The 144,179-nt window shown below is 40.0% G+C and overlaps 3 protein-coding genes across 9 annotated transcripts; 2 read left to right on the top strand and 1 right to left on the bottom strand.

Annotated features, from left to right (window-relative positions):
- The first annotated feature begins 35,808 nt into the window (after positions 1-35,808).
- Positions 35,809-73,226, top strand: CCDC80 (coiled-coil domain containing 80). The gene is made up of 8 exons (XM_055422352.2): positions 35,809-36,607; positions 37,027-38,921; positions 47,381-47,537; positions 60,907-61,043; positions 62,768-62,916; positions 68,801-68,904; positions 71,332-71,412; positions 72,144-73,226. The coding sequence occupies exons 2-8, from the start codon at positions 37,038-37,040 to the stop codon at positions 72,488-72,490; spliced, it is 2,859 nt and encodes a 952-aa protein (XP_055278327.1). The 5' UTR covers positions 35,809-36,607; positions 37,027-37,037; the 3' UTR covers positions 72,491-73,226.
- Positions 73,227-82,513: 9,287 nt separating this feature from the next.
- SLC35A5 (solute carrier family 35 member A5) lies at positions 82,514-103,922 on the bottom strand. 6 transcript variants are annotated; one of them, XM_055422429.2, is made up of 7 exons: positions 103,724-103,922; positions 102,747-102,892; positions 97,717-97,815; positions 96,250-96,380; positions 93,032-93,099; positions 85,648-86,428; positions 82,514-84,180 (listed from the first exon to the last, which is right to left on the bottom strand). In XM_055422429.2, the coding sequence occupies exons 2-7, from the start codon at positions 102,871-102,873 to the stop codon at positions 84,112-84,114; spliced, it is 1,275 nt and encodes a 424-aa protein (XP_055278404.2). In that variant the 5' UTR covers positions 102,874-102,892; positions 103,724-103,922; the 3' UTR covers positions 82,514-84,111. The 6 variants fall into 6 exon arrangements, with proteins under 6 accessions (XP_055278404.2, XP_055278370.2, XP_088693041.1 ...); XM_055422395.2 differs by having other exon boundaries at positions 96,250-96,383; positions 103,724-103,921; XM_088836915.1 differs by lacking the exons at positions 96,250-96,380; positions 103,724-103,922 and having other exon boundaries at positions 102,747-102,784.
- Positions 102,507-141,248, top strand: ATG3 (autophagy related 3). Of its 2 annotated transcripts, none has more exons than XM_088836931.1 (12): positions 102,507-102,653; positions 107,698-107,739; positions 112,366-112,415; positions 115,328-115,398; positions 125,371-125,478; positions 129,653-129,702; positions 131,914-131,995; positions 136,163-136,197; positions 136,688-136,843; positions 137,579-137,706; positions 139,407-139,475; positions 140,980-141,248. In XM_088836931.1, the coding sequence occupies exons 1-12, from the start codon at positions 102,507-102,509 to the stop codon at positions 141,059-141,061; spliced, it is 1,020 nt and encodes a 339-aa protein (XP_088693057.1). In that variant the 3' UTR covers positions 141,062-141,248. The 2 variants fall into 2 exon arrangements, with proteins under 2 accessions (XP_088693057.1, XP_055278460.1); XM_055422485.1 differs by lacking the exon at positions 102,507-102,653 and adding an exon at positions 103,952-104,541.
- The last annotated feature ends 2,931 nt before the right edge of the window (positions 141,249-144,179 follow it).

Here is a 144,179-nt window from a genome sequence, read left to right as displayed (position 1 = left end):
TGAAATGGCATCTAAAATTTCTTACATTCTATAATTATCTTGTCCTGTGCAGGACATAGTCACAAAGTATATGTGTATATTTATTTATTCATATTTATATGTCTGTTTCCCAGTGTGGGATATGAGTTTCTGAATCTAGAAAAGAAGTGGGGTGACTTTTATTTTTATGTCTCAGAGTTTGAACTAGAGTTAAATGATTGAATTAAACGCTAACTGCAAAGGTTGACTTTAAAATATACAACAGTCTATATGTCATATAAAGATCTGTTTCTTTGAAATCCTATTCTTTTAACAACTCTTTCTTATGCATAGCTTGTAACTAGACATTAATTCCCCTAACTTGATATTTAATATGAAGTTAAACTTTTAATCAAACATTTAATTTATATTGTTGGTTCATTGAGTCAGAGAAATACTATGGGTCAAACATATTCACAACTAAAGCAAATCCCTCGCTTGGTGGCAGCGGCTAAAGGAACACAACAGAAGAAAAACGCCAATCTTTTTACCTGGGGCAAATATCACAAGTTCCTTTCTAGCTGGGCTTAATTTTCCTGTTTCTAAGTGGTGAAAACGAAACCTCTAAGGGTTTCTTTGATTTGACCATAATCATGCAGCAGGATACCAAAGGAAGAACTTACAGGCTATTCTAGGTACCAATGTGTTCTATTTACCTAGTTTACTTCCCTTCCATCTGCAGAGCTCAATTTGACCTCAACTGTAGTGGCTTAGACCTTTCCTCAGACAAATAAGCCCATCATGGACTCTGATATATATTTGTCTCAGAGTATTTCAGTACACTATTCTATGAACTCCATATCTAAGAGCTTCAGAGAAGAAGGATAAAACATTCTGAAACATCCTAATGGGTTGTCAGAAGCCAGGAAACACCATAGCCCTGTTATTGGGGAGTTGGGGGAGTTCACTAAGACTTTTGAAGGAAGGGAAAGTTTTGTTTTTCTAATTTCAACACAGTAAGTGGGGGGAGGGATGTGTGTAGCTGGATGTTAGATAAGGAAATGAAACTTGTAACCAAAAAACCCACTATTAGAAATCCAGCCACATCTATTCTAATGTTCATTTGAATTTTGTAAAACAGCTCTTATAAAGTAACCTAATAAATGCGATCTTACGTTCATTTGCACTTATCTCATCAGTGTTCCTAGGATTGGAATACTCTTCAGCTCGACCAACCAGAGATATAAGGGCATTCCTAACTTTATGGCAAACACTTCAGTATTCTTGCCTTGAGAACCCCATAAACAGCATGAAAAGGCAAAAAGATAGGACACTGGAAAGATGAACTTTTGGTAGGTGTCCAATATGCTACTGGAGATCAGTGGCGAAATAACTCCAGAAAGAATGAAGAGACAGAGCCAAAGCAAAAACAATACCCAGTTGTGGATGTGACTGGTGATAGAAGCAAGGTCCAATGCTGTAAAGAGCAATATTGCATAGGAACCTGGAATGTTAGGTCCATGAATCAAGGCAAATTGGAAGTGGTCAAACAGGAGATGGCAAGAGTGAACATCAACATTTTAGGAATCAGCGAACTAAAATGGACTAGAGTGGGTGAATTTAACCCAGAAGACCATTATATATATATATATCTACTACTGTAGGCAAGAATCCCTTAGAAGAAATGGAGTAGCCATGATAGTCAACAGAAGAGTCCGAAATGCAGTACTTGGATGTAATCTCAAAAATGACAGAATGATCTCTGTTAATTTCAAAGGCAAACCATACAATATCACAGTAATCCAAGTCTATGCCCTAACCAGTAATGCTGAAGAAGCTGAAGTTAAATGGTTCTGTGAAGACCTACAAGACCTTCTAGAACTAACACCCCAAAAATATGTCCTTTTCATTGTAGGGGACTTGAATGGAAAAGTAGGAAGTCAAGAAACACCTGGAGTAACAGAAAGAAGCAGGGAAAAGGCTAATAGAGTATTGCCAAGAGAATGCACTGGTCATAGCAAACACTCTCTTCCAACAACACAAGAGAAGACCCTACACATGGACATCACCAGATGCTCAACACCGAAATCAGATTGATTATATTATTTGCAGCCAAAAATGGAGAAGCTCTATAGATTCAGCAAAAACAAGATCAGGAGCCAACTGTGGCTCAGATCGTGAATTCCTTATTGCCAAATTCAGACTTAAATTGAAGAAGTAGGAAAAACCACTAGACCATTCAGGTATGACCTAAATCAAATCCCTTATGATTATACAGTAGAAATGAGAAATAGATTCAAGGGATTAGATCTGACAGAGTGCCTGATGAACTATGGACAGAAGTTCATGACATTGTACAGGAGGCAGGGATCAAGACCATCCCTAAGAAAAAGAAATGCAAAAAAGCAAAATGGCTGTCTGAGGAGGCCTTGCAAATAGCTGTGAAAAGAAGAGAAGCAAAAAGCAAAGGAGAAAACGAAAGATATACCCATTTGAATGCAGAGTTCCAAAGAATAGCAGGGAGAGATACGAAAGCCTTCCTCAGTGATCAGTGCAAAGAAATAGACAAAAACAATAGAATAGGAAAGACTGGAGATCCCTTCAAGAAAATTAGAAATACCAAGGGAACATTTCATGCAAAGATGGGCTCAATAAAGGACAGAAATGGTATGGACCTAACAGAGGCAGAAGATATTAAGAAGAGGTGGCAGGAATAGACAGAAGAACTGTACAAAAAAGATCTTCATGACCCAGATAATCATGGTGGTATGATCACTCACCTAGAGCCAGACATCCTGGAATGCAAAGTCAGTTTGAGTTAGGAAACATCACTGTGAACAAAGCTAGTGGAGGTGATGGAATTCCAGTTGAGCTATTTCAAATCCTGAAATATGACGCTGTGAAAGTGCAGCACTCAATATGCCAGCAAATTTGGAAAACTCATCAGTGGCCACAGGACTGGAAAAGGTCAGTTTTCATTCCAATCCCTAAGAAAGGCAATGCCAAAGAATGCTCAAACTACTACACAACTGCACTCATCTCACACACTAGTAAAGTAATGCTCAAAATTCTCCAAGCCAGGCTTCAGCAATATGTGAACCGTGAACTTCTAGATGTTCAAGCTGGATTTAGAAAAGGCAGAGGAACCCAGAGATCAAATTGCCAACATCTGCTGGATCATCGAAAAAGCAAGAGAGTTTTAGAAAAACATCTATTTCTGCTTTATTGACTATGCCAAAGCCTTTGACCGTGTGGATCACCACAAACTGAAAGATTCTTCAAGAAATGGGAATACCAGACTGTCTGACCTGCCTTTTGAGAAGTCTGTATGCAGGTTAGGAAGCAACAGTTAGAATTGGACATGGAACAACAGACTGGTTCCAAATCGGGAAAGGAGTTCGTCAAGGCTGTATAATGTCACCCTGATTATTTAACTTATATGCAGAGTACATCACGAGAAATGCTGGACTGGATGAAGCACAAGCTGAAATCAAGACTGCAGGGAGAAATACCAATAACCTCAGATATGCAGATGACACCACCCTTATGGCAGAAAGTGAAGAAGAACTAAAAAGCCTCTTGATGAAAGTGAAAGAGGAGAGTGAAAAAGCTGGCTTAAAGCTCAACATTCAGAAAACTAAGATCATGCCATCTGATCCCATCACTTCATGGCAAATAGATGGGAAAACAGTGGCTGACTCTATTTTTGGGGGCTCCAAAATCACTGCAGATGGTGAGTGCAGCCATGAAATTAAAAGACATTTATCCTTGGAAGGAAAGTTAGGACCAACCTAGACAGCATATTAAGAAGCAGAGTCATTACTTTGCCAACCAAGGTCTGTCTAGTCAAGGCTATGGTTTTTCCAGTGGTCATGTATGGATGTGAGAGTTGGACTTTAAAGAAAGCTGAGCACTAAAGAATTGATGCTTTTGAACTCTGGTGTTGGAGAAGACTCTTGAGAGTCCCTTGGACTGCAAGGAGATCCAACCAGTCCATCCTAAAGGAAATCAGTCCTGAATATTCATTGGTAGGACTGATGTTGAAGCTGAAACTCCAATACTTTTGACACCTGATGTGAAGCGCTGACTCATTTGAAAAGGCTCTGATGCTGGGAAAGATTGAAGATAGGAGGAAAAGGGGACAACAGAGGATGAGATGGTTGGATGTCATCACCAACGCAATGGACATGAGTTTGAGTAAACACCGGGAGTTGGTGATGGACAGGGAGCCCCAGTGTGCTGCAGTCCATGAAGTTGCAAAGAGCCGGACATGACTGAGCAACTGAACTGAACTGAACTAACTTTATCCCAATCAAATGATTGCTAAACTGAGTCAGGAAGAAGCCCAGTTTGGAAAGGTAAGCCAAGGCCTCATTGGCTGCATGGTGCCTGCAGAATCCAACTTAACATCTAAAGAAACTCCAAACAGACCAAGAGAAAAGTTTGACAAAGGCAAGGGGGTTATCTCAGCAGCCTTCACTTAAACCTGCCTGGGAGGCTGTATTTTAAATGACTGCAATCATGTGAAATATACCCTCTGACCACAATGGAATAAAATTAGAAACCAATATCAGGAAATTTGGTGAATTCATAAATATGTGAAAATTAAACAACATACTCCTAAATAACTAATGGGTCAAAAACTATCAAAACTAACTCAAGAAGAAACAGAAAATATGAAAAGATCTATAACAGGAGATTGAATTAATAATTTTAAAACTCTTAACAAAGAAAAACTCTGGACCAGATGAGTTCAGTGGTGAATTCTACTAAATATTAAAAGAAAAATTAAAACCAATTTTTCTCAAACTCTTGCAAAAAAAAAAAAACAGAAGAGGAGGAAATTGTTTTCAACTCATTCTATGAGACCAGCATTACTCTGACACCAAAACCAGACAAAGAATATAAAAAAAGAAAACTATAGAATAATATCCCTCATGAATATAAACACAAAAAATCTGAACAAAATTTTAGCTGTATGATCCAAAAATATGTAAAAGGGATAATATAATATGAGAAAGCTGTGTTTATCCCATGAGTGTAGCGTTGACTTAATATTAAAAAATCAATCAATATAATTAACTGTGTTAACAAGCTACAAAATAAAAACAAACCATGCTGCAATAATTGGATATCTTTATGCAAAACAAAAGAAGTTTGATCTGTCTCATAACATATGAAAAATAACTCAATATGGATCATAGGCCTAACTGTAAAATCAAAACTATAAAACTGTATAAAACATAAAACTCTGGTTAGGCAAAATTTTCTTCTGTCCAACACCAAAACCACATCTATAAAGAAAAGAAATTAATTGGGGTTAATGAAAAATTTTAAATTTCTACTCTTTAAAAAGCACTGTTAAGAAACTTTCCTGGTGGTACAGTGGTTAAGAACCTGAGTTTCCACTGCAGAAATGGGCACAAGTTTAATCTGTAGTCAGGGAACTAGATCCCACATGCCATGGGGCATGGCCAAAGGAAGAAAAAAAATTATTTTTCATTAAAGATAAAAGAAAATAAAAAACACTGTTAATAGAATGAAAAGTCAAGCTGCAGACTTAAGGTATTTGCAAAGCATATATCTGAGAAAAGCACTGTATCCAGAATATATAAATAATTCTTAAAAATCAATAATATGAAAGCCAATTATCCAATTTTTAAAAATGGGCAAAGTACTTGAGCAGACAATTCCCTTCATCAAAAAAGATAGATAACAAGTATGTAAATGGTAAGGCACTCAGCACTGTTAGTCATTCAGTTCAGTTCAGTTCAGTTCAGTCACTCAGTTGTGTCTGACTCTCTGCGACCCCATGAATCACAGCACGCCAGGCCTCCCTGTCCATCACCAACTCCCAGAGTTCACTCAAACTCATCTCCATCGAGTCGGTGATGCCATCCAGCCATCTCATTCTCTGTCGTCCCCTTCTCCTCCCACCCCCAACCTTTCCCAGCATCAGAGTCTTTTCCAGTGAGTCAACTTGTCGCATGAGGTGGCCAAAGTATTGCAGTTTCAGCTTTAGCATCAGTCCTTCCAATGAACACCCAGGATTGATCTCCTTTAGAATGGACTGGTTGGATCTCCTTGCAACCCAAGAGGAAATGCAAATAAAGTCACAATGAGCTAACACTACACATCTATTAAGAGAACTAAAACGAAAAAGAGTGATAATATGTAACATGGATGAGAAACTGCTGATGGGAATATAAAAATGACAAAACTACTTTGGAAAGCAGTTTAGCAGCTTCTTAAAAAGTAAAAATATATTTATGATCTAGCTGTTTCTTCTCTTAGGTATTTGCATAAAAGAAACAAAAACCATAAGGTTCACACCAAAAGGTTCATGCACATACTCATAGCAACTATTTTGTAGTAGAAACTTAGAAACAACCCAATTTTCTAGCCACAGATGAATAGGTAAATTGTGGTGTATCTATACAACAGAATACCACTTAGCAATAAAAAGGAATGAACTACTGATACATACTGCAACATGGAAGGATATTAAAATAATTCTTCTGAGTGAGAAAGCACCCAAAAAAGAGCACACATGATTCTATTTATATAAAATTCTAGGAAGTGCAAAAAAAGAAAAATCTGTGGTGACAGCAGCAAAAGCAATTGTTCACTGGTAACAGGGAGTAGAGGAGAGCACGGAGGACTGGAAGGACAGACTATTAAGGATCACAAGGAAACATTCTGGGGTGATGTATATGTCCACTTTCTTGATTTTGATGATGGTTTCATGGGTGTATATAACCTCATACATTATACATATATATATTCAAAATTTATCAGATTGCCTACTTTATATATGTGCAGTTGATCATATGTCAATTATACCTCAAAATCGAAAAATTTTAAATCACAGAATTATGACTAGTTTGAAACTTAAAAGAAGTTTCAGTGATCAAAAAAAAAAAAAGTTTGGTGTTGTGGCTAAACTCCCTTATTCTTTCCAGTATTAAGAAACAGGTCTACTTTAGTGAAAACTTACCATGAAAAAGGCCTAATTTTAAGCACTTTACATGTATGTAAATATGTAGTAGCTTGTTTAATACTCAAAATATCCCTATGAGATTGGTAACCTGATTATAATGTTTTATAGTTGGAGAAACTGAGGCATGGATAGACTCCAACAAGGACTTGCTGCTAAAACTAGCCAAGCCAAGATCTCAATTCAGACTGAACTTCTCCACTACGTTCATGCTTGACCACCTCTCAGAAAAAAGTCTCACATATTTGGGAACTGAGCTTACTGGCTTGAAATAGAAATATTAGAATTAGGAGAGAGACCTCCAGGGAGCCAGGGAGAAGGATGGAATGAGGTGCAGGAAGCATCCAGATCTGTCTGCACAGCTGTCCTGCAAGGGTCCACCTGGCTCATATCACTGCCTGTGTCAAATACCTTAGCCTAGAATTTGACTCTTCCCCTGGGTTGTGCAGGTTGACTGTTTCTGCCCCAGGCCAGCCTTGATGCTCAAGGCACTTCATCAGTTCTCACAAGAAATTCTATCACACTAAGAATAGCCAGAATTTTGTTTTTAGTTTTCATGAAGATCTGGGAATTCATGGGAAAGGGGCTCACCCCACAGTGCACAGCATTTACTCAGTTCCTCCACCTCAGGCAACACGAACTTCTCTAAATCTCTCTCCTCTTCCCCAGCCAGTCTCCTGTCACACTTCCTATTCTTCCTATAGGACTTGGTCCCAGTCTTTTTAAAAATTTCCTTCTCTACTTAAAACCTGTGCATGCTGTGTGCTAAGTTGCTTCAGTCGTGTCATATTATGGACCATAACCCGCCAGACTCCTCTGTCCATGGGATTCTCCAGGCAAGAATACTGGAGTGAATTGCCATGCCCTCCTCCAGGAGATTTTCCTGATCCAGGGACCTAACTAGTGTCTCTTATGTCTCCTGCATTGGCAGGTGGGTTCTCTACCACTGTTGCCACCTAGGAAGCCCACTTAGAATCTAGACCATGACTTTCAGCCTCCTCACAAGCCTATCAAAGCCCATCATTTCTACCTTAGGAACTCTCACATCAGCTGCTGAGAAGATAAAATCTCCAAGCTCGCGGCAGACTTCCTAAGGTAAATCTATGTGTGGCTTTTGTGACCATATCAAAAAGAAATGCATGGAGAATGGACGAAGACTTTCCTTCTAAATAGAACCTCAGCTCTTAGACCCCTCAGGAATCCCACTGAGATCTTCTCAGACCAATACTGGTTATACCCTAGTGGCTAATGGGCTCATGTGCATTAGTTTGTATGGTTCTGTTTGGAGGAGATAAAAAGGCTCCTACTGTGGAGAATAATATGGAGGTTCCTTAAAAAGCTAAAAATAGACCTACCATATGACCCAGCAATTCAACTCCCGGGCATATATACAGAGAAAACCATAATTACAAAAGATACATGCACCCCAATGTCCATTGCAGCACTGTTTACAATAACCAGGATATGGAAGCAACCTAAATATCTATCAGCAGAGGAATGGATAAAGAAGATGTGGAACATATATACAATAGAATATTACTCAGACCAAAGCACACACACACACACACACACACAAAATCGTGTCATTTGCAGAGATATGGATGGATGGACCTAGAAACTGTCATACAGAATGAAGTCAGAAAGAGAAAAAGCAAATATCGTATATAAATATATATATGTGGAATCTAGGAAAATGGTACAGATGAACCTATCTGCAAAGTAGAAATAAAGACACAGACATGGAGAACAAACGAAAGCGGGGGAGGGCTGAATTGGGAGATTCGGTTCACATATGCACACTACTATGGATAAACTAGGTAACTAATGAGAGCCTACTATATAGCACAGGGAACTCCATGCTCTGTGGTGACCAAGAGGGGATATACGAACACGTAAGTTGATTCACCATGCTGTACAGCAGAAACTAACACAACATTGTAAAGCAACTAAACTCCAATTTAAAAAGTAGAAATACAAACCCTCGCATGTTTCTCTCCCCACAAGCTTTGTACAGCTACCTCATTTAGGCTGGCAAAGCATAGTTATCAATGTGAAAGCAGCACTGGCAGAGGGGGGAGTTTGTAACTCAAGATCTTGAGTTTCCAAGGGTGGGAAAAAAAGAACTGAGATGATCTCAAACACCAGTCTGGGTTGCCTCAGCCACTCCCTCTCTGAGATCGCATGTGGAAGGGCAAGGGCAGACCAGGAGGAAGAGAAATCACCGAGGGCCGCTCTCAGGCAGTCCATGCAGGGTGAGGTGGGGGAGCACAGTGAACACTGGAAGGGAAGTGAAATCCCCCAGGGGACACTTTTGCTGTGCCTCTTCTTTGCTAGGTCGCCCCTTCACTTCAGAGATGACTAAGCTGATTCATTTGTGGCACATCCATTTTCAAGTAGACAGGAGCAGGTAAAGGCCACAGAGCCCCTCCTACTAGAGCAGAGATGTGTGTACAGGGCAGAGAGGTCAGCAGTCATGTCCTTAGATCAGCAGTCACAAGGTACAGAAAGGTCTAAATTAGTTGTCAACTTTTTAAAAAAAAAAATAAATTTTACATAAAAAAATCAGATTTCATGATTATCAGGTGATCTGGTAACTTCATCCATATTTATTTTAACAGCTTCTTAGCAGGCACTATTGTTTGCAGTCTGTTTTATACCCATCAGCCAGGCAGATCCTTTCGCAGTGTAAATAAAAATATGTTACTCCATTGACTGAAAGCTTCCCATGGTGTCCCGCCTCGCTCACAGTAAAAACCAGAGTCCCAGCAGTCCTCTGCAAGGCCTTCCATGGTGGGGCACCCCCTTACCTTTGCTGTCCTCCTGTTCCTCCTCCTCTTTCCACAGATTACACAGGTTCAAACCCTGGCTCTATTTTCTGTGTGTCTTTGGGCGAATAACTTAACGGTTCTTTGTCTCACTTCCTCATCTGTAACCTGAAGCTAATAATCCTATCTTGCTCACAGTGTTGCTATGAAGACAAAACATTTAATATTTAAAAAGCATAATCTTGCTGTTCCCTTGCTTCACCCATGCTGGCTTCAGGGTGTGCGTGCTCAGTTACACAGTCGTGCCCAGCTCTTTGCGACCCCATGGACTGTAGCCTGCCAGGCTCCTCTGCCCATGGGGTTTTCTAGGCGAGAATACTGGAGTGGTTTGCCATTTCCTACTCCAAACTCCTCCTGATCCAGGGACCAAACTTGTGTCTCTTGCATTGGCAGGTGGGTTCTTTACTACTGCACCACCTGGGAAGACCCATAGTAGCTTCGGTGCTTTTCCTCAAGTAGGCCAGGTTTGTACCTGACTGAATGCCTTTGCAAATATTCTCTGTGTGGCCCTGGCTTCCACAGCTACCTGGCAAAATCCCCCATCCCCACCCACTGATGTCTCCTGCAAGCCTTGCTTACCAGTATTTGGGATGAATCAAAAATTAAAAATTCAAAGCAAAAGTCGACCAAAAAAAAAAAAAAAACAGTCAGAAAGAAATGAAATGAGTATTGATTGAATTCAGGAAAGAAATGGAAGAAAAAGACAAAATTATCTCAAAATGAAGACAGTTATGAGGTGGCTAAAAGTTAAGATACTTTTCAAAAAATTAAGAAAGAACATTGAAGAAAGACTAGAAAACAAGACAATTAAACTGTGTGATCATTTCTTTTCTTAGAAAATCATGAGGAAAAATCATGAGTACACCTAAAGTTATAAATTGGATATGAATCAGCACAGTCTATCTTCAGATTTATCAAATTATTGTTCTAGATATTTCTGTCTGAGCATCCCAGACCAGCTTGTCACCATCTCTGACTATCAGAAAATTTGTGATCAGTACCCCCACTCTGCTTCTTCCCCTGGTCCAGGCTGAGCTGTCTTGTCTGGCCCTGTAGCCCCCCAGGAAGCAGAGAGCCCTCAATATGCCTCAATGGCATATTGATTAATTTGAATTTTATTTGAAAAGAAGTCAGTTGGGGGGAAATGGTATTGAAAAACCCCATTCTGACCCCACCTGGTAAAGAACCCACCTCCCAATGCAGGAGATACAAGAGACATGGGTTTGATCCCTCAGTTGGGAAGAGCCGCTGGAGAAGGAAAGAGCAACCCACTCCAGTATTCTTGCCTGGAGAATCTCATGGACAGAGCCTTGAGGCCCATGGTCCTTGGGGTCGGACACAAGTGAGCACGCACGCATGGTCATACTATTTGTTTCCAAACAGGAATTTTTGGTTCCAACTGTGTGAGCACTTTTATTTGAACTTTGCAAATATATATATATATATATATATATTTAATCTTATTGGAGGATAGTTGATTTACAGTGGGTATTAGTCTCAAGTGTACAGACTTTTCTTCCTAGGACTCGAAGTGACTGGAGAATTTGCCTTTAGAAATAAAGAACTGGTGAACCTACAGTTAAAACTGAACACAGACCAAGGGACTCAGATCTTAGGATTTCCTGTGGTTAATCACTAAAGTAAAAAATAGTAATAAAATTGAAATTTCATTTAATTTTTATGAAAAAAATCAGAATTGTTAACATATTCAGAATTATACATGCACACAGACATATACACACAAGCATTTGTTTAGAATTAAGGAAGAAAAATAACATTTATGTATTTTACTGTGTCTTTGGTAAAGTGGTAGACAATTCAGCATGTAATCTAGAACTGTTTCAACTTCTAGAAGAATTGCTTCTCATCCACCTGGTTCTCTAGAGAATCATCCCTACAGGTTGCAGCTACAATGAATGTCAAATCCTCTGTCCATATTTACCTTCTACTTTCCCCCATGTCCAACACACATCCAAGTAGAGTCCTAGGGAAAATAAAATAAAATAAAATAAAATATATGTATAAGTAGTATAGGCTGGCCCAGTTCTCCTGCATTGCAGGCAGATTCTTTACCATCTTAAGCCACTAGGGAAGCCCTAATTAGATGACTACTAACTTCAAAAATCATTATCTGCATTTATTATAATACGCACTCACTGGGTTGTTGTTTAGTCACTAAGTCTTGTCCAACTCTTTTTCAGTGCCATGAACTGTAGCCCACCAGGCTCTTTGATCCATGGGATTTCCCAGACAAGAATACTGGAGTGGGTTACCATTTCCTTCTCCAGAGAATCTTCCCTACCCAGGTACCGAACCCACATCTCCATTCTTTACCACTGAGTCATCAGGGAAGACCCGCACTCACTGGATATATCTTGTCAAAACCTGAAGGATGAACTTCCCCTGGGTCAGTCACCTTGGGTTATACTTGCTTTGAGTGGGAGGAGGCATTAAATAGCTATTACAGTGGGAAATTCCAGTGGAAATGGGGGACTAGAGAAGTTGACAAGTAGGCAGTAAGGACAAAGTAGGTCAGAGCTCTACAAAGACCAGAACCAGGCAACTGAAGTGGAATGATGTTAAACTTGATGGCCAAGAAAGGACAGTTAACGTCAAAGTGTATGACAGTTATAAATCTTGATAGGTTCTAAAGACTACAGTAAGAAAGAGAAGTGGTGTTCATCACATACAGGCAGAGACAGCAAGATGATGGACAGGGCTCTAGAGGCACTTGCAAGGACCTTCCCTTCCCTTATGGTTCTTGAAGGATGTTTATCTCTCTGGACCTGGGAACTCTGCAGAACTGACCTGGAGCTCTGCAGTTATGTATGTGGATATAGGGGCCCATCAAAGAAAAGACTACTTTCCTCCATCAGAAAATGAACTTTTGTTTCTATTTAATTGATGCAATTATTTAGAAAACTCTATTTAGAAGGTACATTTTTATTTTATTTTACAGTTGGCATTTCAATGTCCCAAATTCCCTTTGCAGATATTTCTTTCAAGGATCCCTGAATACAAAAGGTCCATAAATTTGAGGTGAGACCATGAAGACTTCAGTAAGAAGACATGAGATGATACCCTTTCAATAGTCACTTTGAAGAATTTCAGTTCATATAAATATTTTGCATTGCAAGAGTAACCACAAAAATTGAAATTTCTACAAAAGATTCTCTGTAATGTCAGTTTTGGATTGGATTTGAGAATAGGCTCCACCCAGGAATGATTAGATGTTGCTAATCTGCCATGTTTCTGAAAGTTTTCCTTAAATCCATATCACAATGATAAGAACATGCTGTGGAAACCAACCAGGCTCATGCGACTTGTGTCAGAGAATAAAACTTTGCCTTTACAGTCTTTTGATCGAATATACTTTGTGAAAACTAACTGCTTACCAGTAGTTTAATAATTGAGGGCTGCACAAAAGCAAAGCAGAACACATTTAGTTTCTGTGACTAAAGACACATACTAAATATTTTTTAATTAATTAATTTATTTTAATTGGAGGCTAATTACTTTACAATATTGTAGTGGTTTTTGCCATACATTGACATCAATCAGCCACAGGTGTACATGTGTTCCTCGTCCTGAACCCCCCTCCCACCTCCTCCCCATCCCATCCCTCAGGGTCATCCCAGTGCACCAGCCCTGAGCACCCTGTCTCATGCATTGAACCTGGACTGGCAATCTATTTCATATATGATAATATACATGTTTCAATGCTATTCTCTCAAATCATCCCACCCTCGCTTTCTCCCACAAAGTCCCAAAGACTGTTCTATACATCTGTGTCTCTTTTGCTGGCTCACATATAGGGTCATCATTACCATCTTTCTAAATTCCATATATATGTGTTAGTATACTGTACTGGTGTTTTTTTTTTCTGATTTATTTCACTCTGTATAATAGGCTCCAGTTTCAGCCACCTCATTAGAACTGATTCAAATGCATTCTTTTTAATAGCTGAGTAATATTCCATTGTGCATATGTACCACAGCTTTCTTATCCATTTGTCTGCTGATGGACATCTAGGTTGCTTCCATGTCCTGACTATTGTAAACAGTGCTGCAATAAGGGATACATGTGTCTCTTTCAATTCTGGTTTCCTCAGGACACATACTAAATATTAAAGATGGAAATTAGATAGTAAAGGTAGATTAACACAGATTTGTAAAATATAGATAAACTCAATTCTCTCTTAGAATTAATGTTGAAATAGTTTACCTTTCAAAGCAAGTAGTTTTAGACTTGGCTTCCCAAATGTATGTTGAGAAGTTAAAGAGAAATATGTAGATCTTATGACAAAAAGAAAACAAACACGTTAAGTCATTGTCATCATCATCATTATTGTCAGACATTACTTAATTCCATTTCTGCATGCTTATGTTAATCAAACACAAAATTTTGAGCCCAATGACTTAACCACAGTATTAAAATGCTACGAAAGAAGACTGAAAAAAATACAAATTTCAAGCTTCCCCTTTTGACTTTAAGTATGAAAAATGTTGTTTAATCAAAAGAAAATCTTTCACCAAATTTCACACAAAGAGAAAGCAGGATAGTTGGACAATTCAATGATAAATTCAATCTTTTATTTGAATAGATATGAAAATAAACTGTGCTTAGAAATAAAACTGTCTTCCTTCATAAAATAAAGGAGATAATAATACTTACTTCATCAAGAATTGACCTAAACAAAGTCCTGGCATAAAGAGATTGCTCAATATATGTTCATTTCCTTTCTTCAGTGACAACTATCAAAATGTAACTCTGCCTATTCCTCTAGATCACTTAGGAGAAAATAAATTGTGATGGAATTTAATTATATTTCATTTTTAGTTCAAAAGCAGGAAACTACAGAGGCAGAGAAATCTGTAAAAAATTATTTCCTCCCTTTCAAGGATGCACTGTCATCTACCCTCAATGATACTGTTGAATTTGGCAATAGTGACTAATATACTATCCAGTATTTTGTTACTGTTTGTAATTAACAGAGCTAAATGTTTAAGAGTTAAAGTAATTCTTGAAATTCATTTTAAAAAATAGAATTATAAAGCAATTAAAGGTGAAAAAATGACAACAACAAAAGAAAGATAACTTAAAGTCACTGATGGTGTGATGATAAACACATAATATCTATAATCATGAGATCTGGGTTTCAATTCTAGCTAACACATAAACTCTGTGTGCCTTGGAGACTTAACTTCCTTGCCTGTGAGATAGAGATGATGCCTGCTCTGAGAGTAAAATAGTTCATATAGCACATTTAGCCCACTGCTTGACTCATAATATTCACTCATTCATTCATTCAGCTAAGTTCAATGAGCTTTTACACTACATCCAGCAATGTGTCAGGCACTGGAAATACAACAGTGAAAAAACAGTCATGATTCTGCTCTCATGGAGCTTAAAAATATGGCAGAAGAGGCAGACATTAAGAAGGTCATAGACAGTTTGATAAATAGGTTAAAGTTAATTCTGACTAAAAATTAATTCCCTTTCCCTTCTCCTCGTTTATAGTAAAGGGAACATCTGTGCTTTCTACTTTCACTTATGATAATTAAGTGAATTAATGAATTAAGTGAATCAACTTTGTAAAGTGAATCAATTAAGTAAATTTTAAAGCTCTCTACAAATGTCTATTGCTGTATTTGTAACAAAAATTGATCAAGTATGTAGTAATTGCAAGGCCCTAGGGAAAGTTGCTGAAGAATTGATGCTTTTGAACTGTGGTGCTGGAGAAGACTCTTGAGAGTCCCTTGGACTGCAAGGAGATCCAACCAGTCCATTCTAAAGGAGATCAATCCTGGGTGTTCATTGGGAAGGACTGATGCTAAAGCTGAAACTCCAATACTTTGGCCACCTCATGCGACGAGTTGAGTCACTGGAAAAGACTCTGATGCTGGAAGGGATTGGGGGCAGGAGAAGACGGGGATGACAGAGAATGAGATGGCTGGATGGCATCACTGACTCGATGGACATGAGTTTGAGTGAACTCCGGGAGTTGGTGATGGACAGGGAGGCCTGCCGTGCCGTGATTCATGGAGTTGCAAAGAGTCGGACATGACAGAGTGACTGAACTGAACTGAACTGAGGGAAAGTAGAAAGAATAGCTGGATGCAGGTTCTTCCTGCTCCTATGGAGGGAGGTAGGACAACTGGGCACTGTGAGCCAGTTATCCAGACATAAAGTACTAAAGGTGCTTTGATAGAAGGTGAGTCATTGGATATTTGGAAGAGGCAAAAGTGGGCTCAGCTGGGAAGATTCTGTGCAGTAGGTGCATTTGGACTTGACAGGGGCCACATAGACTTGAGGAGATCAGTCAAAAGAATAAGCAAAGGATAGAAGGAGATCGTCAAGGGGCAACAAAGAAGCAGTATGTTGTGCATTTTGACTAGATTGAAGAAGGCACTACAGGGAACAGTATCAGTCAGTCAGTTCAGTTCAGTCGCTCGGTCGTGTCCGACTCTTTGCGACCCCATGAATCACAGCACGCCAGGCCTCCCTGTCCATCACCAACTCCCGGAGTTCACTCAAACTCACATCCATCGAGTCGGTGATGCCATCTAGCCATCTCATTCTCTGTGGTCCCCTTCTCCTCCCGCCCCCAATCCTTCCCAGCATCAGAGTCTTTTGGAGGTGCCTTAAAAAACTAAAAATGGACCTACCATATGATGCAACAATCCCACTCCTGGGCATATACCTAGAGAAAACCATAATTCAAAAAGGAACATGCACCCAGTATTCATTGCAGCACTATTTACAATAGCCAGGACAGGGAAGCAACCTAAATGTCCATCAACAGAGGAATGAATAAAGAAGATGTGGAACATACGTGCAGTAGAACATTACTCAGCCAAAAAAAAAAAAAGAATGAAATTGTGCCATTTGCAGAGATATGGATGGACCTAGAGACTGTCAACGGAGAAGGCAATGGCAAGCCACTCCAGTACTATTGCCTAGAAAATCCCATGGATGGAGGAGCCTGGTAGGCTGCAGTCCATGGGGTCGCTAAGGGTCGGACACGACTGAGTGACTTCACTTTCACTTTTCACTTTCACACATTGGAGAAGGAAATGGCAACCCACTCCAGTGTTCTTGCCTGGAGAATCCCAGGGACGGGGGAGCCTGGTGGGCTTCCATCTATGGGGTCGCACAGAGTCAGACACAACTGAAGTGACTTAGCAGCAGCAGCAGCAGAGACTGTCAAACAGAATGAAGTAAGTCAGAAGAGAAAAACAAATATTGTATATTCATGCATATATGTGGAATCTAGAAAAATGGTATAGGTGATCTTATCTGCCAAACAGAAATAGAGACAGACATGGAGAACAAACATATGGGTATGGATACTAAGGGGAGAAGAGGGGATGGGATGAACTGGGAGATTTGGATTGACATATATACACTGCTGCTGCTGCTGCTGCTTAGTCACTTCAGTCGTGTCCGACTCTGTGCGACCCCATAGACGGAAGCCCACCAGGCTCCCCCATCCCTGGGATTCTCCAGGCAAGAACACAGGAGTGGGCTGCCATTTCCTTCTCCAATGTGTGAAAGTGAAAAGTGAAAGTGAAGTCGCTCAGTCATGTCCGACCCCCAGCGACCCCACGGACTGCAGCCCACCAGGCTTCTCCATCCATGGGGTTTTCTAGGCAAGAGTACTGGAGTGGCTTGCCATTGCCTTCTCCGCATATATACACTACTATGTATAAAATAGATAACTAGCAAGAACCTACTGTATCGCACAGTGAAATCTACTCAATGCTCTGTGGTGACCTAAATGGGAAAGAAATCCCAAAAGAAAGGAGATAAATGTAAACATATAGGTGATTCACTTTGCTGTACAAGAAAAATTAACACAACATTGTAAAGTAACTATACTCCAATAAAAAATAATTTTAAAAAATTATATATAAAAAACAAAGGTGCTAATGGCAGTAGTTGGCAAGAAGAAATTGGACAAGAAGTTTGGGATAAGATCCTGCTGCTGCTGCTGCTACTAAGTCACTTCAGTCGTGTCCGACTCTGTGTGACCCCATAAACAATTGCCCACCAGGCTCCCCTGTCCCTGGGATTCTCCAGGGAAGAACACTGGGTGGGTTGCCATTTCCTTCTCCAATGTGTGAAAGTTAAAAGTGAAAGTGAAGTCGCTCAGTCGTGTCCAACCCTTAGCGACCCCATGGACTGCAGCCTACCAGGCTCCTCCATCCATGGGATTTTCTAGGCAAAAGTATTGGAGTGGGTTGCCATATCCTTCTCCGAGATCAGATCCTCAGTTCAGTTCAGTTCAGTCGCTCAGTCGTGTCCAACTCTCTGCGACCCCATGAATCACAGCACGCCAGGTCTCCCTGTCCATCACCAATTCCCGGAGTTCACTCAAACTCATGTCCATCGAGTTGGTGATGCCATCCAGCCATCTCATTCTCTGTCGTCCCCTTCTCCTCCTGCCCCCCACCTTTCCCAGCATCAGAGTCTTTTCCAGTGAGTCAACTCGTCGCATGAGGTGGCCGAAGTATTGCAGTTTCAGCTCCTAGCAGACTCTAAATGCAGTGTGAAAGAGTGTGACTTTTATTGTTGACAGCTGCAAGCCATTAACGGAGTTTGAGTAAAACAGTAAAATGACTGGAGCTGTGAGTTGGAAGAGTAATCGTCACACAACAGTATATCAAATATATACAAATAAAGCACTCTTTGTAATAACATCTCTCATTTGACTTAGCACAGGCCACATTACCTAAAATCTGTACCATAGACACAGGGAAGAGAAACACCAACAGTGTATCAAATGAATGTTTACCACGGCTGCTATGATTTTACTTAAGGCTTTGAGGAAACAGCTTTTGAGGTCTTCTATGTTGGTCCTCTTGAAAGCCAGAGTCCTGAAGCTAACAAGAGTTGGAGTGGTGTGGTGAACTTGAAGTATTTTTGAATTGGGTTGGCCAATGGCCAATAAATTCGTTCAGGTTTTCCATAAGATGTAATGGAAAAACCCAAACGAATTTTTTGGCCAACCCAATATTTGCTGGTGCTGAAGCATAAAGAAAATAAGCTTCATTTTCTGAATACTATGGAACTCATAAGGTAGATCCAAAACACATATTTCTTTGGTGAAAATAAAGCACTCTTTGTAATTACATCTCTCATTTGCCTTGCACAGGTCACATTATCTAAAATCCGTACCATAGACAAAGGGAAGAGAGACACCAAGAGGTAAAAACAATTGCTGTGGAAACAAAACTGCTGTGACCCACCATTCCAAAAAGTACAAATCCTCTGCCTGCTTCACCCACACATCATCCAATAATGGCTGATCAGAGCAGTTTTATGAAATATTCCTACTCCTGGAACTCCCATGGGCTATATGCACAGAACAAACTGACCCTGACTGCCTCCCTCCCCACACTCCAACCTGTCAGAGGCAAAACAGCTGTGGGAGACAGTGATGACTGGTCAACCAATCAACAAGCAGCTGACAGACGACAGGCTCCATTTGTCACTCTGCAGAGGTGGTGGAGGAAGCCAAGTTGCCCTGCCCAGTGTTCAGAAACTTTCGACTGAAAGAGAATAACAGATGTTCATTTAAAAGAACCAACTACAAACCCCAAACATAGTTTTATTACACAAATTCATTGCCAGTGAATATTTGGAGAATAAGAACACTTTTGCCAGCCCTCACAGGGTGTCTGGAAGACAGACACAGAGAAGGGTCTACATATTTCTAATCTACGCCTCGTTTCCATGATGAACTCCAGAGAGTGTGAGACACTGTCTTGGTATGTCCCACAGAGAAGCTTTCAGGGATTGCTCTGGGTTTATTTAGAGCCAGGGGAAACAGGGGACTGAGTTTCCCATTCCTAAAACAAGGAGAACTAAGTAGGAGCAAGATAGGTGACTGAAGACTTTATCCTATTACTTCATGTAAAAGTCATCATGTTAAATAAACATATTTGGAATGAATTTACCAACATAGAGGGAAATGACACTAAACCACACAGATAAGCCTTTTAAAAATTTTAAGTCCAAGATTTAAAATTCTCTTCATCCAATTAAGCAACCAGCAACTAGGGTTGGGCCCTCAGTGAAGAATGGATTATGTAACACTGTAAAGGGAGGCAGCCAGAGGTTAAGTCCTTTCTTGCAGTGATGAGCAAATAAGTGAAAAACTGCCATCGAGGAGAATGCTACCTTAGGGTCCTTCTTCCAAAGTTGCACTGTGCTGCCTTGGCCCTAAAGCCAATGTATTTACGGTCATCATGTGAGATCCCGAGTTCTGTAAAGAGAAAGGAAGGTACCAGAAAGGTCAAGAAATGCTGTTTGGATTGATCTTTGGGCTCTTGTCTACATTTGAGGCTCTGTCTTACCTGAATCTTCCTCCAAAGTCTTCCTAGCTCAATTATGAGAAGACCTAAACATCCACCTCTGTGCCAGGATTTCTGACCTTCCTAACTCTCTCCAGGGCATTACTCTGTGACTAGGGAAGAACAAAATTGGCTTCCAGTAAACTAGAAATTTTGGCTTCCAGTAAACTAGAAATTTTGACTGGCCAAAACAGTCTATCTTGATAATTTACTGATGCTAAAGCTGAAACCAATACTTTGGCCACCTCATGCGACAAGTTGACTCACTGGAAAAGAGTCTGATGCTAGGAGGGATTGGGGATGGGAGGAGATGGGGATGACAGAGAATGAGATGGCTGGATGGCATCACCGACTTGATGGACATGAGTTTGAGTGAACTCTGGGAGTTGGTGATGGACAGGGAGGCCTGGCGTGCTGTGATTCATGGGGTCACAAAGAGTCGGACACGACTGAGCGACTGAACTGAACTGAACTGAACTGGAACTCTGGGGTAGAGATAAATTTACTTTACGAACCCTAGGTAATGTGGCTCAGACGGTAAAGCATCTGCCTGCCATGCAGGAGACCCGGGTTCGATCCCTCGGTTGGGAAGATCCCCTGGAGAAGGAAATGGCAACCCACTCCAGTACTCTTGCCTGGAAAATTCCATGGACTGAGAAGCCTGGTAGACTACAGTCCATGGGATCGCAAAGAGTCGGACACGACTGAACAACTTCACTTTTCACTTAGGTACTACCTGTAGAAGAATTTAATCTAAACTAGAACTGGAAAATATAAAGAGAATATCACATGCATGCCCTCAAGGAAGACAAAACATAAGGACTAAGAGTCTAATTATAACAAACCTCTGATTTACAGAAAACTGATGGTGTCAGAATTTTCTGAAATGATGGGGGTCGGTCAGAGGTTGTCTCGTAACAACCTTGAGAGGTTTTGTCAAAAGCACAAATGAGAGATGAGTCAGGTCATGTCGGATCTCACAAAGTGGGTTGAATTGAGCTTTGTGTGGCTAGACTGATTTTGTCTGCTCAGAAAGTTTTTGAGGCTGATCTTCATTTGTTTTAGAATTTATTTTTATTTATTTATTTATTTTTGGTGGTGCTATGCTAGAGCTTTCTCTCGTTGTGGTGAGCTACTCTTCACTGCAGTACATGGGCTTCTAATTGCCAAGGCTTCTCCGTGGAGCACAGGCTCTAGACTTGAGAGCTTCAGCAATTGCAGCACAGGGGTTCAGTAATTGTGGCTCATAGGCCCTAGAGCTTGCAGGCTTCAGTAGTTATAGCGCATGGGTTCATTTGCACTGTGGCATGTGGAGTCTTCCTGCACCAGACATCAAACCAGTGCCTCTGCATTGGCACGTGGATTCTTATCCACTGTAATACCAGGGTAGTCCTTTCACGTGTGTTTTATTTTAACTGATTCTAACTGAACTCTCCCCTCTACATCCGCTGCCTCTAATATAACCTCACTTGACTTACCTGTAGCTTGTTGCAAAGTGCATAACCCAATTGCAATTACTTTGCTATTTCCAAGTAAACTCATTTTTTGAGTTTGACTCAGTTTCCCTCTTTATTTAGGTCAACGTACCTGCGAGATTTGTGGGAGCAGAAATTAACTCTAGTAGGCACTCAGATTGATGCACTGGACTCCAAAACACTAGAGGTAGGTCAAGAGGCCAAGACAGGGTCAATGGAGCAGAGGTCAGAGGCAGAGGTGGGACAGACCTTCAGTTCAGTTTAGTCGCTCAGTCGTGTCTGAGTCTTTGTGACCCCATGGATTGCAGCACACCAGGCTTCCCTGTCCTTCACCAACTCCTGAAGCTTGCTCAGACTCATGTCCATTGAGTTGGTGATGCCATCCAACCTTCTCATCCTCTGTCTTCCCCTTCTCCTCCCACCTTCAATCTTTCCCAGCATCAGGGTCTTTTCAAATGAGTTAGTTCTTTGCATCAGGTGGCCAAAGTACTGGAGTTTCAGCTTCAGCATCAGTCCTTCCAAAGAATATTCAGGACTGATTTCCTTTAGGATGGACTAGTTGGATCTCCTTGAAGTTCAAGGGACTCTCAAGGGTCTTCTCCAACACCACAGTTCAAAATCTTCAATTCTTCGGCGCTCAGCTTTCTTTATAGTCCAACTCTCACATCCTTACATGACTACTGGAAAAACTGTAGCTTTGACTAGACTGACCTTTGTTGGCAAAGTAATGTCTCTGCTTTTTAATATGCTGTCCAGGTTGGTCATAACTTTCATTTCAAGGAGCAAGTGTCTTTTAATTTCATGGTTGCAGTCACCATCTGCATTGATATTGGAGCCCCAAAAAATAAATTCTCTCACTGTTTCCGTTGTTTCCCCATGTGTTTGCCATGAAGTGATGGGACCAGATGCCATGATCTTAGTTTTCTGAATGTTGGGTTTAAGCCAACTTTTTCACTCTCCTCTTTCACTTTCATCAAGAAGCTTTTTAGTTCTTCTTCACTTTCTGCCATAAGGGTGGTGTCATCTGCGTATCTGAGGTGATTGATATTTCTCCCAGCAATCTTGATTCCAGCTTGTGATTCATCCTGCCTCACATTTCACTTGTTGTGATTCATGAGGTCGCGGAGAGTCGGACACGACTGAGCAACTGAACTGAACTGAACTGAACTCTACATATAAGTTAAATAAGCAGGGTGACAATATACAGCTTTGATGAACTCCTTTCCTGATTTGGAACCAGTCTGTTGTTCCATGTCCAGTTCTAACTGTTGCTTCCTGACCTGCATTCAGATTTCCAGGAGGCAAGTCAGGTGGTCTGGTATTCCCATCTCTTTAAGAATTTTCCATAGTTTGTTGTGATCTCACAGTCAAAGTCTTTGGCACAGTCAATAAGGCAGAAATATATGTTTTTCTGGAACTCTCTTGCTTTTTCCATGATCCAACGGATGTTGGCAATTTGATCTCTGGTTCCTCTGCCTTTTCTAAATCTAACTTGAACATCTGGAAGTTCACAGTTCATGTACTGTTGAAGCCTGGCTTGGAGAATTTTGAGCATTACTTTGCTAGTGTGTGAGATGAGTGCAATCGTGCAGCAGTTTGAGCATTCTTTGGTATTGCCTTTCTTTGAGACTGGAATGAAAGCTGACCTTTTCCAGTCCTGTGGCCACTACTGAATTTTCCAAATTTGCTGGCATATTGAGTGCAGTACTTTCACATATCTGAGTATAGATATGCTGCTGCTGCTGCTGCTGCTGTGTCACTTCAGTCGTGTCCGACTCTGTGTGACCCCATAGACAGAAGCCCACCAGGGTCCCCCGTCCCTGGGATTCTCCAGGCAAGAACACTGGAGTGGGTTGCCATTTCCTTCGCCAATGTGTGAAAGTGAAAAGTGAAAGTGAAGTCGCTCAGTCGTGTCCGACCCTTAGCGACCCCATGGACTGCAGCCTACCAGGCTCCTCCATCCTTGGGATTTTCTAGGCAAGAGTACTGGAGTATGCTGAATCACCTAAAAATATGACCCATAATCATGCATAATTGCATTTAATGACTGACATCTGAGGGGATGCTTCAGGCCTTGAATAAACTGTTTTCAGTGTAAATAATTAATGGAATTATCTTCAATTTCCCAGGTGGCACTATTGGTAAAGAATCCATTGGCCAATGCAGGAAACATAAGAGACCTGAGTTCGATCCCTGGGTCTGGAAGATTCCCCTGGAGGAGGGCATAGCAACCCACTCCTGTATTCTTGCCTAGAGAATCCCATGGACAGAGGATCCTGTCCTATGGGTACAGTCCATAGGGTCGCAAAGAGTTGGACATGACTGAAGCAACTTAGGATGCATGCATGCATCTTCAATTTCCAAAGAATTTTCAGACAGAACAGGCTTAGACTTTTTTTCTTTGAGGTTGACATACATTGGCTATTTTTTTCTGTGAATTTGTTTAAATAATTTCTTAAAAATTATTGGTACAATGCATCTTATTTTCCATGTTTGTTTTCAGATCATTTGGAGGGGCTGTTTGTGAGAGTACAGGTGGCTTGTGTTACTCAACAAAAATTTAATCCTGAGAAAAAGCCATTAAAGTCAATCTATCTCAACATGTATTGTCATAGCAAATAATTTAAAGTTTGTTTGCAACCTTATTTTGAAATCTGATAGGAAAATAAGTTTATTTTAGACTTAACAAATTGAGTTACAATTGCAAATGCACACTAAATTCTTTTGTTTTTCTTTTCTTTTCTTTTTGGCTACACCACACAGTTTGTGGGATCTCAGTTCCCCCAACAGAAGCCCAGAATCCTAACCACTATGCCACCAGGGAACTCCCTACACTTACCTGTTGATTTGGGGGAGAGTAAGATTTTCCCACAAGACTATGTAACATGACCTAGTATTCATCACTTCACAGTTGGACTTTTACAGCATGGCTCCTATGTATCATATTTTAAAGCTTATTCAATGGCTTAAGTGATATTCTGAAAGACTTACTGTAATCTGTAAATTTTCACTTGAGATTCCAATCATATTTTCATTCCTGTTGACTTTCTCCTCTGTCACTTCTGTTTGTTAATATCTCTGCATGTAATTTCAGCAATTGTTCACCATTTCTAGCTAGATAAAGTTGTTAATTGATGGCAAAGTTGTTACATGGATAAAAAATGTTTGTAAATTAACTTTGTAAGTGGACAATCCACTAGTAAATATTTCTCCGTTATGATGACGCTTGCTTCTCTATTGTGCCTTTAGATGAAAACTCTGATAATTTAGTTCATGTAAATTTTTTTCATAAAGAACACAGAGAAATTCATCAATTCATATATAGTAACCATAGACTCCTACAATCTTTAAGGCTAAACTTTCCCCTGAGTTAGCCACTCACCTAATGCTTAAATTTTCTGCTAAGGAACCCCTATTTTAACATCTTCTCCAACAGGGAGTTTCCTGATTCCCCACGCATCTTTCTTCATCCTTGAACAGCTCTGATATTTATAACATATTTCTTCTAGCAAGCTGAAATGTTATCTAGTATTTGAACACATGTTAAGTACAGCTGTCAGGATGCTGGAAAAACACAGTGTGGAAAAGGGAGGAACAAAAGATCAATTGGGTTATTTTTCCGTTGAGGTAAATCGAGTTTGAATAGTTGGGTGAACATTTAACTGGCTCCACTGCAGTTGAAAACATAAGAAAGAAATTCGTTCTTTTAAGCATCAGTCAGATTGTCACTCTGAATATCTGTGAAACAGGGAGTTTCAAATATCTCGCTAAGGACTGGAGTCCTTTCAATAAACTGGGGAATATTGTTCATCCATACATAATAAAATGTTTGTTTTACAAATAAAATACTTCTTAAGGGACTTCTCTGGTGGTCTAGCGGCTTTGATTCCTTGCTCCCGACGCGAGGGGCCTAGGTTCATTCCCTGGTCGGGTGGGGAACTAGATCCCACATGCTGCCACTGAGAGTTTGCATGCCACAACTAGAGATCCCACGGGCCACAGCTAAGACCCGGAGCAGCCAAACAAATAGATAAATGCTGTTTTGAATGCCAAGTCAAAGATTTCTTCCGGCAAATGTCACATTGCACTTGAAAATATGGGTGTTGTTTTCAAATATCTTTCGATATTGATTTCTAACATAATTTCACAAGGATAAGAGAAGAGACTGTACGATTTCAATACCTTTAGACCATTGTTTTATGTCCTTGGATGTGTTCCAGTGTCTCCTAGTTTATAGTCTGTGGGAACTAGAATAGAATTTTTATCCTACTGTTGTGTGAAAATTGTATTAATCTTTATTATGTTAAATTGGTTCACAGTTCAGGTTTTTTCAGTTCAGCTTTTCAGGTCTACCATATCTCTATATATTCATTCTGTCAATTTTTGAGAGTTTGATATCAAAGTTCCTACTAAAAATTTTAATTTATCTACTTAAAAATAACTGTAATATATAGCGTGGAGCTATATGTAACCTTGTTTATTTTTCAAGTCTCCTGTAAATGTGTTATCAAACTTTCATAGTTTAAAAAAATAAAAATGTTTAAAAATAAGTAAACATTAAAAAAAACTTCTTAAAGACAATTCTGGATTTAAAATATTGCTTGATGCTATATTTCTATTTATAATCACATACAGAAATCTTGAAAATTTGGACATACTAGCTCACCATGATTAGTGTATACACATTACAATGTTCATCTATCTTGATAGATCTTAAATTAAAAATAAAGTCACAATCTTTCTTTTAAAAATAACATAAATTATTTTATTTATAAAAGTAAAATTAAAACCATAATCTTCTTTTTCTACCTTTTTCCTTTTTCTAAGTTTCTAATATAACTGGGTTAATTTAGGTCCACCATGGTGAAAATAAATTCTTTTCATCTTATTCCAAGTTTACACTCAGGCAAATTTTCTAATAGCCAAGTTGTTAAGACCCATAATTAGTGAAATCAGTGCTCCTCAATTTTCAAATCACACAATTGAGCTGCTCTTTAATTGGAAACAGAGGCTCTGGGCTCTGCTTTTCCTTCAAATATGGTGGTGTTCTTTTTTCAATGTACCCCGTGAGATGTATCTCTAAGGGGTTTGATAGTTCCAGTGAATTCTGTGCTGCTCATACTCAAACTATCAACTAGTTTTTTCCTGAAGAACATGGCTTTGAGTCCACACATTTGTATCGTTCCTCAAGGCATCTTCTACACCATATTCATCTGTTGATTAAAGTTCAAAATCTTCTTTGCAGGAGGCAAGCTCAGGGTGCTGAGCTCCACTTGGGTATAATATTGCAGGCATACCATCTCATTCCTTTCAACTTAATCCAACTTCACAGCATCACCAGGTTTCCATCGTTACTGCTAGCATCAATGTCAACTTTCCCATCTCACTTCTAGGCCAGGGGAAACTTGAGCTTTCTCTCTGAAGTTCTCTGCTCACTATTGAGGAATTTACAGCAGGAATGAAGCATCAATGTTTGAAGACAATGAGAGTGACAATCATTTGGAGGATGGATTGGAAAGGATGAGTCTGGTGGCCAGAAAACCAATGGGAAGACTATTACAGCCTTAGAAATGAGAGCCAACAGAAGACACAAAGTGTAAACGCTACTCTGGTTTCTGATTTCATGACAGATTGGCACAAAATAGGTAATAAGTGAATCTCCATCCAATGCATAGTCATTCTTCTTTATGTTTGATGCTTAGCACCTCTGTCTGGCCTTTTAGCTCCTTCCCATGTTGTTTCATCTGCCTTTGCCTTAGTCTGGAAGTCTGAGTTTATGACTGCTCTGGTGTGTACACCATTTCTCCCACCACTGAGCTGTTATTTGCCATATTTCATACATTAAAAATAGCCATTCTCAATAGAGACAGATTCATAGAGACAGAAAGTAGAATTGTGGTTACCTGGGACTGAGAAAAAGGGGGAACAAGCAGTTATTGTTTAATAAGTACAGAATTTCAATTTGGGAAGATGAAAAAGTTTAGCAGGTGTACAATGATGATGGTTGCATAACAACATGAATGTAGTTAATGCTGTCAAACTCCACTTAAAATCATTGAAATGCCAAGAGTTGTGTGTATTTTACCACAATAAATGAAAAAGATTTAGAACTTTTGAAGCAAATCAACCAATCATCTTCCCATACTTCAGGATGTTTTATTGGTGTGAGCTGACACATTTCTTGTCATTTACAGCAGTTAGCAGTAAATTTGCTATTATTTGAACCATGAAGTACTCTAATAAAATCATCTTTAGAAAAAATTGAAGCCTATTACTTATATTTAAAAAACTATTCACATTTTGTAGATGAAGAAACTACAAAATAGTTCAGAGAAGGTTACACCTTGCCCATGTCACACAGCTAGTGAACAGTGAAATGAGGACTCCAGTCTCAGGTTTATTTGGCTGCAAACTTTGTGCTCTTTTCTCAAAGGCAAAACAAATCTAATCCAATGAATGAGTGAAATCTCCAAACATGGAAACAGTTCTTTAATCAGGAATTTTTTTCAATCTAAACTGCTCCTTTCATTTTGATGCAGTTACTCACTAACATTTATCTGTGCTGACTGAATTTTCCCAATAGTTAATGCCAAGGCTTCTGCCAAAATCCACCATCACAAATTATTTGTAAAGGGGACCACATGTTTTTATTTCCCATACTTAACTTTTAAATAAAAATATTATTTAAAACTTTGGAATGTTACCTGCTAACATATTCAGAAGGAATTCTACTTTGAGCTTTTTAACTTACTTTGAAGACCACTTTATATTTGAACTTCATTCTGGAATTTTTGCAACAGATTTTGGTTAAAATCATTTAAGTTAGAACAATACAATTTTTAAACAGAGATTTTTGAAATGTGATTACAAATGAATGTGACTTTAAAAAAACTGCTGCTGCTGCTAAGTCGCTTCAGTCGTGTCCAACTCAGTGCGACCCCAGAGACGGCAGCCCACCAGGCTCCCCCGTCCCTGGGATTCTCCAGGCAAGAACACTGGAGTGGGTTGCCGTTTCCTTCTCTGTGTAGTCATCTTGGAAGACTGTAGATAATGATATATCAATTATTCATTCATTGAAACACATAATAAGTCCTTATTCTATGCTAGACATTCAAAGAATTTTTAAAATTCCTTTTTCATATTTCCTCCAAAGCCAGTGAGTGAATTGGGCAGGAAACTTGTTATTTCGTGGTCTTTTATTATTTTGACCCCAACCAAAATTATAAATTTGATCATCTACCTCATTCAACAGACTTAGCTCCTAGAGAATATGACTAAAACTCAACTCCAGCATCAAAGGTTGAAGAATTGACAATCAACATTGAAGGTATGCCTGATTCTTTGACATACAGCGTAAAACCACTTTGATGAAATTAGCCCCTGACCGTGTCTGACCACCCCATCTTAAATGGTACCTTTCTTCATTCACTATTGCTTTTCCCTTCATTGCTCTTCTTTAGAGTGCTTATCTCTCACTAATAGAATGTAAGTTCTATGAGAGGAGATACTTTGTCTGTTGCTGTATTCCCAATACTGAAATAAAGCCCAATACATAAAAGGTGCTCTATAAGTGGTTTTCGAATAAATGGATGAATAAAAGATTTATATTATGTTACATAAAATGTTATGCTTCAATGTCACAATTTCATAACTCAATACAAGTAAAAGGCTTAATTTTAATGGTTTACAGTGCTACATCTTTTGTTTCTAATATTATTATTTAATCGAGATAAAGAAATGCTCTGGTTCATTAACAGTGTGGTTTTTTTTTTTTTTCTTTTCTTTCCTTCTTTAAAGTGTTATGATGTACTTGGGTTGTGTTCTGTTGTCTTGTCATTGCTTCTTATAACTGCATTTGATTGGTATAGATTTATAATACTTTTCCCCTTAACTATATGCAGGGTGTTAGGAATGATGCAAAATAAATGTAAGGCTATTCTATGCTCTCAGAAGTTAAAAGACTCTGCTTGGAAGGACAAGAATCCATATTTTAAGGATGAAAAGTTCAGAAAAGTGATGCTCTACTGAGTATCTTCTTAGAGAAAGGAAAGAGATTCCTATTGTAGTTTCTGGGGAAACTCTGCGGAAGAGATAGTTACAGGGCCTGTATGTTGCAGAAGGAACTGAATACAATTTTCATTTTCACCAAGAACTTTATTGAACAATGTATTCATTAACCAAATGAACTTTTTGGCCAACCCAAGGAAATGGCCTCCTTCTCTTCCTCACCTTTCACTCCCTTCCCTCTTAAAAATCTCTTTCAAGCACATGTCTGAGTCTGTATATTTATTCATATATTCTTGTCTGATTCCTATTATTGGCACAGAAGCTCCATGAAATCAGGGAGTGTTTGTTGCTGTATCCCCAGTGACTAGAACGATGCCTGGCATTGAATAAATATCTGTTGAATGAATGAATTGCCATCCTCATGGTCAACCCCTTCTCTTGTGAGTGAGGTGATGAGACTGAAACCTGAAGTGCCAGGTCAGTACGGAGAAATGAGTGAGAGACAGGGCAAGCCTAGCAGGGCAGACGCCAGAAACAGAGCCAAGATGGGAACTGGGACAATCAGAATTAAAGGCCTGTCGGGCAGTCCAGCACACCCTTCCAGACAGAGTATCTTGGACTCTTGTAGGCTCTAGTGGACTTTAGAACTGATGGAATAAACCAAGCAAGTTTTCTGGGTGCCACATAGTGGCTGCCATGGGAAGCCTCTTTCACAATAAAGCCTGCCCCATGAATCAAAGAGGCAAAGTCTTCAATAGGAATGGAGCCATAGTCATGCACTGAATTTTTACATGAAGAGAAAGTTGGCAGTACTGCTGCAGACAATATAATTGGCTAATACTTGTTTATTTTCTCCAATGGGCTGTGGGCTCCTTAGGAGAAGAGACTGCCTGGTATTCTCTCGTTCCTGGTATGAAGGCTGCACTCTTGACAAACATTGGAGAGAAAGGTTGAAAGAAGGGAGAAAAAAAAAAGGATCACTGCTCTTTATTGGGCTATACTTAAAGGCATGGAGAGCAACATATTCAGAATTGTCCTCTTGAAACATGATTGAAATAAACTTTTGTATGCATTAAATGGCCAATAGTTAACCTTGAACTCAGTGTAGTTCACCCCTTCTCAAATCATAACTAAACCTTCAGTCATCAAGTTGAGTGGTTAAAGATTTAAAATTTAAATGTTAAAGATTTTAAAAGAGCCATGAAGTCTTTCACCAAGTTCCTTAATATCTACTGTGGGTGGGGGGTGGGGGGGAACCTTCAATTTGCTCTCTCTGTTTTTTCCAGTGATCATGTATGGATGTGAGAGTTGGACTGTGAAGAAAGCTGATTGCCGAAGAATTGATGCTTTTGAACTCTGGTGCTGGAGAAGACTCTTGAGAGTCCCTTGGACTGCAAGGAGATCCAACCAGTCCATCCTAAAGGAGATTGATCCTGGGTGTTCATTGGAAGGACTGATGCTAAAGCTGAAACTCCAATACTTTGGCCACCTCATGCGACAAGTTGACTCACTGGAAAAGACTCTGATGCTGGAAGGGATTGGGGGCAGGAGGAGATGGGGACGACAGAGAATGAGATGGCTAGATGGCATCACTGACTCGATGGACATGAGTTTGAGTGAACTCCAGGAGTTGGTGATGGACAGGGAGGCCTGGCGTGCTGTGATTCATGGGGTCACAAAGAGTTGGTCACAACTGAGTGACTGAACTGAACTGAACTGAAGACTTCAACATTTTCTTAATTAAACAACTTCCCATCTAGAAAATAAAAGTCTTCAAGGCCTCCCAAAAAAATCTCTGAAAGTAATCAAAACTAAATGAATTTTTTAAAAAATTAAAACTATTCTTTCCAATAGTTTTGGCCACCATCAGGTAACTTTTAATTTATTTTTAAAGGAAGTATATGTATACCTAAACTTCAGATTAAACCTGTGAGCTTGTTGACATTTCAGAGACGATTCTAGAGTGTTTGTTTGTGGGGATTACCTTTTCTCAGAATTTCTCTGGGCTGAGTTCATGGTCATTGTGGGCTTTCTCCTCGACTTTGCCATTTTTTTCTTTAGTTTGTCCTACACAAAGTCAAGAATGCTACAAAGAATGTCCTACAAATACTAAAAAATGTGAATCCTGAGAAGGAGAAGGGTTCATTTTCATTCATAATGACATAAATGTGGCTGAAGACTGCACACTAGTTATAGAGTTACAAATGGAAAGAAGCACACAGCATTATCCTCAGTGTGAATATTGTTTTGTGTCTCTGTCACTAAGATATGAAAAAATGGCTCTGTTATTCTTCCTGCTGAGGGTATAGGTTATCACAGAGTGGGAGAGGTGGTTTCCCTTCAAGACCACACTGAAGATTTTACAAGTTTTTTCTTCTTTAATTTTTTTCTGGTTTCCTCTTAAGCAAATGGTTTTTTCAGGCAATGGAATAATGCTATGAATCTAGTAGGTAAGGTCCATCAGGTGTTACTCTGTGTAGGGAACCAACTAGGCCAGAAATCAAAGTTTTTCTCGGGTACCTGGGAGAGGATATCTTGCTGAGTCCTGGTCTGAGGTCCCTGAAGCCTTGGTTCTGATCAGTTAGTGCATCCTCTTCTGGAAGCCTCCTTCCACTTACTCACGTTTTCACCAAATAATCACCCCAATCCCAGTCTCTAAAGCAAATCTGTTTTGCTTATTCTTTCCTTCCCTCCTTCCAAATCACTGTGCTACCAGTGTCGGGCAGGGTCTTGTCAGTGAATCCCTAAATTAGCATTTCTAAAGTCTAATTTTGAATTTTATTCTTTTTACCTTTCTCTGACTCAACATCAATCCCCCCACCTATCTCGTTTCCTCGCCTTTTTTTGTCTTCCATTAGTGTTTCCTTCTTAGGTTACAGAAAAAAATGCACAGATCTAGGTAGGAGACGCTCTTAAATCATGAACTAGAAATTGAGTTATTACAAATCCTATATCATTAAGGGCTTTTCCAGAAAGGGGTACAGGCTAACTTGTTTCCTAACAGCTCTTATCAGACATGTGCTCCCAGAACTTGCCTGGCAGGCTTTTCTGAGGTCCTAGAAAAGACTTTAGGTTTTGAAGTTGAAAAATCCTGAACAGGAAGGAGAAGCTGCACGTTGCCAGTGTGTCTGTGGGGTGGCTGTGGGGTGTGGGGTGTTGGGGAGTCCCTGGAGCGTCCCTCTTCCGCATATGTGTTTAGCGCGCCATCTAGTGGCAGAAGCTCATAGAAGGGAAGGAAAGAGAAGAAAGCGTGAGTCCGGAAGACACAGCTCAGGGTTAGGCTGGCTTCCCCTTAAGGTCAAGTACAGGTCAAATAAACCTAAAGTGGTTTAATTTCAACTCTACACATTGCATAGGTGACGAATGTTGTGCACACCGTTGGGAGGCTTCCAGAAGCCATGGGATATTCAAGAAAAAGGATAAAATATGTTAAGGACCTGAATTCTGAAAGAGATGGGAATACAAGACCACCTGACCTGCCTCTTGAGAAACCTGTATGCAGGTCAGGAAACAACAGTTAGAACTGGACATGGAACAACAGACTGGTTCCAAATAGGAAAAGGAGTACGTCAAGGCTGGATATTGTCACCCTGCTTATTTAACTTATATACAGAGTGCGTCATGAGAAACGTTGGGCTGGAAGAAGCACAAGCTGGAATCAAGATTGCCGGGAGAAATATCAATAACCTCAGATATGCAGGTGACACCACCCTTATGGCAGAAAGTGAAGAGGAACTCAAAAGCCTCTTGATGAAAGTGAAAGAGGAGAGTGAAAAAGTTGGCTTAAAGCTCACCATTCAGAAAACTAAGATCATGGCATCTGGTCCCATCACTTCATGGCAAAGAGATGGGGAAACAATGGCTGACTTTATTTTTCTGGGCTCCAAAATCACTGCAGATGCTGACTGCAGCCATGAAATTAAAAGATGCTTACTCCTTGGAAGGAAAGTTATGATCAACCTAGATAGTATATTAAAAAGCAGAGACATTATTTTGCCAACAAGGGTCTGTCTAGTCAAGGCTATGGTTTTTCCCGTGGTCATGTATGGATGTGAGAGTTGGACTGTGAAGAAAGCTGATCGCCGAAGAATTGATGCTTTTGAACTGTGGTGTTGGAGAAGACTCTTGAGAGTCCCTTGGACTGCAAGGAGATCCAACCAGTCCATTCTAAAGGAGATCAGTCCCGGGTGTTAATTGGAAGGACTGATGCTGAAGCTGAAACTCCCAATACTTTGGCCACCTGATGTGAAGAGCTGACTCACTGGAAAAGACCCTGATGCTGGGAAAGATTTAGGGCAGGAGGAGAAGGGGATGACAGAGGATGAGATGGTTGGATGGCATCACCGACTCGATGGACATGGGTTTGGGTAGACTCCAGGAGTTGGTGATGGACAGGGAGGCCTAGTGTACTGTGGTTCATGGAGTCGCAAAGAGTTGGACATGACTGAGTGACTGAACTGAACTGAACTGAATGTTAAGGACCTATTAAGCAAAAAGTACTGCTACACAATTATTTAAAAAGTAGGACTCTAAAACTATAAGTGCTCTGTTTGAACAAATTAATGAGACTTTTCTATGAATATAGGAAACAAAAACAAATTGAAGGAAAAGAAGAAAGAGAAGGTGTGGGAAGAAAATGAAAGGGGGAAGAGGCAGGATAACCCAATGCTTTGTAGATAGTTCTACATCTGGGTTCAAATTTCAGGGCCACTTCTTAGCATTTGTGTGACAGTGAGCAATTACTGAAATTCATTCAGTCTCAGGTTGCCCATCTGTAAAAGAGGGATGATCCCACTTATCTCTTGGGGATGCTGTGAGGGTTAAATAAAAGCATATATGAAAGTGCCAAGGCCAGAGCCTCATTTGAAAATGCTCAATAAATGGTAGTTATCATTAGCACGGAGAAGACAAAGGGAAGAGAAAGGAAGGAAGGGAGGAGGCTCAGCAAGGGATTGTGTAGAACACATTATGATGTGAGAAAGGAAGTCACATCTAGGACTGTGCAGTTCACCACTAGGCATTTGATCAACTTAACAGGCGAATCCCATGAAAGGGGAAATCTCTGTCTTCAGGGGACAAAAGGTCTCTGCCTGAAGCCCACGTTTGTTCTGGACTTACAGAAGGCCAGATCAGAAAGCCTCCACATAAGGCCCTTCCTTCTTGGCACCCCCAGGTCTTCATGCTTCATGCTGACAACCTGACACTCAACCCTCCACAGATCTTCAATTCAGTGCTGGGAGCTCATGTGAAGGAAACGTAAATGACCAGTCAGAGATGGTGTTGATGAAAAGAAACAACCAGGGACCAGGTTTTATCCAGAGAGGGTAGGCATTAACGTGATCTAGCTTATAAGGGGCCTCCTGAAAACACTAACTCAGCACTGTCTGGGGCAGTTAAAACTGACTGAATGCACTTGGAGAGGCTGGAATAAATATCTGTATAACCCAAGGCACCTTCCCTCCCTGCTAAAAGCTGATTCCTTATGGCAGATCTGTGAGGTGGATCCACAGAGCTAGATCCGATATATCTCTGATATAGCTATTTCTAAGGATTGTTTAAAGCCCTCTGGATACTGGAAGCCTCTGGAGTGCAAACTATTGCAACACACACACACATGTACATACACTCGTGCCCTCTGAGGAAGCTCTTAGCCTACCACAGCCAGAGCTCAGAGTTGGAGGTCGTAGTGGCCTTTCCCTGTGTAATGGCTGACCACAGTCTCAGGGGAACAGCAGCCATTGCTTGCATTTCTAACCTTTTACCAGCTTCCTTTCATGCCAAGGAGAAACTAGGAATAAGAATACAGTAATATGATCCCCAATTAGCATAAAATAAAAACAACCCAGTCATGTTTTCCATCCTCAAATGAAACACATGAGCAGGGAGAAAGAGATAAAAATACATTCCTAGAACTACAAATATATATATACTGTCTGTGTTGTACAGCCAAGCACCCTGACCCAAATGACTATCTGTCTCTAGGAAAACCAAGCAGTCAGATGTAGAAATCTGAGAATTTTCCCTTTCCCAAGCACAGTGTGTGTACAGACAGGAAGGGACAGTGTCCTGATGACTCAGTAGGGAAGGGGTTAAGTCCTCAGCCATCCTGTTCCAAAGTGATTTATGATGATGTGCAGTGTTTCAACACCCCCACCCAAAGAACAGCCCCTTCTCTCCCTCCCAGTCCAGGCTCACCGCTCACCATGCTGAAATGGGAAGGAGGCGGTGTTTTGCTGATCTGTTAAATTCTTAGTGAAGTTTCCTTGATTTCCAGTGGCTGCTGTTGTTTGAGTTTGGTTTGGATCAAAACTGAGGTTGTCCTGGCATTTCTGGGACTGAATCCAGGCAAGAGGAAGAAGAAAAAAGAGAAGAAAGAGAGGAGAGAAAAGGTGGGAAGAAATAAAGGGAGGAGAGAAACGTAAGGAAAAGAAAAAAAGTCCTTTTCAACATCACATTCCTGTGTTTTCCCTCGGCCTGGAAAACATATTAATCCCAGTGCTTTTACGCTCGGAAACAAAGAGACTAAGCCAGACTGTGGGGCAAAGGGTGATAAGAAGGATCCTGGAACTCAAAAAAGAGAAAGAGCAAGATTTAGAAATAGCTGGGACTCTACTTTAAGGGGCGTCCAGTGCTGTCGGCTGGCCGGGGGGGTACTGGCATTCGCAGACACACAGCCCGAGCAGAAGCTGCAGACAAATGGAGATGCAAAGACTTAAAAGGACAGCTCCTTTCACCTCATTCTACTTGTCAAGAAGGTAAAAAAGCACAGCCAGAAAGAAAAGAAGAAAGTTCAGCCCTCAGGACCGGACCGGCGGTGGTCTGTGTGCGGCTTTGGGAGCTGGGGCTGCAGCACACCCCTTTGTATCAGCCAGTTTTGCAAAGGAGAAAGAGAGTTGGGAGGAAAAGTATTTCGTCTAGGAACTGTCCTGGGAGCACACTTCAGATTGCTTTTTAAAACCTCTGCATTCCATCTCCATGAGCCACTATGTAAGTGTGTAATCCTGCCTGTCTTTACTGTGTTTGTTTGTTTCTTTGTCATTTATTTGAAGAAATGAAATAGGAATGTTGTTATAATTAATACGCTCAGTGTGCATTTTCTCTGGAGCATCAGACAGTTGAAACAATGCAAGCATGCTGAATGGGGAACTGAGTTGAGTTTCCTGCTTAATGTAACTGTCTCTGCTAAGCACTGACGAATTACAGGGACTTAAAAGCAACAGGATCTCATCCGATTTTCCTTTCTCTGACCTCCCTCCTTCTTCTTCTCCAACCACCCCTTCCCCCTCTCCTTGGCCAAGATAGATGAAGAGATAATGCCCAGCTCTGTTTGCAATTAAATGATTTTCTTTCTTTTTTTTCCCTCTGCCCTCCCCTTTCTGTGTTTTGACCCTGCTGCCTCCCCAAAGAGGACTGCACAATGACATGGAGAATGGGACCCAGTTTTACTATGCTGCTGGCACTGTGGCTGGTGTGTGGATCAGAACCCCACGGGCAGACCATGAATAGAGGGAGCCGCGGAGGGCAGAAAGTGCCTCTGGTTTCCGCCGTCAACAGAAGGCCAGCTCGGTTACTGAGGCACACGGGGAGGTCTCAGGGAATTGAGAGAACCACTCTGGAAGAACCAAACCTTCAGCCTCTCCAAAGAAGGAGGAGCATACCAGTATTGAGAGTAGCTCATGCCACCGCACCGCCAGCCTCGCTGGGCGTCCATGGGGCCCCAGTGAGAACTCAGCAGAGCCCAGCAGCTCGGAGCTCTCCTCGTGAGATGGTCCGAGATGAGGGGTCCTCAGCTCGGTCGAGAATGCTGCGCTTCCCTTCTGGGTCCAGCTCTCCCAATATCCTTGCCAGCTTTGCAGGGAAAAACAGGGTATGGGTCATCTCGGCCCCACACGCCTCGGAAGGTTACTACCGGCTCATGATGAGCCTGCTGAAGGACGACGTCTATTGTGAGCTGGCTGAGAGGCACATCCAGCAGATCGTGCTGTTCCACCAGGAAGGCGAGGAAGGAGGCAAGGTGCGGAGGATCACCAGTGAGGGCCGCGTCCTGGAGCAGCCCTTGGACCCCAGCCTCATCCCAAAGCTGATGAGTTTCTTGAAGCTGGAGAAGGGCAAGTTCGGCATGGTGCTGTTGAAGAAGACACTTCAGGTGGAGGAACGCTACCCCTACCCGGTCAGGTTGGAGGCCATGTATGAGATCATCGACCAGGGCCCCATCCGCAGGATAGAGAAGATCAGGCAGAAGGGTTTTGTGCAAAAATGTAAGGCCTCTGGAGTCGAGGGCCAGGTGGTGGAGGAGGGGAACAATGGTGGAGAGGCAGGGAGGCCAGGCCTGAGCAGTGAGAAGAGGAAAGAGGAGCAGAGGAGAGCGCAAGTGCCACCCACCAGAGAGAGTCGGGTGAAGGTGATGAGAAAACCGGCCAGCCCTGCAGGGGCGCCTCCCCCGCCTCCTCCAACCCCGCGGGCCACCACGCTGCCCCCGGCTCCGCTCACAACAGTGGCGCGGGCCACCTCTCGGGGGGTGACAGCAGCTGCGAGACCCACAACCACCACGGCCTTTCCGACCACCCAGAGGCCCTGGACCGCCCGAGTGCACTTTTCTTCGGCCCCCCACAGGCCCCCCGCAACAGCCGAGGTGGCCACTGCCAAGGGGCCGGTGGCCTCCGAGAATCTCTACCCTCCGCCCAGGAAGGAGCAGCCCAGGGAGAGGCCGCCGACCACTAGGAGGCCCAGCAAGGCCACCAGCTTCGAGGTCTTCACAGCTTCCCCTTCCATCGCCATCTCCGTGCCCAGCACCAGGGCCGGCGCGGGCCGTCTCCGAGACAACCGCACAGACAGGCGGGAGCATAGCTCCCGGGACCCCAGTGTGGTGCCAGGCCATCACAAGCCAGCAAAGGGGAAACCTCCCAAAAAGAAAGCCCAGGACAAAATTCTTAGCAATGAGTATGAGGATAAGTATGACCTCAGCCGGCCGACCACCTCTCAGCTGGAGGAGGAGTTGCAGGGGGGAAATATGCCCCCCAAAAAAGCGAAGGAGTCTAAAAAGCACGAAAAACTTGAGAAACCCGAGAAGAAAAAAAAGGTGAAGATTGAGAAAGCAGACAAGTTACTCAAGAGTGAAAAGCAAGTGAAGAAGGACAAGGCTGAGAAAAAGAGCAGGCAGGAGAAAGAGAAGAACAAGAAGAAAAAAGTGGGGAGGACGGAGCAGGACGGCCACCTGAAACCCACAAAACCCTTCACTTCGAATCCCAGGAAGTTGGTGACTGACCTACTGGGGCCCTTTGAAGGCAAACGAAGGCTGCTTGTAAGTAATCTTCTCCTTGGTATTCTTCTGCAGGCTGTGGCAGTGTTAGCACTTGGAGTGTTATTTTTCTAAAATCACATTATTGGATAGCTAAACAGGTAATCTGTCAGGAAGTTCAGGAGGTTTGTTAAAGAAGGACAGCCAAGCCAGTAGCTCCTTTTGACTTAGATATTCTATGACTCTCTATCCACACAGACCCATGGCCCTAAGCTGTCAGTGACTGGGGGATCTTAGCCATGAGCCCAGGGAAGCACTCAGCTTCTTCTGTGCTCAACTTCTTCCAAACCCACCAGTCTCATCCCCACCTTACAGCTCTCTTCCACAGGACAGTTCTAGATACAGCTCCCTTCTGCCAAGTTCAAAGAACAATAAAAGAATCAGTAAAATGGAATGCATTGATGGCAGTCACAATTTAGGAAAAGGATTTCTTTCTGCATGAGCTTAAAAACTAGAAGCATGTGTATGGGAAAATAGCAGGTCTTTATCAACAGTTAGGTCTATATCAACATTTGGGAGACTCAAAGGGGAAAAAGTGTGGCAGCCTGGTTGGAGAGTGGGTATGACTGGTAGTGGGGAAGGGTCCTTGTTTATCTGGCCCCACAAATATATTTTTAAAACCAGCTAGCCAAAATTTTCTCTCCTAAAGCCTGCCTCCCCCACAACTGCCCAACTACTAGTAAGAAGCAAGACGAATGAAGTGTGGAAGCTGGGTTGATTGCTCCATTTTCTGATCCCTTAGAGGCATGTCTGAATTTGGAGTCAGTTTCTCCTGAGCCTCTAGAATGTGTGTGTGTGTGTGAGAAAAAGGAGACATGCGGTCCTATTTCTACTTTGCCGTGCCCTGGGTACTGAGCAAGTCCCAGGTCCATCTCAGTAACTCTTTTGGCTGTTCCTTGCCACCATCCAAAGAGTGACACCAGAATCTAGTCAGACCCAAGAGGGCTTTGGGCAAGAATACTGCTGCTACTGCTAAGTCACTTCAGTCGTGTCCGACTCTGTGTGACCCCTCAGACGGAAGCCCACCAGGCTCCCCCATCCCTGGGATTCTCCAGGCAAGAACACTGGAGTGGGTTGCCATTTCCTTCTCCAGTGTGTGAAAGTGAAGTCACTAGGTCGTGTCCGACCCTTAGCGACCCCACGGACTGCAGCCTACCAGGCTCCTCCATCCATGGGATTTTCTAGGCAAGAGTACTGGAGTGGCTTGCCATTGCCTTCTCTGTTGGGCAAGAATAAGCATCATCTTAAATGTATGGGAAATTTTCATCACTGATGAGAATGACTCATCTTTTCTTAGTGACTCATCTTTTCTTAGAATGACTCATCTTTTCCTTGCCCTTATTTTAGTGCCCTTCCAAGATTTTGCCCCTAGCTTCTTAATGCTGCATTTTAATCCAGGCTGACTAGGAGGAAAAGGGGATGATGAAGTTAATTCAAAGAAATAGATCTGTAAGTTAATGCTGGGTAACCTGAGTCAGGAATAATTCTCTCATCTAGCTGGCTGGGAGGGAGCTGTCTGATGCCAGTGAGGACAGCATCTATCCTGCTGCAGATAAAAGATGACTCCATGTCCTCCATTCCCACAGCCAAAAGAGATAGATGCTCATCTCTCAAGGCATCTCTTAGAGAGTCTTTTCATTTTTCTAACTAAATTTGGATTAATGATCTGAGCAAAGTGACTCTGGTGCCCATTTATCTTTTAGGGGTTTCAAAAAGTTCAATGTACTCACTTTGAAATGTTATTCAGAGCAGAATCCCTTGTGATAGTTATCACGGATGGGGCATGTCCCCAAATTCTCTTAGCTGTTCCATCTAGTATATCTTTGTAATAGAACAAAACCTAAATTTTGATTGATTCTACAGATTCATGTGTGTGTGTATGTCTTGTTATATGTATTTTGTATGTTGGTATTCGTTTCTAACCAGAGCCTTAAAGTAACTATATAAACTTAGGTTAGTAGATCATAGGCTGACTGTTAGAGTAGTTTAACAACTATCTGGTTATTGCCAGAGTACACTGGTTTAAATGGGAATGTTCCAGCCAAAACCAGAAGAATCACTGATTTTAGAGTAGAACTCTACCTGGTACAGAACATTTGGAAGCAAACTGCTCTCTTCAGGGTATAAGAAATCATCAGTTGCATGCTCTGTTGCTCTCTTTCTGAGTACCTGGAACTTTGTCCGGCATGGTCAAGTTGTAACCAGGGGGGAAATAATCATGGGTAAAATGTCAGGATTGTAATTGTGCACCCATCTGGCAAATACTTCCACTGCCTCTAGCTCATGAGTCAGAAGAAAGGGGTTTTCATACTATATCCCTGATATTAGTCATGCCTTTCATTTCTTTCCACTCCCTTAGTCAGGGATTTGAAAGCCCGGCTGGGTCTTTTCTGCTTTTAACAGTATCCCTGAACATAAATTTCCAGCGAATGAAAACTCAGACAACAGCTTCTGCTGATGTCATGTGAGGCAAAACAGAAACCAGCTGGGCTTGCTCATGGCAGTGTTGCTCTTTGGGGTTGGACCAAGATCCAGGATCGTTATTAGAAAGAAAATACCAACAGGAGGCATTTTAGCCTTGCATTTCAGTCCCATGTGTGCCTGGCTGACGATTATATCAGAACTGCGTTCTCTGAAGAGCTAATAATGTCGAAAATAAAAATGGATTAGAAAAGACATGTTAAAAAAAATGCAATGGAAAGTCAAAAGATGGAGAGGAGTCTTTAACCAGACAGAAAGGAGACCAGTGTCTCTGGGAGAAAGATTTTGCTGGTGCCGCTTATCTCTTTTCCATTCATTTTTCCTGTCAAACCTGGCTAATGTTATTCAGGAAGTTTCAGTGATTAATTAATATTCATTAAGGCATAGCAGCCTCCAAGCTATTAAAGAACAGATGACAACGTAGCCCCCCCCCCCACCAAACTGGCTTCAACCTAACCCAGTTTGCTCAAACTGAAGTGAGATTTGCATTCCAAGAAATTGTGGAGGCCTTTTAGCTTCTCTTTTCTGATTTTTAGTAACCTGGTGCTCAGCGACAATAACCTAGTCCTTTGCATTTATTTATATCCTTCTTTAATACTTAGCTACTTAGAGAAACACTGGCAGTGATGGTACAGGTTATAGTTGGATGAATAGCATCCTAGTGGTCTTCAGAGGAGCTGCAGGTAGAGTTAGATCAGAGGTCACACCTCCAAACCTTCTGTCTCTCAGCCTGTCAACCTGAGGGGCACATCCTGCAAGGTGCTTTGCTGAGACTGTGGATTAATTTTCACAACAATCCCATGAGGAAAGACTAATTAACTCCATTTACAGAAGCTTGGACAGATTGAGAAGTTTCCCGAGGTGTATAGCCAATACATGACAAAGCCAGAATTAAAACCGAGGTATGTTTGATTTTAAACTCAGGGTCAATCACTTCCCTGTTCTGCCTTCTCAGGGATGTGAGCATACTGTGGGCATGTGCCATAAAGGGATCCAGAAACTGAGAACTGAACCTGTTAGTAATCCAAATGTTTTAAAATCTTTTTCAATCTTGAATTACTCAGAAAAACAGTAAGATATACCAATTGTCAACATTTTGTGTTGAGCACCAATGTAGGATTTCTGCCTTTAATACCCAGCTAGTTCTTCGTACCTCAACTCACTGGCTTTCCACCTAGTCAAGTGGAGAACGATAGATTGAATCCCAGTTAATCTAATCCCTCAGACTGATCGATGCTGGTCTGGGGATGACAAAATTGAGAATATGCATGAGTTTTTTATCATGGAAACATTGGAATACGTGGGGTATAGCTGAAAAGTCATCATGCTGTGCTCTCTGCACATTAACCTGTTTGTCAATGAACAAGAAGCCTCATCACGCTGAAATACATAGATTCAAGTTCAAGTATTTTTTGGAGATTGGATCTCCCATAATTCGTGTGTGTTAGTACTTTTAACCTTACTACAGAAATTTGGATATTGGGACAATAATCTACTTACTTGGTTTAATTTTAGAAAAGAATATAAACCTCCTATTTACTGAGGCAGACTACCAGCTGGAATGCCTTTTCTCAGAATCCTGTAAAAGTCTAATGTTTTGAGCTTAACGCAGTACTTGGAGTAAGCTGACCTAAAATATCCTCCGCCCAGCATCTTCCCATTCCCATTTGCACCCTTTACTTATGAACTAGCTTCCTTATAGTCTGAGGCTCCTTGTGCCAACATGCCAGTTGGAAAGTTGGAACAGAAACATAAAAAAGAACAACACAATTCTAGCTTCATGACACATGCCCTGATTTATCACCACCAGACTAGAAAGAGGCCAGGTGCCAGACAATAAGGTTTACTGGGAAGTTCTGTGCTAAGTCTCTTCAGTCTTCTGAAATGCTCTTTTTAAAAAGAGGAGCCTGGAAACGGTTACCATTTTAAACACTGTTTGAAGTACTGCCACGCTAGAAAATGAATGGGACATAGATGTCAATACACAGGGAAAGAGTCACTGAAATATGTTCAGATGATCAGCTTCCTTCACTTTCTGTGCTGCAAACTCAAGGAGCAGATTGAATGTAGAGTGTCTTTACCAGTGGTCTGTGGGCTGCATCTAGCAGGGAACCACACCTCTAGCAGGAGTAATTGATATAACCTGAGGAGCGATGTGCTCCTCTTACCTACTAGGCAGTTGTGGGGCTGGGACTTCAGTGCCTTGACGAATTGATACTCTAGTTACGGAGGTGTGACATAAACATACAACAAAATGGTAAATCAAGGAAATATATAAATTCCAGGTGAGCCATGCAGATAATAAGAACAGTAATTAAAAGGAGAAAGTGATCACTGAGGAATAGATGAGGCTTTAAGCAGGATGCTGCATTTGAGGAATAACTCAGATTCTGATAAGGTGGAGGGAGAGGAGGAGATTCTGGGTGAGAAGGGTGACATGGGTAAAGGCAAAGGAAGGAATGTGAGTGAATTATCCAGAGGCAGCATACATCTATGATGCTCTGATGTACATAGCCTGTATATAGTTATATAATATATATACTAATATGTATGCTTGCTTCTCACTACTCTATGAGTTCGTAGGGAAGTTGTTCCAAAGATGAGAAAACCAAGGTTTAGAAGGTTAAAAGGCTTTGTTGAGGCTACAGAGTAGCCAGGGGTTGAACTAGGACGAAAATGCAGGTCTTTGGATTTTGACTACAGTCACCCTTTCTCTGGGCTACTCTGTGTAGGTTCCTCTCATTTCATAATTTAGGCCAGTCCAGCTACAGGGTGAAGAGGTCACATAAGGGAGGAATGGGAGGAAAGCTTAGCAAGAGAGAGCCTGAGGCCAGGTTGTGGAGGGCTAGGAAGTGAGTCATGCTAAATCAATGTCACCTCCCAGGTGGGTTAAGGCTACCCTGGGCAAAGGGCCTGAGGTGAAAGCAAACATCAGAGCCCTCTATTTATTTAAGTGCAGTTCCCACTGGGTATCCACAGTCTAAGGCTACTGTGTTCAGAGATACATGGGAGAAGCTGCCTGGCAGGATGAAGTTTGGTATGATTATATATTCTCTGAAATTCTCAGTTATGCACAAGAGACCAGAAGGGGCTTTGAGAACTCTTAAAATCCTGTCATAGCATGATCCATGGACTGTAAAGGAATTCCATGAATGGAATGGAGTCTATGCATGGATCTGAAGTTTCAGAGCCAGGTAGTTATCAATCATCTAGCATATACTCTAAATATGAGCCTATCCTTCCTTTTGGGCTTCCCTGGTGGCTCAGACAGTGAAGAATCTGCCTGCAGTGCAGGAGATCCGGGTTCAACTCCTGGGTTAGTAAGATCCCCTGGAGGAGGGCATGGCAGCCCACTCCAGTATTCTTGCCTGGAGACTTCCATGAAAAGAGGAGCCCGGTAGACTATAGCCATGGGGTCTCAAAGAGTCCGACAGAACTGAGCGACTAACACTTTTACTTTCTTTCATTCTTTCTTTAGGTCAGGGAGTCCAAAATCATTACCAGGACATATTCCTTTCAATTTTTTTTTTTTTTTTTTTTTACTATTTTGTGTTCTTGCTTAAACAGTCATTTTATGTATTTCAAAATAGTGTATCTGTGAGCAAAGAAAAGCCAAAAAGAAAAGACTAAAATATAACAACTGAAAACAAAACACCTGCATGTGCACTACCATCAAAACATAAAGAAATATTTTCAAATGCCGTGTAGCTAATTAAAAACCAACAAAGCAAAAATACCATCACTGTATCTTTCTATAGCCTCCTTAAGTCTTTTTTAAGGCCAAGTGTGAATCAATGAATAAATTCAATGAATAAATTAAGGGAAATTTTATTATTTTTCTTCTTGGGGAATTATATTTCTAAAACAAGCATTTCCTACCCACCCTGTCCATCTGAAGAGGTACATAAACACAAAATCAAAAATAGATGTAATCATGTCTTCTTAAATAACAATCTGAGAAGACATAAACAAAAGCTTCATCGTGGAAAAATCTTTGTTAATGTTCTACTCAAAAGCTATTGAGCTCATTTTGATTTCCAAGAAGGATAGTATTTTGTCAAGCACAGAGAATTCTTAGAAGGGAACGCCTGCAGGCCACAATAAATACATTTCAGACAGAGCAAAATAAACAGCAAAATGAGCTGGGACCAGATTTATTACTATCTTGATAAAGTATTTGATAAAGAGTTTAACAACATGGTGACTTCCCTTCTGCAAAATGCCAAGCTAATAGCCACAAACTTCAGGAATATTTTGTAAGGTTAGAAGGGACTAACTTTTCTTAAGCACTTTTTTTAAGTAGAACAGTGCTTGATAAATTGGTCAGATGAAAGGAAGTGTATAGATGGGGGAACTCTCTGGTGGTCCAGTTCAATCCCTGGTCTAGCGACTGGCCTCTGAGCTAATGAGAAGCCTGCATAGGGTGACTAAACTGTTTTTTGCAGACATCAGTCGATTAAGCTGTTTAGGGTTAGAGAGATCAAAAAAATCTAGTCATCATCAGAATAAAATTTCATGTCCTTCCACCTCAGGGCAAACAACACACGCCCACACAGTCATCAGACCTGCTGCACATTCCTGGTTTCTGCTCAGGAAGAAGCTAGTAAAGTTGGAGAAGACTCAGGAAAAGGCAACAAAAATAATCACCATAGTAGAAAGGCTTTTATATCTGGCTAAATTACAATGTGGAGGCATTCTTAGGGAGAGAGTTCAAGAGGCACCTTGAAAAATAAGAGTATCCTCATTTTATCCAAAATAGTGAAGTCTGTGTTTTCCCAGATAGCTGGTGACTAAAGCATCTCTTCTTAATGCTCTGTCTTCTTTTTCCTCAGGGGAAGTCAGGGGGTCAAATTGAGTGAGAGAGACACAGGGTCTAGGTGAAAAATGCCAGGTTTGAATTGGAAAGAAGGCTAAACAGAAAGAGAAAAATTCATCCTCTTGGAGGGTTTCAGCATCACAGACATCTATCAGGAGCTCTGTGCAGGCCTAGTGTGACAATGATTATATTCTGAGACAGAACTGGGCCAAAGGGCCATTCTAAAACTTCTCTGCAAGTTTACCTAATGAAAATTCTAAGCTGTGGAATGTTTCATAGTGCCCAAGACCTGGCTATGAAACTCAGCCCTGTAAGATGTGAAATAATAGTGGTAGCCATCGAATCCACGAGTGTCTGAGCAGCCAATTAAGGTAATGAAGATCAAAATAAAGGGAGAGAGATAGCATTTACTGGACAATTATTGCATGCCAAGGGTCATGTAATGCTTACAACAAACAGCCTTGTGAGAGTTCATAAATGAGAAAACCAAGAAACATGGAGACTGATAATGAAGGCAAACGATAGTGGAAGTGAGTAGAAACTCTAAACTGAATGGAATCATTTTTTAAAAAAGGCCTTTCCAAATGGTCTCTTTTGGCTTTAATTATGCTAACTATGGAGAAGGAAATGGCAACCCACTCCAGTACTCTTGCCTGGAAAATCCCATGGACGGAGGAGCCTGGTAGGCTGCAGTCGATGGGGTCACTAAGAGTCGGACACGACTGAACGACTTCACTTTCACTTTTCACTTTCACACATTGGAGAAGGAAATGGCAACCCACTCCAGTGTTCTTGCCTGGAGAATCCCAGGGACGGGGGGAGCCCGGTGGGCTGCCGTCTATGGGGTCACACAGAGTCGGACACGACTGAAGCGACTTAGCAGCAGCAGCATGCTAACTATCCAACAAAACAATCCAGTTTATGTGTCAGTCTAGTTTAGGAATGGCAACTACTGCAGTATTCTTGCCCGGAGAATTCCATGGACAGAGGAGTTTAGTGGGCTATAGTCTGTAGGGTCACAAAGAGTTGTGCATGACTGAGCGACTAACACACACATCCTGTCGGTTACCATCAGCCCTCTATTCCAGATCATCCCTTTGACTTTTCCCTCAGTGTGAAACTATCACTGTGAGTTAATGCTTTGCTTGCTTTTGCCCTCCTCCAGCTGATCACTGCTCCCAAGGCTGAGAACAGCATGTATGTGCAGCAGCGAGATGAGTATCTGGAAAGTTTCTGCAAGATGGCCACCAGGAAAGTCTCCGTGATCACCATCTTCGGCCCCGTCAGCAACAGCACCATGAAAATCGACCACTTCCAGCTAGGTTCTCTGAAACAACTTAATGATTATATTATTGCTTTTCTCTTAGCTAACGTGGGGCATGCCTTATGGGAGAGGTCAGTGGGGAATCAGAAGAAAAATTTGGGTTTCTTGTGGTAACAAAGGTCAGTCTGCCTAACTACTTATATAACTGTCCTGCATGGTTCTGGCTTAAGTTTTGAACACTAAAATGAAAAATATGCAAACAGCCTACAGTTTGAAAGTCAGTAAGATGGAGGAGAAGGAGAGAAGTAATTCAGTGGGGCAGGGGTGGGAGAGGTATTCTGATATAGAATAGCCAGAGAGGTATTCTGACACTTTCTTCTGTATCCTGAGCCTTCTTGCCTGTAAGCAGCACCATCTGATCCTCCTTCAGCCTCTATGTTGTAGGTAACTCCCTCATAAATGGGGTCCTGCACACCCTTCAGAGTCCTTGACTCTGGCCAGGCTTTGGGAGAGTGTGCGGTGGCCTGAGAGAAGCTGTGAAACTAAATGAAAAGTCACTGGAAATACGGACTGACCGGCGCCCACATCCTTTTGGAAAGCAGAAGAACTTGGCTGAATGTGGAGTTTTCACAATTTTTCATATTAATGATGCATGTGAGGCATACAACTCAGTGTTGGGCAGCTAAGGTCTAACTCGCCGCGGTTCTCATGGGAACATGGCAAATTTACTGTGAGTAGTTATGCCTCATGGTTAGAAGCCCCAGATCTGACCCACCCAGTTTCTTTTATAACTATTACATCTCTAGAGCTTTACTTAAAAACAAAAATCTTTGTTTCTTACATAATTTCTCTACTTTTGTTTACTGTTGTTTCAACTATAATGAAAATCCTTTTTGTGCCATTTGCATATCCTGCATATTTTTCATAAAATATATTTTGTCCGAAAGCACATAAAGCATACTTTTTCCCATTAGTTAGCAATTTGTGAGGGAGTGGGGGCCTTACTGTAGCATGTGGGAATCTTACTTCACCTACCAGGGATCGAACCCTTGCCCTCTCCTGTGGAAGTACAGAATCTTAACCATTAGGTCACCAGGGAAGTCCCTCCATTAATTAACATTTAACTTCATTATATATAACGTGTCAATTCATGGAGCTTTCTGTCACATACTCTTCGTGCTATGAACATGTATCTTTGTAATTAAGTCATGATAATGTCAGTTGATTTTTAACATAGTTGCCTAGAAAATCCCATGGATGGAGGAGCCTGGTAGGTTGCAGTCCGTGGGGTCGCTAAGGGTCGGACACGACTGAGCGACTTCACTTTTCACTTTCACACATTGGAGAAGGAAATGGCAACCCACTCCAGTGTTCTTGCCTGGAGAATCCCAGGGACAGGGGAGCCTGGTGGGCTTCCGTCTATGGGGTCACACAGAGTCAGACACAACTGAAGTGACTTAGCAGCAGCAGCAGCAGCAGCAGAGAGAGAAGGAAATGGCAACCCATTCCAGTGTTCTTGCCTGGAGAATCCCAGGGATGGGGAAGCCTGGTGGGCTTCCATCTATGGGGTCACACAGAGTCGGACACGACTGAAGTGACTTAGCAGCAGCAGCAGCAGCAGCAGCTTTCCAAATCATATATTTTTTTTTACTCTTGTAAAGACACTTAGCTGAGATCTATCCTCAACTAATTTTTAAATGTGCAATACAGTATTGTTTACTATAGGTACAATGTTAGCCAGCAGGTCTCCCTAATTTATTTGGGTATGAAGTTTCAGCTGTAGGTCTCCCTAATTTATTTGGATATGAAGTTTCAGCTATGCACTCTATTTTTATTAGCTCATTTCCCCCTGAGAAGTTCAAAAGGAAAATAAAAAGCATCCTTTCCAATGTCCTAGGAGCCCCTGGCAGCTCAGATGGTAAAGAGTCTGCCTGCAACGCAGGAGACCTGGGTTCTATCCCTGGGTCAGGAATATCCCCTGGAGAAGGAAATGGCAACCCATTCCAGGATTCTTACCTGGAGAATCCCATGGATGGAGGAGCCTGGCAGGCTATAGTCCATGGGGTCACAAAGAGTCGGACACGATTGAGCAACTTCACTTTCCCAGTGTCTTAACATAAGTCATTAGTGGAGCAGTGATTGATTTGTGGACATTTATTCCTTACAATGCATATGTTTTTCAAGGAGAAGAAAAATAGAGAGTGTCCTGACCAACAACAACCAATAATCATACATGCAAAAGACACAAAAGAGGTTCCAGAGTCAAAGAGGTTCAAATCCACAGTCACAATGTATTTGCATGTAACCTTGAGCAAGTTACTTCCTAAGTCTCAGCTTAGAACATAGTTATATCCATTTCATAGGTGATGATGAGGATTTAATGCTATTACTGTGGTCCATGAGCTGTCAGAGGGTCTGCTGCTACTGCTGCTAAGTCACTTCAGTCTTGTGCGACTCTGTGTGACCCCATAGACGGCAGCCCACAGGCTCCCCCGTCCCTGGGATTCTCCAGGCAAGAACACTGGAGTGGGTTGCCATTTCCTTCTCCAATGCATTAAAGTGAAAAGTGAAAGTGAAGTCGCTCGGTCGTGTCTGACTCTTAGTGACCCCATGGACTGCAGCCTACCAGGCTCCTCTGTCCATGGGATTTTCCAGGCAAGAGTACTGGGGTGGGCTGCCATTGCCTTCTCCGAGGGCCTAGAGCACTATAATTGAAAAATACTTGTAATTGCTTTCTGCTCTTTAACAAGGAATCCTCACAGCTGCTCCTCAGGGTCAAGGCTGCATTAATCCTGTTGGTGACACAACTGAAGCCCAAGAGACTAATACTGCAAAGCCACAAATTTGGTGCTTAACTGGGAGTCAAACTTTGGCTTCCAGTATTGTCAAATAGCAGCAGGAGCCAGTGAGCTTGATTATAATCCAGATGTCTTGAGAGGAAGTAGGCATACAATCCAGTACAGAGACTTGCTGGCTGGTGATGAAAGCCTTCCTCCACCAGGTGTTCCTGGTATCAAATGTGTCACCCACCAACTCACACAAAGAATTCTCGTTCCTTATTTCAGAGAAGTTTGGAAAAATCATTATGTCTTCCACCTCAACCTGTGCATGGTCCTAACTGTTACAAACATCTGGTGCTGCCTTGGCAACATGTTAGCATGAATCCTGCTGTTCTTTTAGACATCTGGATTGAATATGAACTGTAGAGGAGGAAGATTTTCTTTTCTGCCTTATTGGAAGTCAGGTATTATGATTTGGGTGTTTGCCACTCATTGAATGGCAGCTTGGACATGATTTGGGGGACCTTTGATTTTGTTCCTCATATAATTCCTGGAAGGCCTGTCTCTCCTTGTGTCATGTCCCAGGTTACCCTTATGGGAAAGGCTGCAGTGCATTCAGCCAAGACTGGGAGTCAGCCATGAGAAAATAGAAGTTGGCATGCGCCATGGTCTCAGTAAACCAATCTTCAGCCTTGACCGATTTTCTGTTGGAAATCTATCAAATGGCCTTACTTTCCTTAAAAATAAATCAAGTGCTCTCTACTCTTCCAGATTTTTATGGGGCCTTAAAAACAGAGGCCCACATCCAGCTACAGTGTGGGCTATACTCACCAGCTGGTCCATCTTGCTAAATGTACTTGAATTATAGGTGACGGACCTACAAACACCAGGTAGATTTAAGATTTCAGTCATTAGCCTAATGAAAGTTATTAATTCTTGAGCAAATTCCAGTGCAGAATAAGCCTATCCGGTTTTGGCAGTCCAGAATATATTATACGTGAGGGTTTAGAATGACCTAGCTGACTGTGGCTCAGATCATGAACTCCTTATTGCGAAGTTCAGACTTAAATTGAAGAAAGTAGGGAAAACCACTAGACCATTCAGATATGACCTCAATCAAATCCCTTATGATTATGCAGTGGAAGTGAGAAATAGATTTAAGGGACTAGATCTGATTGATAGAGTGCCTGATGAACTCTGGACGGAGGTTCGTGACATTGTACAGGAGACAGGGACCAAGACCATCCCCATGGAAAAGAAATGCAAAAGAGCGAAATGGCTGTCTGAGGAGGCCTTACAAATAGCTGTAAAAAGAAGAGAGGCGAAAAGCAAAGGAGAAAAGGAAAGATATAAGCATCTGAATGCAGAGTTCCAAAGAATAGCAAGGAGAGATAAGAAAGCCTTCCTCAGTGATCAATGCAAAGAAATAGAGGAAAACAACAGAATAGGAAAAACAAGAGACCTCTTCAAGAAAATTAGAGATTCCAAGGGAACTTTTCATGCAAAGATGGGCTCGATAAAGGACAGAAATGGTATGGACCTAACAGAAGCAGAAGATATTAAGAAGAGGTGGCAGGAATACACAGAAGAACTGTACAAAAAAGATCTTCACGACCAAGATAGTCACGATAACGTGATCACTGACCTAGAGCCAGACATCTTGGAATGTGAAGTCAAGTGGGCCTTAGAAAGCATCACTACGAACAAAGCTAGTGGTGGTGATGGAATTCCAGTTGAGCTATTTCAAGTCTTGAAAGATGATGCTGTGAAAGTGCTGCACTCAATATGCCAGCAGATTTGGAAAACTCAGCAGTGGCCACAGGACTGGAAGAGGTCAGTCTTCATTCCAATCCCAAAGAAAGGCAATGCCAAAGAATGCTCAAACTACCGCACAATTGCACTCATCTCACACGCTAGTAAAGTCATGCTCAAAATTCTCCAAGCCAGGCTTCAGCAGTATGTAAACCGTGAACTCCCAGATGTTCAAGCAGGTTTTAGAAAAGGCAGAGGCACCAGAGATCAAATTGCCAACATCCGCTGGATCATGGAGAAAGCAAGAGAGTTCCAGAAAAACATCTATTTCTGCTTCATTGACTATGCCAAAGCCTTTGACTGTGTGGATCACAATAAACTGTGGAACATTCTGAAAGAGATGGGAATCCCAGACCACCTGACCTGCCTCTTGAGAAACCTGTATGCAGGTCAGGAAGCAACAGTTAGAACCAGTCATGGAACAACAGACTGGTTCCAAATAGGAAAAGGAGTGCGTCAAGGTTGTATATTGTCACCTTGCTTATTTAACTTATATGCAGAGTACATCATGAGGAACGCTGGGCTGGAAGAAGCACAAGCTGGAATCAAGATTGCTGGGAGAAATATCAATAACCTCAGATATGCAGATGACACTACCCTTATGGCAGAAAGTGAAGAGGAACTCAAAAGCCTCTTGATGAAAGTGAAAGAGGAGAGTGAAAAGGTTGGCTTGAAGCTCAACATTCAGAAAACAAAGATCATGGCATCTGGTCCCATCACTTCATGGGAAACAGATGGAAAAACAGTGGAAACAGTGTCAGACTTTGTTTTTTTGGGCTCCAAAATCACTGCAGATGCTGATTGCAGCCATGAAATTAAAAGACGCTTGCTCCTTGGAAGGAAAGTTATGACCAACCTTGATAGTATATTAAAAAGCAGAGACATTACTTTGCCGACCAAGGTCCGTCTAGTCAAGGCAATGGTTTTTCCCGTGGTCATGTATGGATGTGAGAGTTGGACTGTGAAGAAAGCTGATCGCCGAAGAATCGATGCTTTTGAACTGTGGTGTTGGAGAAGACTCTTGAGAGTCCCTTATACTGCAAGGAGATCCAACCAGTCCATTCTAAAGGAGATCAATCCTGGATGTTCATTGGAGGGACTGATGCTAAAGCTGAAACTCCAATACTTTGGCCACCTCATGAGACGAGTTGACTCACTGGAAAAGACTCTGATGCTGGGAAAGGTTGGGGGCGGGAGGAGAAGGGGACGACGGAGAATGAGATGGCTGGATGGCATCACCGACTCTGTGGACATGAGTTTGAGTGTACTCCGGGAGTTGGTGATGGACAGGGAGGCCTGGCGTGCTGTGATTCATGGGGTCGCGGAGAGTCGGACACGACTGAGCGACTGAACTGAACTGAACTGAACTGAACTGAACATACACACACACACACACACAAGTTAAAAATAAAGAAAAAAAATTTTAAATAAAAAATAGAGTAACCGAACACATAAAGGCATTCTTAATTGTCAGAGATATTTAAAATATCAATTTGAGATGGGAATATTGGTGTCTATGCTAAAAGGATGGATTATAGAGCAAGTTTGTCAGGTGGGAAGGAGTTGCTGGCTAAAGGCATTTTATTACAGAATGAGAAGAGGGAGGAAAATATAACGGGCATGAGTATATGTATATTTATATGCTTAGCAAAATATATAGGTGAAAAATATTATTGACACTGGTATTGATCACTAAGCTTTAAGAGCTAAAACATAGGACATTTTTTGGAGGGAAAGGCAATTTTTTGATAGCTTCTTCTGAAGGAAGGAAAAAGGAAGGGGAAAGAGTTGGTGGAAGTGGAATGTGGCAACAAGGAGAGGCAGTACTGATTCCTTATTCATATGAGTAGGGAATTCCTAGGTGAGTCTCTGAAGTAACTTTTATACCTGAGACTGATAGAATCCATTTCAGCCTAGAATACTCTGTCTTTGATCTTGTTGAGAATTGTCTTTTATGGACAACCTCAGAACCATCTGGATCCGTAACAAGGCAGAAATGCTGCTTTCCCACAGAAGCACCTGAAAAATTGACCCTTTGTCCCAATTCCTCCCTTCTTCAGTGGTGACAATGCCTGGCAGCTGCCTTCTCTAGCCCCTGCCACTCTGTGCTAGGAGACAAGGCTGGGTGAGTGATCTGACTTCCAAACAATGCCTTTGGTGCCCTTCTCTGTTTTTCAGGTTTTGATTATCACTCTGTCCCCTGACTTGTGTGATTACCCATTGCACTGCCTCTAACATCAAGCTTATCGCTGTCGAGGTCAACCCCTGACAAGCAAGGGGTTAAAAGTACCTGATAAGTCAAGTGTACAAAGCAAGTGCTTGAAGAATGTGGTGGAGGGACAAGCTCTTCCAGTTGCAGTTATCACAATATTGTATGTATCACAGAGTTTTGAAAAGGGAGTGGATTTAAAGGAGGAGCCTTGAAACTGAGTAGATTTTTTTTGATAGATGATGATTCTATCAAAAGTACTTTTTGTTTTTATTCAGTTTTTTAAACAAATGATACATTTTTTGGATTCCAAAGTCAACACTATACAAAAAGGCATTAACAGACAAGTCTTACACCCGTTCTTGATCCTTATTATTCTCTGCTCCCACAGTAATATTTATGATTCCTTGTTGATACATTTAACGGCTTCTTTATGCAAACACAAATCAATATCAGTTCAGTTCAGTCGCTTAGTCGTGTCCGACTCTTTGCGACCCCATGAACCACTGCATGCCAGGCCTCCCTGTCCATCACCAACTCCCGGAGTTCACTCAAACTCATGTCCATCGAGTTGGTGATGCCATCCAGCCATCTCATTCTCTATTGTCCCTGTCTCCTCCTACCCCCAATCCCTCCTAGCATCAGAGTCTTTTCCAGTGAGTCAACTCTTCACATGAGGTGGCCAAAGTATTGGAGTTTCAGCTTTAGCATGAGTCCTTCCAATGAACACCCAGGATTGGGTGTTAGAATGGACTGGTTGGATTTCCTTGCAGTTATAGATACCTATGTTCTCCTTCTCTCTCTTTTTTAAACAGAAAAGTGTGTTATTACCTTGAGTAGGAAAAATCTTTTTTTTAAATTGAAATATAGCTGATTTACAATGTTGTATTAGTTCCAGGTGTATAGCAAAGTGATTCGTGTATATATAATTATAAACTCTTTTTCAGATTCTTTTCCGTTACAGATTATTACAGAACACTGAATACAGTTCCCTGTGCTACACAGTAGTTCCTTATTCTTTTTCCCTTCTTTTTATACAAACAATCAGTTCAGTTCAGTCACTCAGTCATGTCCAACTCTTTGTGACCTCACAGAAGCATCTGAGAAATTGACCCTTTGCCCCAAAGGGTCTGCAGCATGCCAGGCTTCCCTGTCCATCACCAGTTCCCAGAACTTGCTCAGACTCGTGTCCTTCAAGTCGGTGAGGCCATCCAACCATGTCATCCTCTGTCATTTCCTTCTCCTCCTGCCTTCAATCTTGTCCAGCATCAGGGTCTTTTCTTATGAGTCAGTACTTCACGTCAGGTGACCAAAGTATTAGAGCTTCAACTTTAGCATCAATTCTTTCAATGGATATTCAGTACTGATTTCCTTTAGGATTGACTGGTTTGATCTCCTTGCAGTCCAAGGGACTGTCAAAAGTCTTCTCCAACACCACAGTTAAAAAACATCAATTCCTCGGCACTCAGCTTTCTTTACAGTCCATCCATACACGACTACTGGAAAAACCATAGCTTTGACTAGATGGACTTTTGTTGGCAAAGTAATGTCTCTGCTTTTTAATATGCTGTCTAGGTTTGTCATAGCTTTCCTTCCAAGGAGCAAGCATCTTTTAATTTCATGGTTGCAATCAGCATCTGCAGTGATTTTGGAGCCCAAGAAAAAAAGTCTGTCACTGTTTCCATTATTTCCCCATCTATTTGCCATGAAGTGATGGGACCGGATGCCATGATCTTAATTTTTTCGAATGTTGAGCTTTAAGTCAACTTTTTCACTCTCCTCTTTCACTTTCATCAAGAGGCTCTTTAGTTCCTCTTTGCTTTCTTCTATAAGGGTGGTGTCATCTGCATATCTGAGGTTATTGATATTTCTCCTGGCAATCTTGATTCCAACTTGTGATTCATCCAGCCTGGCATTTCGCATGATGTACTTTGCATATAAGTTAAATAAACAGGTGACAATATACAGCCTTAATGTACTCCTCTCCCAGTTTGGAACCAGTCTGTTGTTCCATGTCCGGTTCTAACTGATGATTCTTGACCTGCATACAGATTTCTCAGGAGACAGGTAAGGTGGTCTGGGATTCCCATCTCTTGAAGAATTTTCCACAATTTGTTATGATCCACACAACCAAAGACTTTAGCATAGTCAGTGAAGCAGAGTAGATATTTTTCTGGAATTCTCTTGCTTTTTCTATGATCCAGCTGATATTGGCAATTTGATCTCTGGTACAAATAATAGTATATTATATATCTGTTTTGCATTTTTTTCACCTAAGTGTATTTCCCAGAGATCTTTTCTTATGAGTACATAGAGATCTTTCTCATTCTTTATTAAGCCATTCTGAGACTCTACCATAGTTTATTTAACCACTCCTCTTGTTGAGGAACATTTGGATTGCTTCCAGTATATTGTTATTATAAACAATTTCAGAATTAACCTTGTACACATATCACTCTATGTATGTGGGTATTTCTTTACAATAGATTCTGAGAAGTGAGATTGTTGGGTCAAATGGAAAGTATATCTAGCTTTGGTAGATATCACCAAATTTTCCTCCATGCAAGTTGTATGATATTGCAAAACCACCAGAAATGTGTAAGAATGTCCATATCTCCAAACATCTTCAATAGAATGTATGATCAGATTTGTAAATGTTTTTAGCCAATGCTGTATGTGAAAAATGGTATCTTAGTGTGGTATAGTATTGGGTTGCATTTCTCCTTTTATAAATGTGACAAGATTTTTTTCATATGTTTCAGGCAACTTTATATTTTGTTTTTAGTATCCTTTGCTTATTTCTCTATTGGGTTGTTGGTCTTTTTAATCTCAATTTATAGGTATTCCCTATAAGATACTGACTCAGTTTGGGGGTGGAGTTCAGGAGTTTGTTTTAAAAGTGTTTCTCAAGTGATTCTGACTTGCAGTTAAATTTGGTCTAGAGCAGAAAGTTGAGTGACAGAGAGAAGGGAAGAGAGGTCTAGAAATGTAGAATGGCACCCAATTTTAGAGAATTTCAAATACCAGGAGAGAGAATTCAAACTTAATTTGGTAAGTTAAGTGAAGTCACTAAAGATTTCTAAACATATTTTTCAAATAAATTTTAAATAACTTCTTAGGTTTAGTCGTCAGTCTGTAGGGCAGAAAAGCACTTGACAGGACACATTCTTCACAGATGATAAGACAAATTGTTCTTTCTAGGGACCAAATGAGAGCTTCAGTTTTGAGATCAGAAATGGCCAGGCTAGTCTCACATACCCATTCAATTCAGTCACTCACTCATCCCACAACTGGGTGCTAGGCAGGGAAACAACTCACTCATAGAGTAAAACAGGAAGGAACAAGCGGATTGACAAGAAAGTTAGTTAAATTTATCCATTGTCAACTAAAAACAGCTCAGCCTCTGCTGGAGTCTTTAACTCCAGATTTATTCAAAATGCAACCAAGAGATTTTTGGTCTATATTGACTTCTTGAATAGGATAATTATATTTTAAGTGCCTTATAAGTATGTTTTATTTACATTGTGCATTACTTCAGGACAGGCTTTATTATGGTCTGGTGGTGCAGCAAAGTCAGTGACACTCAAAAGACCAGAATTCCAAAGGAAAATGGAATATATAACTCATTCATTACCCAAAGAAGAAATTGCACCACACCTCACAGGGTCATGGGAGGAACACCAAGTTTTGGTCAGGAAGCAGAAGCCAAAGTGAAGAGAGAGCCTAGACCATGGTTATTATTGGGGTTTCCATGGGAAACACAAGGTGAGCTGGGTGAACAGCTGGTTAGGCTTGGGGCTGTAGGGTATTTCCTAATTGCCCAGTTCCTGGCCCTGAGACAACTGATTGGTGCTCCTGGGGCCATGAGCCAGATGGATCTGGGTCCAAGGATTGTAATTTTAACATGCACTCCAGGTGTTCATGATGAAGGTATACAGTGAATCCTACTTTGAAAAACTGCCAGAGCAGATTTGGAGCTCCTGAAGCAAACGGAGAGCTGAAGTTGTCCCAGGACATTGGAGGAATGGCCTAAATTTAGGGATGAGAAAGAGGAGGAGGAGAAACCATGGGTATCACAGAGCGGCAGCAGTCACAGATGGAGGATTTAGATACAATGCCTGGCATCCAGTTGGTGTTTAATAAGTTGCCTTTGAAGCTGAATTTTTCTGCAGTGTCATTGCTGTCTATAGTCAGACATGGAAAAACAAATACATGAAGAAATTTACTACTACCTGAATTTAACCACTGAGTTTTGGAGTTGGAGTTCTTAAAGGGTAGGAAATTAGGCAAGTGTTTCATTTATAGGGCCAGTCCTCATCAGCACACAGCAGAACTCACCCTCCCTTCTGTCCCTCCTCAGAAACTTTAGGTCCAGGGGCAGGTTGTGTGAAATGACCAAACCCCACAAAATGGGCTTGGATCATGAATCATTTTAGCTGGATTGGGACCATGTGGACGATGTATTCTAAGGAATGTTTGCTTTTAAGCCCTGCCACCCTTGACGAATACTAGAGAGCTTTGGCAGAATCTGGATAAATTTAATAAGAAGTTCCAAATGAATAAAAGCAAAAATGAATGTATGTTGAGGATTAAAAATAGCAGTTCCTAGGTTCAAGATAAAATCTGATTTGTAAAGTGTTAAAATCAGAACATCAGTTGTTAAGGATGCTTACAAATCAGTTTTTTAATGATTGCCTTCATCATCATAATTCATATTAATATTATTAATCACAAAATAAAATATGCTCCTTGTTAAAATTTAAATAATATAAGCTCACATAAAGTAAACAGTCAAAGTTTCTATCTCACCTCTTCTCACTCCCCAGAGACAACTATTATTATTAGCTCTATGCCCTTCTGGACTTTTTCCTATGTATATTCCCATATGGATGTATTTTCTTTTGCTTTACTTCTTTTTAACCAAGAATAACATCATACTTCAGAGAAGGCGATGGCACCCCACTCCAGTACTCTTGCCTGGAAAATCCCACAGACAGAGGAGCCTGGTAGGCTGCAGTCCTTGGGGTCAAGAAGAGTCGGACACAACTGAGAGACTTCACTTTCACTTTCATGCATTGGAGGAGGAAATGGCAACCCACTCCAGTATTCTTGCCTGGAGAATCCCAGGGACGGGGGAGCCTGGTGGGCTGCCGTCTACGGGGTTGCACAGAGTCGGACATGACTGAAGTGAGTTAGCAGCAGCAGCAGCAGCAACATCATACTTCGTATTTCATTCTTCAAGCTGCTAGTTTTACTCAATAGATAAACTAAACAAAAACCAACAACATGAAGAACCTAACAATTCTTTTAAATTAACATTTTATTAATGATAGTATTCTTTCCCCTTTCGTTATGATCTACTTGGGAGAATCAAGCTTCTTATTTATATGCTTTCAACAATCTTAATAAAGTAAACCAAAGAAATACCTAAATTATAATCGCCCCCTTTATATCAATAAAAGCAGAATAGTCTATGATACTTGGCTACATCACCTTTGTAGCTACAAAATTGTGTTTTTTTCTACAGTAGTACTATTCATTGGGTAACAGTGTTGATAATAACCAATAAATTTCCTTCTGTAATAGATTTATTATTACATATTTGCTAACTTTAACATTTGTAATTTTTTTTTAAATACAGGGGATTATTCTACCAATAAAATTTTTAATAGGGTTGAGGGAAGCACTGTGACCTGTATGGGAGGAAAGAAGTAGATAAGCCCTTCTATCATTTCCAAAGTGTTTTCCAGGCATGGTTTTAATAGTTTGTCACGGTCATACTTCCCATTAACCCAGTGGCACTTGCAGGAACCACTGTGAATTATAATCGCTTTCAGGGCTTGATATTTGAAATATATATATATATATATATATATACACACACATATAAAACATTAAGAACTTCTGTAAACTCGGTAACATTTTACTTAACCTTGTATTCACTTATAAAATTTATCTTATGAATAGCTTGATTTTTTGGAGTCAAATGACCAGATTGGAACATAGGCTTTTTATTTTTCTCTATGGCAATGACTGGAGAATTCCATGGTCAGAGGAGCATGGCTGGCTACAGTCCATGGGGTTGCACAGAGTGGAAACGACCGAGTGACTAACATACACATACATACCAATGACGTAGTTCACTGTGTCCCAAAATAATTCTCTAATAAAAGGAAGGAACAGACACCAATTTTAAACTTAAATAACTAAAACTAAAATAAAATTTTAAGTGAAAATAAAGCTTAACCAAAGAATCTGGGTCTGTTTCCCTGGTAAGTCACAATAATGACTCATCCCCAGGTTGAGTTGGCAATCTTCTTCCAGGAATGACTCAGTAGCGTCATTCTAATGTTGCTCCTTCTGATTCACTATAACCAGAGTGGGCAGAGATGGGGTTCGATCATCTTTGGAAGAGTGACTTTCAAAATGAGCTTATTTATTCATTTTTTTCTATATTTGTTCACTTTGTAAAAACTGGTTCAAAGAAAGTACTATTTGAACATGTGCAACTAATGAAAGCAGTTCTAATTAACTCGGGATGGAGTCTCAGATCTTCCACACTTTGATTTCCCACTGATTTCTGTTTTTGTTGCATCCATATTTATTCACATTTCATTTGCCTTAAGACAATGAGAAACCTATGCGAGTTGTGGACGATGAGGACTTGGTAGACCAGCATCTCATCAGTGAGCTGAGGAAGGAGTATGGAATGACCTACAACGATTTCTTTATGGTGCTCACGGACGTGGACCTCAGAGTCAAGGTATGGGTTCCTGTTTTGGATGGTGCAGTGCTGTTCCTTAAGAGAGAAACTCATTTTGGGGGAATCAGTGAGTCTATTACACATATGACTGAGCACAAATTATTTCATAAATGGGAAAGTTTGGAAATGGTCCAAATAGTTACCACTGTCCTATAGAATTTGTGGTCTATGGAAAATATTGGATTGGATGACCCCCTGTAGCTCAGTTACTTGACTCAGATGAAATTCTTCTGTAACATTAAAGTCATGCATTCACCAGACACTTGTTGAATAGCTATGATGTGTCAGACCCTGGTGATAAAAAGTGAAGAGCATTTAGCTTCTGTTTTAAGAAAACTTAGATTTGATACTTTGGAAGAACCTGGAAATTTATCTCCTGATTCAGCATGGGCAAGATGGTAGGGTTTTACACCTAATTTCTTCCTATGATAGGGACAAAATTTCTGAACCATGAAAAATTATGCCATGTAGTCATAATAATAATAATAATAACTAACTTTATTGAGTTCTTTCATTATGCCAAGCACTCACTTCAAATGTTTACAATTCTTATCTCAAACCTCTAAGAGAAATAACAAGTATTATCCATTTCAAAGAGGCCAGGAATCTAGAGTTGTTAAGTAACTTGCCTAACTTAACCCAGTTAATGTTAGACTTCATACGCACACAGATTGGCTCCAGAGCCCATGCTTACATGAAAATCCTTAGGAAAAAGGCTGCCTGGGCTATTAGAATAGCTGGTTCAGCCTGAAGTATTTTTCTGGATCTGGAGAGAGATCCCTTCAATAATTCATTCTGTTTTTGTGTTTTGCCACCTCTAATGTGAAATGTTGGTCTAGATGACCCCTTAGGTGTCTGCCAGCTTACACATTTCATGATTTACTAAATTACCATTGAGGGCACAGGATCCAAGCCATGTCCAGACTTCTCTCTCTAGCTTACGATGATTACGCTCAGCCAGCTCCCAAATCCATTTCAGGTTGCTGTTCTAAGTCCAGACAGCTTTGAGGCAGGAAACTGAAATTCATTATCCTTAACTTAGATTTCCAAAATTTTTTCTGAGAATACGTTAATAAACATGACCTAATTTTAAGTATTGCTCACTCAGTAAAATAGTCCCTGGGAATCACAAAGAGTTTATATAGATTGTTTATTCTTTTATTTATTTACTTTTCTGGTTGTGCCACAAGGCATGTGTAATCTTCCCCCAACAAGGATCAAACCCATAGCCCCTGCATTGGCAGCATGGAGTCTTAACCCTGAACCACTAAGGGTGCCCCATGTAGATTCCTGATGACCACAGAGTAGGCATCCTTCTGGTGGAAAATTACCCTTTTTGCTGAGGTCGGATACTCTTACATGTTCTTGCATTTGATTTTTTGTGTTAGGTACAGAGTTTCTGACTTTCCAGTTGTGTAACGAACAGGAACTAAGTTAGTCCCAGAGATAGGGAAGTAAATCTAGGATATGTGTGGTGAAGAAGGCATGGACCTTTTCCAATAAAAAGAGTTAAGAAGACCTCCTCATGGAAGATAAAGGCAGTTGTTTCATGGATTCAGAACCTCAAAACACCAGCAGAGGTACTATTGCAGGAGAGAGTTTATAAACGAATGAGCCCTCCAGGCTCTGTTTTCCCCAGAGCTCCCATGAATTCTCCCAGGCTCTCCACCCCCTGGACAGAGGGAAGAAACACCTTTATATACTTCTTACTTTTCCTTCAACAGCAATATTATGAGGTGCCTATAGCAATGAAGTCTGTGTTCGATTTGATCGATACTTTCCAGTCCCGAATCAAAGACATGGAAAAGCAGAAGAAGGATGGCATCATTTGCAAGGAAGACAAGAAGCAGTCACTGGAAAACTTCCTATCCAGGTACATGTCCTTTGGAGACACCGAGGAGGAAGGCAGGAGAGTGTTCTGAGTGAGCTAAAGAAAACCCCAGAGAAACACAAAGCAGACGTGTCTGTGCAGGGTGACCGTCCCTGTAAGAAGGGGAAGTGTCTGTCTGCTTCACAGCACTCTGCTCAGTAGGCTTATTCTTGCCCTGCTGGAAGTGGCTCTGGTTGCAAGGCTGGCTGGGATCAGTTCCAAACTTGAGTGTTGATTTGGTGGCTTTGGATAAGTCTTTTCTTTCTCTTCTGCTTTTTATGGGACACTGATACATACTTCTGACCTTCTGTGAGGATTAATTCATTCAGTCAATTTGGGGGGCTTTGTATATTGTACTTGTATTTATTGGGCCCTTTCTAGTTCCAAATTTGATTTGGAACACTGCTTGATTTTCTGCTTCCTTCCAACTCTGCAGAGAACAACAGAAGTTCCACTAAGACCTTAAAAGGAGAAATTCTCTTGACCCAGATCCCTGATTCCTTGGGGAGTGTGGTTTGTTGAAAACTCTTGTAGGAAAACTCTGATACATACACAAAAAAGTGTTTAAAAGAAATGATTCTACTTTTTCCATTCTTCATCCCTTCCCCCATGATGGATGAAAATTCTACAAATCTTTGGGACTTTAAGGGGTGCAGGGATGCAGAAATTTCACCTACAGCAGCAAAAATTCTATGATTAGGAAATAGATAATCTGAATTCCTCTAGATTTGGGAAGCTTGGGTCTCTTAAGAAATAGCATCATGATGCGTAAAGCACATTCTGCTGCTGCTGCTGCTAAGTCACTTCAGTCGTGTCTGACTCTGTGTGACCCCATAGACGGAAGCCCACCAGGCTCCCCCATCCCTGGGATTCTCCAGGCAAGAACACTGGAGTGGGTTGCCATTTCCTTCTCCAATGTGTGAAAGTGAAAAGTGAAAGTGAAGTCGCTCAGTCGTGTCCGACCCTTAGCGACCCCACGGACTGCACCTACCAGGCTTCTCCATCCATGGGATTTTCTAGGCAGATAGGACTCACCATTCATCCAAGTTTTCAGTTTATAATTTTCTAGATATGTTGTCCCTATGCTTCCAATTAACTTGCCTTAAAAATCTCTCACCCATGAGAATAACAAGAGCAAGTAGCCCTACGTCCACTCCAGTGTTGCCGTAATCACCTTTTACGCCAAGCACTTCATCTTCCCTCCTGTTGTTTCACTACAATCCCATGATCTAAATACTGTCGTTATTCTCACACTAATGGAGACCACTCAGGTTAATGGAGATCAAATAACTTTCATAACTGAGTTTGTGTCAATGATGCTGAAAGCTCGGCCTCTTTGCACCAGTGCTGAATCAAATCTTGGAGACAGAGTTTTGGGTTTCAAAATGGTCATTTCACATTTACCATATTTCTTTCAATTGCTTGAAATAAACACAATCTTTCTGAGTATTTAAATGATCCATAAATTTAATAAGTTAATCTTGTAAATACGGTGAAGTTTTCTCAAATGTTCCAGTAACTGTATATGCTTAGTAAGATTTCAACCTAAAACCATACAACTAAACCACTTACTCAATCACACTTCCTAGTTTGGAGTTTCAAGGCTATCATTTCAAGCCAGATACTCTTAAGTTCCACAAGAACATAAATTCATATAGAAAATCAGGATCCTTTTTAGAAAAAGATATTATTACTATAATTTTGATTCTTTCCAAACTTCCTCTTCTTAATTCTAAATCTTCCAGGACTGAAAGATGTATACCTATTGAACCAACCCATCAAACTCAGCCTGATCTGTAAAACAGACAGTTATCGTCTAGCTCATTGATATTATTTACAACTCAGGATTTAGGCCAGTCGTGAGACTTGCAGTTCCAGACATTATGATGAATTATTTGTGCCATTTCCAGGCAAAGGTTCTTTTTATAATCACAATGTCATGGGTTTCAAAACTTCAAAGGAAAAGCTAGCATTATCTCACTTTTTTTCACTCACAAAGCTTGCGATGCTCATTCAAGTTGATCACTTATTTGCATTTGCATTTTTTTATTCTTAAGAAATTATACATATTTTGCATCTAAAGTCTTTTGAACTAGATAGGACCGTACAACACATAAGCAAATGTATTTTCCTTCCAGTGTAAAAGGCTACAGGTTCTTATATTCACTGCTGTTTTAGGAATATACATCTCTTATGGATATTCAGAATGGCCTATGATTATAATTTAGATGTCCTATGGCTATCTATGACTTATGGTCACAACTCATGGAACCATTGTGCTGATAATTATCATTGATGTTAAAAATTAAAGTGGAATAGTATATTACTTCAAGGTATGAGTAAGATAACCCTGAAGTTGATTCCTGGTTTTCCACTTATCAGCTGTGTGACCTTGGACTTATTGCTTAATCTCTTTGGGCTTTAGTTTTTTCATTTGCAAAATGGAGATAATAAGTTTATCTATTCTTAAGATCATTATGAAAGGTAAATTCAATACTAAAGGTAATGATAGCCTAGAACTTAGCACAAAGCAAGTAATTAATAAACACTGGTTATTAGTAGTATTCAGTTCAGGTCAGTTCAGTTCAGTCGCTCAGTCATGTCCGACTCTCCGCGACCCCATGAATCACAGCACACCAGGCCTCCCTGTCCATCACCAACTCCCGGAGTTCACTCAAACCCATGTCCACAGAGTCGGTGATGCCATCCAGGCTGTTTATTCAAGTCTTAGTTAGATAACTTTGTCATCAAAGGAGAGCAAAGAGGAAACTTAATAAACATCTTCAGAACTGAAACCCAGGCAAAGAGAACTGAATTTTTTTCTTTCTTTTCTACATAACAGCTCTATAAATAAACTATATCCAAATGGGAATTTTCCTTCAAATTTGCTGAGTTGGTGGGTCTACACAGCCTGGTTTCAGCTGAGCAGACTCTGAAGCCAGTCTAGTCTTTAGTGACACTTATCTGGTTCAGGCTATAATTATCTTTCTCTAAGACAGAAGCCCCAAAGAGTGGGCACATGCACACTAATTTGGGCATGCCAGTTAAGAAAAGCAAACACATACATAGCTTGAAGTTTTTATTTACTGACGTGCTAAAGTGACAAAAAAACCATTTGTCCAAAGTAAGGATCTGGGCCACATTCACATCTCTTCTTACTTCCACAGAAGTAGTTCCATTAACATCTGTTCCTTCAGGGCTGGGAGCTGGGGCCTTGGATCTTAATATGAAGGTCTGTGGGATAAAGAATCACCACTTAGGGGAAACGACCCTCTCTCGTGTGTCTGCCACAAGTCCCAGATCCCAGCCCTCTCTAATCCGACAGTATTTAGTGCTGCACACAGGTAAACAAGCCAAAACAGACCTCACCCAAAAGAGCTCCTTCCAGGATACCCTGCAGCTCTGTATGGGGGCCAGAAAGGCTGGCCTGGTGTGGGTGCTGGCTGGGAAGGAGTTGGGGTGGGGGATGCTGGTCTGGTGGGCCTCATAAGGAAGCAGGGAAAGCACAGGAGACCGTCTTCTTTGATCCAACAACAGTCCTGTTCCCTTTCCCGGGAAACCTCGGACAGTCTCAGACTCTCCTCTCCCCTCCTTTGTGCCAGATACATTCATCTTCTATCCTCAGTGGAGATTTAAGTTTTTCTTTCCCTTTGAAGAAAAACAAGCGGAGGAAGCTAACGTAATGTCACAGCAAGCAACTCTTGGCGAGTCTTGCTAAGGCGTCCATTCAGAGGTTGTATTTCATCAGACTATCATTTTCTCTCATTCACCCAAACCACTATTTTCCCAAGAGGCCATTTTCTCTGGGATTGAAAACTCCTGTTCACTGAGAGGCTAGAAAGGGCACAGGGAGAGAAGCCATGAATAAAATCAACTGGCTTCTGGCTCCTTGAGTGCACTGACACCCTGCAGTCAGCAAGACTGAAGGCAGAAAGCAAAAGCCCTTTCTCCAGTGAAGGTGGACTTTGAGACAACTGCACTCAACCTCTCTCTGGAAGCACACCCTTTCTCTTCATATCCCCTTAGGGGCCCTGACAGCACCTGCCAAGCATTAGCACCTCTGAGAGGGGTGGACCAGGGAAAGCACTGGACCAGGAGTTAGAGAAATCTGAATTTTGGTACCACCTCTTAGATTTACTGGTTAGGCAAGTCACTTCACTTCTCTAAACCTTGTTTTTTATCTGCAAAACGGGGAAAGCAAGCCATGCCCTCGATGAACTCCAGTGAGGAATGTTTTTTTGTTTTTTAATTATTAATTATTTACTTATTTACTTTTGGCTGCGCTGGGTCTTCGTTGCTGCACCGACTACTCTCTAGTTGCGGTGCATGGGCTTCTCATGGCAGTGGCTCCTGTTGTGGGGAGCATGGGCTCTAGGGCCTGTGGGCTCAGTAGTTTCGGTTCCCAGGCTCTAGAGCACAGGCTCAACAGTTGTGGTGCATGGGCTTAGTTTCTTGGAGGACGTGGGATCTTCCTGGATCAGGGATAGAACCCATGCCTCCTGTATTGGCAGGCCAATTCGTTACCACTGAGCCACCAGAGAAAACCTCCTGTGAGGAATGTGTGTTGTGTAGGTGAAAGCGAGCTATAAAATGATATACAAACATAAGGATTAAATCGATTATCATATGGCAACATGATAGATAATGTCCAAAATCTGTTAATAGACAATGGACGTTATCCATCTGTCAGACAAACTTCTAAATCTAAAGCCTGCAAACTAAGACACTGTCAATATCTATGCCAACACATGGATAATTTACATTGATGGGTTTTCGGGTTTAATTCTTTATTAAAAAAAAAAAATTTACTCATTTGACTGCCTGGGTCTTAGTTGCAGTACTCTGAAGTATAGTTATGGCATGTGAACTCTTAGTTGCGGCATGTGGGATTTCATTCCCTGACCAGGGATCAAATCCAGGCCCCCTGCATTGGGGGTGTGGAGTCTTAGCCATAGGACCACCAGGGAAGTCCCTAGAGTTTAACTCTTATAACACCTCTTTGAGGTAATGCTCCTTTTGATTCTAAAGCTAAGGAAAAACTATGACTTAGATGAATAGAGTGATATGCTCAAGGAACCCAAAAAATGTAACAGTGAGAAAATATAGATCAAGTTTCTCAGCTACAAGACAAAAGCTCTTTCCACTGCCCAATTGTGTTGGAACTATAAGAACAGGAAGAAGTTTACTATATATTCTAAAATCCTATGACTGTAGGTTTTGCTCCATTCTATTTCTTAGGGGTTCTCTATAAGTGATGGTTCTTACATGATGATAGGGTACATCTTAGAACTAGCATTTGCCTCTGGAAGAACCACTGGCTACTGAGGAAGGTACATAGAGCTTTATTTTTCCAGGAACCTTGTTTGACCCTTTAAGATACTTTTCTATTTTCCTTCTTACTGTCACTGCTATCTACTTAAAATTCAGGGTTTTTTTTTCTGTACTATTTCCTGTCCATATTCACCACCACCACCACCACCCCGCTAGCCAAACCCGAGGAAATTCAACCAGAACTTGAGTTTTCTTCAGTTATTTTCTAATTCCTTTATTTCTGTTGCTGTAATTTGACAAACAATTTCAGCTATTTTTCATTGTCTCTGAGAATTTCTTCTCTCCCTAAGTGACCTCATCAGGCATGGTGACCAGACTCATGCCTGACACATCATGTAAATGCTACGACAGGCAGACCATGAAGTTATAAAGGAAAAAGTTCAAGAAATGTGGTAATACAGTTTAATGTTAGGCTTTGAGGAGCTATGAAATATTTCTAAGGTTACTGTTTTTTTATTTGAGGCACAGGAAAAAAGTGACAGTCGACGTTACTCTGCTTTTCACACTAGCCTCTATTGTTTGAAGCAGTAATTGTGGTCTTCTACTTCTTTTCCAGGTTCCGTTGGAGGAGGCGGTTGCTGGTGATCTCGGCCCCTAATGATGAAGACTGGGCCTATTCACAGCAGCTCTCTGCCCTCAGTGGTCAGGCATGCAATTTTGGTGAGTGGGAAGCCTCGTCATCACTGCTTTCCCATACCACCCTCTTCCTGGTCTAAAATGGAACACAGAAGCTTAGGTCATCCAAATATTCCCCAGCCCAGACTGTAGATTCCCAGACACTTACTCAGTTATATTGAGGATAAAGTTGCTTTCATACTGGAATCTTAGTCAACTGGGGTCTGTTTTTCTTTTTTCAGTATTCTGCCCTCTCAGGTTTTTTATTGAAATGTCTGAAAATACCTGCTGCTTTACTTTCAGTGATCTGTGTTATGTGTCTTCTTATTTGCTTTTAAAAAATTTGTCTCAAGATAATAAAACTCAGATATCGTCAATTACTTAGGTAATAATCAGGTACCAACACTGAGTACTTTTCCATCAAGTATTTTTTGTAAGACAGGAATGGTTTTGAGAATTAATGAATGAATTGAACCCCACTGTACTATATTACCAGTCCCTTTGAAAGGATTTTGATCTCTGACTAAGTACCAGAAAGACAGCAAGATTTGTTAAACAGTGCCTTGTGCTTTAAGACAAGTAGGTCAAAGAGAAATGCTGTCTATTATTACTATCATTGGGCTTCCCTGGTGGCTCAGAGGTTAAAGCGTCTGCCTCCAATGCGGGAGACCTGGGTTCGATCCCTGGGTTGGGAAGATCCCCTGGAGAAGGAGATGGTAACCCACTCCAGTATTCTTGCCTGGAGAATCCCATGGACAGAGAAGCCTGGTAGGCTACAGTCCATGGGGTCGCAAAGAGTCGGACACGACTGAGCGACTGAACGGAACAGATTACTATCATTATTTGCAGTGAATTGCTCAGTGTTTTGAAAACTAATGTATGCTTTCTTTACCAAACATTATTATCCTAGTGGTCAGAAAGGGCTAATACTATTCTGAATATGTACATATAGAAAGGAAATGCATAATACATATAAGTTCAATGTTGAACCAGAGAGAGAGTGGTAATTTCAAAAGTTGGAATCACTACAAAAATTTTATTTAAGATACACCTCTGCAGATGAAGAATTTTTGAGAGTCAGTAGAGGGGTGGAAAGTAGCTAGTAGCCACATTTCAGCTTTAAGATGTAAAATAATAACTCAAAAAAAGGCAGAAAGCAAGCTTATAACAGTAAGGATACATAGAAAATTTGTAAATGTTTATTTATACTCTTATTATCAAGATTAATGCTTTAAAAATTTATGTCAACATATGTAAGGAAGATTTGATTGTACCAGTATTTTTAGGCATAATTTAAATTATTAATAGCCACCAACAGTGGTGGGTAAGACAGAAGTTCTTAATGTAGTTAATGACCCTCCATGATATGAATATATAAATAAGATTATGGCTTGCTAATTTTCTAAAGACATCTTTGCAGCAGCTATTAGGTGATGTTTCATTTTGAATTGCTACACAAAGAGTCTAAGTCAAACTCTTCTGTAGTAGATAGGAAATGTGAACAAGTCATGTTTTAAAGGGTAATTAAATTTGTGATTTTCCCTTTTGAAAACATGACTTAACATGCAGAACAGAAATGCTTCACTTCTCTGGAAGAAGAGTAAAGCCCATAAAATTTTTTTGGAACAGCATTTTGACTGCATTTCAGCTCTTCTTTAAAAGAGCCCTCCGTAGTGACTTTTAGTTTTCTCTCCTGGACAATCAACACTGTCAACGTTCATATTTATTATTAACAGTTCCAAGTTACTACTGTGACTAGGCTCGGACTTTAGATAGGATGACTCCACAGCCCCCTTACCCTCCTATATTCTTTCTCCTGAATCTTTCATAAGGGCTTCATCTTCAAAAGAATTCCAGCAAGCTACCAAGGCGTGACCTTCTTTCCTTTCCTGAAACTTTAGCTGAGGGTGGGTGGGAAGCAAGCTGTGCCTCCCTCAGTGCTACCCCTTTGAGTCTTCTAAAAAAGTGATAAAAACCTGCCCATTGAGCAGACAAGCTTTCATTTGAGGAAGCCAGAACAATGTCTTCAACAATCACATTGGCTTGCTCTGTAGTCTTTTCTTTGAGACAAAATTAAATTATCCATGTAAGCTGTTATAACACCAGCCGTGACTTTTTTCCAGAACACTGATCAGCTTAGATCATCTCAGATATTTTAAAGTTCCAATGGCTTCATTTTTGTCATTTAATAGAGTGAGAATCAGAGTTTAAGAGCAAATTCTTTTTCAATCTGCAGAAACAAAACTCACATTTGACCCTGTTGTTAATCCTAAACTCTGCAATTAGTCTCTTTTCAAGATTTTATAAATGTCTGAATGCATTTTTATGGAAAAAAATTTTAATGACTTATTTTACCTAATCAGGTTATGTTTTATATTCTTTTTAAACTTAAGAGATTTTAATTGTCAGATATCCAGTCTTTGGAAGCAAAAGACTTAACTCCCGATGCTATGGCTTTCTTTTTCCTCTCAGGTCTGCGCCACATAACGGTTCTGAAGCTTTTAGGTGTTGGAGAGGAAGTAGGGGGCGTTTTGGAACTGTTCCCGATTAATGGTAAAATTTTGTTGCTTTTAAAAGAGTGTAAACTACTGATAAGTTCAGTGAAGTTATATTAATTCATATGTAAGCAGTGGATGTACCCTCAGCTGAAGAAAGGTCACTAAATGCTCCCTCCTGGTGTGTGCCCCATGCATGTGTGTGTGTGTGTGTGTATGTGTAAGGGTGTGAGAATTTATGTATACACAGAATGTGTGCAGAAGAATGGGAAGGGGAGCATAAACACTCATGTTGTTTTTATTAAAAAGCCATTTGCAAGTGACAGCAAATATATTCATTTCTTAATAGAGATATGTAATTCTTTTTTGTCTGCATGGGGTTTTATTGGCTTACAAAGCATTTTCACCTATGGTATCTCATTAATTCTTGTGGTAGTTTTATAAGGCACGAGAAATGAAATATTTCCTGCCATATCAGTGACCAAGGGATGTCAGAGTTGATCTTGATGTGGCAGTTGATCTTGCAAGGATTAAATAAAGGAATTGGTTTTATATTTTATAACACTCCTGTAAAGAGACATGTGCCTCAAATTGTGATCCATGTTGTAGAATAGGAGGAACATTTCATTGCTAGTAGAAAGACCAGCAAAGTTCCTAAATTGGATTTTTAAGCTGTAGAGAACAGACCCTTGGGTCCTTTCTCTGTTCTCACAGTGATTTCTTCTAACTTGATGCTTTCCTGAGTGTTGCCTCTTTAATCCGCTAACAACTTTTCTAATCCTATTCTAGGGAGCTCTGTTGTGGAGCGAGAAGACGTACCAGCCCATTTGGTGAAAGACATACGCAACTATTTTCAAGTGAGCCCAGAGTACTTCTCCATGCTTCTAGTTGGAAAAGATGGAAATGTGAAATCCTGGTATCCTTCCCCAATGTGGTCCATGGTGATTGTGTATGATTTAATTGATTCGATGCAACTCCGGAGACAGGAAATGGCCATTCAGCAGTCCCTGGGGATGCGCTGTCCAGAAGATGAGTATGCAGGCTATGGTTACCATAGTTACCATCAAGGATACCAGGATGGTTACCAGGATGACTACCGTCATCATGAGAGTTACCACCATGGATATCCTTACTGAACAGAAACATGTAACCTTAGCCCCAGCCAGTTTCCCCTGCAACTGTCAAAGTCACATGTGGCCAGCTACATAAAGGAGAGTTCTTCCACACTGCCTGCACTCCCTGCCTTTTTCTTGCGGTGTTCTTCCAAGATTAAATAAATAGCAACATTTTGCCTACTCATGAGTTGTCAAGAGACCTTAAATCATAAAGATGTTCAAAAGAATTGCTTCTCTAACTGGAGAATAAGTATTTATACCTGTTTTACTTTTTTAAAAGTATTAATTGGTAAGTGAAAACTAGGATCGTTAGAGATCACAGCACAGATGTTTTCAAATAAACATTTGAGCAGATGGAACAGACAGAGCAGATAGCGTCTTAACCCTTTTTGAAATGTCAGTCTAAAAATGATTAAGATGGCTCTGCTTTATACTGTGAGTTTCTTTCCTGAAGCTTGATACCAGAGGAGTCCAGTGATATTGACTTCCAAAGCCAGGACAAGTACCAAACTCCACTTTGTTACCATAGCTACTTTCTGTCCTGTTTCTCTTATCTTTAGTGTCAGGAGGAAGGAAACCCTCAATCACCTCCAGAACTGGCAGTGCAGCTAAAGGTGACACTTTCAAAGTTCCAGGAGGTACCATGGAATTCCCAGCATGGGAAACCTTGACTCTTCACACTTGACTTTCTGGGCATGCTTGCTAATGGGCCCATTACACACTGACACCTTGTAAAATAAAATTACAAAGGAGATTATTTCCAGGCATTCTTTTTTTCTTCAAAGGAAAGTGTTCCTAAATTACAGTGGATAAAAGTATAACTGGAGTACAAAATATAATCCTTGTCTTTGAAATAAAGCATTTATTATCACATATGGCATATAAACCATTCTCCCTTCTTCCCTCCCTCTTTCCCCTCCTTCCTTCTATACTATTTTACTTTTTACCAGCAAACAATGACCAAGTAATAGGTATGAGCTTGCCCGAAGGCAGGCAGGCAGAGTCCCTGGGTTTTAGCATCCTGACAGTGCCAGCCTCTGTCAGTAAAGGGGACGCTTATTTTTTTTTTTGGTCACTGTTATTAAAATTGATTTTCCAAATATCTTGATTATTGGTTATTGACTTAGTGAGCCCAGATATTAATAACTGCATTCAAGTCACATGTGAATACTACTAGCATTTAACTTATTTGTACCTATTTGCACAAATCTTTTACTTCGTCTGAACCTTCTTATAATTACAGTACAAGTGGAATTTCTACCTCAGATGAACTTGAGGGATTACTTATTTTGCCCCTTATTCTCCATAAACACCATTCATTCTTGTCTGTTTTACAGGTAACTGAAGTTCAGAAAGCACAAGTGACTTCAGAGCATACTTTTCTTATTGTATAATTTATGCTTCCAGTTCACCCCTCCTCCCATGTTGGGGATCATTCCTCCTCTTTGCTAGAACAGTCTGTACCAGCTGCTTGAGGAGGGCAGGTGCAAGAACCAGGCTGATGTGCATTGCTCTTAAATCGTTGGCAAGGTGAAGCACAGCTTAAAATTGCCATTAAAAATGGATTTCTTTATTATTGCCTCTGAAATTACATAGGGGCAATATCTAAGTAAGGGGCCCAAATTGTCTCAATTTCAGGAAATACAATAATGAAAGAGTTTCATCTCCCAAGGAAACTAATTAGATAGAAATAATAAACATTTTCTTATAGAATAATTTTATTAAGGTTCTAGCTCCTGCACCCAAAGAAAGAGAACAGTTTTTCATAACACGAGGTTTCTTTTTTCAAGCATTCTTCTGGTTTCACTGGCACCGAGATGGTCTTTAGCAATGCATTGGAACGGTTCTTCGCTCTGAGGAGTGGGTGGAGAAGTCATGGGTAATCATTTAGGGGATTGTAGAATAAACAAATGGCAACCCACTCCAGTGTTCTTGCCTGGAGAATCCCAGCGACGGGGGAGCCTGGTGGGCTGCAGTCTATGGGGTCGCACAGAGTCGGACACGACTGAAGTGACTTAGCAGCAGCAGCAGCAGCAGCAGCAGCAGAATAAAGAAGCCACAGTTCAGCAAACGGACACATTCAGAGGAAGATGCTATTAGTAAATGTCCTCAAATCCTAGAATCTTGGAAAATACAGAGTAAATCTAAGCAAATGGGAGGACTGAAGAATAAGGTAACCTGAATCTCTGTCTTCTAGGGCTATAGATCCGGTAGTTGGAAGTCTGGATATTGTTGTTGTTGTTGTTCTTTTTATAAAAACATTTCTTTCCCCAAACAGCAACAACAAAAAAGGTAAAATACAAATAAATTCTAATTTTTGAGAAAGATTATGGAATTATGGTATTTTGAAAGGAAAGCACCCAACTGAGTTAGGGAAATTTGAAAGACTGAAAGGAACACTGCCTCACCCAAGTTGCCATAATTCCCTCCCATGAAATTCCAAGAACTGTTTTTCATCAGAGAAGTCCCAGGGCTCTAAAAGTGAAATGAAAGGGTTAGTCGCTCAGTCATGTCTGACTCTTTGCGATCCCATGGGCTGCAGACTACCAGGCTCCTCTGTGCATGGAATTCTTCAGGCAAGAATACTGGAGTGCGTAGCCATGCCCTTCTGCAGGGGATATTCCCAATCCAGGGAGTGAACCCAGGTCTCCCGCATTGCAGGCAGATTCTTTACCGTCTGAGCCACAAGGGAAGCCCAGGGCTCTAAGGTGAATATTAATTCAGCAGAGAGATTCTTCCCCTGCCACAGAGGCTGGTGGCCCAGACACAGCAGAGTCGGTGGAACCCGCTAGTCTCATCCTCTAGATTATAGTTGATAATGAAGCTCACACTTTCTCAACTCCTGAAACCTTGAGCATAAAAATAGCTCAGGGCCAGAGTGAACGATGGCCTTGGCTGACCCTGATGGATGATCTCAGTACTTAGCAGTGTATGGAGATTCCAGAAAAAGAGAACCCTCTTGAAAAGAACCTCTGTCCATATCTGTGCCATCACCAATTCCCCTTTGCCTACTGAGGAATCCTTTCTGCTCTGTGGCTGCTCTGTGGTTTGGGGTGTGCAGATAGAGGGTGTGGTCAGTGCATACTCTTAACTTCCAACTCAGGTAAAATGCTAACTCCTTTCTTCAGTCCTCTTGGATTTGGTGCAAAGCTCCCAGCGCGAGATTTTCCTCTTAGTTTTGTACATGTTACTAGCTACTAAGAATTCAAGAATCAAAGTTGGGGTAGTGTTTCTTCTGGTCTCAGCCTGTCGATACTGATGCTATCAGCTAGGAATGCCCGGGGCACTCACTTGGGCATGCGTATTTGAGGCCGCCCCCACAGACGTTTTCCAATAGGAGCCAATGTTGTGGACTAGCCTTTGTGGTTTGTATCATGATCACAAAACACACCTCAGCAATAACTGTGTTGATAAAAAGCTAATCAACAGTTGATCTGAGAAAGAAATAGAAGTTTCTCTTTGAGCCAACCTGAGGATTAAAAGCTGGGAGATGGTCTTTCAGAAAGCTCTGAGGTCTGTTCCACCCATCAGAGATCAAAGTAGGGTTACGTGAGTTCTTGAGACAGACGATTATGTGTCATTTGACAGTTTACGGATCAATACGCATAGAGTGAGTAGCAGGTCATGGGTCATAGTAGCCCCTGATGGGGTTAAGAAGGAGGGTTATCGTCTAGGCAGACCTGATTAATCCAGACGCACACACAGTACACCCTACAGGGGGTGGGGTGGGGGGAGGAGGCCCAAATAGGCAAAGAAAGATTTTATGTTTAAATTTTTCTCATCTTGCATAAAATATGAATTTTATTTCATCAAACATCAGGAAACTTGGTAAGAAACTAAGTAATAAAAGTTTATTACTCACAGGTCCTGGAGGATGTATACACAGCAAGGCTGGATGGAGAGCAAAGACCTGGGGTTCTGCCTGTACTGGGGTTGAGGTGAGGTCTGCAGGTTACTCTTTATTGGTGAATTTAAAACATAAGAGTGGGGGTCAGTTATGTAGGTGACCCGCGGGTTTCCAATAGGGGAACTTCATGGGGTTGCTGGATCTTTAGGTAACTGTGTAGCTGGCAACATTCTTATTTGAGGTGGATTCTTTGAAAATGGATGCCTTGACAATCAAAAATTTAATGTTAAGCATTTATATTACAATCAAAAAAGCTGTCAGGCACTTACACTAAAAGTGATGAGAGGCAAAGGGCCAGTTGTAACAGAATTCAATAGGGGCTTCAAAAAGGCCACTGGACTTGGGACAACTATTGGTCTTTGCCCTGACCTGTTACTTTCCCTTGGACTTAGTCTCTCATCTCCAAGTAAGATAGGCTTTTTGGTAATAGAATGCAAAGTTCAGAGATTTCCTATCATCCAATCAATGTTAAATTCTCAGAGAACCCAGACTTCATAATTCAGAATCCAGTTCTAAGTTGTTATGGGAATGGGGAAGGTATTAAGCAACTTCATTGCATTCTTCCCAGCACAGTGTACTGCTGTGGCCGAGATCCAAAGGAGTTGTCACCTAACACACTGCCATCCTCATCATTGCCTTCAGGCTTGAGCTTCCAAGGAATTTGGGCTGGCAAGGACTGTGAGCTTCCTGAACATTTAAGGAGTCCCTTCAACAGGCATATGCTTGTTCTTCAACACAAAGTTCCTAATTTGGGGACCAAATGCATCACCAGAAAGGCTTCCCTGGTGGCCCAGAGGATAAAGTGTCTGCCTGCAATGCAGGAGACCTGGGTTCAATCCCTGTGGTGGGAAGATCCCCTGGAGAAGGAAACCCACTCCAGTATTCTTGCCTGGAGAATGCCATGGACAGAGGAGCCTGGTGGGCTACAGTCCACGGGGTCGCAAAGAGTCGGACTCAACTGAGTGACTTCACTTTCACTTTTCTGGAAAGCAAAAGAAGGTCCTCCACCCTCAATCCATGGGTTAATACATATGCCAAGGAGGCTGCTTGTGAAGGGGTGGGGTGATTTTAAACATCCAAAACTGACCTTGGGCAAAATTTTCTTGGGCTTTTCTCCTCCACCATAAGCATTCCTTTCCTCTCTCCTGGCTCTTTTCTCCTTCCCCCTTTTCTCATGAACCACTCTGGCTTTCATGAACAGATGGCTACAACTGATTAGGTGTAACTGACAGGCTAAAAGTCCCACCCTTTCCAAGGACATCTACAACACAGGGGAAGTTCGTTGAAGATAGGCAGTAGGGAAGAGCTTGCCAAGCCATTTCTGAAAGACTGCTAATCTCTGTAAGCAAGCCTCACTTTTCTTCCTAAAAATGTTGGCGAAAGAGTAAATTCATCCTGCAGATTTCACCGTTACTCTGTTTGCTCTCTTCAGTCCTCTTTTCTAGCTTTGGCTTGCTTCTTGTTGTGAGCACTCTTCAGAGAGCCATATTAGAACAAGGACACAACTGACGTGTGCTCAGTCACTCAGTTGTGTCCAACTCTTTGTGACCCCATGGACTGTAGCCCTCAAAGCTCTCTGTCCATAGTTTTTCAGGCAATAATACTGGAGTAGGTTGCCATCTCCTACTCCAGGGGATCTTTCAGATTCAGGGATCAAACCTGTGTCTCTTTCATCTCCTGTCCTCGCAGGTGGATTCTTTACCACTAGCACCACCTGGGTAGGTAGAGGCAGGAATATACCCAAATTTGACAAGACTTGATCAAGAATAGCTGAAAACCTTGATGTATAAAAAGAACCATCTAGTCATTCCAGTTCTTAATCCAAGATACTATTTTCAGGTTATGCTCAAATTACATGATGAATCTAACATTTATTATATTTATGGCATTTTCTATGTATTCTGCTAGAAACCAGGAATACAGAACGGAAGGACATCTCTCAGTACAGATTAGCAGAGAACATCTATGTACACAGTCAATTGTAAGACAGTATGCAGAAATATAGAATCAATGATGGGGGGAGAGGTGTGAGGGAAGGACCAGGGAGAGGAAAGTGATGACGGCTCTTCAGTTCGTTCTTCAATCTGTTGGTGGCTAGAACTATCCCATTGCTTTTCCTGTCAGGCTCCACATGATTTGAACGAGTACCTCATACTGACTTCATCGTCACCATGGTCAATGGCTTTTGGATACTCACAGTGCAGGCACTTATACTTCTGGGAACTTCTTACCTCTCCCAGATTTAAGAAGTTGTCTGGATGTCCATGGAAAGATGGTGGCACTAATATTAATTCATTCATAAACACGCCCTCATCCCTGAAATAAACCAAAATGAACAATAAGTATGAATTTATATTAGAAGAAAACTTCTTCAAGATTGGAACTAAGGAATAACTTTGATCTCAAAGCATGAAATTGGAGTGATGTGTGCCTACTTACCAGAGAAGGCGATGACTCCCCACTCCAGTACTCTTGCCTGGAAAACGTGATGATGCTAAAGCATTTTAAGAGAGTTTCGTTGCTGTCTTCAGGATCTTCTTCCAAGATATTGACATTCATTCTGTAAAATTTGATGCTGACATGTTCTTTATCTTACCAGGAGGTCACAAAAGGTGTTCAGACAATAACCAGGACTCTTATTCCCTCCTCAGATGGTCTTTAAATGATTTGTTGACTGAAATATCAAGAAGTTGAATGCCCATGCCAAATGCCAGCTTGTGCAAGCAAAGACAACTTCATCCTTACTGCCAGGAGGCAGCAGCTATATTAACATGCCATTTCTTAACATACCCCAACTTCAAAGATTGTAACATGAAAACATATGAGTCCTAGAATAGATGAAATACACTATAGTGGACCTGGATAAAATTCTCAGAGCTTATTAAGAAAAATTGGGAGTTGGAAGGAAATGCAATAACCTAAGTTCCACATTTTTCAATGAAAGAAGTCAATGAACATATTTTGAGGTTGAAACATTTTTATAAATGTAAAGTTCGAAGTTTGCTTTTTAAAAATGTAAAAGTAAATACTAGCAATGAGACAGACTAGAAGTGTAAGTTGAATAAATCTAAAATACAACAAGAAACTTTCAAATTGGCATAAAATATAAAACCAGTATCAACTTTCTCAAAAACGTTTTTACACAAAGGATGAGTCAAACAACAATTAAAAAATTCAATAAAATATGCAAATAACAGGAAGAGCATAGATCTCACCTTCCAACCAAGTGTATAAAAACTAGAAATTAATAAAAGTATGAACACAATCCTCAATGACACTGCTCTTGACTCAGAATTAGAAAAATGACAATTTTATATTTTAAAGTCTTTGGGCTAGAGTCTACTTACTCCAGGGAATTTTTCTACTAGTTATAAACACGTTCATTAACAAGCAAGAAAGAAAATAAATGCATTTGAAGTAGATAAGATGGAAAAACAACAAATTAAACTTTAGAAAAGCAGGGCATAATAAACTTTACTTAGAAACTGCTCATTGATCTATATTTTAAAAAGACAAGAGACGCTATTCAAACACAAAGTCAAAAATGAAAAAGAATATAGACTAGAGTAAAAAAGTAAATGAAAAGAATTGAGAATGGTTCATAAATCCCTATGCAAATACATTTGAAAACCTAGATGGTTAAAACATAAATGATCGAGTGAATCAAGAAGAGGATGAGATGAAAGAACATTGTGGGGAAAAAAGTACTTGTCAAAAAATTGCCATGCCTAGGCAAATTTTATTGGTGCGCTCTTTCAAAGTTTCAGGGAACACATAAAGCTGACGTTTTAAAAATCTTTCCAGGGCATTGCGGGCAATGGGAGTTGGCAGCTCGACCCACACCACATCCGTATGGGATTGCTGGGGACATGGATTGATAAATCGCAGCAGGATTAAATGCATTACCAGCATTGTCAGCAGGTTTCAGTTATCTTGGCAGAGACAGGATGGAGCGTGAAGCAAGTAAAACAGCAAGTGAGAACACAAATTCCACAGATCTGTTAGGGAGCTTATCATTGAGTCCATCTGAGCAAAATAGCACCTTCTCACTAAACTATTTGAATTGAAAATTTACTGGTTTATTTATAGCTTTAAGTGTTCTGTTTTCATATAAAAGCTATAAGCAAGAAGCTTATACTTTATGTTTTTATGCATTTATAGTGAAGTAGAAAACGGCTAACTCTTGAGATCTGTGATTTTTTTTTTCCTTTAAAGAGGGATATTTATTTTCAGGGGCTTCCCTGGTAACTCAGTGGTAAAGAATCCACCTGCCAATGCAGGAGACCCAGGTTCGATCTCTGGGACAGATAGAGCTACTGGAGAAGGAAATGCAATCCACTCCAGTATTCTTGCCTGGAAAATTCCATGGACAAGAGATGCCTGGCGGGCTACAGTTCACGGGTCGCAAAGAGTCAGACATGGCTTAGTGACTAAACAACAGCAACAAATGTATTACTCAATTTCAGAAAGTTTGCTCTAGGCTTTAGAGAATGAAAACAACTCTCTTTCCTTTGGGTTTGACTTTTTCTGCCTCTGCTCCATACTAGAATGTTAAGTTTGCAAGAAAAATCAGAACTTCAGTAAAAGGAGAGGTTGCCAAGGAGGACCTCCTTGGGTTTTGGGTCAAGGCTGGGCCTGTACAAGAGCAGGATTCCCTGCAGCCACACATGTCTAACTCAGCTGAAGCTGTTGCTTCCCCATGAGGATTCAGACACAAAAAGCCTTAGAGTTATAAACAAGAAACTCCTTCCTTACTCTCCTCTGCATATGGACCTTGAAAACCTCTGGCAGCAGGACACAGCTGGCCAAGGGTTTGGGATCCTGGGTCTAAGCCATCTTTCTCTCTACAACCAATGGCCACACCCTGCTTCCCCTTGGGATTAGGTGCATTCCTGGATAGAAGTTTGATCCTAGGGCCAGTGACAAAGATGGAATCAGGTCACTGCAGGACATACTTGTGGTCCAACCAAAGGCTATACAAAAACTATGGAGACAGCAGATTCAGCGCATTAGTTGTAGGTCATAACTTAGTAAAGTATCTAAAAATAGGAAGGGACCTTGGAAATCACTTAGTCCAACTTCTATACCAATGACAGAATCGCTTCTGAATCATCCAGTTGATAGAATCTCTCCTTAACACTTCAGTGACGGAGAGTTTACCATTCCTCTCTGTCACTCTTCAAGTGGCCTTCTCCATTGTCGGAAAGTACCATTTGTTAGAAAAGTCTTCTTATAAAGACAGAGTAAGCATTACCCCATAACTTGTTCTTTAGAACAGAAAAGAAGTCTACTTTTTCCACATGACAATCGTTCTTCTCAGATTATGCACTTGATACAGGAACATCCAAGATGATAGGATGTGGTTTCTAGGCTTTGTACCTTATGAAGGTATGAAGAGAATTATTCTCTTATTATTAAAACGGTAGTACCCACAAAGCACAGGTGTCCCTTGGTATCTGCAGGGGATTCGTTCCAGGACCCACTGGGGATACCAAAATCTGAGGAGGCTCAAGTCCCACAGCCTGCTCATTTCTTCAGTTATGTATCTGAGGATTCAACCAACCAGTGATCATATAGTACTGTATTTATTGGAAAAAAAATCTGCATATAAGTGGACCCATGCAGGTTAAACGTGTGTTGAGGGGTCAACTATACTCCAGTGCATCCACATCAGAACTTCACATTTTATTTAGTTCCAGCTCCTTCCTTCTAATTTGTAAGTTAGCACAAGTAAACCTTACTTTAGGCAAGCAATGCTTTCCTGATAAGGAGGGTGAAGAAAAGTAACTGTGAGTGAGAAAATCAATCTCTATGAATTAGTAGAGTCTGCTATTTAATATTTTCTGTAGGCAATACCTTCACAAATAATATTGCTGCAATTTTATGTCTCATAAGTATGTTTTATATGCTATATTTCTTCAAAGTGAGGTCTTCCTAGAGCTGATTTTCTTTGCCTTTAAAATGAACTGCCATAATAAGGTGATCTTCCTGCTCACAGTACTCTGATGGAAAACCTATGACTAAGGTAAGAATTTTGTTATTTTCAGAAGTCAAGACCTCCTGAAAGAGAGTTTTAAAAGTTTTGGAATTAAAAATACTCTGTATTCCACCTCATATGACAAAGTGGCAACACAAGGTAAGGGTTTAATAATTATTTTATTTATAAATTTCCACCAACTCTTGCCATCCATATCATTCTGGCTGTCACAGATAGATTAATAGCATTATATTTATTTGCATGAAAATTAGGGGGAAAAAAGACATACAAACTGTATGAAAATGACACCTTAAAGCTCACATTTACAGCATAGTACTCTGTAAACACACAGGCCTATTAGCTGAAGTCAGCTCTTGTCCTATTGCCATCCAGCTGTACAGTCCTGGGCAAATCATTTGTTTCCTCATTTTTAAATTACCTATCATCTGACTTTTCTAACTCATAGACTCAATTGGATGCATGCAAAAATACCTCTAAAAATACCATGCAGTTTAAGTGTGAAATAAGTTAACTATAAAGTGCTTTATTTATGACTAGCCTTCCTCTTTTTAGAGTAACACTATTCGTATTTCAGTAAAAGTCATTTGTTTGCAAAGTGACTCTTTTAAAAGGAAGTCTTCTGCACTAGTCTTACCAACAGTCTGGCATGATCTGAAGCCAGTGTCTTAACTTTTAGGAATAGAATATGTTATAAATACATATAATAATCATAACTTCTATTTAATAACTAATAAAAGTGGCTTATTAGTTCTCTGAAATAGAATAATCCAAAAGTGACATGCTCAAACTGTGGAGATAAAACCCATCACAGCTGGTTTTACTGATGTAAAATACAAGTAATAACTGAGGACTGGAAACCAACTTTCACCTAAATTGAAGCTTTTTTGTATAGAAAAACATCAAAGGATCATCACTAAAATTAAAATTCCCTGAAAATTCCTAAAAATTAAAATTCTGAGATTTTTGTTGAAAATTTTGTTTCTTTGGCAAAATATTTAGCACAGACTACGTTATTCTCAAATCAATGTTGTGGCCTTCAAGCAAATTTTTTAGAAAGAGTCACATTGCTTTTTAATTACAAAATGACTATCTCCGTGACCTCAAAATTCAAAGGACAACCTAAGTGATATATATAATGTTAAAAAAGGGAAGACTATAGCATGCAGAGCAGAACTACACAATTATGAATATCTAGCAAATTGATCTCTATTTGTATACTTACAGGGTAAAGCTAACATGATTATCACACTTTTTGGAATGGAGGAAAAGGAAAATAATCTGCAAATATATCTTGACTTACTAAGTGTTTGGGTGTGTGCTCAGTCACGTCTGACTCTTTGAGACCCCAAGAACTATAGCCTACCTGGCTCCTCTGTCCAAAGAATTGTCCAGGCAAGAATACTGGAGCAGGTTGCCATTTCCTACTCCTGGGGATCTTCTCAACTCTAGGATCGAACCTGCATCTCCTGTAATGGATTCTTTATCACTGTGTCACCTGGTAAGCCCACAATGTACTAAGTACCACGTCATTAATACAGTCTCCATACTATTACTCTTATGTCCTGAAACTTTTTAGCCTTTAGGTCCTCTAAGCTTTGGTTGGAATTATTTTGGGAATGGTTAGATATATGCAAAGAGTTTTATGCTTTAGAAATGTTCTTGGTTTATCAAAGTGAAAAGATAATTATCACACATAGTGAAAGTGTTTGTGAGAGCTGCCAACTATTTGGGTACCACTTAGAAAGTATCTTCATCTGATTCAATATCACTCTTGGGTTTGGTAAGTCTTTCCAGTTCTTCTCCATCCTAGAAGGAAACATGATATCAGCAATTAATTAGGACAAAACTAGGTATGCTCCATTTTTAATGATTACTAATGAGAACCCTTACTAACAAATCATGGATTTTATTTAATTAAACTATAATCTGGCTAAATGAAATGAAATAAATACTTATTCTTGAAAAGTTAATTTCAGACATATAGTGAGATCATAAAAATTGGAATGCACCTCAATGTATTTGAATTTCAAAGTTAACAGCAAAGTAAAGAGCGCCCTCTGCTGGTCCTAAAGGGAAATGACTAAAGGTTGCAGAAATAGGGAGAATCCCAGGGACGGGGGAGCCTGGTGGGCTTCTGTCTATGGGGTCACACAGAGTCGGACACGACTGAGGTGATGCAGCAGCAGCAGCAGCAGGTGTTGTTACCTAAATTCATTTTCTTTTACCTAAAAAAGTAGGGCAAATGGTGTTATTAGACTTTTGGAAAAGAATACAGAATTTATAAATCTATAGTCTGACTGAGATCAGAGCAGGCTTCTAGTTTTTCCATCTTAAGAATCTGTCATACCATCACTTCAGAGACATTAATGAGGGAAGCTCTGCCATGAACTCTAATAAGCAATAGGCTAACTTTCTCAGAGTAAAATGTTCATTGTATGAACTATCACATGAAGTATGTTCATTGTGCGAACTATCTCGTGTGTTCATGAGAACTGTAAATTTAAACCTAGAGGACTCTCATGTTTTATTTAAACATATATCTAATTCCTAACCTGAGCCTCCAAAAGATCGCTATTCATTTGCTAATAGTATGACTGGCAGACCTTCCTAAAACAAAGATAAGCACTGAGAAGAATATTCAGAATAACTGCATATGTACTTTTCTAGAAAACAGTTTTGGTTAACGTGGAGAGATCCTTTTGGGGACACCTTCTTAGTGAGACAAACAAGGCATGTCCTTCAGGAACACTCTGGTTTATGAGTAACTACAAAGAAATAGAAGGAGCCAGGCTTTCAATTCAGTGATACATTTAACAAGACTTACTAATGTTGAAAATCAACTTTTCTTATCAACAAAGCTTTTTTCAACTATGGTGGAGTGAGAAGAGTAATGAATGGATAAGGAGTCAGACCTCATGGGTTTGTTACAAGTTCTTTCACTTACTGTCACCCAGTAAGCCTCTCGGAGTCTGTTTCTTCATTGTAAAACTATGGAGACTAAACAAGATAATCTATGAAGCATCTATGGCTCTATGACTCTATAATATTCTATGATGCAGCTAATGGATAAGGCCCTTGACACGCCGATTTATAATTTTTTTCAACCCCTGACAGCACTATCATGAACTCTTACACACAAGGAGTCCAACAAATGTTGAATGATTTAAACTCACAGAGATCAGACTGTCCCGTGATAAAACAGCTCTGATCTATTTCTTATCTCGTATAACCATGCTTTGAATTTGGGAAGCAGCAGCATCCTCACAAACTTACCCCACTGGAGCGCTCCCAAAGAGTGCCACTTAGATCTCGAATCCTTTCTTTCCTAGGTACATATTCCACACCTTGAGGATTGCTGGCATTGTAAATAAGTATTGAGAGAAGAACTGATGGGGCTTCTAAGAAAAATTCCAGGGAGGGCCTGAAGTCAAAGACCAAGACAGACACAGTTGTGATGACAACAGTGGTGACCTGTGCCATCAAGACATGGAACATGTTATCCAGGAACTTTAGAATAAAGGCCACCGAGAGGCCCTGGAATGCAGTTACAAAAATAAGGGCTACTGAAAATGCATTGTGGCCATAAAAAATCCCACAATTCTTAATCTGATCACGGTTACCACTCTGAAGGCCCAGGGTCAGTCCATTAAAAAGAACGCCAAAGAAATAGAGTTTGCTGTTCTGTACGAAAATGCTTTCGGTGAGTTGGTTCCCTTCCTTCAGTATCTTTTCATTATAGATATTGGCCATCGAAGAAATAAAACACTGGACTATAATAAGAACATGGCCCAAGCCAAGACGGATGTGACTGAAAACTCTGGCCGTCGTGTTCCACTGAGCTTCAGAAAATGTCCACTCCGTTGCTGTGCAATTGTCTTTCCTGGGACACTCACTTCTGAAGAGAAGACAGGAATTGGATGGGCTGAAGAGGGCGTCATGATGAAATCCATGTCCTGTCAGGCTATGCTGTGAGGTCCCAGTCCCAGAAGTGAGGGCCACAATAGACAAAAACAGAATCAGGAGGGAAGCCCACTGTATCCCGTTTAGATGCCTCCTGTTCAAAGATGAAAAGGAGATTTTTAATTACTCATTTTCTCCCCTCCCACATCAACTATTTCTATTGAAAACTCAATTACTTGAGTACTTGGTTGCCTGAACCACACCATTTCTGCTAGCATTCTCTACAATTCAAGTTCAAAGGAAACCTGTCGGGTGAGTCTGCTTCTTGAACTTGTTGTTTTTATTCACTTTTTAGAGCAACTGTCCCTTAAGGCCATCCGGTCATTTCTCCTAGTTGTTGTTTAGTTGCCCAGTCATATCTGACTCTTTTGCAACCTCCCCTAGGCTTCTCTGTCCAAGGAATCCTCCAGGCAAGATTACTGGAGGGAATCGCAATTTCCTCCTTCAGGGGATCTTCACGTTGTAAATTTCCTTCTAACTTTTATGTTTAACCAAGTCTCCTTTCTACCTTGAGAGCTGATCTTAGTTGTTTGGTACAATCACTTTTTATCTGGGAATGAAGTACGTTAAAGGAGGAATTCTTAATCTAGTTCCCATGAATCAGAAGAAAACGTGATGAACTTTTCTGTGAATTCTTACAGTGTCTGCCAAAGGTTCTATAATACATAGGTGAATTTCTGGCCTTCCCCACCCTCTCCAGGAGACCCTTCAAAGTTCTGTCAAATTTTCAAAAGTATTCATGATCCAGAAATGATTTAAGGAGGAAGCTAGCTTCCTGATCCATAGCCTCATTTTAAGATATAACACCCCAAACTACTGTTGGATAAGACAAGTTAAAAAATATATTTTTAGTGTTTCAGGTGACAAAGTATTTATTTACTTTGTCCAACAACACATTTTGAGAAAAAGAGGATGTAATGATTATTATTCCATTTTCTGAATTCAGTTTAACAGACATTTAATGAGTAGCAACTATGTGCCAGGCATTCTGCAAAGAGAAAAAAGACTTGGTCTTCATTGAGAAACCTGTATGCAGGTCAGGAAGCAACAGTCAGAACTGGACATGGAACAACAGACTGGTTCCAAATAGGAAAAGGTGTATGTCAAGGTTGTATATTGTCACCTTGCTTATTTAACTTATATGCAGAGTACATCATGAGGAATGCTGGGCTGGAAGAAGCACAAGCTGGAATCAAGATTGCTGGGAGAAATATCAATAACCTCAGATATGCAGATGACACTACCCTTATGGCAGAAAGTGAAGAGGAACTCAACAGCCTCTTGATGAAAGTGAAAGAGGAGAGTGAAAAGGTTGGCTTGAAGCTCAAAATTCAGAAAACAAAGATCATGGCATCTGGTCCCATCACTTCATGGGAAATAGATGGAAAAACAGTGGAAACAGTGTCAGACTTTATTTTTTTGGGCTCCAATATCACTGCAGGTGCTGATTGCAGCCATGAAATTAAAAGACGCTTACTCCTTGGAAGGAAAGTTATGACCAACCTTGATAGTATATTAAAAAGCAGAGACATTACTTTGCCAACCAAGGTCCGTCTAGTCAAGGCAATGGTTTTTCCCGTGGTCATGTATGGATGTGAGAGTTGGACTGTGAAGAAGGCTGATGGCCGAAGAATCGATGCTTTTGAACTGTGGTGTTGGAGAAGACTCTTGAGAGTCCCTTATACTGCAAGGAGATCCAACCAGTCCATTCTAAAGGAGATCAATCCTGGATGTTCATTGGAGGGACTGATGCTAAAGCTGAAACTGCAATACTTTGGCCACCTCATGCGACGAGTTGACTCACTGGAAAAGACTCTGATGCTGGGAAAGGTTGGGGGCGGGAGGAGAAGGGGACGACGGAGAATGAGATGGCTGGATGGCATCACCGACTCTGTGGACATGAGTTTGAGTGTACTCCGGGAGTTGGTGATGGACAGGGAGGCCTGGCGTGCTGTGATTCATGGGGTCGCGGAGAGTCGGACACGACTGAGCGACTGAACTGAACTGAACTGAGGGAGCTGCTGCTGCTGCTGCTAAGTCGCTTCAGTTGTGTCCTACTCTGTGCGACCCCATAGACGGCAGCCCACCAGGCTCCTCTGTCCCTGGGACTCTCCAGGCAAGAGCCCTGGAGTGGGTTGCATTTCCTTCTCCAGTGCATGGAAGTGAAAAGTGTAAGTGAAGTCGCTCAGTCATGTCCAACCTTCGCGACCCCATGGAATGCAGCCTACCAGGCTCCTCTGTTCATGGTATTTTCCAGGCAAAAGTACTGGAGTGGGTTGCCATTGTCTTTTCCGTTAATACGGAGAGTCATACCTAAATGATGACAATATAACGTGTGACATGTGATACACAGAGCAACTAGCATACATTGAGTTAGGAACACAAGTCCGTAAATTGAATCAGGTATTGCTTTGAAGAGGAGATGACACTTAAGCTGAAAGATGAAAAATAAACTGAAGTTTGTCATGTGAAAAGAGAGTTGGTGATCTATCCAGGCAGAGGCAAGAGTCTATGCAAAGGCTAAAAGAATGTACATTGTCTAAGGAAAGAGGATGGCAGTCAGATGGGAACAGCCAAGGATGCTTCTGGAGGTGACAACGATCTTCAAGTTTGAAGATCAGTCAGTCAGATGAAGAAGAGGGATACCAAGAATAGAGCAACATAAACAAAGGCAGAAGTGTAAGGCAACAGGTGAGAACTAGAAGCAAGAATTTGGCAGCATTTGTTGAGCATCTACCATGGGTCAGGCAGTTTGTTCTAGGGCAGGAAATGGTTCTCAGAGGTTAACTGACTTCCCTAAGGTCATGTATTCATGAGAGCAAGGAAGCAGTCCGCGTAACGGTCCTCCTGGACCAAGGTACCTCTTAAGTATCAATACAATTCTGAGTACCCAGTATGCCTATATGGGAATACGTGTTTGATCTCACCAATGCTTCCACAGAGTTTCATGCTTGTGAAACGGCTAACTGACTACACAGTCTCAAAAGCAGCACTATCTGATCATAATATCATGTCTTCTTGTGCAGACACTTTCAAATAACCAGATCCAGCACTTAGTGATTAGACTAGCAAAGTCCTACTTCATGAGGTCAAGAAACTGTTAACTAGTCACTTACATTTCTGAAGGAGCAAGTGGTACACCTTCAGGGGTAGAAAGCTAATGTGATGGAAACTGAAAAGACACAGATGAAGTGCTAAATTTGTAGGAATCATCATATAAGCAATTACTATGCATCAAGATAAAAGAGGCAATGATAATACTCTACAGGTCCTTTAGAAGCTATAGATTTTCACTAATACTGACACAGAAAAAAGAACCTAAGAAAGTAAAGCCTTATACAAGTTAAATGGCACCTACTACAGATAATTGCTCATTCAAGAATATTCTGGGGAAGGTTAACAATTACTAAGGACTAGGCTGAAAATAGATTTTCAGTAAAGAAAATATAACAGTAAGTTACTCTGTAAAGTGAGCTGAGAATCTGTGCTCTTAGAAATGTTGACTGATTATGCACACAAGAGTGCTCCTCAGTTCAGGGGATGGACTCATGCAGAAGCTGAAGCTCCAATACTTTTGGCCACCTCACCTGAGCAAAAAGCCGACTCACTGGAAAAGACCCTGATGCTGGGAAAGATTGAGGGCAGGAGAAGGGGGCAACAGAGGATAAGATGGTTGGATGGTATCACCGACTCAATGGACATGAGTTGAACAAACTCAGGGAGATAGTGAAAGACAGGGAAGACTGGTGTGCTGCAGTCCATGGGGTTCCAGAGTCGGACACAACTTTGAAACAGAGCAGTAGACACTCAATTGACCTCTTCACTGCTCTGTGAAACATTCAGATTGACGTGTGGAGCTGAACGCTTCTGACTGGAAGGCTGCTTGTTGAACCCGAGGGCCTCTCCTCCCAAGTGAACTTTTTGCTCAAAAAAAGTGTTCGTTCCAAAACCTGTTTTTGCCAGGTGAGCTCATTATTCTAATCATACATTTTAATGATTATAGAAACCATAAATTATGTATGGAAGAAAAGGATGGCTATTTTTATGAAAACTAAGTTGAAAGCTTTAGGAAGATTAAAGGCAAATCACAAGATTAAAAAAAAACCTACCTTTGAATTAGGTGCAGGTGAGTTTTAAGACTGGGGAATGAATAATAAAAAATCTACTATAAAAATATTTTTAAGGCTTGTTCCACTTTAAAGAAATTGGAACTGGAAACCATGGATGATGTGTAATGAAGGTAGGTTCAAGCAAGAAAGAAGCCAAAGAACTCCCACTGGCAAATCCCAGACACATACAAAGGAAAGGCCTTAGCTCTTCATCAAAGGAATGATGAATGGAAACTCACATATCTTAAGTTAAATTTTCTAGTGTGTGTATATATATATATGTACAAACATATACACACAATACATATATACACCCTATTTGGTGGTAAACCAAGGCAGAGCAAGAAAATATTTAAATGGAAAAATACTTTTTTCAAGAAACCATACATCATACCTTTCTAATTAGCACAGAGGATGACCAGAACATATTTATCATGAGAAATTATAAAAAATATTTATCATGTGAATGGTTTTGGGGAAATGCTTATATTACTGAGTGGCACTTTTGTTTTTCCTGCTACTTCTGAAAGTTTACCACAACTTCCAAGATACCCATCAAAGTTTCAAAATGTGTTTTTTAATAATTTTTTTCCCTGCCCTTTGAAGAAATCAGAGAAACTCATATACATTCATTAGGTAAAAGTAAGTGCTATTCCTGGTTCTGTTTCCAAATCTCAATGTTCAGGTTGAAATATTATTCCCTAAAGCCTAGCAAACAAGATTATACAACTCTGCCAAGCATTAAGAGCAAACCAATGGGGCTTTGAGGCATGCTCATCATATTTCCACTTTGAATCATTAATTGTACTTCAAAGAGGGAATCTATGCATTCACATGGGGTTTAGAATAAGACATTTGGATAGTGGTAGTTTTCTTTTTCTCACTTTCAAATTCTTACAAGTAAATTCCTGCATTAGTCATCGGACTTTTTTTTTTTCTACCTGTATAGCCTTATACTCTTTACCTGTATGGGAAAGGTATTTGATGGCTTTGCCAGAGTCAAGTATAAGACAAGATCTTCAATATTCTAAATGAGTTATTTATGGCAAACAAATTAAGAACTTATGATAAAACTCAAACTATTTTTAGGTCAAAATTTTATTGTAAAAGACCATCAAAGAGTCACAAAAATTAAGTTACATAGGGGAAAACAAGTAACATATATTACCACCAATAAAAAGATCAAAACAGAACAAAGTTGATTTTAAAATGTATTAACAGGTAATACTTAAAAGGTATTTCCATAAAATACATTATTAGATTTACTATCATATTTTAGCTCTACTATTTCAAGTAACTTCAAGGCTGATTTGTGAATTACTCAAACTAAGACCCACTCTGGGAACTAAATTAAAGCTCCTGGAAGTAACAAAAATGGAGTGATTTATTGTTTCTTTAATCCAAGTAACTTCTAAGTATTCAAAACAAAGAGATATTCACAAACTTAGAGAATGAACTTACAGTTGCAGAGGGAAAGAATGAAGTGAACGGATACTAGGGAGTTTGGGATGGACATGTACACACTGCCATATTTAAAACGGATAACCAACAAGGACCTACTGTACAGCCTGGATGGGAGAGATGTTTGGGGAAGAATGGATACACATACTATGTATGGCTGAGTCCCTTGCTGTTCACCTGAAACTATTAGTATTCTTTACTTACTAGTTGGACTGAATTATTCTCACAATTCATAAATGAAGAAAGTGATGCAAAAGCAAATTTCAGTTACTCTAACATTTAAATTGGTTGAAATGCTATGTTCATCTTTTCCCCATATCTTACATCAACCATTACACTGAGTGCTTCCTCAAGGTAAAATAAAATCTTTCAAGAAATCTCTAAACTGAATGCATCAAGGGATTCCACAAATAACTGCTGAGTGCCCATGTACCCAGCCCTTCACCGTTCTGTGCACATCAATTATGGAAACACTCACAGTGCACTGAGAAAGAAGTTAAAAACAGAAAGCGAAGGTAGAAGTAAAACAATCACAACAAATATAACAAAAAGTTACTTTATTTTCCATCATCGCCACCATCATTAAACAACAAATTAAACTGGAGTTAAGTACCCAGATCCTGTATCACCCTAGGACATTTTGGCCTTTGCTTTGCAGCAGAGCCTATTTAAACTTGATGCAAATCCTCTGCCAGTTAGAGCTTAAATAATATACTTATCTCAAGGACTTTAATAAAGACAATTTGTCACTTTTTTATTATCTCCAAACTCCAAATAACAAATACATTAATTTTAGGAACTTCTTGGTTCCCTATTAATGTACAGAGATTCTGTTAAAAAAAAAAAAAAAAAGCTAATGGATTCTTTGTTGAAAATCTGGCACTAAAAATTAAAATAATTAAAATCCAGTCATTCGTCTCTTTCTTTGAGATGCTAAGGAAAAACATTTCAAACACTGAATCACAGGCTAACACTGCAGCTGCTTTCCAGATGGGTTAGACAACCTGCCCAATATACAAAGCTAATTAGCAACAAAATCCCGGCCTTGGGATTCAGAGGGTATATCATCTGAAACAAGGCGGTGCCACTTTAAAGTATGATATATGCTTTCACAACAAGTTACTTACTTCAGCACTATCCTGAATAGGAGAGCTGTTGTTATAATGCTAAAATTTGAGAAGATAACAGCCATGGCCTAGAAAGAAAGAGAAGATAGAGTTACAATCCAAACAAAGCACTGACCTCAGAACTCTCCCAGCCTGGTGCAAGTTCACCTGACAAAAAAAGCTTTTTGGTCAAAACCCAGAGGGGTTATTAGGGTAACTACTTCACTAGAGGATTAAATTCTATTTTTATTGCTGGTTGAATTTATGCAGATATGATCAAATCGTTGTACAGGCTTTGAAAATGTGTTGAAGTTCAGCAAACGCCTGAGTAATAATCTGTATGAATAGATCTGGAAATACTTATAAACTCTAAAGGTTTAAGTCCAGAAATAATGGTTACCATGACTATAAAGCATACTTTTTCAAGCTCTCAAAGAGATCTATATAGTCTTTTAACGCTGATTCTGTGGGTAGAGAGAAAAGGCAAGTAATGTTAGGCTCATTTCTACATTAGGAAGATAGAGGTTTAGGTTTTTAAGCATTTTTAATGTTCTAGAATGAAATCAATTTACTTGGTTGAACTATAGTGATTCAATATCAGTGATTCATTACCAAACTCATACTTGACAGTCCTTTGGATTTAGTCCCGTTGTTCTGAACAATGGGAAAAAATTAGAAAGGTGCTGTAGGCTGCAGTCCGTGGGGTCGCTAAGGGTCGGACACGACTGAGCGACTTCACTTTCACTTTTTACTTTCACACATTGGAGAAGGAAATGGCAACCCACTCCAGTGTTCTTGCCTGGAGAATCCCAGGGACAGGGGAGCCTGGTGGGCTTCCGTCTATGGGGTCACATAGAATCGGACATGACTGAAGTGACTTAGCAGCAGTAGCAGCCAGATTTTTACACAGGTTTCTCTGAATTTAGTCAAATTGCACATATGAGAATATTAATCTGAATATACGTACATTTCGGCCCAGAAAGTATGAAATTTATCACTATCCTCATAACTGGATCTGACAATGTTAATTATTTTTAAAAACAAGTCCTACTGCCTTCCTCCTGTCACTTTGATTAAACCCTAAAGAGTTTCCACAATCTATACAACCAGTAAACATGACTAATATACAGCTGAATGAGAGAAATGAGTAAATCCAATAAAAACTACCAAAAACTCCAAGAATACAACACTGCTCTTTTTCCACTCCATTTTTACGGGAACCATTATTTTAAGGTTTTCTCTATACATGAATGCTTTCAAACCGCTGGTTAGGAGATGAGAAAAGTATGTGGCTGGTAAGCTGGAAAGTGGTGGCTCTGATCACAGTAACAGCAGTGCAAAGGTACACAATGAAACAGCCCGCTGGCCTGAGGCACTGTATCCACTCTGTCCAGGCAGTGGTACAGAATAAACAAAATATCAGAGCTCTTTGCCCCCAAACTGTCATGCATCTCTAATTCTTTCCCACTAGGCTTGGGCACAGCAATACACAGAATATGAATGCCAAGGGATTTATTTTGTAGTATCTGTGGTTGTAAGCGATCGGGAAGGAAGAGCAAAGCAATAAGTTGTAAGAACAGGAAGCTGCAATTTTGCTTCAGTACCGGGGATTTAGCAAAGCGGTTAAAATTTAGAGCTAGTCTGTTAGATACCAATGAAACACAACAAACATATACTTGTTGAATGTGAAAAATTATGTCGTTGGGTACAGGAATTCTCAGATCTGAAAAACAAAAGTGAAAGATTTAGAAGAGGACATAGTTTAGATGCAATGAACACTTACTAATAAAATGGACCACAGGTGAAGGAACTTCAGGTGCTTCTCTGGCCCAGATCCTTGCCTTTGGGCTAGTATGGTAACATTATTCTAGTTTTATCAAGCAGTTTTGTTTTGCCTGGTTCTAATCTTCTAAAATGTGTAAAAGAATCAAACTCCTGTTCTCTATCTCAGTGCCTTCTCGAACCCTCCTTTTTACCTCACTCTCAAACTGATTTGGCTATACCAAAGGAGATCAATCCTGGGTGTTCATTGGAAGGACTTATGCTAAAGCTGAAACTCCAGTACTTTGGCCACCTCATGCGACAAGTTGACTCACTGGAAAAGAGTCTGATGCTAGGAGGGATTGGGGGTGGGAGGAGACGGGGACGACAGAGAATGAGATGGCTGGATAGCATCACCGACTCGATGGACATGAGTTTGAGTGAACTCTGGGAGTGGGTGATGGACAGGGAGGCCTGGCGTGCTGTGATTCATGGGGTCGCAGAGAGTCGGACACGACTGAGCGACTGAACTGAACTGAAAGAGGCTTCAAATACAGGATTAGTGTCAACAGAAATCCTACTTATAATCAAAATGAATGAATTTGCTCTTTAAAATAAAACACATTTTGTTAAACGCAGCAACAGAAACCTTCATTTTATAAAATAAAATTATAGAGAGGAAAAAATACATGTGATCCCAAATGAATAATAAGCAAAAGCAGAAGTGTGTGTTAATCGCTTAGTCGTGTGCAATTGTTTTGGAGACCCCATGGACTGTAGCCTGTCAGGCTCCTCTATCTATGAAATTCTCCAGGCAAAGAATACTGGAGTGGGTTGCCACTTCCTGCTCCAAAAGCAAAAGACCAAAGTTTAATTCTGATTACTAGTGGCTCTCTAAATTGGCACAGGAAATGCCAGAAGAGATAAGAAGCATTTTTAGTATTATCAGTTATGGATAGCACTTAGATTGGGAGGACAGAATCTCTACCCTTAAACAACTTGTTGGTTAAATGACAGGACTAACACAAAAAGAAAACCACACCAATAGAATACATATAAACCACATTAAAACAAGTATAAGAGCGGTACACTGAGAATATAATTTTCTGAGTTGAACACTGGAGTCAGCGTGGAGGTCCTGGGTATTGAGATTAGCATTAGAAGTGCGTGACCACAGGATAGCTCAGAAAATAGGCAGATAGGTTAAGGTTACACAGAGATGGCTCTAGATTCAGGGATCAGGAAGCAGCTCCCTCAGATCAGTCAGCACAGTGCAATACGGTTATCTTTCACAGTGGGAGAGTCTGGCAAGTGGATTGGCTGTGCTCAGATGATTCTGGTAAAACCACAGGAAGGCCAGTGAGGCAATGAGAAACTAACAAAGGTAAGGAAAACAATTAAAAAAGAGAAAAAGGTTAGTTCTGGGATTTACTTCTCTTGTCTTTTCAGTGCTATTTTCTTTGTCATTATTTACTTACAGGCTGAAGATAGGAAAGGACATAGAAGACAATCAAATTATCCAGGAAATAAAGAAAGGCAGGAATGGACCACTTCATGAAATTAAAGAATTCCTTCCAGGAACCACATCTCAACTTTCTATTTTGATGATCTTCTAGAGAAAGAAATACAGCAATAAATATATGACCTTGATAAGAATGCACATACTTTTAGAGAAAGTAATTTATATTGACTGACACAATTCTTTAAAAGAGGCTTAACAAATTTGCTTTCATAAGTGACTATTAGTCTTGAGAAATCAAGGACAACACAGGATTTCATTACTGTCTTTCTTCACCCCACCACTGTGCCCATCACTGGTATCAGCAACACCTTAGGAATTACGACTGTCTTAATTTCTGCTAACCTGAGATAGATGTATCACTGAAGAACGCAACTCAGGATACCTCTACAGTTTCTCTTACTACTCTGAGCATAAAGCCAAAAGAGATCAACAAGCTAAAATTTTTAAGTGGAAAGAAAAATCAATCACTCGTGCTGGAATGTTTTTACCCTGTGGGGCTGTGTGAGGGGAGGAGGGGGAGGGAATCACAAAAGGGGGATACTAACTAAAACTTATATAGAGGGGAGTAGATAAAATTAAATTTTACTCATCCTAGTATGAGTTATTATCCTATCTCTAGGTTTCCAAAAACTTAGGAAGGTATTGTAACAGAGAATGTAAAATAAAATGAAAAGACAGAAGTCAATTTAAATTTAAGCCCTAGTAAATAACGCATAAATTTTATGAGATAAGAAATGTATTCTACCAACTAGAAACGTCGCACAGACTGAAACTTTAGAAAATGAAAAGACAATCTTTAGGGACAAGCCTTTAGCAGTCTAAAGTTCTCTGTTTACCTGATGTGGAAGGCAAACCAAAGTAGAAGAGAAGTAAGGTTCAATAACTGGAGAATTAATAGCCACAAAAGGCTACTTACTTTAGACATGAGGAAGGATTAGTACCCTTATTTGATAGGTAATGAAACTGGAACTCAGAAAAGTAAAATAATCTGCCCCAGAATATAATCTCTCTGACTTCAAAGTGGTATGCTGCCTCCCCTAAAGGAAATGAGGACTGCAGTCCAGTATGCTACATATCAAGTTGGACAGCAGTGATTTAGATGATCCTGAACTTGAAAACAAACTAACTCCCTACGGGACCCAGCACAGGAACAAGTCAAGAGGCAGAGTAGTGGACAGGATGCTAGGACATGTGGGCTGGAGTTGGGGCTCTGCCCTCTCCTACCCAGCACTACTTCACACTGTGTGTTTGAGCCCGTTCCTTACCTGCCAAACATGGGTAATCGTACTTCTATTTGTATCTTAACATCCTCATAAACACAATTAATGGGCTAGGCTAACTGACATAAAATGTTCCTTTCAGTTCTAAAAGGTTTTGATTCTCTGATTTTTAACCAGTTATATAGTACCATGTCAAAACTCACCTTTTTTTAAAACCCAGAATGACACAAGCGCACAGAAAACCAGCTTTACCAATTCTGAGCACACATTCACAGTAGTTGGAAGATAATCATATTTGTTCTCTGAAATGAAACAGAAATGTTTTTTAACTATAAATTTTGGTCTACATAATGTTTGTTGTTGTTTAGTTGCCCAGTTGTGTCTGATCCTTTTGTGACTCCATGGACTATAGCCTGCCAGGCTCCTCTATCCATGGGATTTCCCAGGCAAGAATACTGGAGTGGGTTGCCATTTCCTTCTCCAGGGGATCTTCCAGGGATTGAACCTGCATCTCCTGTATTGGCTCTTTACCACTGAGCCACCAGGGAAACCCATATAATGCTTACATATACTAATAGTTAATAATTTAGAGTTGTTTCTAAACTTAATAGTTAGATTTTAATACTGGTTACATTAAATTTCTTCCAGTTGGCTTTGTCCTTTCTGATGTTTGAGTTAATTCACTTAATGTGTTAGTTAGCCCTACCTCAGTCAGTATTTTATTATCCTTGAAATTGAGAACTACATCTCTCATGTTTTCATTCAAGTTGTTGAAAAATGTGCTGAGGGGGCTAGGGCTACCAGCAAAGAAAGCTTTGTGTGAGGGCATTAGAAACCACCTTCTAAATGGACTATTAATTAACAATCAGGGCCTGACTCATCAACTTACATAGTTGAATTAATTATTACCCAGCTCATGGTTCCTCTTATGTGTCTTATGTGTCATGCTTAAACCAACATACATTCTGTGAACTCAGAGGTTTCCTATCTGTTTCAGATCATGGTCCACATGGAAAACATTATTTGTTAGGCGCTTTGGGACAAACAGATGTTGAGGTAACAAGAAGGAAGCAGCCTGAGGCAAGAGGCAACTGACCCAGGGCTCTGGGGTGGCCAAGCACGTTCTCAGACACACCCAAACCCACTGACACATTAGGAAGAGATGTCCCAACTTACAAGTCAATCTAACTAGGAAATGAGATTTGGTTAGTGTATATTGACTTAGCTGTTAACTTCTTTTTTCCAAATGCTTACAAACAACTTGTCCTATAATTTAGCCAAGGACAAACATAAATTTTATCCAGTACTATTCTGAGGAATATGTTTTTTAAATGATATTTGCTTGTTTCCCTTGGCTGTCATATGAAAAACCCAAACTGGCCAAGTAGAAAGGAAAAAAGCCAACTCAACATTCCTTCTCCCCAGAACACCCTTTCTTCTTTTCTGCAGTTTCCCCTGACCTTCTCAACCCATGCATAATCAATCCTTTATTCATCTCCAATCCTGTAGCACTACTGTAAGCAGATGAAGTCGGGCGTCCCTGGACAAAGAGATCAGGCATGGCTCTCTTGACATAAGAGATGCCATTTTTAGCTTAAGTCATCTCGTGACCTAAACTTGGCCACAATGCTTATCTTTCAACAGGTCTCAGTAATTAAGAATCTTATGCAAACAAAAGAATGTAGGAATAAACTGCTATCAGTCAAGAAAAGTGACAATAGTAAAGATATCAGTTCATAAGATATCTGACCATATCAGTTATAAAGACTCCGAGTTCAGTTTCAATGGTAAAGATGAGACTGCAGTGTTCAACCACCAGATCAACCAGAACCTAAGGGATGGCGATGTTGACCTTTTCTGCCCCTTGCAACTTCAGTCAGCTAAAGTCTGGATTCTGTCAATAACCCAAGCCCCTTCATAAAATGCAGTTTAACTTGAAACTTCCCCAATTTTGCTGTTTGGGGAGACACTGCTTTGAGAACGCTCTCAGGTGTTCTCCTTACTTGCTCCAAGTAATAAATCCTTTCTTCTCCTGATCTTTGGCCTGGTTGTATCTTTTGGTTCAACACCCACCAAGAGATGAACCCAGTTTTCAGGTAACTACCTATAAATCTTTTAACAGTGCTTGTAACACTGTATTATGTTTACTTTTTATGTTGTATGTCTTACCCTTAAAATGTAAGCTTCTAATAAGACAGGGACCATGTCAGTCACCTTTTTGTACCTGGCAGTTAAGTGTTCTGTATTACAGGCACTTACTTAGCTGCCTCTTAAACTTCATCTATCATCAAAAGCTTAGCTTTTGGAACATCTTTTCCTCCCTCTTCTGAGCTCAAAGCTAGACTGAAATCACATTCTATTATCCTCCAACAACACTCGCATTATTCTTGGCATGATACACATGAGCATACATGCACACACAAAAATGGAGGGCCTCAGACCACAACTTTTCACTGCTCTTTAACTCATTCTTGTTTTTTGTTTTTTTCCTTGCATTTCTCTCATGGCTGATTCCAAATCATGCCATGGCATCATGTCTACACCACATCCATCCTTGCTGGTTTCTCTTCAGTCCCAGAGAGGACAGCCATGGCCTCACTATTCACCCATTCTCCCCATTAAAACCTTCCCTTCTCTTCAGGGGCTTTGCTTGCTACAATAAGTATTCCTCTGGCTTCAGTGTATCTTCTTTGTCTTTCTATTAACTGCCGCCTTCTCCTCTCCTACAAACATGCTCAAAATTACCAACTTAAAACAAAACAAAACTCCATTATACTCACTTTCCACTCAGATCTTGTCCCCAAACAGTCTGGTTTCTGAGACCACCTCAGTACTCCAACTAGCTAGTCCCTGAGATTACACCTTCTAACTAGTAATTCCACAGTGAAGTCGCTCAGTCGTGTCCGACTCTTTGCAACCCCATGGACTATAGCCCACCAGACTGCTCCAGCCATGGAATTCTCCAGGCAAGAATACTGGAGTGGGTTGCCATTTCCTTCTCCAGGGGATCTTCCCAACCCAGGGATCGAACTCAGGTCTCCCACATTGCAGGCAGATGCTTTACCATCTGAGCTACCAGGGAAGCCTAGTAATTCCAAAGGGCAGGTTTTAGTCCTTATCTTATCCTGATATTGCAACTCTCTCCTGGTTTTCAAACTCCCTTCTACAAGTCAAGTGCATTTAGTTCTCTCATCTTTCTAATTCCTTCTTAAGGTCCTTCTGAGTGTTCGCATGCCTGTTAACCGCTGGCATTCCTCAGATTTCTATCCTTGGCTCTTATTTTCTCATTCTATGTGCTTACCCTGAATGAGCCCTCTGCTCATCAAGTTTTAAATGTCAAATTAATATTAATGTTTCCAAATCTGTATTCTGGAACATTTAATGCTCACTAAATACATCCAACATGAATAACTATCTTCTATTTATTCACTAAACTGGCAGTTCCTTGACATGTGTGAAGTGCTAGACATTGTAGAACATGGCTCCTGGCCTCATGTGAGGTACAAGAGCTAACATTTTAATCTCTATGAGCTCTGTCCCATCTCCTCTTCCTCCCTGGTCTCCATCTCAGTTGGGAGCATCATTAGTCTACTGGGCATCTAAACCAGAAACCTCTGAGTGAGCTATCCAATACTTCACTTCCTTCAATCTCCACATTCAATATACTCTCCAAGTCCTGTCTTTTTTTTTTGGTCACACCACACAGCTTGTAGGATCTCAGTTCCCTCGACCAGGGATTGAACCAGGGCCCTCTGCAGTGAGAGTGGAGTCCTAACCACCAGACCACCAGGGGATTTTCAAGTCCTGTGTTTTCTATGTTTAGAATATTTCTTGAATCTATCCTCTTTTCTCTATTCCTGCTTTAAAATCCTTCATTAGTTTTCATCATCTATGGCTCGAATCTGTAATAACTCCCCAGCTGGCTACTTCTCTTTTCCTTTAGTCTTATCTTCACCCAGATATTGTAACAGTCTACTCATTTTATCCAGCTGTTCAGTTCTCCAAGTACTCCCTGTCCCTAGAATCTACAACCTAGAGAATAAAGTGTCAGATCCTTAGCATGGCCTATGGAGTCCTCAACTATGTGATCATTACTGCCATCTCTAGCCAAGCACTCCTTCCTCCCCTCCTCCAAGTCCTTAAAATTTTTTCTCAGTAATTCTGAATGACATGCTCTCACAATCCATCCCGCTTCTTGATACATCTGTCCATTTTCACAGGCTGCTGCTTCTGTTTTGAATACCTTTGCCTACCTTGTCTTCTTGTAGGTCAACTGTCACCTTACCAGGGAAGTGTTCCCTGGTCTCTTTGCAGTCCACATCATGCCCTCTCAGAAAGAATATATCACCTTCTACTCTAAACTACCTCTCCATCTTTGGTATAGAACTGCACTTATTATACTCTATTTTCTTGATGCATTTACATATATTTCTCTACTATTAAACTGTGAATTCTTAAGAATAAGGTCTACATCTCATGCATTTTGAACCTTAATACTAACATTTAGCCCAGTGTGAATTAAGCTGTTAAAATATAAATTTTTACATCAGGAATAATAAAAGACTTCTTGAGTATGTATTTACCAAAACTAATAATCTGTACTGTTCTACTGATAATGTAATTAAAATAGTACCTCACAAATGCCAGGCGACCAAATATATCTCCTGTCTATTTCAAAATAAGTTATATATTTCAAAATAAGTTATATACTGCTACAGGCTCTGAAACACCTGCTGACTGAATCAACAGTCAGATGTTATGATCTGTTCTGCAAAAGTTTTATCTGGACTTAACTGACCCAAATTTTACTCAGCATCAAAAACTTTTCTTGGTAAGGAATACAAGAGTAAAGAATTGTATTTAAACATGTTTTATCATTTACATGAAGCAGAGGGCTTTTAAAGATGAAAGTGAAAGTTGCTCAGTCCTGTCAGACTCTTTGTGACCCCATGGACTGTAGCCCTGGATTGTAGCCCACCAGGTTCATTTGTCTATGGAATTCTCCAGGCAAGAACACTGGAGTAGGTTGCCATTCTTCTCTCCAGGGAATATTCGCCACCGAGGGACTGAACTGGGGTCTCTCACCTTGCAGGCAGATTCTTTACCATCTGAGCCACCAGATGGTGGCCAACTTTTAAGGGTATTATCCCCATTTTATACACAAGGAAACTAAAAACAAGATAATGTGCAGTTAGATGGAAGTGCTCCATACATATCCCAAATCTTAACTTACCTTCATTAGCTGAATATTTTACCAGTAGGATGCGACTTGAGCTTAAAGTAATGAATATGGCCCCCAGCAGGAATGTATACATTGCTGACGAGGCGCTTAACATGGGATGACCACAATTGCTTTCCATTCCACTGTTTTTTAATTCCCTTAAAGAGAATAATAAGTTCATGAGCAACCATGCTGGCAGATTAAGCATAATACAAGTACCACTTATTTGTGAAGAACAGAAAAGGAATTTTTTTAGATGTCTAGCTATGGCTATACCGAAACCAAAAGTTGAGGAGTACAAGAGAAACCAGGGGAAAGGAAAGAGTCAATTTTATCAAATCTCTGATATGAGGGGGTAACTCCTTATACAGTAAACACGACAGTCAGGTTAGAAGTGCTGTCCTCTAACCTGGACACTTTAGAAGGGCACTTTAGGACTGCAGATTTCTGCAGAAAAACGCTTTAACTTTCATTCTCATGAGCAACTTTGCTCAAGAAGATAATTTCAGATTTTTATTTTCCTCCTCAGTAGTGTCTTTCCACAGGATGAAAAAGCGCTTGCTGGGTAAAATTTCGCTGCCATAAAGACCAAATGGAAATATCCGAAACACTACTGTTAATTTATACTGAATTACTGCTGAAAGTAGAAGACAACTTAAATATCAATGACTCTAAGGCGTTCTTTCGCTATATTAAGGCTACTAAACGCTAGGCCGGATAATTAACTTGCCCAAACCAACACAGTATAAAGACAGCGCACAGGACCTGGGAAACTGACGGGAGACGGGTTGAAAATGCCAACACCCACAGCCCAAGCGGGCCTAAGCCTACAGAGGCCAAAGAGACATCTCCCCTCCTCGCTAAAGACAGGTTTCTCTCCACCATCTAGGAACGCCTTCTCGTCACACATGCGCAAGGATCTGGTCCGCCGCGCCCTCCCCTCAAACGCACGCGCACTTCTCTGCCCCGGGCGCGGGGGGCGCGGTTACCTCGGTCCCTTCGAAGAGCTTCTAGTGGAGAAACGCACATCCTAGAGCTGAGACGATAACTGTCCAGCTCGGCAACAGCAGCAGCAGCGGCAGCTTTTAGGGTCCATAGGCGAGGGAGCTATGGGAGGAAAGGAAAGGCGAACAGGCCTCTGGACAAGACCCTCCTATTCCGGAACAAAAAGCACAATAACGACCCGACGCGAAACGAGCGGGCCTGCCGCCCATTGCGCAGGCGCGCTCGGTGTTACGCTTCCGGAGGGAGGGGAGAAGCCGCCCGATCCCGCCCCAGCGCGGCCTTTCTCGCGTCACGTGTCGGGAAGAGGCCTGTGTCACGTGAGGCCCAGGTGGCGGCGGAGCTGCGGCGAGAGCGTGAGAGGAAGAAGGGGAAGCCGGAAGGGGCGCGAGTGAAGCTTGGTGGAGAAGACAGCTCCCCAGGGGGCGAGGGGTGCGCGCGCGCCCGCTTCTCCCCGCCGACTCGGCCCCGGCGCCCTCCCGCGCGGCCGGGTGATAGCGGGGCCGGGCCTGAGGCGCGCCGCCTGCGGCGAGAGGAGCGCGCGCCCCGCCCTCGCCGCCGCGCCGGCCGCCCCTCCCCCTCGCCCCGGCCGCCCCGTCGCGACCCGTCCCCTCGCGTGCCGCCGGCCGGGTGCCGAGGCGGATCGGCGGCAGCGGGGACGGTTCCTGACTCGTCCCTGCCCCGGCTGCCCTTTCCACTCCTTCGCGGGGCCGGCCGCCCCTCCGGCCCCAGGATGCAGAATGTGATTAACACGGTGAAGGGAAAGGCGCTGGAAGTGGCTGAGTACCTGACCCCGGTCCTCAAGGTAAGCCGGCCATGCGGGGGGCTGGCAGGCGCACGCGTGGCTCTGCAGGGACCGAGGACCCGGCGCCGGGTGTCACTGGTGTCCGGCGCGGAACGGTGCAGCCACTCGTGAGGGTGTAGCGGGAAGAGGTGCAGCCCCCTACCGCGGTCTTACTCTGCTCTTGCAGCGGCGCTCTGTGCGTCTCCACTCTTGTCTGCTCCCGTCGGAACTCAGCTCCTCTGGGTACCTTGGGTTGGAAGGTGGTCCGCAGCTAGGTGGTTTTTGAGAACGTGAAATCTTAACATCGGAAATCTTTTGAACTTTTAAAAGAAGGATTATTGCTTATCTTAAATAAGTGTTTCATGCTAAAATGACATGTCATTTTTTTTCTTTCAAATTTCATGGTAAGTCTCTTATAATTAGGAGTTTGAAATAGTTGTGAATGAGTTTGTTAGATTTCAAAAGAACAAGGTGAAATTTGCAACATGTTTTTTTTCAGTACCATTGAACCCAGTTTACAGGCAAAGCCCCCCCTTTTCAGGTTTTAAAATCGCCGAAACTAGTTCATCTTGGACGTGAGCAACCTGACCATTCTAAATACATAATTTTATTTTACATTGGCAATAACAGCATTTTAAAAGTAAAAATTGTGACATATTACCTGTTAAACCGATGACTGATTTCTTATTTTCAAAGATAAATTTCTCGAAGTGCATTCGAGTTTTTCTTTTATAACTTTCACGGTAACTTTTTTTGTTGTTATTGTAACTTTATTTTTCCTTTCTGAAAAGCGAGCAATGATAAAAAATAAATGAATAAGGATTTCTTGCTGAAGTGTCTTTTTCTGTAAGTTTTCAACTTACAGAAATATCCTTGGAAATGCTGCTGCTAAGTCACTGCAGTCGTGTCCGACTCTGTGTGACCCCATAGACAGAAGCCCACCATGCTCCCCCGTCCCTGGGATTCTCCAGGCAAGAACACCGGAGTGGGTTGCCACCTCCTTCTCCAATGTGTGAAAGTGAAGTCGCTCAGTCGTATCCGACCCTTAGCGACCCCATGGACTGCAGCCCACCAGGCTCCTGCATCCATGGGATTTTCTAGGCAAGAGTACTGGAGTGGCTTGCCATTGCCTTCTCCGATCCTTGGAAATGGTTCCTCTTTATTCAAAAGTTACTCTGGTATTTTAAAATTTTACTTTACTCCCTTTCCAGGACGATGGGAAATGTTAATCCTGTGTTTTAAAATACTTATTTCTAAGAATTGTTTAAAATTATACCTTGTTGGGCCAAGTTTAAAAAAAAATTATAAATGAGAACTCCAACGCTTGCTCAGCCTCTGTTTAGTGTGAAACACATCCTAATTAAGATTATTCAGTCTGTTTTGAAATTAAAAATGATTTTGACATTTGAATCAAGTGATTCTTTTGCATATTATGCCTTCTCTTCAGAAACATGTCTAACTAGTCATACAGCATTTAAATAATACATGCTTACTAAAACTTTTTAGTTTCAGGGAGAGAGGAGCAAGAGAAAAAGACGTCTTAAACATGAAACTGCTATTTTAATGTCCAGTTGTATTTTACTGAACTTAAAAGATTATGTTTTTAGGAAGCGTTCTACTTGTTCACCAAGCTGAGAAAATCTCTTAGCTTCTTAGTATGTAGTTTTAGTAATAAGGAAAAAAGAATTAATGACCCTCTTCTTGTTCTTCCCTGTGCAAACTTCCCTGTTTACAAAACTAATTATTGTATTGATCGTTTCCTACTAGACATGGGAAGGCAAGGAGAAAAAACTAAATTCCTGGGAAAGAAAAAATGATTTTTCTTAGGAAGTAAAAATTAAGAAAAATCGTGATTTGAAAGGCATATGTATAGTGAAAGCCAAAGTCCTTACAGGGATCTTCAAGCTTATACTTGTTTTGAGGTTTTTGTTTAGTCATGAAGTTGCTTCTGATGGTTTTGTGACCCCATGGCCTGTAGCCCGCCAGGCTCTTCTGTCTGTGGGATTTCCCAGGCAAGAATACTGGGGTGGGTTGCCATTTCCTACTACAGGCGATCTTGCTGACCTAGGGATTGAACTGGAGTCTCCTGCATTGGCAGGCAGATTCTTTTAACACTGAACTGCCAGGGAAGCCCATAGGGGTTTGATAAAGGGTCCTATCTCAACTACTACTGGTTTTTAAGCAAAACCTCTTGCTCATTTTTGCTTAAAAACCAGTCTGTATTATCTATAACTATAGATTATATCTCTATATTATCTATCAAGAGCTCTCCAAAAAAAAAAAACCTCTCTTGCCTTGGGTTTTCCATTTGCTCTGAAATGCTCTTCAGCATTTGGCTGTTTGCTTTTCTTAAGGTCTCTACTGTATAGTCACCCATCAGTGAAGTCTTTGTTTCCTCACCATCCTATTTGAAATAACCATCTCTCTCTTTCCACCCCCACTAGTATCCTCTATGCCTTATTTTTCTTCCTGGTATTAATTACCATTTGACTTTTCTCCCTGCACTGGAGTTTAAATTTCTTATGAAGACAAGGATGAATTTGGTCTATTTTATTCACTCTATGTCCCTATTACTCAAATAATGCTTAGTGTGTTTTATTTGGTATTTTTTGAATCAGTAATGTTCATAAATGGATCTTCATTTTTGTAGATTTCTACCATAAAATCTTACGTAAAACTTAAACTTTAGAAAAATTTGGTAAATAACATCCTGGCTTTAGGGAGAGTATAGTGAATACTATCTTGATGGAGATGAGAATAATGGGAAAATATTAAATGGTTTAGGACTTCTAGATTTGGTTTCTAATATTACTCAATTTCAGCGAGACATTGGCTGAATTGTAAGATATCTAAACATCTCGAAGATATTTTTGCTGTCTTGTAAAATAATGATATTTGGTCATTTTACAAAATTATTTTGAGCTTTAGTGTTTGTATAAACTTTTGAAAGTTTTTCCAAAGAGCTTTGCTGTAACATAGCATTGATCACACTGTCAGTTTTCTGTTTTCATGTCAGTTTTCTCTGCTACATAATCCTGAGGTCAGGTACCAGTGACAGATTCCTTTTTTTGCACATTCCATTACCTAGATGGGTGCCAGGCAAATAGTTGCCCACAATGTTTGTTCAATTGTAAGTGAGAGATAGTGTAATACTGTTATTCTTTTTACTCTCTTTAGGAATCAAAGTTTAAGGAAACAGGAGTTATCACCCCAGAAGAGGTGAGTATTGAAGATATTATAAAGCTGTTATATTCTACAGTTACAGTAAACTGGGTGACTTTTTTGTTTTATAAGAAAACATCTTGAAATTTAATCTTGATTTGAGTAAAATTAGATCCTGTTGACTGTATTAGCAATCTTGTAAGGATTTCTACTTCCCATAAAAGAAAATGTAACTTCCCTCCCAGTTTGTCATTTCTCATATTTTTCTATAGTTCCTCTTTATTTAAAAATGAGGGTAGGAGAAGAAATGGAAAAGACTCCTGTAGTCATTTATCCTTCAATCATATTTGTATTATATTGAGCTGTGCATTGGACTCTGATATTTGTTGCGTCTTGATTCTTTCTACCCCAGACATGAGTATTCATGGCTTTCCATTTGGAAACTTTGACTTAATGCTTGGATATTAAGTTTTCTATCAGTATTCAGCTTACATATTTTATCGCTACATACTTAACACTGATTTTTTCCACCATTCTTTGACTTTTTCTCCAAGCCAAACAGTAATGAGTCTGCTTAATGCTGAAACTCATGGCTCTTATAGACCAATTGTGTTTTATTGAACTTTTAACATAGAATTATGTTTTGAGGAATCATTTTGCTTGTTCATCAAACCTATATAATAAAAGTTTTCTTTTTCCTTTAGATATTTATTTTGTTGTCTTCAGAGAAATAAATTCTGGTCTAAAAATCCTTTTGGACTCCAGTTTGATGAGTAGTTACAGTTACATCACGTTTATTTTTTATTGTTGATGAAAGGCAAATAATTTAAGTAAGCTTCACCTTTGGCTCTCATTAAAAGTACCAGTCATTGGCAATGGAACTTAACTCACTGTTTTGAAAGAAACATTTTGAAATGAGCCAAGTTACACGATCATGTTGTAAATTCCAAGACCTTAAGTCAAAGAATTAACTGACTTTTCAGTTTTCAATTGTGATGCAATCTCTTCAGTCCCAAATCCTTTTAAGTTCAAAGAATGGTGTGCTGAACCGACAGTTTTATCTAAAATTGTCTTTATTTTTAGTGAAGACACATAGTGGTACGGACAAAACCTGGAAGATCTGCCTTCTAGACCCATTTCTCTTATTTCTCCTATTCTGACTTGGACAAATCAAGCTATCTAGGCACAGGCCTCATGTTTCCTCATTTTAAGATGAGGAGTTTTGGCTTGACGTTCTCTAAAGGACCTGTCTGCCGTAGACATCATAAGTTTAATATCTTGAATGCCATGTAAAACTAAGTTTTGAGCTTAAGGATAGTATTAATATTCTTGCCAGGTATAATTTAGATATGAGTCTTAAAACTCAGTATCTAAAATGAAGAGCAGAGATGAATGTTTGCTGTTTTTCTTGTATTTTTTGGCTTTATCTCCTCTGTGAAAGTGACAATGATGAATAGATAGCTGGAGTTAGAGATGCAAGCCTGTGGTTGTTGAATAGAATTAAGCTGTTTTAAAACAGCTACTGCTGTTTTAAGCAGCTGCTGCTGCTGCTGCTGCTAAGTCACTTCAGTCATGTCCGACTCTGTGTGACCCCATGACGGAAGCCCACCAGGCCCCCCCGTCCCTGGGATTATCCAGGCAAGAACACTGGAGTGGGTCGCCATTTCCTTCTCCAATGTGTGAAAGTGAAAAGTGAAAGTGAAGTCGCTCAGTCGTGTCTGACCCTTAGTGACCCCACAGACTGCAGCCTACCAGGCTCCTCCATCCATGGGATTTTCTAGGCAAGAGTACTGGAGTGGCTTGCCATTGCCTTCTCCGGCTACTAATCCTACAATGCACTTAATTGTATCATGAAGTGAGTTATAAATTTCCCCCTTTTTAAACAAATGCACAGCAAGAACTAGCTCAGTTGGGTACCAACCACATAATCCTGTATTGAGAATAGAGCACAATTATAGGATTTAGTTTAAAATGAGCCTAGATCAGTCCTGGGTGTTCATTGGAAGGACTGATGCTAAAGCTGAAACTCCAATACTTTGGCCACTTCATGTGAAGATTTGACTCATTGGAAAAGACCCCGATGCTGGGAGGGATTGGGGGCAGGAGGAGAAGGGGACGACAGAGAATGAGATGGCTGGATGGCATCACCGACTCGATGGACATGAGTTTGAGTGAACTCCAGGAGTTGGGGATGGACAGGGAGGCCTGGCGTGCTGCAATTTGTGTTGTTGCAAAGAGTCGGACACGACTGAGCGACTGAACTGAACTGAGCCTAGAGGAAGAAGATCAGAAGACAAAATGCTTTTTTGTTGTTCAGTTGCTCAGTCGAGTCCAACTCTTTGTGACTTCATAAATGGCAGCATTCCAGGTTTCCCTGTCCTTTACTGTTTCCTAGAGTTTGCTCAAACTCATGTCCCTTGAGTCAGTGATGTTACCTAACCATCTCATTCTCTGCCGCCCCCCTCTCTTCCTCCCCTCAATCTCTCCCAACATCGGGGTCTTTTTCAATGAGTCAGCTCTTTGCTCAGGTGGCCAGAGTATTGGAGTTTCAGCATCAGTCCTTCCAATGAATATTCAGGGTTGATTTCATTTAGGATTGACAGGTTTGATGGAAATACTATACTGATTTTGATCTGTTCAGTTGTTTTCTCTTACTGTTTCTGGGCTTCTGGCTGTCAGCATTTAGCTGTCTTTTTGTTTTCATTGAGAGATGTGAAAGTATTGTGTTAAAAGCAAGGGACAAGCATTAATATGGTGCTTTTTGGACTAAAAATACTTAATGTACAACATGTATATGGCTTGAGTAAGTAGAGTACTAGTAATAAAGGATAGCTTGAAGAATAAAGCTGCTTCTCAGAATGTTAACATTAATTCCATCCTGTTAGAGTTATCCAGTGTTTAATCACTAAGAGTAAGCAGTACTGAGAATTTAGAAGCTTGAATCTTTCATTTGAACATAGGAAGCACGTAATGAAAATAATGGCCACTGCTAAGAGGTTAAAGCATCTGCCTCCAGTGCAGGAGACCCGGGTTCGATCCCTGGGTTGGGAAGATCCCCTGGAGAAGGAAATGGTAACCCACTCCAGTATTCTTGCCTGGAGAATCCCATGGACGGAGAAGCATGGTAGGCTACAGTCCACGGGGTTGCAAAGAGTCGGACACGACTGAGCGACTGAACGGAACAGAACGAGAGCAAGAGATTCCATATACTAAATATCACTGTGATGCTATGTTCTTTTATAGTTTTCCTTGTCTTATGGTGTTTTTGTTATTTTTTCAATAGATGTCACCAGAGGTGCTAGGGTACTAGAGTCTTGTGACCTCAAAGCAATACCCCATTAAAGAATTTAAAAATTTTTAATTCTTTGTTTTGCTTGCATTTTGTTAATACTTTTGAATACTTTTGAATTAATTCCTGATAACCACAGAGTTATTAGGTAGCATCTGGTTGCAGTGACCCGAAATGCATAAAACTTGGGGAAGAGCGTGTTGGCTTTCATTTGGGTTTTTGTCTTTACCTAATCACTTTATATAGTTAAGAAATTCTTTAAATAAAAGAGTAGAAACATTTTTTAAAATTGCTTTTGGGAGTACACTGTTAAATCTTATTAATCTATCTTCTTAGAAGTTACTCACAGAATTCTTAAGAGTTTTACTCTCAAAGTAGGATATCACATATAGATATACTTTTCTCAGAAAGGCATTAGAAGATTAAAGATGATGTAATTTTTTTGCTATGTAATAAACATACAAACACTACATGATTTTAAGTTAGAACTGTTGTTGTGAAATAGAATTGGAAAAATGTGCGTATTGCTTGAGTCAGGACACTGCAGTTATGCTTAACAGACTCATTTTCTGCTTTTAAGAATAAGCAGAATTTCTGTCTTGCAATTAAGATCAGTCCATGCTCACATAAAATGGAAATTTTCAGAAGGTTAAACTATTTCTTTCTGAGTCTGTTTTTCATTTTTGAAGAAAAACAAAAAAACTTGTACAATATTCAGCCTAACCAGAAAGTCCAAGATTTGTTAGGAGGATTCAATTTCTTAATTGTGATTTTGTTTTCCAATTCAATCCAAAAGCTTCTAACTTTTCCCCATTGGTTGGCAGTACATTTCTCTCTTTTATTAATGATTGCTTTAACATTGTGAAAAAGCTTTCAAAATTATATATTACTTAAATTTTTTTTAAATGAGGAAGAAAAACTGTACACTCTGAGGTAATAAACTATTCTTACATCATAGAACTGTGTTTATTTAGTAATTTTTTCAAAGATCTTCATTGAGTTTTCAGCTGTTAGCAAGAATCTCTCTTCATTTTATTCACACATAAAGTGGTTTTGGTGTTTTAAAATACTGTTGTATTACTTTCATTCATTTCATGATACTGAATGCATTATCTCATCCAGTGATTAAAATTGAATAAAAAATTAGTAGCACTCAATTTTTTCTCTACCAAAATTAATTTGGACTGTTTTGAGTGTTAAAATTTGTAGTTTTAATACATACTCAAAAATAAATCTTTAGGCTGTAGAGCAAGTCGGTGCTATTTGCATTTTAGTTGACTATTTTGTATCAAGATTACACAAGATGATCCCTTTGGTATTCTGCCACCTTACATTCAGTGATGTTCAATTTTTCTTTTTTCCTTTCTTTCGTATTTCTTCTAAATCTTGAATAGTTTGTGGCAGCTGGAGATCACTTAGTCCACCACTGTCCAACATGGCAATGGTAAGTACTCTTGATTGAGGAATAGAAAGTTCATAAAAGGTATGACTTCATGATTATGGCAGTTTACAAGTAGATTGGTGCATGAAAATTAGAATAATCAGTTTAATTTTCCTCTTGTAGATTGTTCTTTTAAACAGTGCCCCAGTATTACTCAAAGTGAAATAAAGAAAATTTGAACGTTACACCTGTTTTATTTTGCTGTGCTAACACAGAAGATGGACATTTTTGAGATCAGTGCCTTCCTTTGCCAGTATTCCCTTTCTTTACAGTGTCTAGATCAGTTCTTGTGGTAGGTCTTTAAAAAATATTTTCAAAAGTTTAATAATTTTGATTAGCTTATTTTTCAAATTAAAAAGTATGGAATTTTTTATGACATTAATAGAGACAGAATTTTTCAGAATCTCATGTTTCTTTACCATAAGAATTTCTTTGAGGTTCAAAAGTTTCTCCCCAATTTTAGGAATTTTAGCTCAAAAGTTGAGAGATTCATGATGCCAAATAAAGTCTATCTGTAATAGACTTTTCTGATTTTTATTTTTCTCATTAACGTGTCTTTTAATTATAAAGTAGTTTAAGCTGCTTAGTAGTTCTCATAATGTATCTTTAAAATAGCTGAATAATAATAAATTTAGTTTCTTTACTTTTGAATACTTATGATAAAGCCACCTGTCAGTAGCTGAAAAATTGATCCCAATACTGGCACACTATTTTGTTTAGGCTAGAATTGTTTGGAATTATTATCTTGTTTGGATGTGAGTGGTTCAACTTGTTACATCCTTTTTTTCCCAGTGACACTTTCAGTTGTAGTTGAAAGGTAGAGTCTTGACTGGGGAGCAGGGATTTTAGAATTAACAAGGTTCTAATTGATAATGTTTTCTAAAGAGCTTAAGTAAACTATTTAAAATCACAGTTGGAACTCTTTCATCTGTGGCCTATTCTGTTACCTTTAATTTTTATATTTTAACACATCCAAAATAGTTCTCAAACATTGTTTCCTGTGTACCATGAAAGGCTGAAATGTCAGGTTCATTTACTTTTGTGTCTTGTCTTTCCTGTGTGTATTTCTGTTCCATATTTTAAATTGTGTTTATATCATAGAAGCTCTCAGATTTAGACTTTTTCCCACCTTCTAAATTGTTAAAAGTATATTTAACTACATTCTGATCTACAGTATATCAATATATATATTTCAAGTCAAATAGGTGTATAACATTTAAAATAGTAGTCATTTTGTAGGAAAATATTTTCTTCGATATATATGTGATGTACATTTTCTTTATTCAGATTTGATTGTTGTGCTTAGTTGTCTAATTATATAATTTATAGTATTGTTTTAAGGGTTGATATCCATGGACAGAATCATTTAGCAGATAGTATTTATAGTTCCCACTTCACGAATTATGATGGTTGTAATAATTTTATTGTAGCTTAGAACTCAGTTATTTCACACTCCAGTGTTTATGCTTCTGACTGGACTGTTGGGGCTAGAGGAACAGTTTATTTTAAATCTGTGCTAGAAGCAGACCATTTCTGTGCTATATGTTCATGTTTACAGGTGCCATCATGACTGTATTATATCATCTTCCCTCAGAACTTCGGGCATCACCATTTCATTGTTGAGTTTGACACTTGGGAATGGTCTAAAAAATCCTAGAAGCCTGACAGATGGTTTTGGGCATTTCCTGGCTTTATATTATGCTCAAATCTATGGTTTGAAGTTTAGATGGAAGCTTAAGGCAACAGAACTCCAAATCATTTATATTTGTGACAGATACCACATGCCACCCCAGCTCTGACCAGTTCTAGTAAGAGTCAGCTCAGCATAATCTTTGAAGAAATTTCTTAGTGAGATATTCCAGAGTAGCACCCCAAATCAGAGATGGTATACCGGCTCTGACCCACAGAGGGCGCAGTATTCAAGAGTAGCCCCCCCAAATCAGAGCTATTATACCTGGCTCTGACCCACAGAGGGCGCAGTATTCACGAGCAGGGGCCCCAGAGTAACTTGATCCTTGCTGCTTTATGCCGTCTGGTTTTGTGACTGTGGGCAACGTGACTTCTTTAAGCTTTTGTTTAAAGTATAAACTGGGGCTATTAATATTATTCACTTCTTAGCTTTCTGGGGATTATATGAAAATAATGCATGTTGGAGTTCTAGATCCTGTACTTAATAGAAAGAAAGTGAAAGTGTTAGTCGCTCGGTCCTGCCGGACTATTCGCAACCCCATAAACTGCAGCCCGCCAGGCTCCTCTGTCCATGGGATTTTCCAGGCAAGGATAGTGGAGTGGGTTGCCATTTCCTTCTCCAGGGGATCTTCCTAATCCAGGGATCAAACCTGGGTCTTTTGCACTGCGAAAGACAGATTCTTTATCAACTGAGCTACCAGGAAGCTCTCAATAAAAGGTTTTATTGTTCATTTCTGTCATTATTATTCTCAGCATTATCATCTAGTGATTCCAAGCATCCTATCTCTGAGTTCCAGTTTTAATACAGCAGTAGGAATGTGAATCTTGTCAACTACCTCCTTTGTTATGCAATATCATGCAGCTATTTTTCTGCCTCCTCTTGGTCTTACGATCAGCCCTACTTTAAAAATCTGGTTCAGATTATTTTTGTTTCAAGGAAGACATAATAATTGCTTAATATAGTTCCTTATTGTTCTTTTTTTAATTTAATCTAAATTCTATTGGTCTGTCTGCAGTCTCTTAGTACATTTCACTTAAATACATTTCACTTATATTATTGCTATGGTCTTGCAACATACATCACTTTTTGGAACCTTCCCAAAGCAATCCTAAAATAGTTTTCTCAGGGGTGTGGGTTGTGTGGTGTTGAGATTAACATGTGATATCTTCTGTTTTTGCCTTTTAAAATATTTTTTGTATTTTGGTGCTGTTCACTCTTTTTAAAGGGCTACAGGGGAAGAATTGAAAGTGAAGGCTTACCTACCATCAGGCAAACAATTTTTGGTCACCAAAAATGGTAAGAATTATGTTGCATTATGTATTAAAAAAAAAAAAACCTTAGTACTTACTGAACTTTTTTTTTAATTTACTTTTTTATTGAAGGATAATTGCTTTACAGAATTTTGTTGTTTTCTGTTAAACCACAACATGAATCAGCCATAGGTATAGATATATCCCCTCCCTTTTGAATTTCCCTCCCCATCCCACCCCTCTAGGTTGATACAGAGCTCCTGTTTGAGTTTCCTGAGCCATACAGCAAATTCCCATTGGCTATCTATTTTACATATGGTAATGTAAGTTTCCATGTTACTCTTTCCATACATCTCACCCTCTCCTCCTCTCTCCCCGTGTCCTAGGTCTGTTCTCTATGTCTGTTTCTCCATTGCTGCCCTGTAAATAAACTCTTCAGAACCATTTTTCTAGATTCTGTATATCTTTCTCTTTCTGACTCACTTCACTCTGTACAATAGGTTCTAGGTTCATCCATCTTATCCGAACTGACTCAAATGCGCTCCTTTTTATGGCTGAGTAATATTCCATTGTGTATATGTACCACAACTTTATCCATTCATCTGTTGATGGGCATCTAGGTTGCTTCCGTGTTCTAGCTATTGTAAATAGTGCTGCAGTGAACAGTGGGATACATGTGTCTTTTTCAACCCTGGTTTCCTCTGTATATGCCTAGGAGTGGATTGCTGGGTCATATGGTGGTTTTATTCCTAGTTTTTTAAGGAATCTCCATGCTGTCTTCCATAGTGGCTGTATCAGTTTACATTGTGACCAACAGTGCAAGAGCATTCCCTTTTTCTCCACACCCTCTCCAGCATTTATTGTTTGTAGACTTTTTGATGATGGCCATTCTGACTGGTGTGAGGAGATAATTGTGATTTTGATTTGCATTTCTCTAATAATTAATGAGCGGTGTTGAGCATCTTTTAATGTGTTTGTTATCCATCTGTATGTCTTCTTTGGAGAAATGTCTGTTTAGGTCTTTTTCCAACTTTTTGATTGGGTTCTTTGTTTTCATCAGTGTCTTCTAATTTTCTGTGTGCATTTCTTTTGTCTCCTTAGGTAAGTTTATTCCTAAATATTTAATTCTTTTTGTTGCAGTGGTGGATGGGATTGACTCCTTAATTTCTCCTTTTGATTTTTCATGTTAGTATAGAAATGCAAGTGATTTCTGTGTATTGATTTTGTATCCTGCAACTTTGTTAAATTCACTGATTAGCTCTAGTAATTTTCTGATACCATCTTTAGGGTTTTCTATATACAGTATCATGTCATCTGCAAACAATGAGAGCTTTACTTCTTTTCTGATCTGGATTCCTTTTATTTTTTTTCCTTATCTGACTGCTTTAGCTAGGACTTCCAGAACTATGTTGAATAGAGGTGACGAAAGTGGACACTTATGTCGTTCCTGATCTTAGGGGGAATGCTTTCAGTTTCTCACCATTGAGCTTAGTGTTTGCTGTGGGCTTATCATATGTGGCCATTACTGTGTTGAGGTAGGTTCCTTCTGTGCCCATTTTTTGAAGAGTTTTAATCATAAATGGGTGCTGAATTTTGTCAAAGGCTTTTTCTGCATCAATTGAGATGATCATATGGTTTTTATCTTTCAATTTATTAATATGGTGTATCACATTGACTGATTTGCTTGTATTGAAGAATCCTTGCATGAAAATGAAATGAAAGTCACTCAGTCGTGTCCGACTCTTTGCGACTCCATGGATAGTCCATGGAATTCTCCAGGCCAGAATACTGGAATGGGTAGCCTTTCCCTTCTCCAGGGGATCTTCCCAACCCAGGGATCGAACCCAGGTCTCCCGCATTGCAGGCAGATTCTTTACCAGCTGAGCCACAAGGGGGTATGAGCTTTTTGATGTGTTGAATTCTGTTTGCTAAAATTTTGTTGAGGATTTTTGCGTCAGTGTTCATTAGTGATATGGGCCCGTAGTTTTCTCTTTTTTTATCTTCTTTGTCTGGTTTTGGTGTCAGGGTGATGTAGAGTGAGTGAGTTTGGAAGTTCTCCTTCCTCTAAAATTTTTTGAAAGAGTTTTAGAAGGATAGGCATTAGCTCATCTCTGAATGTTTGATAGAATTCTCCTGTGAAGCCATCTGGTCCTGGGCTTTTGTTTTTTGTGAGATTTTTGATCACAGCTTCAATTTCAGTGCTTGCAATTGGGTTGTTCATAATTTCTATTTCTTCCTGGTTCAGTCTTGGAAGATTGAACTTTTCTAAGAACCTGTCCATTTCTTCCAGGTTATCCATTTTATTGCTGTATGCTGCTGCTGCTGCTGCTAAGTTGCTTCAGTCGTGTCCGACTCTGTGCGACCCCATAGACGGCAGCCCACCAGGCTCCCCCGTCCCTGGGATTCTCCAGGCAAGAACCCTGGAGTGGGTTACCATTTCCTTCTCCAATGCATGAATGTGAAAGTGAAGACTCTCAGTCATGCCTGACTCTTAGCGACCCCATGGAGCGCAGCCTACCAGGCTCGTCCATCCATGGGATTCTCCCGGCAGGAGAACTGGAGTGGGTTGCCATTGCCTTCTCCGTTTGTTGCCGTATAGTTGTTCATAATAGTCTCTCATAATACTTTGTATTTCTGCACTGTCTGCTGTAACCTCTCCTTTTTCATTTCTAACTTTGTTGATTTGATTCTTCTCTCTTGTTCTTGATGAGTCTGGCTAAAGGTTTGTCAATTTTGTTTATCTTCTCAAAGAACCAGCTTTTAGTTTTATTAATGTTTACTGTTATTTCTTTCATTTCTTTGTCATTTATTTCTGCTGGGATCTTTTATGATATCTTTCCTTCTACTAATTTTGGGGTTTTTTTGTTCTTCTGTTTTCAGTTGTAAAGTTAGCTTGTCTATTTGGTTTTTCATGTTTCTTGAGGTAGGATTATATTGCTATAAACTTCCCTCTTAGAACTGCTTTTGCTGCATCCCCTAGGTTTTGAGTTGTGTTTTCATTGTCATTTGTTTCTAGAAATATTTTGATTTCTCTTTTGATTCCTTCAGGAACCTGTTGGTTATTTAGAAATGTGTTGTTTTATCTCCATGTGTTTGTGTTTCTTAAACTTTTTTTCTTATAATTGTAATCTAGTCTCATAGCATTGTGGTGGGAAAAGATGCTTCATATGATTTCATTTTTCTTTAATTTACTGAGGTGTGATTTGTGACCCAAGCTGTGGTCTGTCCTGGAGAATGTTCCATGTGCACTTGAGAAGAAAATGTATTCTGCGTTTGGATGGGATGTCCTGAAGATATCAATGAGGTCCATCTCATCTAATGTATCATTTAAGACTTGTGTTTCCTTATTAATTTTCTGTTTTAATGATCTGTCCATTGGTGTGAGTGGGGTGTTAAAGTCTCCTACTATTATTGTGTTACTGTCAGTTTCTCCTTTTATGGCTGTTAGTGTTTGTCTTATGTATTGAGGTGCTGCTATGTTGGGTGCTTAGATTTTTACAATTGTTATGTCTTCCTCTTGGATTGATCCCTTGATCATTATGTCGTGTCCTTCCTTATCTCTTTATTTTAAGGTCTATTTTGTCTGATATGAGGATAGCTATTCCAGCTTTCTTTTTCTTCCCATTTGCATGGAATGTATTTTTCCATTCTCTCACTTTCAGTCTATATGTGTCCTTAGGTCTGAAGTGGGTTTCTTGTAGACAGCCTGTCTATGGGTCTTGTTTTTGTATCCATTTAGCCAGTCTGTGTCTTTTGGTTGGAGCATTTAATCCATTTACATTTGAATTAATTATTGATATATATATTCCTGTTGTCTTTTTCTTAATTGTTTGAGGTTGATCTTGTAGATCTTTTTTCTTCTCTTGTGTTCCTTGACCATATAAATCCGTTTAGAGTTTGTTGTAAAGCTGGTTTGGTGGTACTGAATTCTCTTAACTTTTGCTTGTCTGAAAAGCTTTTTATTTCTCCATCAATTTTGAATGAGATCCTTGTCGGGTACAGTGATCTTGGTTGTAGATTTTTGCCTTTCATTACTTTAAATATTATCCTGCCATTCCTTCTGGCCTGCAATATCTGCTGTTAAACGCATGGGGTTTCCCTTGTGTATTACTTATTGCTTCTCCCTTGCCGCTTTTAATATTCTTCCTTTGTGTCTAGCCTTTGTTAGTTTGATTAGTATGTGACTTGGCATGTTTCTCCTTGGGTTTATCCTTTATGGGATTCTTTGTACCTCTTGGACTTGATTGACTATTTTCTTTTCCATGTTGGGGAAATTTTCAGGTATAATCTCTTCAAAAATTTTCTCATACCATTTCTTTTTCTCTTCTTCTGGGATCCCTGTAATTCGAATGTTCATACATGTGATATGGTCCCAGAGGTCTCTGAGACTGTCCTCGGTTCTTTTCATTCTTTCTATTTTATTTTGCTCTTCAGAAGTTATCTCCACCGTTTTATCTTCCAGCTCACTAATTCATTCTTCTGCTTCAGATATTCTGCATTGATTCCTTCTAGAGTATTTTCATTTTCAGTAATTGTGTTGTTTGTATGTTTCTTCTTAACTCTAGGTCTTTGTTGAGTCTTGTGTTTTTTCCATTTTGTTTCCAAGGTTTTTGATCATCTTACTATCATTATTCTGAATTCTTTTCCAGGTAGTTTGCCTATTTTCTCTTTATTTATTTGGACTTCTGTCTTTCTGGTTTGTTCCTTCATTTGTGTAGCATTTCTCTGCTGTTTCTTTTTTTTTTTTTTTTAACTTACTGTGTTTGAGGTCTCTTTTCCCTATGCTTCAAGGTTGAATTCTTTCTTCCTTTTGGTTTCTGCCCTCTAAAGGTTGGTCTAGTGGTTTGTGTAAGCTTCTTATAGGGTGAGATTTGTGCTGAATGTTTGTTTGTTTGTTATTCCTCTGATGGCCAAGGCTGAGTGAGGTGATAATCCTGTCTGCTGATGACTGTAGTTTTGTTTTGTTTGTTTAGATGAGGCATCCTGCACAGGGTGCTACTGGTGGTTGGGTGATGCTGGGTCTTGTATTCAGGTGATTTCCTTTGTGGGAGTTCTCACTATTTGATACTCCCTAGAGTTAGTTCCAGAGAAGGCAACGGCAAGCCAATCCAGTACTCTTGCCTAGAAAATCGCATGCACAGAGGAGCCTGGTGGGCTGCAGTCCATGGGGTCGTTACTATTCAGACACGACTGAGCGACTTTACTTTCACTTTTCACTTTCACACATTGGAGAAGGAAATGGCAACCCACTCCAGTGTTCTTGCCTTTAGAATCCCAGGGACAGCGGAGCCTGGTCGGCTGCCGTCTATGGGGTCGCACAGAGTCGGACACGACTGAAGCGACTTAGCAGCAGCAGCAGAGTTAGTTTTCTGGTAGTCTAGGGTCTTGGAGTCAGTGCTGCCACTCCAAAGGCTCAGGACTTGATCTCTGGTCAGGAACGAAGATTCCACAAGTGGTTTGTTACGGCATTAAGTGAGATTAGAACAAATATCCATAATGAGAAACCAAAGATGAACGCCAGACAAATGGCAGTTGTAAAGTCAGGCAAATAATACTTAAAATAATGGTATATACACATATACACATATACCTGTGAGCAAAATCAAAACAGTCCAACAAAATAAAGTACAATAGATTGACCCATCTACCACGGGAAATCAAAGATTATATTTACCAGTTAAGAACAACACTTAACTAAAGCACCAACTGGAAAACAAAACTAAAGCAAGGTGCCAGTTGGGGAATAAAGCAATGAAAATAATAGTAACAAATATGTTGAGAGGAACGAAAGAGTAGCTATTCAATGTTAAATAGAGGTACATGAAGACGATTTATATACATTGAAGATTAACTGCAACGGGGAGAGAACAGTAGGAAAGGCAAACAAAGGAAGAAAAGTATAATAGCTTTAAGAAAATTAAAATTATGAAATAGAGCACAGGAAAAGTATGGAAGAAGGGAAAAGGAAAACTCCACAAAACTTCAAAGGCTCAGTGTAGAGGAAGAGGTTTATAATGACTATTAAAAGTGTGACTGAATATACACATATACATATATACCCATAAGCAAATTCAAAACAGTCCAACAAAAATAAAGTACAATAGATTGACCTGGTGAACAAAGGGGACCAAAAATTATATCCACCAGAACAAAACTTTATAAAGCACAAACTGGAAAACAGAACTAAAGCAAGGTACCAATTAGGGTAGAAAGCAATGAAAATAAAACTAACAATTATATTGAGACTAAAGTAAAGAAGGAAAAGAAAGAATAGATATTCAGAGTTAAATAGAGATAGATAAAGAAGAGATTTATATACATTTTAGGTTAACTGCAAGGGGAAAAGAACAGTAGGAAAAGCAAACGGAGGAATAAATGTAGAAAAAAAATAATAGGTTTAAAAAATTAAAAAAGAACTCCCCTAACTGCAAAAGCCCAATACAGAGGCAGAGGTTTATAACAGCAATAAAAAATGTGACTGAGGAAAGAATAAGCTCAAAAGCTTAGTTAGATTTCATAGTGCCAATAAAAGAAGGGGGAAAAATCCAGAAGAATCTACAGAAAAAGTCAAAACATAAGCATAAATGTTTTTCTTGAGTCACTGCTGTCAGTACTTTCCCTCACTGGGAGTCGCAGTTCACTTTACCTCCCTAGGATGCCCTCTGACACTGCTGATCTCTGGACCTGCTGTGAGGGCAGCTCAGATTCTAATCTGGTCCTTCTACATGTTCTTGCCTCCGGTGTCCACAGCTACCAGAACTAGTGCGTTTTCTTTTGTGGGAGCTCTCAATGACCTTTTATATGTTTCACAGACTCAAAATCTGCCTAGTTGATTGTGTGAATTTAATCTGCAGGTTATACAGCTGGTAGGAGGGTTTTGGGTCTTTTTCCTTAGTGACACTTCCCCTGGGTTTCAATTGTGGTTTTATCCCCATCTCTGAATATGGGTTGTCCACTGGGGTTTGCTCCTGAGGCTGCCCTGGAAGACCTGGGTTTGCCCCTGTGAGGGCCAGCTGCTTGCGTTGCAGGGGTTCTGGCAGCACCAGGAACTCAGAGGAGTTGGAGGCTCAGGCAGCAGGAAATATAGTGCTCTCGAAGGGTTTGGCAACCAGTATTGGCCAATATTGGAGAAGGAAATGGCAACCGACTCCAGTATTGTTGCCTAGAGAATCCCTGGGACAGAGGAGCTTGGTGGGCTCTCGTCTATGGGGTCACACAGTTGGACACGACTTGAAGCGACTTAGCAGCAGCATTGGCCGATATCTCCAGTATTCTTGCCTGGAGAACCCGCCTCCCTGACAGAGAAGGCTGGCAGGCCACAGTCCACAAGGTCGCAAAGAGTTCAACACGACCTAAGAGACCCTGTGTGCTTAGACACAAGACTTTTTTGCCTGTGGCAGCTCTGCCCCAGTGAGTTGAGCGTGAAGGTAGTGCAGCTGCTTGGCTTGCGGGTACCCTTGCGGCGCCAAGTGTGCAAGGACATGGACTACCTCTGCCGCAGGAGTTATGGCCCTGTCAGTTTTTCTGAACCTCTTGGAGCTGGCGATCAGAAGGTCTGTTTGGCCAGTTTTTCTCCGTAGTAGCTCTGCCCGTTCAGGCACTTACAGGGCTCCCTTGTGTGGGGTCCTTTTCTGTTGTTCAGCACATCGGGCACATAGGGGGACCCCCTGCCTGGGATCCTACTCTGTAGATCAGCGTGTCAGGCACTTACAGGGGCACCCTGGGTGGGGTCCTGCTTTGTAATTCAGTGCATCAGGCATTTGATGGGCTAGCCTCTCTATTGTTCAGCTGCTGATGCTGGTGTGTCAGGGGAGAGAGGTTATGGTTATGGCTCTACCCCCTACGCATAACTCAGCCATATTGCCTTGCTTCCTTGACTGCCCAGCTTTCCTCCATCATCATTTCCCACCACAGTCTCCTCCTTCACATCCCCTCAATCCATTTCTCCTCAGTCAACAGCAGCCCTCGCCCTGGGATTGCTCCACAGTCCCTAAACTCCAGCTCCCAGCCACTGCGCCATGTAGGGTATGTATGGCTGCGGCAAGGACTGTCTGATTCTCATTCCATTTCAGTCAGTTCAGTTGCTCAGTCGTGTCCGACTCTTTCCTACCCCATGGACTGCACGCCAGGCCTCCCTGTCCATCCCCAACTCCCGGGGTTTACTCACTCATGTCCATTGAGTCAGTGATGCCATCCAACAATCTCATCCTCTGCCCTCGGTGAGTGGGGGAACTGAAGCAGGGGTCTGATCCCCACACTGGGGCGTCTGAGTCACAGGAGAAACATTTAAGGCTGAGAGGAAAACAGCTGATTTGTGACAGCCTAAATGACTCCAAAATCACTGCAGATGATGACTGCAGCCTTGAAATTAAAAGGCCTTTGCTCCTTGGAAGAAAAGCACTTCTGTGTCTGAAGGTATATTCCTGATGGATCTGTGGAGAGAGATATATTCCATGTCCACCTATTACGCCATCTTGTTCCTCCTCTGTGCTGATTGTAATTTGTGCTTAAAGCTGTACTTCTAGCTTCTCTCCGACAGAAAGTTGGAAATTTAATGAAATTCTGAATGTTATATGAAAGTGAAAGTCATTCAGTCATGTCTAACTCTGTGACCTCATGGACAGTCCATGGAATTCTCCAGGCCAGAGTACTGGAATGGGTAGCCTTTCCCTATGGAAAAGTTCTCTTTTCCTATGAATTTTCTATGGTAGACTATTTTTTTTCCATACTTGATTTTATCTCCTTCCATTTTGTTATTTCTTTTGCCAAAAAAAGTGTACGTTTATGATGAGGAGAATGGCTCTAAGCAAAATTGGACTTCTTCTCAGGCTTTTTTTGTTTGTTTGCTGCATGGACTCCAATGGTGTACAGGGTCTTAGTTCCCTGGCCAGAGATTGAATCCATGCGCCCTCCAGTGGAAGTGCAGAGGCATAACAGCAGGTCTGCCAAGGAAGTCCCCATGTTGGATCTTCTAAGTGGACTTCATAATTATAATCTTTTCAGCTACTGAATATCATCCTTTTTTAAACCTAAGTTTTTCGCGGAAGGTATAATTGATACTACCTTTGATACCTAAAATCTCAAAGCTAGAGGTTTTATTATCCATTGTGTTACTGAAAGATTACCTGTGGGCACAAACGTGTTTCTGAAACAAGTATTTATGAAGTTAATGAGGTTATTATGAAAACAACATCAGAAGATTGTTATAATCACTGTCTAATGACATAACAATACGTTGATTTGTGTTCTACTCATTGTAGGAAAGGGAAAACGTACACAACATCAGTTTTTTATTTCCTACAGTATAGTTTTTGATGGGATTGCTCATGTGTATCTTGCTTGTTTTTTAAAAAAGTCAAGAGATTAATAGCATTTGTTGACCCCACACTGTAATGTTTTTACCTTATAATTTTTCAGTTTTAGGCTTATATGAATAATACCCGTTGATCGAAGCATATGCTATATGAAGAACTTGGCACCAATTTGTGTAAGAGAGTAAAGTTTAGCAGATTAGTGAACTTTACACTGGTTTATGCATTATTAATAGCTGGAGCTTAAATACAAATTATGAAGCTCATATTGAAAGTTACTTTAACATTGTAAACCAGAGGTCACCTCTATCACCTCCGAGTATGACAAGTCGTGCCTCCATGTTCTAAGAGTAAAGCCACTAAAATGATATGTTATTCATTAGCCTGAGGTTGAACAGTGTCATCTCTGACTTCAGGTTTGCTGATCACAGATCATAAAGGTAGAGAATACTTTGAACACTCTAGTGACTCTTAGAGCCTTTCTGCTTGTCCTCTCACAAGCTATTTAGGGAAAGATAAGTGTCCTCAAATAATTATGTGTCTGTGGGTTGAGTGTAACTCTTAAATACTCTTATTAGAAATAAAATATAATATTTATTTAATATTTTGGTGGTAGGAGTATATTTTATGGAATAAACTCTCTTTTTAAAATGGATTTACAGGAAGCAGAATATATCCTAGTAACTGCCCTTTCCATTTCTTTATAGTTCCATGCTACAAGCGGTGTAAACAGATGGAATATTCAGATGAATTGGAAGCTATCATTGAAGAAGATGATGGCGATGGGGGATGGGTAGATACTTATCATAATACAGGTAAAAGGAGAATTGAATGGCATGTGTTTAATTTGTTTTAAACTCTTTTGCAATCTTTTATAACAGCCTTGATTTTAAAAAAAAAGAAAGTAACACAAGGCATAGTTTTGAACCAGAAGATTTTTACCTGAAAAGAAGCTGGAGAACAAATCAGGAACAAATGCCCTTGGAGTGTACCACTTTCTACAGTACCGTGCTACTTGCCACTGCCACTGCTGCTGCTAAGTCGCTTCAGTCGTGTCTGACTGTGCGACCCCACAGACGGAAGCCCGCCGCTACGCTGCCAAATATACCATGAAGGCAAAATTATTGCTCTCAGTTGAGATTCACTGTAGTAGTCAGAGGGCTAAATAATCTGCACAGGAAAAAGTACCTCTTAAGTTCGTTTTTCCTCTGCTCTGAGTAAAGGACACTGCCATCTGTTTCCTTAGATGATTCGGAAATAGATTCAGGACTTGAGTTCCTTGATTTGAAGCTTTCTTGTTCCTTAATGAGTTGAATATTGTTATGTCAAGGCCTAGAGAAAATAGCAGCTTGAACAACTTCTTAAAATAATTTCAGAATCATCCTCTTTCCTCAACTGAGTAGTGCTGTTAGACTTTTTGTATGTTTTTTCCCCTGCATCTTTCCAAAATCTTTCCATTTTTCTGTTTTTGTCTTCATTACTGGAAGATGTGGATGGCACATCTGTAAGAAATTGCCTGTTGATAGAGTAGAGCCACTAGTTATAGCACTATGTTTCTGATATCAAGTCAGTGAGCCTCTCAGTTGTCCAGTTGTATTCCTTAATCCCTGTCCCAGAATCCAGGTGCATACTTACAAAGGTATTCATCACAGAGATAAGCAGGTGTTGGAATGATTGTGCTGTGCTGTCCTTAGTCACTCAGTTGTGTCCAATTCTTTGAGCCCCCATGGACTGTAGCCTGCCAGGCCCCTCTGACAATGGGGATTCTCCAGGCCAGAATACTAGAGTGGGTTGCCGGATATCCCTTCCTCCAGGGGATCTACCCAACCCAGGAATTGAACCAGGTCTCCACATTGCAGGCAGATTCTTTATGGTCTGAGCCACCAGGATAGCCCAAGAATACTAGAGTGGGTAGCCTGTCCCTTCTCCAGGGCATCTTCCTGACTCAGGAATCAAACTGGTGTGTCCTGCATCGCAGGCAGATTCTTCACCCGCTAAGCCATTGGGGTAGTCCTTACATGATTGTGGAAGCTAGCAGTTTTGAAATGTAACGGGCCGGCTCCAGTCTTACTGAAGACTAGTAATGGTCAGTTGATACCACTAGAGTCTGAGGCCAGTCTGGAAGCAGAGTTAATTCCTCTAGAGACTCAGTCTGTTTTTCTTTTTTTTTTTTTCGGTTGTTTTATTTTTTTTTTTTTTGTAATTAATTTTTTATTGGAGGCAAATTATTTTACAATATTATATTGGTTGGTTTTGCCATACATTGACATGAATTCGCCCCGGGTTTACATAAGTTCCCCCTCCTGAACCCCCCTCCCACCTCCCTCCTCCCTTTATCCTCCCTCTGGGTCATCTCTGCATGCCAGCCCCAAGCATCCTATAACATGCATTGACCCTGAACTAGTGATTCGTTTCACATATGACAACATACGTGTTTCAATGCCATTCTCCCAAATCATCCCACCCTCACCCTCTCCCACAGAGTCCCAAAGACTGTTCTATACATCTGTGTCTCTTTTGCTGTCTCGTATACAGGGTTATCATTTGCATCTTTCTAAATTCCATATATATTCGTTAGTATGCTGTATTGGTGTTTTTCTTTCTGGCTTACTTCACTCTGTATAATAGGCTCCAGTTTCATCCACCTCATTAGAACTGATTCAAATGTATTCTTTTTAATGGCTGAATAATAGTCCATTGTGTATATGTACCAAAGCTTTCTTATCCATTCGTCTGCAGATGGACATCTAGGTTGCTTCCATGTCCTGGCTATTACAAACAGTGCTGCAGTGAACACTGGAGTACATGTGTCTCTTTCAATTCTGGTTTCCTCGGTGTGTATGCCCAGGAGTGCGATTGCTGGATCATATGGCAGTTCTATTTCCAGTTTTTTGAGGAATCTCCACACTGTTCTCCATAGTGGCTGTACTAGTTTGCATTCCCACCAACAGTCTAAGAGGGTTCCTTTCTCTCCACATCCTCTTTTTTCTTAAGAAAAAAAAGTCTCTTATTAAGAAAAAAAGTCTTAAGTGACTAAGTGTCTTTTTCTTAACCATCTGCTGATTGAATGAGGCTCACCTACATTATGGAGAGTGATCTGCTTTACTCTAAGTATACTGATTTAAGTGTTAAGCACTTTTTAAAAATAACCTTCAGAAGTAACATTTAGACTGCTGTTTGATCAAACTATGGGATACAATAACCTACCAAAGTTGACAATATGTGATTAACCATCACAACTGATACAGTGTTACCTTCATTAGAATCCTTTCAGCTTTCTTTTTCTTTTCCAATATGTCCTCCTTTTAGGAGAGTCTGATTTAATGGGATGCTACTGCATTATATTTAGATGGATTGAAGAGGTTTATTTTCTTTGTTTCTGTGAAGTAGTCTCAGTGAGTTGTAATAGAAATCGATTATGTTAATAATCATACCTATTATAAATAATTTCTAGAAAAACTCAGTTCAGTTCAGTTCAGTTCAGTTCAGTCGCTCAGTCGTGTCCGACTCTCCGCGACCCCATGAATCACAGCACGCCAGGCCTCCCTGTCCATCACCAACTCCCGGAGTTCACTCAAACTCATGTCCATCGAGTCGGTGATGCCATCCAGCCATCTCATTCTCCGTCGTCCCCTTCTCCTCCCGCCCCCAACCTTTCCCAGCATCAGAGTCTTTTCCAGTGAGTCAACTCGTCGCATGAGGTGGCCAAAGTATTGCAGTTTCAGCTTTAGCATCAGTCCCTCCAATGAACATCCAGGATTGATCTCCTCTAGAATGGACTGGTTGGATCTCCTTGCAGTATAAGGGACTCTCAAGAGTCTTCTCCAACACCACAGTTCAAAAGCATCGATTCTTCGGCGATCAGCCTTCTTCACAGTCCAACTCTCACATCCATACATGACCACGGGAAAAACCATTACCTTGACTAGACGGACCTTGGTTGGCAAAGTAATGTCTCTGCTTTTTAATATACTATCAAGGTTGGTCATAACTTTCCTTCCAAGGAGCAAGCGTCTTTTAATTTCTACTCTGATATAAAAGCTTTATGCTCGAGTTGTGGATTGTGACTGACATTTTCTATTTGAAAGTAAGTTTTTGGATTGGATGTATTGAACGGATACATCAAAGCTTCAGAAGATAAAGGAGCAAAGCATATTTTGTGTTTAGGGTTTTTTTTTTTCTTTACTGTTTCCCATCCTTGTTGAATCATTTGAAAACACTGATGGATATTTTGAATTAGAAATATTATTTAGCTGATTTAGGATCCTGCCATCTTCTTAATGTCACCTTCATGGAGATAAGTGGTTTCCAAGGTAGTTGCTTAATGAGGTTCAGTGGACAGAGCATTGAACCGAAAAGCAGATGTGGGTTTGAATCCCAGGTTCTTCATGTAACTGTAAGATTTATACAAGTTTCTTTCTCTGGAGACTTCATTTCTTTATAGGGAGAAACCATTACTGTGACTACCTTACAAAATAGTGTTTGTGAGGACTATATAAAATATAAAAGCAGTAAAATAGGAAGTCTCATATAAATCTGATGTGATATTACTTCCTTTGGATGTCCTAGATCTCTGAGGCAAATAGCATATTTAACATAACCATTATGTTATTGAGAAAATTTCGTTGCAGGTTGTATGACCCCTATAGTCTCTTTACTTTCTGAGAATATTTATTTTGATAGGCTCACACAAGGAAAGTAAATAAAATAAATGAAGGATACTAAATGAGGAAAGATAGGCTAGGATAATTTATGGTAAAATATTAAACTGATATTTTAAAAGTTATTATTCTTAATTTTGAGAAGTACCTTTGTGATCATTTATTCCTATTAGAGTTCATTTGTAGAAGTGCTGCTAACATTGCTTTCTCATTTCAGAGAACTTTCAGAATTTAGATAATGTTAAAAGTGTTTTTATATTGCTCAAATCAAGTAAATTGAAGATCTTTACGACTTAATTTTAGTTATTTTCTGCTGAATTTTAAACAGGTATTGGAGGAATAACCGAAGCAGTTAAGGAGATTACACTGGAAAGCAAGGTAATGGTTAATTAGTTATGTTTTTAAATTCAGTGACCTAGTTATTTGCTTGTATATTTACTTTGAGGTTATTCATATCATTCATATGCAAACTCTTACTATCAGTATTTATTATCAACTCTTTTAAATTCCAGCTATTTTATTTCCTCTCATTTTTCTGCATCAGCATACCAAAACACTACTGTTTCCCAGAGCTTCTCTTTTCTTTACTCTGTCAAATGGTTAAGAAAAACATTTTCTGAGACTGTAACTGGTTAAAATCTATAAACTTTTACTATTTGGGACGATTTCTAGGGCAGTTTATAAGAAATGGCTTTTTATTTTTAAACAGAAGTCCCACACATTCTGTAGGTGAAGGTTTTTGAGGGGATTTACTTACTTGCTGATTACTGTAATAGATTGCTGATAATATCGTGTTTAAATTTGTAGTTTAAACATTGTCTTAAGCAGTTTATTCATTTCTTCTGAAGTTTCTTAATTTACTGCTAACTTGAGGGGTTTTTGTTTTTTGTTCTGTTTTTAATTTTGAAAATTTAAAGGAAGCTTTATAGCATCCAAAATCATGACGTTTTGAATGAATGAAAGCTAAATCAGTTGGGTTATATTATACAGTTTATTTGAAGGAAGGGTAAAAATATACAATTGTGTAGAAATTTTCTGCTTGAAACTTTTCAGTTAATTTAGACTATCTATATTAGCTTTTCATTTCTAAAGAATGATTACAGTTGTCTTCATATTTTTATATAGTTGTTTGAAATAATATGAAATAATGGAAAACACTTTCACCTTTATATTTTCTTAACTATTTTGTTAAATAGTCCATTCTCTTAGAGGATAGAATATTTGACAGAGTAACCATTCTTTTTGTCTTTCTGAAACAGCTGCAGTAGTTCCTAGTTTAAGATAATCATCTTTGTGTGTTTTTGTCATTTGGATCTTTTGGGATTTGTTACTGGGGCTTAACAGAAGGTGTTAAAAACCCAAACAAGGTATTTTCTTATTCTGATGTACAACGTTATGCTTGCTAGGGATTAAGGTTCAGTTCATTAGTCTGAGAATTCATCCTTTTGAAGTTCTGCTTTTTGGAGAATTTGACTAAGGAGAAATTACATAAATGGCTTTGCTGCTTCAGGAGCTCTTGTTTATTCCAGTGATTAATGTGTATGGATCAGACTTTGGGAATAATAAATGGCAGAGTGTGGATCCATTGTTTTGATAGGTTTATGATAAACCCTTTCAGGAATTTTTAATAAATTTAATAATGGTTAATATGGTACTTAGTATTCCACTTGGCATTCTCATGTCTTACTAATGGTTCAGTACTTGGAATAATTTACAACTGGAATTTATCTTCCCTGTCATTTCCTACTTAATACAGAATTTACATGATTTTTTTTCTATAATTTAGTGCTTAGAATACATACTATTAAAATTAGAAATTAGGTGAAACTAAATGTCCAGTTTTTTGACCTACTACATTGACTTCAGATTTTTATTTTTATTTTTTTAAATGTATTTATTTTAATTGGAGGCTAATTACATTATTGTATTTGTTTTGCCATACATTGACATGAATCTGCCCCGGGTGTACATGTGTTCCCCATCTTGAACCCTCCTCCCACCTCCCTCCCCATTCAGATTTTTAGAATATTAATTTTGTGAAAATTGTAATTGTATATTAGGCTTGTCTTTGGTTAGCATTATTTCATTTTAATGCAGATATAGTTAAGTAATTGAACAGAAATCTTATGTGTTATAATAATTGTAATTGCTTAATTCAACCAGGAATGTTTAATTAGAGAATATGATAGTATTTGATTTATAATAATATTAACATGTAAATGCATTGTGATTTATAAATATATATATATATTTCACCTTTAAGTGTATGAGTTAACTTTGAACTGACTTTCTAATACTAGTGAATTGGTTAGCTAGAAATATGTTTTGTCAGAAGTGCAACTGGCAACAATTTTTAAATGACTCCTGGTGCTTCTATGATACTTCTTCTGTTTTTCAGTCACAGTGGTTAGCACATGGTTTTTAATGATCGGTTTGTGGGTTTATCATATGAAGTAGGAGTTTTTTGAGTATAAGAAATATCTCATCATGCTTACTTTTGCAGTGGTTAGCACTTTGCTGGCATGTGGGTGCTCAGTATTTGAACTCATGAACATATTTAAATGATTTTAAATATAATTAATTTCAAAGGACAGCGTAAAACTCCAAGATTGCCCAGCTTTATGTGAGGAGGAGGAAGAGGAAGATGAAGGAGAAGCTGCAGATATGGAAGGTATTTGTGTTACGGATTTGTTTTAATCACAATAGAGTATTGATTGTAGAATATATGTTATTGGTGTGGATTAAGAATTCTACTTTATTGAGTTCTGAATTTTAACATTTAACAGCCTAGAGAGGATTTGTTTAGTTTAAATTTAATCAGTGCTGAACTTATCTTGCTCTTGGACTTTACCCAGAGCATGGCCTTGATAGCATTATTTCTGCTGGATCAGTATTGATCGTAAATATTTAATGCTGGAGACAGCCACAAGATACAGATTCTTAAACTAATTACTAAATTCTTTCAGAACAGAAGAAAATTTGTTCAGGGATTTAGTATTTTCTTTTTCATTTTTGGTAGCATCTTACTACTTAAACCTTATGATAGTTATTCTTAATGGGGCTTTTTGAACTATATGGAATCCTCCCACTGCTTCCTGAGAATCTGAAGTTCCTTCCTAGGATTGCCAGTTGAGAGTTGAGACTTAATGTGTTAGTGAATCATTGTTACAAGAGATTGAAACCCGTTGTACTAACAGAACATGGTATAATACAGGTCTAAAAGTATATGGCTATTCAAAACTTCATACTTCATTAGCATGATAATATTCTATATGAAATTTCAGATATTTAAAATTAGATGGAAGAAATTGCTGTTACCAGGACAACCTCTCTGTTAAGCCCAGTCTGTCTTTATAATACGACTTCTCTGTATATTTGTTTGATTCTGTTAACCTTTTCCCTTGTTTTTTATGACATGGGATTTTCCTCTTCCTTCCTTGACTGTTTAAGTCTTCTTCCCAGGCTCTTTTACTTCTGCTTAGCTGTTAAATGTTGCTATTTTCTGGTGTTTCACTGTCTTTTTCTGCTCACTCCCTGCACTCCCAGGTAGATTTTTATCTACTCTTGTAACTTCTGTAATTGGAGACTGTAGTCTGGCAGGAAGAATGGTGTGTAAACTGCATTAGATTTTTTTTGAGAGTTTAAATATGAATATATGTATGTACCAAGAGAGGGTTCAGTTCAGTTCAGTCGCTCAGTCGTGTCCGACTCTCCGCGACCGCATGAATCACAGCACGCCAGGCCTCCCTGTCCATCACCAAATCCCAGAGTTCACTCAAACTCATGTCCACAGAGTCGGTGATGCCATCCAGCCATCTCACTCTCGGTCGTCCCCTTCTCCTCCCGCCCCCAACCTTTCCCAGCATCAGGGTCTTTTCCAGTGAGTCAACTCGTCGCATGAGGTGGCCAAAGTATTGCAGCTTCAGCCTCAGCATCAGTCCTTCCAATGAACACCCAGGATTGATCTCCCTTAGAATGGACTGGTTGGATCTCCTGGCGGTACGAGGGACTCTCAAGAGTCTTCTCCAACACCACAGTTCAAAAGCATCAATTCTTTGGCAGAGAGGTTAGCAGTTGGAAAAAGGAAGAGAATATGAAAAATGACAGGGCAGGCATTTTGGAGGCTGTAAGGTGGCCAAATCCCCCCAGTACCTAGAATTTAGTGAGATAGAATGTAGAAGTAGAAAGTAGTATCTGTAGAGATGGCAAGGGTGTTTGCTGAAGAGGCGGCGGCAGCTTAGCCTAATCAACCAGAGTAGCCTTGACTTAAAAAGTGAAAGTGTTAGTTGCTGAGTTGTGTCTGACTGTGACCTCATGGGTTGGACTGTAGCCTGCCAGTCTCCTCTGTCCACGGGGATTCTCCAGGCATACTGGAGTGGGTTACCATGTCCTTCTCCAGGGCATCTTCCCAACCCAGGGATCAAACCCAGGTCTCCTACATTGCAGGAAGATTCTTTTACCATCTGAGCCACCAGGGAAGCCTTTGACTTAAAAAGTCCCTTTCAAAAAGAATAAGTACTTTTCAGTTTTGTTTCCTAAATTACTTTTGAGCTTCCATGAAACCTAGCTGTATGTCTGTTCCTGGATTCTAGTGAGAATTTTATCCTTAATTCCATGTATGCTCCTATTCGTTGAAGAAATCCAGATGAGTTTACTTGTAACCAAAATTGATCACAGGAACCTCATATACCGTGTCTACGCTCAAGACATCCACGTCTAAACCCCAGCTCAGATCTACTTGTTTAGATTCATTTCCACGTGGAAGTTTCATAGTTGTCAGACCACCTTCTTGCACAAATGCTCATTTCTGGATTCTGTCTCTGAATGGTATACAGTTGTCAAGTTGGAGCAGGAAACCTTATGAATAAAGTACTGTTTTAGTACTTCAGTACTTTGGCCACCTGATGTGAAGAACTGACTCATAAGAAAAGACCCTGATGCTAGGCACGATTGAAGACAGGAGGAGAAGGGGATGACAGAGGATGAGATGGTTGGATGGTGTCACTAACTTGATGGACAGGAGCTTGAGCAGGCTTCGGGAGTTGGTGATGGATAGGGAAGCCCGGTGTGCTGCAGTCTGTGCAGTCACAAAGAGTTGGACATGACTGAGCAGTTGAACTGAACAGTTTTTAGAGTTCAAGCTATAGAATTGCCTTAAATATCTGACCACCGTCTAGTATGTTTGTTACATTTCCCTTGGATAGAATTAAAGAATTCCTATATATGGAATTTTGCTTAAAAAGTGTCATTGATACATAATAGTTAATTTTCATCCATTTTTCAGCAAATATTTATTGAGCAAGACAGTATCTATATATAAGATACTACGTTTGGTGCTGGAGATAAAGCGGTAGACATGATCTCACAGAGATAATATTTGATATAGGAACACAGACAAAAACAATAGATAAAACATAAACTGTCTCAGATGGTTATATATGTTAGGGAGAAAAGTAAAGGCAGGCAGAGATAGAGAATCTTGTCATAAGATGAGTGTTGTAATTTTTAAATAGGTTGGTTAAGAGAAACTTTACTGAGGATATGCCTTTTGAGTATAGCCTGACAAGAAGTAAGCGGACAAGCTGTTTGATTATCTGAGGAAGAGTGCAAAGGCCCTGAAGTGGGAACATATATGACTTACATAAATACTGCAAGGAGGCTCCTATGTTTAGAGAGGTGTGAGGAGAGGGTAGTAAGGCATGGAGTTAGAGAGGTAACCTGGGAACAAGATGGTGTAGGGCCCTGGCTTTAACTCTGAGATGAGAAGCTGTTGGGGTTTTTTTTAAGTAAAGGAACAACAGAATGAGATTTTAAGATCTCAAAAGAATCGCTGTGACTGCAGTGTTGAGAATAAATACTGAAGGGGTTTGGGACAACAGTTAGGCATCTATTTTGATAATCTAGGCAAGAAATGACTGTGACATGGGCTTAGGTGGTAACTGGGGGTGATGAGAAACTGAAGATTCTAGGTATTTTGAGGGTAGGGCCAAAAGAGTATCTGTTGCTGGATTGAATGTGACATGAGTGGTCACATGTGACTCCAGGGTTTGTGACCTGAGTATGCAGAAAGATGTTATTCAGATGGGGAGTGAATGGCTTTGGAGGGGAAGTCAGGAGCTCAGTTTTTGATATGTGATACTTGTGCTGCCCCCTAGTCATTCATTCGAGTCATAAATAAACAATTGGGTATCAATGTTTGCAGTAAGGGAATAAATTCAAGAGTCATCAGCATTTAAAGTCATTGGGACTAGATGAAATCTTCAAGGGAGTTGGTGTGGATGAAGAAGAGGCAAGTTTCAAAAACAGCTTTTGGTTACTGTAGATGTTGAACAGGACCAGCATAGGAGATAGTGAAGGAAAAGTTAGTGAGGTGGGAGTAAAGCCAGGAAAATGTAGTATCTTAAAGGCTGAGGAAGGAAAAGTTTGCAAGGAAGAAGAAATAAATCAAGACAAGTGTTCTTAAGAGGTCAATTAAGATGAAAACCGGGAATTTACCACTGGATTCAGCAAGTAGAAGTCACTGATGACCTTAACAAGCTTGTCTTATGCAGTTATATAAGTATCTTTGCATACCCTATGGAGTCACCAAGGACTCTGCAGTGTTATCCTGCCAGTTGGTATTAGTAATAGATCAAGCCTTAAGTATGCGAACTTTCTCTGGCACTGTTAGGTAAAGTACCTGCTTCTTTAGAAATATAGAATTAGCTCTCTCATTTATTCAATATCTTCAGTCCAAACTAAAGCAAAAACCCAGGTTTTGCATTCTCTGAAGTAATATGTAATTTGGCTTAGGAAATTATTTTGCTCTTGATTAATCTTTTGTTGCTTTTTATAACAGAATATGAAGAGAGTGGATTGTTGGAAACAGATGAGGTTTGTAAATCGAGTTTTCTTTAATTTTTAGCTAGTAAACTTGGAGATTAGTGTTCCTACTATCTTAATCTATCAAATGAGTTTTTTATGTGTACGTTGTTTATAGCATATAACATTTTAGCTTTGAATTTTGTTATATCTGCTGTTGGCAATGGCAAGCCACTCCTGTGCTCTTGCCTAGAAAATCCCATGGACAGAGGAGCCTGGTGGGCTACTGTGCATGGGGTCGCTACTAGTCGGACAAGACTGAACGACTTCACTTTCACACATTGGAGAAGGAAATGGCAACCCACTCCAGTGTTCTTGCCTGGAGAATCCTACGGACGGGAGAGCCTGGTGGGCTGCCGTCTATGGGGTCGCACAGAGTCGGACACGACTGAAGCGACGCAGCAGCAGCAGCTGTTGAATAAAAAATACATAGGATGGGAAGATTTGCTGAAACACCACATAGTGATTTTAATGGTTGTAAATTTTTCTCCACTGTTACTAGGCTACTCTAGATACAAGGAAAATAGTAGAAGCTTGTAAAGCTAAAACTGATGCTGGAGGTGAAGATGCTATTTTGCAAACCAGAACTTATGACCTTTACATCACATATGATAAATATTACCAGACACCAAGACTATGGTTGTTCGGCTATGATGAGGTAAAAAGAAAAATTTGTTTTAGTGTAAATATTTAAAATTTGAGAGTTGAATTCTTTTGTCATTAAGTCCATGGGTATATATTTTGGCCTTTAAAGTTTTAGGAATCATTTGTTTCGTAATTTTGTGATTAATGTTGAATTTGATTCTTATTTTGAAGAAACTAGGAATTATTCAATGTGAAACACTGCTAAGGATTAAACAGAAATAGTCTGTTAACATTTATTCCTTGGTCCCTAGAGCTTACCCCTTCGAAATGTGAGGAAAATTGAAGTTGGTGTGTTATATTAAATTTTGTTTGGGATTAGAGATAGATATTTGCAGAATGATCATATTGCATGTGAGGTTTTTTTCCCTGTAGACTTTCACTTAATTGAATTAAAGGAAAACTAAAAATAAAATTAACTTGTTTAACCTGTCATTCCAATGACTATAAATGGAAAACAAATAGACCTAAAAGATGTTATAAAGTTATAAAACGTTTTGATAGCTTTGAGCTTGCCTTTTTGCGGACTTTTTTCTGTATTGGATGATAGCTGAGGTCACATAGCCTTGATGGACAGACTCTCCTCCCTGCCTACTTGGTACTTTGCCCCAGATAATCTGGTGATTCTAAATAGTATAGAATTTGAAATTGCAAATGATGTGGAAGGTGGGGCTAAGTATATTTATAAAGACTAAAGTTTAGGCCTAAAAGTTTTTAAACAGTAATTTCAAAGCATTTTTTGTGGTTTCAGCAACGGCAGCCTTTAACAGTTGAGCACATGTACGAAGACATCAGTCAAGATCATGTGAAGAAAACAGTGACCATTGAAAATCACCCTCATCTCCCACCGCCTCCTATGTGTTCAGTTCACCCATGCAGGTGTGTGTGTGTACACTTCACGGATTTACCACTTGAGAGTCTGTATAAACAGTGTCTGAACAGAAAAAAATTTACTTCATAAATAAAGTTCTATTGTCTTCCTTAGAAATGTTCTTGTATTTAAGTAATATATAAGGCAAAAAAAATATCAATTTCTTCTGAGTTTCAGTTGATTAGGAATAGTTTTTTGTTTTTTGTGTGTTGTGTTACAGTATAGGTTTTTGTGATTTTACTCCTGTTATTAGCTCTAAGAATATTTTGGAAGATTCTTTTTAGATTAAAAAATACTAATGGTTTGCTCCGTTGTGATATCTTTCTGTGAATGTGCAATATAAAGTTAACTTTGTGCTTTTTCTAGGTGACATATTAATCTCCTTTTATTGGTTAGTGAAGGGAGATGTGTGCAAAATTTCTATTCTCCTCTACTTTTCAGTTAAGTTTCCAACCCTACCAAATCAAGTACATTTTATAATTTGGTATTTCTTTGTATCAGTGTGTTTTCACAGGGCTAAAAAAGTGAAACTGAGTCTTATCTACATAATCAAGGCATTTTAGGCCTTGCCATTGGCTGCTTCAGATTATGTCTTCATATTCTCAGGGCCAGTACATTTACTGTCATCTTCTAAGTTGACTGCCTCTGTCCTGAAGGTTGTATTCAGAGAATGAAGTGGTGTTATTTGAGCCAGGATACATATAAAAGTTCATTTCTTCTGTATGATGCCCTTACTCAGTTAATTTGCTCAGGTAATTACTCTGATATCACTGTTTTATGTAGCATAGGAGATTCACCAGTTGGCCATGAAAAGATTTGTGGAAAACTTTAGATAAATATCCTTTATATAAAGGCAAAAAAATTTTTTCTAAATAGAATCAGATAATTTTTATCTGAAAAAAAATATATGTGAACTTTGACCAACTGGCTTTTCTTTAACTCAGTTGTGGCTTATTCTCAGTTGAATATTTAAGCAATCAAAATCACAGCATTATAAATACCTCTTTGTTGTTGTTTTTTATCAACCGTTTTCTTGTAACTTTTTTGAATTTGTCTGGTTGGATTCTTGTTTTTTTCTCAGAGCAGAAAGCCCTTGCTCTGTAGTTGTGCCCTGGCATGATTTCCTTTTCTCTGATTTTCTGCCCTACCCCACTTCCACCCCCATTATAGGAAAGCTAACTAGTTCGATTGTGTTCCTTTGTGACTACCATAGCTTTTTAAAATTACCCCCTCCCCCAGTAAAATTGTCTGCATGACTCAACAGTCTGGCTTGTTGGGGAGTTATCCCCCTCCCGTTGCCTGAGTCTGTCCCATCAGAAACACAGGGTTCCAGCTTATCAGTTGCACCGTCCTGCAGCTTCTTTCCTTGGCCCCTCCTCCTCCTCAGCAGTATCCCACATGGGCCACAGCCCCGAGGCCTCCTGACCGAGCACACCTCCTGTACCCCTTCATCCTGGGACACACTAGGCGGGGAGGAGTGGTGGAACTTGCCTTCACCCTCACGGCGCACAAAATAAAGCCACGATGCCAGCTTTGGAAAAAAAAAAAAAAAAGCCTCCAAATTAGGCAGCAAATTAGGGAGGAGAATATTTTACATAGTTACTGTTATATATTAAAATCACTGACAGTAAAAATTTTCACAGACAAAAACTTGCTTTTCCTATTTTGATACAGTTGATCTATACTAATATTTATTCTTTGCATTTAGGCATGCTGAGGTGATGAAGAAAATCATTGAGACTGTTGCAGAAGGAGGGGGAGAACTTGGTGTTCATATGTATCCTTACCTGTCTGTGTATGTGACTAGAGGCAAAGTGCTTCTGGGATTTTTTTCCCCCCTTTTTGAGAAATTTAGCCCTTCATATGTGGAAATCTTAGTGGGAATCTTTATTTGGAAAATGTTCCATTGTGATAGTTCTGGCCTTGTTCAGTTGTTGAGCACATGTCCCTGTGTGAACCAGTTCGCTCTGCTTTGTTACAGAGCTTCAGAGCAATATGTGCTTCTAGGTAGCAGCTTCCCAAGTGCCTTTGTTTGTTCAGAAGGCAATGGCTGAGAGTGTGCAGTTCATAAGTGTTAACACTTGATGGAAAAGAAACTCAAAACGCTTAATCTGTTGATGAAAGATGAGTAACCTCTGAATTTAGAGGATAACGCATGAATATCTTTTCCACAGATATGTTCCTAATTTAGCATGTTATCAAAAGTGTACTTTGCTATCAGGTAAAAAGTAAAGTTGGGTTTTGTCAGTCTGAGATCTCTGAAGTGAAGAAAAGTAACAAGCTCATGAATTCTATTTCAGGTAGTCTTCAAATACAGTATTCTCATTTTCTCCAGATATGAGCACCCGTTTATTTTTCTGGGGTTGACAAGAGGGATTAAGTGAACTACTGGATCCTGAAATACACGTGCCCATAGCTTGGATTTGTGAAAAGCAGCCAAAGTCAATGGTTCAAACACCAAACAGCTGGAATGAGTGGTTCATGCCACTCATTGTTAGATATAGACTGAGGGGTTGCCACTGGCTTGGAACCATAGATAACAGGAGCATTGCCAATAGAATGTGTGTCCCTCAGAGAGATATTGAGCTGGTGTAATAGTGAAACAACCAGGAGTTTTGGGTCCAAACCAGATTTTCATCTCTGTTTTTGAAGCTATATAGCAACTTGGAAGACTCTATGTAATTCTAATTGAGTCATCAATTAAAAATTAAGCTCTTAATGTTTCTAAGTGCAGTGGAACATAGGAAAAAGATTCAGGAATTTGTTAAAGACAGTCCAGTATAGCAGATTCTATGGCCGGTACATATACTAACCAAGAATCAGTCCTTATGGAGGATTTTTACCTATTTTTTGTTCTTTTGCTTCAGTATTTTTATATTCTGAGGCATATTCTGAGTATTCTTCACACTGTCTCATTTTCTAACATACTCTAAAAAACTTATAGGCAGTATGAAAGCCATTTCCCACTCATTTAAATATGTGCAACAGTGTCCTTATTTATATATTAAAATATTTGGGCTAATAAGAACTTGTACTCTTCAAGAAGTCTTAATATGCAAATATTAAATCGGGATAAGTCAGGCATTGTTAAAGTTGTAGAGAGCCTTGTGTTGAATAGACACCAGCTTGCATGAATAATGTTTTTTTTTAATATAATTGATTTAAGATTCTGTCTTCTATGTATTTTCTGAGGAGTTACTGCTTAATAAAATGGATAATTACAATGTTAGCTTAAATCAGAACTATTTACCAATCTATTTTCCTTAGCTAAAAACCTCTAGGTATCTTCTAATTTTCTTGAAATTTGTACAAGCTGTCATTCCAACAATAGAATATGACTACACAAGACACTTCACAATGTAACAAAGAGAGCATAGAATCTATCCTAATTATTGGTTCTGATTTTTAAGGAATTAACCCATAGATGTGACCATTGACCATATTCACCAATATGTACAATTTCTCTAATAAAGAGACTTATGTTTATGCATTAAATAAAAAAAGTTCCACTACCAGCCTTATTTGTTTAATAAAAATGAGTGTAAAGAGACTGTTTTTCTTGCTTCTTATCAAAAAGGTGGTAATAGCATTTTTCTTAAATAATAATTCTTAAAGTGTAGAAATGTATCATACAGAATGATGGTAAGAGTATTTTTGGTTCACATTTATGAGGAAGGTAGTTAAATGTGTATTTGTGTGTGAGAGCTGGGACTAGAAAATACTGAATGCTAGACTCCTTTTCCCTTCTTTCTCTTGCTCTTTGTTCTTTTGTTTTCCCTCTGTCTCCCTAAGTCTCCTATCTGCTAATAGTTAACATTGATGAAGTACTTAACTGTGCGCCAGGAAATTAAGTGCTGTTGCTTATTTTGTTAATACTTCCAGAGTAATTCTGGATTCAAGAATAGTTTTCTTATTGTGATTGCCTGTGTGTGTGTGGGTGTGTGCACATGTGCACGCTCAGTTGTGTCCATCCAACTCTTTGTGACCCCATGGACTGTAGCCCACCAGGTTCCTCTGTCCATGGGATTCCCAGGCAAGAATACTGGAGTGGGTTGCTATTTTCTTCTCCAATGCGTGAAAGTGAAGTCACTCGGTCATGTCCGACTCTTAGCGACCCCATGGACTGCAGCCTACTACGCTGCTCCGCCCATGGGATTTTCCAGGCAAGAGTACTGGAGTGGGTTGCCGTTGCCACAGATATGCTCAAATCTTACTTTAAGCTAATAGTCATCGGAGAAGGCGATGGCACCCCACTCCAGTACTCTTGCCTGGAAAATCCCATGGACGAAGGAACCTGGTAGGCTGCAGTCCATGGGGTCGCTAGGAGTCGGACACAACTGAGCAACTTCACTTGCACTTATCACTTTCATGCATTGGAGAAGGAAATGGCAACCCACTCCAGTGTTCTTGCCTGGAGAATCTCAGGGACGGGGGAGCCTGGTGGGCTGCCATCTATGGGGTCGCACAGAGTCGGACACGACTGAAGCGACTTAGCAGTAGCAGCAACAGTCACCACTAGGTGGCACAAATGATTTTGTTGGTCAAACCTTTTTAGTTTCAGATCTTTTTTCCCTACTGAAATCTTTGTATGGGTGCCTAGTATATAAAATAGGGTTTCTCTGGTGGCTTAGTTGGTAAAGAATCCACCCTCAGTGCAGGAGACCCAGATTCAATCCCTGGGTGGGGAACACCCCCAGAGAAGGAAATGACAACCCCAAAATAAAAATGGATATGTTAATGGTATAAATATGTTATTTATGAGTTCAGGTTTCTAGCACTCAAGAAAAATGGGGTTGGTTTGATGAACAGTGAAGTTGTTTTGATGAACTTAGAATCGGGATTCAGATTATGTGCGACAGTCCTATAAGCCCTCACATCTAGTTTATTTTTTATATTCATGTCATTTTTAAATGTCTGATTTGCATGTGTAGTAGTAAATGGTGATAATTTTTTTTTCTTTTCTAACTTTTTTTTTGGAAATAATTTTTTATTTTTAGAAGAATTTTAAGTCCTGTACATGCTTCACCTAGTTTCCTCTGATATTAATATCTTGCATAACCATGATACACTTATCAAAACTAAGAAAGTAATGTTGATGCAATACTATTTAGTAAACTACAGATTTCTTTGAGCTGTTTGTGCATTTTTTTCCTTGCCTCTTTTACGGTAGTGATATACAACATTACATCTTTTCATGTGCCTGTTGGCCATCTACTTTTCCTCTGGAAAAATGTCTGTTCAGTTCTGCGCAGTTTTAGATTTTTTTTTTGATGATGATTAGTTGCATAGGTTATTAATTTATGTTGAATATTAACCCTTTATCAGTCACATTATTTGCAAATATTTTCTCCCATTTAGTAGGTTTTCTATTTTGTTGATGGTTTTCTTTGTGGTATAGCCATTTTAGAGAGGAAACTGGTAGTATGTGGTCACTTTAAGTATGTCTCCTCTGGTTCAGTAATTTTGCTGAAGTGGCAAACAGAACTCAGGGAAACACTTAACGTTTATCAGTTTCTAAAGAATATGATAAAGAGCACACATGAGCAACCAGATGGAGAGTGAGGTCTGAAAAAGTCCTGGTACAGAAGCTGCTGTTGCTGTGGAATTGGAGCGCATCACCCTCTCAGAGTGGATGTATTTGCCAACCTGGAAGATCTCCAAACACCAAACTGTTGGGATTACTGATCCTTACATAGGCATGAACAAATAGTTAACTCTTGTTTCTAGCCCTCTTCCCTCTGGAGGATGGGGAGGTGGGACTGAAAATCCTACACTTCTAAGCATGGCTTGGTCTTTCTGGTTATGAGTCCAATCCAAGAGCCCACTCAGAATTATCCTGAAAGAACAGAAGATGTTAGAGCTCTTATCACTTCGGAGTTTAAGGATTTTAGGAACACTGTGTCAGGAACTGAGGAAAGAGACCTATGTATATACACACAAACATATATGTTGATTATTACAGGGAACATACAGGAGGATGCTTGTTGCTATTTTGTTTCTGGTGACAGGAGTTGGAAGTGATCTGGGAAATAATCATTGATTGAGATACCAGGTCCTGTGCAGCCATTAAATACATAATAGATATACATAAAACAGCATGGCTAGATCTTAAACATAGTTGTAAATTTAGTAAGTCTCAGTTATTTACTTTGTAGTTTCCTCTTTCATTTTTATTTTATTCCTATTTAATCTCTCAAATATGTCTAAAGCAAAACTCCTGATTTTATATTCACTGCTAAACAGCACCTACCATAACCAAACCGCTAACAATAAAAACCCATTCACCTTCAATTCTGTCCACTTGACATTGCTACTACCTACCCAGCTGCTGAGCCAAAACCCTGAGTCATCCTCTTGCCCTCTGTACACCCCATCCCACTGATACATATCACATCTCTCAAAAAATGAGTCCTGTCTTCTACTTCCATGACATGTCCTGGTGCCTGGGACTCTGTATTAAATCAGCAGCTCACAAAGTTTT

Source organism: Moschus berezovskii, chromosome 1 (genome assembly GCF_049115385.1).
Source record: "Moschus berezovskii isolate FMDL1 chromosome 1, NW_MosBer_1.0, whole genome shotgun sequence".
In the NCBI taxonomy this organism is placed as follows: Eukaryota; Metazoa; Chordata; class Mammalia; order Artiodactyla; family Moschidae; genus Moschus; species Moschus berezovskii.
The sequence above is the reverse complement of the archived record's forward strand: the minus strand, read 5'-3'. Positions and strand labels throughout refer to the sequence as shown.

Bases quoted from the DNA above. Each gene is read 5' to 3' on its own strand.
- CCDC80 (XM_055422352.2), top strand. From the start codon at position 37,038: ATGACATGGAGAATGGGACCCAGTTTTACTATGCTGCTGGCACTGTGG. The intron at 38,922-47,380 runs GTAAGTAATCTT...GCCCTCCTCCAG, and splicing joins AAGGCAAACGAAGGCTGCTT to CTGATCACTGCTCCCAAGGC. The intron at 62,917-68,800 runs GTACATGTCCTT...CTTCTTTTCCAG, and splicing joins CTGGAAAACTTCCTATCCAG to GTTCCGTTGGAGGAGGCGGT.
- ATG3 (XM_088836931.1), top strand. From the start codon at position 102,507: ATGGAATTCTCCAGGCAAGAACACTGGAGTAGGTTGCCATTCTTCTCT. The intron at 112,416-115,327 runs GTAAGTACTCTT...CTCTTTTTAAAG, and splicing joins CACTGTCCAACATGGCAATG to GGCTACAGGGGAAGAATTGA. The intron at 129,703-131,913 runs GTAATGGTTAAT...TTAATTTCAAAG, and splicing joins AGATTACACTGGAAAGCAAG to GACAGCGTAAAACTCCAAGA.
- SLC35A5 (XM_055422395.2), bottom strand. From the start codon at position 102,873: ATGGAAAGCAATTGTGGTCATCCCATGTTAAGCGCCTCGTCAGCAATG. The intron at 96,384-97,716 runs GTGAGTTTTGAC...TTCTTTCTCTAG, and splicing joins ATTCTGGGTTTTAAAAAAAG to AAGATCATCAAAATAGAAAG. The intron at 86,429-93,031 runs GTAAGTAACTTG...ATCTTTGAACAG, and splicing joins CTATTCAGGATAGTGCTGAA to GAGGCATCTAAACGGGATAC.